General features: G+C 42.9%; 1 protein-coding gene across 2 annotated transcripts; it reads left to right on the top strand.

Moving 5' to 3' along the window:
* Window positions 1-16,118: 16,118 nt before the first annotated feature.
* GPR153 (G protein-coupled receptor 153) lies at window positions 16,119-109,787 on the top strand. 2 transcript variants are annotated; one of them, XM_069742902.1, is made up of 6 exons: window positions 16,119-16,468; window positions 54,103-54,608; window positions 65,101-65,530; window positions 91,965-92,154; window positions 92,981-93,165; window positions 108,457-109,787. In XM_069742902.1, exons 2-6 carry the CDS (start codon window positions 54,232-54,234, stop codon window positions 109,228-109,230), a joined length of 1,956 nt encoding a protein of 651 aa, XP_069599003.1. In that variant the 5' UTR covers window positions 16,119-16,468; window positions 54,103-54,231; the 3' UTR covers window positions 109,231-109,787. The 2 variants fall into 2 exon arrangements, with proteins under 2 accessions (XP_069599003.1, XP_069599004.1); XM_069742903.1 differs by lacking the exon at window positions 16,119-16,468 and adding an exon at window positions 17,460-17,729 and having other exon boundaries at window positions 108,457-109,651.
* Window positions 109,788-144,179: the final 34,392 nt, after the last annotated feature.

Raw genomic sequence — 144,179 nt, forward strand, 5'->3', positions numbered from 1 at the left:
ATCTGGGCAGCGGAGGAGAAAAGCGCTGCAGCAGATATGTGCTACAGTCACTAGTATACAGGGTACGTGTAGGATGGGTTTCACCATTGCAGGGTATAGATGGAAGAAAGGGAAAACACCAAGTCGGGTCTCCAATCAATCAATGCAAGGAATCACTAAGCGTGAGAGTGGCTTCTCCCCACCTCCTCCATGTAGATGATCGGCCACTGACCTTGTGATTACAGTTATCTGTTGGACCAATGGACCAAGCACATAATCTAGTATAATGGGAAGAGGAGCTATAGACTAACATTGTATATGTTGCCCTGCTGCCATTCATGCAGCTAATGAATTTAAAGGGCACCTGTCACCCCGAAAATCGCGGGTGAGGTAAGCCCACCGGCATCAGGGGCTTATCTACAGCATTCTGTAATGCTGTAGATAAGCCCCCGATGTTACCTGAAAAAGGAGAAAAAGACGTTATATTATACTCACCCAGGGGCGGTCCCGCTGCTGGTCAGGTCGGATGGGCGTCTCTGGTCCGCTGCGGCGCCTCCTATCTTCTTTCCATGACGTCCTCTTCTGATCTTCAGCCACGGCTCTGGCGCAGGCGTACTTTGCTCTGCCCTCTTGAGGGCAGAGGATAGTACTGCAGTGCGCAGGCGCCGGAAAGGTCAGAGGCCCGGCGCCTGCGCACTGCAGTACTATCCTCTGCCCTCAACAGGGCAGAGCAAAGTACGCCTGCGCCGGAGCCGTGGCTGAAGATCAGAAGAGGACGTCATGGAAAGAAGATGGGAGGCGCCGCAGCGGACCGGAGACGCCCATCCGACCGGACCAGCAGCGGGACCGCCCCTGGGTAAGTATAATATAACGTCTTTTTCTCCTTTTTCAGGTAACATCGGGGGCTTATCTACAGCATTACAGAATGCTGTAGATAAGCCCCTGATGCCGGTGGGCTTACCTCACCCGCGATTTTCGGGGTGACAGGTGCCCTTTAAGGGAATGTGTCACAAGGTTTTTGCTGCCTAATCTGAGAGCAGCATGATGTAGGGGCAGAGACCCTGATTCCAGCGATGTGTTATTGCCTGCACATAAGGTAAATTACATAGCTTATCAGGAAAACTATACTATTTTCTGTTTGGAGGTATTTGCTAATATTATTATTATTTCACCTACTATATATTGGGATAGGATCTTGAAGATGGGAAGCCTCCTTTAAAAAAGGCCTTTCACAAGGTTAAAAGTAGCTAGTTTTTGGTGTGAACTGATATAAATAAAACAAATCTGAACACTTAGAGGAGAAGGAGGAGTAAAGGATTAAAATAAGAGAAAAACTGGCCACTTGTGACCTGATGATATGCCCTCTTCAAATTATATAATTTTGCCTTCCTGCAGTCACCACTAGGGGGAACTTAAGAGCTTATTGAAGACAACTGTATCATTGTGTTCAATGTTCAGCTGCAAAACTACATATTCGCATCAGCTCCCCCTAGTGGTCACTGCAGTCATCCAAAATATTAGAATTTAATAAATGGTTACGTGAAGGAAAAGGACTACAAAGTGAAGCATCAAGTCTTGTAAATCTGCATTAGGAAACAAAACCGAAAATGATAGTAAGACTTTAATCAATGTACAAGTAAGAGTTAATTCTAGAATAATGTCATTTTTTTTATTCTTCACTAATGAAACATGTTTCAATTCATTGCGGTCATTGGACAGAAACGTTCTTAAATCATGCTATCCCCAAAATGCAGGATCTGTTACCGCGTAAGAAGCTCGGCTCCTGCGTAAGTTTTATATGAAAAAGAATGTAGAATGAACTGGCAGGAAGCAGTGATACAACATTTGTCAGGCTGGATGGCTATTATAATAAATGTTACTATCCAGCGAGTAAAGGAGATTTCCACTGAACTGTAAATCCCCTTCTAGTTTGGTACCGTCAGAACCAAGTGAACTACACTGACAGCATGGAGGAGGAGAAGCATAATGACGCGGCACAGATACCCAACGCCGATGCTCACTGAGAAGATGGCACAACTTGTTCGATTGGATGGAATTAGTCACTGATTAGTGAGCGTGAAAACTACAATCCCTACGGAGAACAGTGTGATTCCTGACTCATATCTTCCTGGGCTCCAGAATCCGTTCCAAAAACAGTCTGTGCAACCAAGGAGAGGATATATTATGCAAAGCAAATGGAATACTACAGTTACAATTTTTGTATCTGTTGTTTCCAAATTTGTAATGGGCAGTATTATAGTAGTTATAGTCTTGTATAAAGGGGCAGTATTATAGTAGTTATATTCTTGTATAAAGGGGCAGTATTATAGTAGTTATATTCTTGTACATAGGAGCAGTATTATAGTAGTTATATTCTTGTACATAGGAGCAGTATTATAGTAGTTATATTCTTGTATTTAGGGGGCAGTATTATAGTAGTTATATTCTTGTATATAGGGGGCAGTATTATAGTAGTTATATTCCTGTACATAGGAGGCAGTATTATAGTAGTTATATTCTTGTATTTAGGGGGCAGTATTATAGTAGTTATATTCTTGTATATAGGGGGCAGTATTATAGTAGTTATATTCTTGTACATAGGAGGCAGTATTATAATAGTTATGTTCTTGTACATAGGGGCAGTATTATAGCAGTTATATTCTTATACATAGGAGGCAGTATTATAGTAGTTCTATTCTTGTACATATGGTCAGTATTATAGTAGTTATATTCTTGTACATAGGAGGCAGTATTATAGTAGTTATATTCTTATACTTAGGAGGCAGTATTATAATAGTTATGTTCTTGTACATAGGGGCAATTTTTATTATAAAAACCAAACATAAATACAATTATAATAAAAACAAAAATCACCCAGAATTACAAGAATTACAAAACACAATTCACTTTGGTCATATATACACAAGTACTACATAATCAGATCATATTGATACATAAATTAAAGTGTCCACACCTGGAGGTAGAAGAAAATTAAACTAAACAAAACAAAAACAAAAACAAAAAAAAAAAGTCATATCATATTTTCTAACTGAATTTAACATTCCTCCATAGCTTAATATTTCTCGTACTCCTTCCAACTTCTAGCGATTTTATCCACCGGAGTTCTGACATTACCTGACCAGCCGCAGCGGTGTGATCGAACAGCTCATTGTGCAGTGACACCCGGGTTCTCATGTGCCAATGATATTATTTAATGACGCTTATTATAATGTACATCGTCTCTCTGTCGATGTTACTAACAGTGGAGGGGACACCATAGATTATGTCAGAATACTTTAGAGTCCGCAGTCTGGGGATTCTTAGATTCTCAGACACTTCCTCCCAGATCTTCCTCCCTCCCCAGCAATCACATATAAAGTGCTCCATAGTCTCCTCCTGCTGACAACCAAGGGGACAATTCCGATCGGCGACACTCAAGTGTTTCAGGTTCCCCCTGACAAAGAGCCGACTATGCAGTGAAAGCCAAGTGACATCAAACAGTTTAGGAGGAAGTCTTTTCCCGTTTAGGAACCTAAGGCTTTCCTGCAGGGTGGTGGTGACACAATCTCTCAGGGCCAGTGGAGAGTAGAAGAAAGTCCTACATACATGAGCATACAGGTCTCTTCTCGTACTGCCCTCAATGTAAGACTTCTCCAGTCCCCACCTCCTAACACACTCCAGACCATAGTCCAGATACTGGGGGAGGTGGTCACCTGTCCATCTCCTCCTCTTGAGACTGCCGCCTCGCACCCAAGATTCTGCAAAAGGCAATATCCAGTACCTGATACTATTTACCCACAGGGAGCTACTGTTTGAGTCCATGTTCCCAAAATTTACCTTTAGAAACAAGAAAACCCTTGGATTCAACATATCCAGCCCACCCTCTCTCCGCCGTAGGTACGTTATTCCCCTCTTTATTAGATTCAACCTATTCCCCCACAAGAGCTGGAAGAACAGGCTGAAGAGCCTCGCTGAGAAAGATTCTGGCAAAGGGAAAATGACAGAGACATACAAGAAAACAGGGACCAGATAAGTCTTCAACATTGCGACCCTTTCTCTGTAGGTCAGCCTCCAGTTCTTCCATCGCTGAACCTTTGCATTTCCGGTTTCCAATTTCTTCTCCCAATTTAGCGTGGCATTATCATCCCTTCCAAATTTAACCCCTAGGATCTTAATATGGGTGGAGGCTTTGGCAAACTGCCGCAGATCATAGCTGGGATCAGTATCTAATGTCCACAGAGCTTGACTCTTCTCAAGCTTGACCAGAGACCCGGAGGCCTCTGAGTAACTTCTGATAGACGAAGATAACATCTGCACCTCTCGAGGATTAGAGATCACCAACGTCACATCATCCGCATAGGCAACAACATTCAGAGGCTGGCAATGGGGGACCGGCACCCCCTGAAAATCACACTCCTGCAGTGACCTCAGAAACGGGTCTAGGGCAAAAACATACAGGAGCGGACTCAGTGGGCAACCCTGTCTCACCCCTGCCCCAACTCCAAAACTGTCACCCTGCCAACCATTAATCAGAGGAAAGCTCACTGCCTCTCTGTACAATGTCTTCAGCCAATCCACAAATTGTCCCGGAATACCGTACTTTGACAAAGTGGCCCACAGATAGTCATGATCAACCCTGTCAAAGGCTTTAGCCTGGTCCAGACTAACAATATATTTCCCACACCGCAGAGCTTTACATCTCTCAAACATCTCCCGTATCGAGATGACTGCTCCAGAGATGTTCCGCCCTTTTACTGTGCCAAACTGAGAGCCTGCCAACAGTGCTGGGGACAAACAGACTAATCTAGAAAACAGGATCTTTGCTAGAATCTTCCTGTCCACATTCAAGAGGGCAATTGGCCTCCAGTTCTTGATGTCACTTGGCTCTTTACCTTTAGACAGCAGAATCAACGAAGACACTCTCATGGATGGAGGCATCAGGTGATTTTCTAGACAACTTTTATACACATCCACGAGGATTGGAGCCAGGAGGTCTCTGAATTTCCTATAAAATTCTGCTGTTATGCCATCTGGACCTGGTGCCTTCTTCAGATGTAATTTATCAATAGCCTCCTTAACTTCCTCCACCGATAACTCTGCTGTCAAAGGAGAAAAGTCCAGATCATTAGTATCAGGCGCAGGAGTTGCCTCCAAGAATTGAGCCATCTTATCTTTATCCAAAACTTTCCTCTGAAACAAGTCAGCATAGTAAGATCTCACCACCTCCAGGATACCCTCCCGTGAATCCTGCAATACACCCTGGAAGTCAGTGAGACCCGTGACCATCTTTTTTACTACCCTCTCCCTGCAATTCTCAAAGGGATCAGGGGCCCCTAAAGACCCATAATCCCGTTCAAGAACCAGGGAGGTATACCTACTATACTGATACTGCCTTATCTCAGATTTCAGTCGGTCGATCTTCACTTTGTCATCCCCGCCCGCCGAATATAGTGACTCCAATTCTTTACGCAGCTTTAGGTACTGGCTGTACTTATTCCTCCCTTTATTAACTGACAGTCTCTTTAAGAGGGATCTGATATCCTCCTTGACGTCCTCCCACCAGCCGGTCATGTTGTCATAGAAGTCAACCCTATCTAGATGAAGCTGGATAAGGGAGTAGACACGACTCTGAACATAAGCATCATCCAGGAGACTGGAATTGAGCTTCCACAACCCTCTACCGATCTCCGGACGGTTAGAGGTCCCCAGACAGAAGCACAAGGCGAGATGATCAGAGTAAGGGACGACCTTCTCACTCAGGGTGTCAACAGCCTCAGTAGGACTCACAAAAGCAAAATCTATCCTACTGCTCCTGTTGGAACATGTATATGTGAATTTTGGCTGTCGACCTCCCTGTGCGAAAATGTCAGTCAGTCCAGACTGCATTATAATGTTATGTAGGACCTTACCGTCCCTGGTCACTGTCCTGCCCGAGGAACTGTCACCTGATGTCAGTATGGCATTAAAGTCCCCTGCCATCACCACCGGAAGAGAAGTGAAGAGGTAAGGCTTAACGTTATTAAACAGCTGGATCCTGTCAGTCACTGTCTGTGGCCCATAGATGTTAATAAGCCGGAGTCGCCTCCCATGAATAGTGACTTCCAGAACCAAACATCTTCCCATGACCACCTCCGTCATCCTATGCACAGTCACATCATTGGTGTTAAACAGGACAGCGACTCCGGCGTAAGGCTCCACAGCCAGTGACCAGAAAGAAGGACCGCACCGCCATTCCCTCTCAGCCTCTCTCATAAGCCCCTGAGATGTCAGTCGTGTCTCCTGCAGGAAAATGACATCGGTGTCCAGATGTGTGAGATGTTCATACACCACATGTCTCGTCCTCCTTGCCTTAATACTGTTAACATTACTTGATGTTAGTGTTAATGAGAACCCCGCCATCACAACACAATAGAGAAGGAGCACAGTAACTGCCATCATCATGAGTCAGGGATGTTCTGTCCACCACCGGTGTCCATGTCAGACTCTACCCGAGGGTCTACAGATAAGGGCTTCCGCTTTGACGGAGGGTGGTCCTCTATGTCCCTGTCACACTCTGCATCAACTTTCCTCAACTCTGTCTCATAATCGTCATCATTAGACTCAGATAAAACCCCATACTTGTTGGACACAACCATCACTCCTGCAGAATTCTGAACCTTCTTAGTAGCACTCTGACGGGCGTCATATTCTGCCTCAGGTTTACGGGAGGACGTGCTCTTTTTCTTCCTTTTATTATGATTAACACTCCAGTCATCAGATTCAGACAGTGATGCTGAAGGGGGGGCTACCTGAGGCTGCTGGACCTCCATGTTCCCCTCTGCACCCTCTATACCCTGCTTCTCTGGTGTTACATGAATGGACTCCTGGTGGGCATCTGGGCTGGTCACCATCTCTCCTGAAATTAAATCCTCCCCCTCATGCGCCCCTGCCACCACATCCTCATCCTCCTGAGCCTCTGCCCCTGCTAGTACAGCCTCATCAGGGAAGACTCTGCAGATATTATGCCAGGCGTCTGGACAGTCCCTGTGAGGGTGGCCCATCTTACCGCAGAGGTTGCACCTAACATCCCGGCAATCCACAGCGACATGGCCGATATCCCCGCACAGGCTGCACTTCACCACAGTACAGGCGTTGGCCAGATGACCTTTCTCACCACATTTGAAGCACTTTCTGGGCTGCCCGGGGTAATAACATCTTCCCTTCTCCCTCCCAATGAAGAAGGAGTTGGGTAAATGGGCAGTAATATTATTAAATTGCCGCAGTTTAACCACAGCTTTCCACCCCATTGTCCAGATACCATCCTCATCTCTGACCTTGGAGAGTCCAGAGGCGAGGTCACAGTGTCTCCGGAGCCAAACCTCGATGTCCTGTGGGGGAACGGCCTCATTCCAGAAGGTGATGTTTACCGTGACAGTGTCCGGCCTGGAGATAGGAACCAATATAAACTTATTCCAGCCTTCAGCGTCTCTGAACCTGGGGTAATTGGACCAGAACCTGTCCAGGTCACACTGCAGCTTGAAGCTGACCTCATAGCCCTGTCTGTCCAGAAGATTGGACACCGCCAGTATCTCATTTGCCACAAACCCCATCTGGCCGCATAGCAGCTCTCTCACCACATACCTGCGCTGTGGCAGATCCTCCTTGGCACCTATGTACTTAAACCGCACCACATTAATGCGCTTAAAAGTCTGGCCGGTATATCTGGCGCTGGAAGTGAAGGATGGGGCGCCGCGGCTCCAGGCATTCCTGGGGGGCACCTGCCGGGCCACACTGGGCCGACTGACAGGCAGAGGGTCTGCAGCAGGGGGGGCTGCCACACCTTGTGGACTAGATGGTAATGGGGGATAGTCACACATATCATGCATATTATTATTAGCAGCATCATTATCAGACAGTGCCACGTCCATGACAGAATGTGAAACCTCCCCAACCCCCGACCCCATGGGCACAACATCACCAGCCCCAGTCTGTGCCTCAGCCTCAGCTTCGGCCTCATCAGCACAAACAGTCTCATATATAATGTCCTGCTCCTGCATGGGGCATTCTGGGACCTGTGGTGCCTCTGCTGGAGTCTGAAGTGTATGATCTTGTTCACACTCAGCTGCCTCAGCAGCACAAACAGTCTCACAAATACAGTCCGGCTCCTGCATGGGGCATTCTGGGACCTGTGGTGCCTCTGTTGGAGCCTGAAGTGCATGCTCCTGTTCACACTCAGCTGCTTGCTGCTGCACTTTTTTTCCTTCCTGGAAGCAGAAGCGGGCAGCCTGTAACACTGGCCGTGTCCGCTGCCGGGGGGTCCCGGTCTCTACAGCACAGTCCTGCTTTTGGGAGGCGAACCGCTCACGGTTCCTGTAGGTCTCCGCCAGGGGCCCCATGCCCTCCAGCACAGACTCAATGTCCTGCACCACACTTGCCAGCTGCACCCCCAGTGTGTTCAGTCTCAGGTCATACACATCATTACTGGCAGGATTAGTGGTCTTTAGACTATAGATAAAGTCTACTTCCATTTGCAGCGCTTTTTTTTGCTGCTGTAACTCACCCAGCTTTCTGACAAGTCCCGGTATCTCGTCCGCTAGCTGCAGCTCGGGTGCACGCGCCGGCTGCACAGGTTTTGCCTTCACCACGGGTACAGGGGCTTTGAATACAGACTTGTGCGGTTCCACCACAGATGGCTTTGTGGCTCCTCGGCTGGATGCCGGCTCCGCAGCAGGTTTATCGCTGCCACCTGACTGTGACCGGGTGCGTCCTGACAGCGCCACACTGCCATGTTGCTGCAAGTTCTCCTGGATGGTCTGTCTTTCCAAAGACGTCCGTCTCTGCCTGGAAGCAGGAGAGGTGATTGGTACAGCTGAGACCGATCTCACCTGTGCCTCAGGCAGGGGCTGCTGACTGACCGGGGAGTTACAGGACTTCATACAGTGCTGTGGAACATCACTCACCAACACTTTAACTTCTGGCTTCTTTGCTGGACTTGGAGTAGATTTTCCTCCCAAAACTTTACTTGCAGGTTTTTCTTCCTTCACAGAACTGCTGCAGCTTTGGCCGCTGCATTCACTGGTCTCACAGTGGCTTTGGGATTAACATTCCCATTCAGAGAAACCTGGGAGCCTTGTCCCAGTGTAGGCCGAGAAGCCTGGGCCTTGCCTGGGGAGCTTCCCCGCCCAGGGTGGCCCCTCCCTGGGCTTGCTCCAGACATCAGGAGAGCTACCAACACACAACCTCACAGCTAGGAGGCAGTATTATAGTAGTTATATTCTTATACATAGGAGGCAGTATTATAGTAGTTCTATTCTTGTACATATGGTCAGTATTATAGTAGTTATATTCTTGTACATAGGAGGCAGTATTATAGTATTATATTCTTGTACATAGGAGCAGTATTATAGTAGTTATATTCTTGTACATAGGAGCAGTATTATAGTAGTTATATTCTTATACATAGGAGCAGTATTATAGTAGTTATATTCTTGTACATAGGGGCAGTATTATAGTAGTTATATTCTTGTACATAGGGGCAGTATTATAGTAGTTATATTCTTGTACATAGGAGCAGTATTATAGTAGTTATATTCTTGTACATAGGGGCAGTATTATAGTAGTTATATTCTTGTACATAGGGGCAGTATTATAGTAGTTATATTCTTGTACATAGGGGCAGTATTATAGTAGTTATATTCTTGTACATAGGATCAGTATTATAGTAGTTATATTCTTGTACATAGGGGCAGTATTATAGTAGTTATATTCTTGTACATAGGGGCAGTATTATAGTAGTTATATTCTTGTACATAGGATCAGTATTATAGTAGTTATATTCTTGTACATAGGGGCAGTATTATAGTAGTTATATTCTTGTACATAGGGGCAGTATTATAGTAGTTATATTCTTGTACATAGGAGCAGTATTATAGTAGTTATATTCTTGTACATAGGATCAGTATTATAGTAGTTATATTCTTGTACATAGGGGCAGTATTATAGTAGTTATATTCTTGTACATAGGGGCAGTATTATAGTAGTTATATTCTTGTACATAGGAGCAGTATTATAGTAGTTATATTCTTGTACATAGGGGCAGTATTATAGTAGTTATATTCTTGTACATAGGGGCAGTATTATAGTAGTTATATTCTTGTACATAGGGGCAGTATTATAGTAGTTATATTCTTGTACATAGGGGCAGTATTATAGTAGTTATATTCTTGTACATAGGGGGCAGTATTATAGTAGTTATATTCTTGTACATAGGAGCAGTATTATAGTAGTTATATTCTTGTACATAGGGGCAGTATTATAGTAGTTATATTCTTGTACATAGGGGCAGTATTATAGTAGTTATATTCTTGTACATAGGGGCAGTATTATAGTAGTTATATTCTTGTACATAGGGGCAGTATTATAGTAGTTATATTCTTGTACATAGGGGCAGTATTATAGTAGTTATATTCTTGTACATAGGGGCAGTATTATAGTAGTTATATTCTTGTACATAGGGGCAGTATTATAGTAGTTATATTCTTGTACATAGGGGCAGTATTATAGTAGTTATATTCTTGTACATAGGGGCAGTATTATAGTAGTTATATTCTTGTACATAGGGGCAGTATTATAGTAGTTATATTCTTGTACATAGGGGCAGTATTATAGTAGTTATATTCTTGTACATAGGGGCAGTATTATAGTAGTTATATTCTTGTACATAGGGGCAGTATTATAGTAGTTATATTCTTGTACATAGGGGCAGTATTATAGTAGTTATATTCTTGTACATAGGGGCAGTATTATAGTAGTTATATTCTTGTACATAGGGGCAGTATTATAGTAGTTATATTCTTGTACATAGGGGCAGTATTATAGTAGTTATATTCTTGTACATAGGGGCAGTATTATAGTAGTTATATTCTTGTACATAGGGGCAGTATTATAGTAGTTATATTCTTGTACATAGGGGCAGTATTATAGTAGTTATATTCTTGTACATAGGAGCAGTATTATAGTAGTTATATTCTTGTACATAGGGGCAGTATTATAGTAGTTATATTCTTGTACATAGGGGCAGTATTATAGTAGTTATATTCTTGTACATAGGGGCAGTATTATAGTAGTTATATTCTTGTACATAGGGGCAGTATTATAGTAGTTATAGTCTTGTATATAGGGGCAATTAAGTCCTTGTGTAGAGAGGGCAATATGATAACATTTATATTAATTTACATAGCGGGCAGTATTATAGTACTCATTTTCATGTTTGGTATTGATTACTAAAATAAATATTATTAATACATAACATAACAATTATAAAAAATAAATGAAATAATAAACAAAAAATAGTAAATAAATGAAATAAACCAGTAAATAGATATCGATACGAGTAGACAAATAAGGAAATTCCAAGGATGTATACATAAAAGGGATTTTTTTCATTAGCAAAAGGAATGTTACTTTAAAAATTGTTGACTCATTTAGAAAACCCATTTTCAAATACCTTGTTATGTTACTCTAAATGAATTTAACTCAGGATCTTTTACTGTTTAACATAATTGGGCAGCAGGATGGCTCAGTAGTTAGCACTGTATGGTGGCTCAGTGGTTAGCACTGTAGAGTGGATAAGTGGTTAGCACTGAGTGGTTAGCAATGTAGGATGGCTCAGTGGTTAGCACTGTATGGTGGCTTAGTGGTTAGCACTGTATGGTGGCTCAGTGGTTAGCACTGTATGGTGGCTCAGTGATTAGCACTGTATGGTGGCTCAGTGGTTAGCACTGTATAGTGGCTCAGTGATTAGCACTGTATGGTGGCTCAGTGATTAGCACTGTATGGTGGCTCAGCGGTTAGCACTGTATGGTGGCTCAGTGATTAGCACTGTATGGTGGCTCAGTGGTTAGCACTGTATGGTGGCTCAGTGATTAGCACTGTATGGTGGCTCAGTGGTTAGCACTGTATGGTGGCTCAGTGGTTAGCACTGTATGGTGGCTCAGTGGTTAGCAATGTAGGATGGCTCAGTGGTTAGCACTGCATGGTGGCTCAGTGATTAGCACTGTATGGTGGCTCAGTGGTTAGCACTGTATGGTGGCTCAGTGGTTAGCACTGTATGGTGGCTCAGTGGTTAGCAATGTAGGATGGCTCAGTGGTTAGCACTGCATGGTGGCTCAGTGGTTAGCAATGTAGGATGGCTCAGTGGTTAGCACTGCATGGTGGCTCAGTGGTTAGCACTGTATGGTGGCTCAGTTGTTAGCACTGTATGGTGGCTCAGTGGTTAGCACTGTATGGTGGCTCAGTGGTTAGCACTGTATGGTGGCTCAGTGATTAGCACTGTATGGTGGCTCAGTGGTTAGCACTGTATGGTGGCTCAGTGGTTAGCACTGTATGGTGGTTCAGTGGTTAGCAATGTAGGATGGCTCAGTGGTTAGCACTGCATGGTGGCTCAGTGGTTAGCACTGTATGGTGGCTCAGTTGTTAGCACTGTATGGTGGCTTAGTGGTTAGCACTGTATGGTAGCTTAGTGGTTAGCACTGTATGGTGGCTCAGTGGTTAGCACTGTATGGTGGCTCAGTGGTTAGCACTGTATGGTGGCTCAGTGGTTAGCACTGTATGGTGGCTCAGTGGTTAGCACTGTATGGTGGCTCAGTGGGTATCATTGTTACGTTGCAGCGCTGGGGTCTTGGGTTCAAATCCCACCAAGGACAACATCTGCAAGGAGTTTGTATGTTCTCCCCATGTTTGCGTGGGTTTCCTCCGGGTTCTCCGGTTTCCCCACGCTCCAAAGACATACTGATAGGGAATGTAGACTGTGAGCCCCAGTGGGGACAGTGATGACAATGTCTATGGAATAGATCCTTTTTTCTGAGATTCTATAGAGTATATTCAGCCGAGTACGTTGCGTTCGTCTTGACAAATATCTCGAAGCCATGTAAAACACAAAACAGCATTTGTGCCAAATAAAGCATATTCTCGCTCACAACTCTCGAGGTTTTTTTTTCTCCCTGCCTTTCAAACCATATTACTCCGTCAGCCAATTTCAGCAGAGAAAGCTTAAAATAGCCTTAATGCCCTGTAATGCTTGAAGTGCTGAAGTTTTCCCATCGTTCTCTTATGGTAAGGCGTATTTGATCTCCGAGCCGGGAGGCTTCCACCTTATTGACACTCACTGATAGGTTGTAAGTATTTAGGGTCACAATTTCACCCTCCGTGCCGTTATCTACATTCACTATATGTAGGATTTCATGCAGAATGCCATCAATCGTAAGAACAACTTGTAAGTATCGCATTGAAAAACACGATAATCTGATAAAAGCGTTTGAAGATCTTTCATACTTAAGTGAATTTATGTAAATAATTATGAGTAAAGGCTTCCCTGGAGCTTTGTTCCTCTCCTTATCCTATGAAATCATCTGTGAAGTAGATGAAGATTACAGATAAGCAATCATCTTTCCTGACACGTCGGTTTTAATAAGTGCTTGTATTCCCCGCAAAGTAATTTAGGATAATCTTTTCCTATAATTCTGCATTGCTCTGTGTCCCTTTTATTACCCATGGAAATGTATGGATATATCGGCATCTGGGTGTTAACATTGGACTTCCTAGAGGGGTGTGTCTCTGAACAGTCTGATACTCTCACCACCGATTGGACAGTGCCATAGTTTGTGTCAGGACACACCCCCATTGGCTACACCCAGTTGTCATAGAATTCTTGAAGGAATAACACTCGATTGGTCAGGAATTCTGATTTTCTAATTTTGTAGTTAATGTAACTATTTGTAAAACAAAACGGTGACAAGTCTTATTTAAATTGCTTTTATGAAATTAGAAAACATAGTTGCTTTCCTCCAGAAACCGCAGCAATTTGATATTAGGTTAGAGATGTAGCATAAACCAATACACAAAATGGTATTACGATGCAGAAAGTTAACACTTAAAGGGAACTTTCTCCAGATCTTTGTAACCCTCTACAATTAACACAGTACAGCAGAGCTTAGTTTAGTCTCATTACAAACACATCTGCAGCTGTAGTTCTCCTCCGACTGCTTTAGCTTCCATCTCAAAGGCAGCCAATATGCAGGGAAAGGACAGTATAGCAGAGTTGAAAGCACTATGAGTGGGGGGGGTTACAACATGCAACAGCAAATATGTTTGTAGTGAGGCAAAGCTGAGATCTGCTGTACTGTGCTAACTCTGTTGTACTTTGTTGGTTATAGTCACACACAGCTCTGCAGTAAGAACAGAAGAGGAACGTTTCAGTCATTATATGTCTCACAATGGTAATGCCTTCTGTCAATAAATGCAAGCTCTGGAGGCAGATTCTAAGGAAGATCTATGCCCGGCGCATAGATCTTAACAGCTCATTTACATATTAAAGAAAACGTGGCTTTTTCTGAAACTTGGGCACAATATGGTATACTATAAGATAGGGCTATCAATGGGAGGTACTGTAGGGGGCACCACCCAACCAATGAATGTCCCTAGTGCCCCACCAACACCATACCTAGTGTAAACTAATAGTGACATCAATGAGGCAGGAAGTAGCTAACTTCTCCCCCTAGTTGTGTATCGAAAGATTTAATATAACTGGTATATGGGAACAGACAAGTTGAACAAATATGGAACTTGTGCATCCGGTAGACATTGGGAAAAATTGATTTAATCTCATAGACAACAATTATGGTATTGCTCCAAGGAGACCAACATTTCATTTATCGACATAGTAAGACCAATGTGAAATCAGGAAGTCACTACGTTGCTAGGAATCCGGGATGGTCTATAATTAGAAACAGGAAAACTGAGACTAAAATGATTTACGTTGCATTAATCCACCCAAGGGGAATGGGATCATTTCATCTGAAGGTTCAAATAGAGTCAACAGAAATGGTCAATGGAAAAGAGATGACAGCTGGAGCGTGCGGCAATGAGAGGGTTAAATCAGCAGTAGATCTGAAGGTGAAAATGGTGAATGATTGGCTTCAGGCAGAGGGAAATGTCTGAAATATACAGAGCATAGACAGATACATGCCTGGAGAACAGCAGAGCAGTCTGGGCTCAAGATTGCATCTGAGGACCTTGGAGAGAGCAGGATGACACTCAAACATTGACACCGCTCCAAAGAAGTGTCACACACTATCCATGCTTCGAACAGGAATGATAAGACTACATACAAGTCACAACTTCAAGGATAGGAGGGATGATTGACAGCTATGTCCTCCCAAGAGCTTCCGCAGCCTCCCATGCAAGTTCAAGAGACTCTAGCATTCATCCATGGCTCGAGGGTTAAGAGCAATAAGGATTGAAGAGAAAAGATCTGTGCTAAAACATCAGGGTAGAAAGGGTTAAGGTAGCAGAAGCCTTCAGGGAGAACATGGGTAGATAGAAAAGAACAGGAGGCAACTCAAAATTAAGGACTATGTCTATGAAGAACAGAACAAGTGCTGCTCAAACACCCCTCCAAGGATGGATGACACATTGACCCTGCTGATGTCTGTCTGGAATGGATGATGGAAGCTATGGAAAATCTAAGGCACAACTTGAAGAAGATATTTGATTGACAACCTTGTCTCCCCGGGACCTTCTGCAGCCATCAGAGCAAAGCCATCCCTGACAGTTTCATCACATGTGATCCTAAAATATCTTGAATGTTCCTTATTTGATTATTACATGATGTTCCTCCAGCCCAGATGCATAGGAATGAAAGCACCTACAATAAGGTGGAAGTGATAAAGCAGTAGACCCCACAGAAGAGTCCATGAAACACATGAAGGTAACAAGGCACCTCTGCTTGAGAACCCTGTCAAAGAACATCTAGACCTTCCTTGTCTGAGGCTGGGTCATTGTATCTACCGAACTGACCCTACACGTTGAGGTGGAAAGAATGGACATGAAGAAGACTGTAGGATCTAGAGCTCAACTGTAAATGATTGACAGCTGTGACCTTCTCCTGCCATCAGTCCATGTTTTAACCCTTCCATGTAAACCTCCATTTTACTCATAGCCAAACCTGAGGATTGCTGCAGACTAAAATAAAGAGTGTGTACAAGCTGCAATCTACAAAAGTTGTCAGATTGCAATTTTCCATCTCAGATAATGTAGAAGAAGTGGCTGCTGGAGGAAGCAGAGTGAAGCATGCGCTCTCTATTGCCACCATCCTCTCAGACACACATCCAACCCAAATGATGAAGTGAGGGCTGGGTTGGGAGCAATGACAGCAGAGAGGGAGAGGAGCCCATTGTTACTGGTGGGCTGAGGGGCAGCTCCTGCAAAGCACAGCTCCACAAAGGGATCTCTCCAGACCTGGCTTGTCTTTGGAACTATGCTTACCCACGGGGGATCAGGGAAGCTGAGTGGGGTGAGATTGCTTAGCACAAGCACCCTGGGATTTCACTTTGGAGAGTCTGGATCAGCTGTGGAGCTCCGAGGAGCTGCTGCTTCCTTCCATTTGCTGCAAGCTCGGTGTCTGCTATTGTGAGAGATGTTCCTCAAGATCCTGGGAATCACCATCCAGAAGGTAAGAAAGAGCTTCTGTATTTACTGGCTGCACGAAACTCTTACTGATCCCAGAGAACAAAGGTGCAATGACCCCAATCCTTAACATAGGGTCAGGTTCAACAAAAGTAAAGGGGTGCAAGGACCATGAAAAATTAGGATAAAGGGTCTATAAAAAGCTAATTTTGGAATGTTTCAAGAACAATGACGACTAAGGGCAATGAATAAAAAGATCCCCTAATTCATGAAAACTGAGGAAGACCTTGGGTTGGGAGTACCAGCATCTTCAGTCTTAGGGAAAGCCTTAAATTAAGCAAAGGTAAAGGGCTGCAGGAACCCCAGATCTTTAGAAACACCCTAAAGCTGAAACAGATGTTACATGAACCCCTAATAAGCAGCAGCATCTTCAGGAATGAGCACAACCCCAAATTCTTGAAAATGGTCTCAGATTGAATATTTCAGGTAAAGGGACGTATGAACCCCTAATACTGGAGAAAGATTAGGGTTAAATATCAAATAAGGGGTGCAAGGACCCCAATCCCAGGGGTACAACAGAGGTAGATGAGTGAGGACCATCAATCTTCAGAAATCACCAGTCTGAAGCCTTTAAGGTGTAGCGGTATCCCTAATTCTAAACATATTTAGGTTAGGTGAAGATTGTGAGCCCTCGCGGGCAGGGTCCTCTCTCCTCCTGTACCAGCTGTGACTTGTATTTTTCAAGATTATTGTACCTGTTTTTATTATGTATACCCCTCCTCACATGTAAAGCGCCATGGAATATATGGCGCTATAATAATAAATAATAATAATAATAATGAAGGGGACACACACCCCGATTTCTGTGCAGGGGTCTCCCAATTGTTAAAAATAAATTCTCCAAAGTGTTTTAACAAAGAAACTTCACCTTGATCCAGGCAGCACTGGGGATGTGCCTTTGTCATGTGTTATGTAAGAGGGGAGGTGGGTGGATGGCTCATTGCTGCCTATATTATTAGGAGGAGATACATTTCATTACAATTACATCATGTCAGATCCGATAAAGTCTAATGCCAGCTCTCCCACGCGTGGATGTTTTTTATTTGTAATGCTTCACAGCACACGTGTTTAATGGGAAGCTGCAAGGTTGTAAGCGGGCACCAGGGGGTTAATGGAGAAGACACAATAGGGGGTTTTCAGGAAATCCCACCATGCAGTATGTGCTGGTAGGGCACAGAAGGCAACAAGACCACTTTCCTATATAAACTGATGCATCCTGAGCTGAGGACCCCAACACTGTGACCAAGGTGATATAGGAATGCTTTGTATCTTCCTAATCTATGCACTGACCCTACCTGTGTGTGTGTGTGTGTGTGTGTGTGTATATATATATATATTTATATATATATATATATACAGCTACCTCACTGCCTGCACACCTGTACTTTATATGTATGTGTACCTGTATATATAGGTGCCTCACTGCCTACATACCTGTACTATATATGTATATGTACCTGTATATATAGGCGCCTCACTGCCTGCATACCTGTACTTTATATGTATGTATACCTGTATATATAGGTGCCTCACTGCCTGCATACCTGTACTTTATATGTATGTGTACCTGTATATATAGGTACATCATTGCCTGCATACCCGTACTTTATATGTATGTGTACCTGTATATATAGGTGCCTCACTGCCTGCATACCTGTACTTTATATGTATGTGTACCTGTATATATAGGCACCTCACTGCCTGCATACCTGTACTTTATATGTATGTGTACCTGTATATATAGGTGCCTCACTGCCTGCATACCTGTACTTTATATGTATGTATACCTGTATATATAGGCACCTCACTGCCTGCATACCTGTACTTTATATGTATGTGTACCTGTATATATAGGTGCCTCATTGCCTGCATACCTGTACTTTATATGTATGTATACCTGTATATATAGGCACCTCACTGCCTGCATACCTGTACTTTATATGTATGTGTACCTGTATATATAGGTGCTTCACTGCCTGCATACCTGTACTTTATATGTATGTGTACCTGTATATATAGGTGCTTCACTGCCTGCATACCTGTACTTTATATGTATGTATACCTGTATATATAGGCACCTCACTGCCTGCATACCTGTACTTTATATGTATGTGTACCTGTATATATATAGGTGCTTCACTGCCTGCATACCTGTACTTTATATGTATGTGCACCTGTATACATAGGTGCTTCACTGCCTGCATACCTGTACTTTATATATATGTGTACCAATATATAGGTGCCTCACTGCCTGCATACCTGTACTTTATATGTATGTGTACCTGTATATATAGGTGCTTCACTGCCTGCATACCTGTACTTTATATGTATGTGTACCTGTATATATAGGTGCTTCACTGCCTGCATACCTGTACTTTATATGTATGTATACCTGTATATATAGGTGCTTCACTGCCTGCATACCCGTACTTTATATGTGTGTGTACCTGTATATATAGGTGCCTCACTGCCTGCATACCTGTACTTTATATGTATGTGTACCTGTATATATAGGTGCCTCACTGCCTACATACCTGTACTTTAAATGTATGTGTACCTGTATATATAGGTGCCTCACTGCCTGCATACCTGTACTTTACATGTATGTGTACCTGTATATATAGGTGCCTCACTGCCTGCATACCTGTACTTTATATGTATGTGTACCTGTATATATAGGTGCCTCACTGCCTACATACCTGTACTTTAAATGTATGTGTACCTGTATATATAGGTGCCTCACTGCATACCTGTACTTTATATATATGTGTACCTATATATAGGCGCCTCACTGCCTGCATACCTGTACTTTATATGTATGTGTACCTGTATATATAGGTGCCTCACTGCCTGCATACCTGTACTTTATATGTATGTGTACCTGTATATATAGGTGCCTCACTGCCTGTATACCTGTACTTTATATGTATGTGCACCTGTATATATAGGTGCCTCACTGCCTACATACCTGTACTTTAAATGTATGTGTACCTGTATATATAGGTGCCTCACTGCATACCTGTACTTTATATATATGTGTACCTATATATAGGCGCCTCACTGCCTGCATACCTGTACTTTATACGTATGTGTACCTGTATATATAGGTGCCTCACTGCCTGCATACCTGTACTTTATATGTATGTGTACCTGTATATATAGGCGCCTCACTGCCTGCATACCTGTACTTTATATGTATGTGTACCTGTATATATAGGTGCCTCACTGCCTGCATACCTGTACTTTATATGTATGTGCACCTGTATATATAGGTGCCTCACTTCCTGCATACCTGTACTTTATATGTATGTGTACCTGTATATATAGGTACCTCACTGCCTGCATACCTGTACATTATATGTATGTGTACCTGTGTATATATAGGTACCTCACTGCCTGCATACCTGTACTTTATATGTATGTGTACCTGTATATATAGGTACCTCACTGCCTGCATACCTGTACATTATATGTATGTGTACCTGTGTATATATAGGTACCTCACTGCCTGCATACCTGTACTTTACATGTATGTGTACCTGTATATATAGGTGCCTCACTGCCTACATACCTGTACTTTATATGTATATGTACCTGTATATATAGGCACCTCACTGCCTGCATACCTGTACTTTATATGTATGTGTACCTTTATATATAGGTGCCTCACTGCCTGCATACCTGTACTTTATATGTATGTGTACCTGTATATATAGGTGCCTCACTGCCTGCATACCTGTACTTTATATGTATGTGTACCTGTGTATATATAGGTGTCTCACTGCCTGCATACCTGTACTTTATATGTATGTGTACCTGTATATATAGGTACCTCACTGCCTGCATACCTGTACATTATATGTATGTGTACCTGTGTATATATAGGTTCCTCACTGCCTGCATACCTGTACTTTATATGTATGTGTACCTGTATATATAGGTACATCACTTCCTGCATACCTGTACTTTATATGTATTTTCTTGCTGTATGCGGTTGACCTACTGCTGCTGTCACCGACTGAGAAAGGTCTCCAAGAAAACCTGAATATCCTGGAGAAATTGAGCTCCACATGGGCACTATCGATCAATGCAAAGAAAACCAACATCATGGTTTTCCAGAAGAGAAAGCCAACACCGAACCAGCACCTTCCATTCGTGCTAAACAACTGCGCTCTTACAGAAATGGACAAATACATCTACCTGGGCCTGGAAATTCACCAGTCAGCGAGCTTCAAACAAGCCATAGAGACCCTGAAGGACAAGGCCTGCAAAACCTTCTATGCCATCCGAAGGAAACTCTACCATCTGAAGCCGCCAGTGAGGGTCTGGCTAAAAATCTTCGATGCCATAATCACCCCAATCCTCCTGTACGGGAGCGAAGTCTGGGGCCCTCACACATACCCAGACTGGTCAAAGTGGGATTCCAGTCCAACAGAAATATTCCACCTGGAATTCTGTAAACACCTTCTCCAGATCCATCGGAGCACCACCAACAGTGCTTGCCGAGCTGAGCTGGGCAGATTCCCACTGCACTTAGCAGTAGTGAAGAGGGTGCTGTCCTTCCAGGCTCACCTACAGAGTAACAACCCAAGCTCCATCACCATAAAGCCATGCTACATATAGGTGGTCCCCACATACCAGGACCCCTAGAACAGCTCACCCAAACCCAACCTGACCGAACCGTCAACCAAATCAACCTGACAAAAGCCACAATAAGGAAGATGGTAGAGGAGAGGCAGGAGAGGTACGTCAGTGTCTGGAGGAATGAAATCAGCAGCTCACAGAAACTGACCATGTACCAGAGTCTACAGAGAGACTACAGACTGGCTCCATATCTGGAGAAACTCCTGGACCCCAGAGACCGCCAGATCCTGAGCCGGTATAGACTCAGTGCCCACAATCTGGCCACCGAGGTCGGTCAACACAGGCAGAGCTACAAGCCCAGAGAAGACAGACTGTGCCAACACTGTGACCTGGAGGATGAGACCCACTTCCTGCTACACTGCCCCAAATACTCAGCAGTGAGGGACACTCACTTCAGGAGACTCTCCGATCTCTTCCCGGATTTCAGCTCCATAAAGGAGGAAGAGAAAACATATATCCTGCTGGGGGAAGAAGAGAGCGCAGTGGAGATAGCAGCGCGGTATGTGAGCGCGTGCCATAGACTGCAAGAAAGACAGCCATGATATGCCATGGACTTCCTTGCCCCCACCCTGTACCCCATCCATCGTCCCCACAGTCCTCACCCATTATCCCCACAGTCCCTACTCCCTACTGTACTTGTGCTTTGGCAAAACTAATGCTTATTTGGTCATGCCAATAAAGCTTCTTTGAATTTGTATGTGTACCTGTATATATAGGTACCTCACTTCCTGCATACCTATACTTTATATGTATGTGTACCTGTATATATACGTAACACACTTCCTGCATACCTGTACTTTATATGTATGTGTACCTGTATATATAGGTACATCACTGCCTGCATACCCGTACTTTATATATATATATATATATATATATATGTATATATATATATATATATATATATATATATACAGTTAGGTCCATATATAGTTGGACAGAGACAACATTTTTCTAATTTTGGTTATAGACATTACCACAATGAATTTTAAACAAAACAATTCAGATGCAGTTGAAGTTCAGACTTTCAGCTTTCATTTGAGGGTATCCACATTAAAATTGGATGAAGGGTTTAGGAGTTTCAGCTCCTTAACATGTGCCACCCTGTTTTTAAAGGGACCAAAAGTAATTGGACAATTGACTCTAAGGCTATTTCATGGACAGGTGTGGGCAATCCCCTCGCTATGTCATTCTCAATTAAGCAGATAAAAGGCCTGGAGTTGATTTGAGGTGTGGTGCTTGCATTTGGAAGGTTTTGCTGTGAAGTAAACATGCGGTCAAAGGAGCTCTCCATGCAGGTGAAACAAGCCATCCTTAAGCTGTGAAAACAGAAAAAAAAACATCCGAGAAATTGCTGCAACATTAGGAGTGGCAAAATCTACAGTTTGGTACATCCTGAGAAAGAAAGAAAGCACTGGTGAACTCATCAATGCAAAAAGACCTGGGCGTCCACGGAAGACAACAGTGGTGGATGATCACAGAATAATCTCCATGGTGAAGAAAACCCCATTCACAACAGCCAACCAAGTGACCAACACTCTCCAGGAGGTCGGCGTATCAATATCCAAATCTACCATAAAGAGAAGACTGCATGAAAGTAAACACAGAGGGTTCACTGCACGGTGCAAGCCACTCATGAGCATCAAGAATACAAAGGCTAGACTGGACTTTGCTAAAAAACATCTAAAAAAGCCAGCACAGTTCTGGAATAACATTCTTTGGACAGATGAAACCAAGATCGACCTCTACCAGAATGATGGAAAGAGAAAAGTATGGCGAAGGCGTGGTACAGCTCATGATCCAAAGCATACCACATCATCGGTAGAACACGGTGGAGGCAGTGTGATGGCGCGGGCATGCATGGCTGCCAGTGGCACTGGGCCACTAGTGTTTATTGATGATGTGACACAGGACAGAAGCAGCCGAATGAATTCTGAGGTCTTCAGAGCCGCTATACTGAGTGCTCAGATCCAGCCAAATGCAGCCAAACTGATTGGTCGTCGTTTAATACTACAGATGGACAATGACCCAAAACATAAAGCCAAAGCAACCCAGGAGTTTATTAAAGCAAAGAAGTGGAATATTCTTGAATGGCCAAGTCAGTCACCTGATCTCAACCCAATTGAGCAGCATTTCACTTGTTAAAGACTAAACTTCAGACAGAAAGGCCACAAACAAACAGCAACTGAAAACCACCGCAGTGAAGGCCGGCAGAGCATCAAAAAGGAGGAAACACAGCATCTGGTGATGTCCATGAGTTCAAGACTTCAGGCAGTCATTGCCAACAAAGGGTTTTCAACCCAAGTACTAAAAATGAACATTTTATTTAAAATTATTGAATTTGTCCAATTACTTTTGGTCCCTTTAAAAACAGGGTGGCACATGTTAAGGAGCTGAAACTCCTAAAGCATTCATCCAATTTTAATGTGGATACCCTCAAATGAAAGCTGAAAGTCTGAACTTCAACTGCATCTGAATTGTTTTGTTTAAAATTCATTGTGGTAATGTCTATAACCAAAATTAGAAAAATGTTGTCTCTGTCCAAATATATATGGACCTAACTGTATATATATATATGTATACCTGTGTATATATAGGTACCTCACTGCCTGCATACCTGTACTTTATATGTATGTGTACCTGTATATATACGTAACACACTTCCTGCATACCTGTACTTTATATGTTTGTGTTCCTGTATATATAGGTACATCACTGCCTGCATACCCGTACTTTATATATATATGTATACCTGTGTATATATAGGTACCTCACTGCCTGCATACCTGTAATTTATATGTATGTATACCTGTGTACATAGGCACATCCCTGCCTGCATACTTGTACTTTATATGTATGTGTACCTGTATATATAAATGCCTCACTGCCTGCACACCTGTACTTTATATGTATGTGTACCTGTATATATAGGTGCCTCATTGCCTGCATACCTGTACTTTATATGTATGTGTACCTGTATATATAAATGCCTCACTGCCTGCACACCTGTACTTTATATGTATGTGTACCTGTATATATAGGTGCCTCACTGCCTGCATACCTGTACTTTATATGTATGTGTACCTGTATATATAGGTGCCTCACTGCCTGCATACCTGTACTTTATATGTATGTGTACCTGTATATATATTTACCTCACTGCCTGCATACCTGTACTTTATATGTATGTGTACCTGTATATAGGTACCTCACTTCCTGCATACCTGTACTTTATATGTATGTGTACTTGTATATATAGGTATCTCACTGCCTGCATACCCATACTTTATATGTATGTATACCTGTGTATATAGGTACATCACTGCCTGCATACCTGTATATTAGATGTATGTGTACCTGTGGATATATAGGTACCTCACTGCCTGCATACCTGTACTTTATATGTATGTATACCTGTATATATAGGTACCTCATTGTATGCTTAGCTGTATATATAGGTACCTCACTGTATGCTTAGCTGTGTATATAGGTACCTCACTGTATGCTTAGCTGGATATATAGGTACCTCACTGTATGCTTAGCTGGATATATAGGTACCTCACTGTATGCTTAGCTGGATATATAGGTACCTCAATGTATGCTTAGCTGTGTATATAGGTACCTCACTGTATACTTAGCTGTATATATAGGTACCTCACTGTATGCTTAGCTGTATATATTTATGTATACCTATATATAGGTACCTCATTGTATGCTTAGCTGTATATATAGGTACCTCACTGTATGCTTAGCTGTGTATACAGGTACCTCACTGTATGCTTAGCTGGATATATAGATACCTCAATGTATGCTTAGCTGTGTATATAGGTACCTCACTGTATACTTAGCTGTATATATAGGTACCTCACTGTATGCTTAGCTGGATATATAGATACCTCAATGTATGCTTAGCTGTGTATATAGGTACCTCACTGTATACTTAGCTGTATATATAGGTACCTCACTGTATGCTTAGCTGTATATATTTATGCATACCTATATATAGGTACCTCACTGTATGCTTAGCTGGATATATAGGTACCTCACTGTATGCTTAGCAGTATATATATATAGGTACCTCACGGTATGCTTAGCTATATATATATATATATATATATATATATATATATATGTACCTCACTGTATGCTTAGCTGGATATATAGGTACCTCACTGTATGCTTAGCTGGATATATAGGTACCTCACTGGATCCTTAGCAGTATATATATAAGTACCTCACTGTATGCTTAGCTGGATATATAGGTACCTCACTGTATGCTTAGCTATATATATGTATAAGTACCTCACTGTATGCTTAGCTGGATATATAGGTACCTCAGTGTATGCTTAGCTGTATATATAGGTACCTCACTGTATGCTTAGCTGTATATATATAGGTACCTCACTGTATGCTTAGCTATATATATAAGTACCTCACTGTATGCTTAGCTGGATATATAGGTACCTCACGGTATGCTTAGCTATATATATAAGGAACCCTGAAGAAGGAGACAGGCGTCTCCGAAACGCGTCGGTAGTTTGGTCCTAACTGCACCCTGTATTCACTTACTCACCGGGGGATTCGGTCACGTGACATACTACGTCACCCAGGTCCTGCGCACCGTTTGTTCTTACCGCCGCTACCACGCGCGGCGTCGGCTCTGCAGGATCCCGTCTCCACCCGGAGTTCAGTTGGAGGGGGCTCGCCGCCGGCCGGGGCAGCCACCCGCTTACAGCATCTTTACCACACGGACATCTGTTTCGCAGGAGGAACGTTTATATTCTACCATCAGCGACGGAGGTAGGGAGTACTTCTAAGCGCTGCTACTCATTCATTTTTTCCTCTGTGAATCACACATAGTGCTAATATATCAGCGTGGATTTGGTTGTCAGACTATTACCAGCTCCTTACCCCCCTTTTTTAATCGGGGGATTTTGGTTCTAATAGATTATTTGTCCCTACTGTTACCGCTATTTCTTCAGCGCATACCGATATATGCACTTTGTGCATATATCTATTTAATTTTAATTGTGTTTATTTTTTGACAAATCTTTGGTGGAGATCTGTTGGTATTGCAGCAGGAGTTGTTGTATAGCGTGGGACACTTTGCGCCACCATTTTTATATATTTTATATATATATAAGTACCTCACTGTATGCTTAGCTGGATATATAGGTACCTCACTGTATGCTTAGCTGTATATATAGGTACCTCACTGTATGCTTAGCTGTATATATAGGTACCTCACTGTATGCTTAGCTATATATATATATAGGTACCTCATTGTATGCCTAGTTGGATATATACCGTAGGTACCTCACTGGATGCTTAGCTGTGTATATGTATGTATCAAGGAAATGATGAAGGAATCCAGGTAGTGAAAAAAACCTTCCTTTATTCACTTCAAATCATATTCAGTGGAGGATAAAAGATCAGCAACAACATGGATTAAAATGCGATATCAACGCGTTTCTGGTGAACAAGCACCCTTAATCATGATATCCACTGGATGCTTAGCTATATATACAGTGGGGCAAAAAAGTATTTAGTCAGTCAGCAATAGTGCAAGTTCCACCACTTAAAAAGATGAGAGGCGTCTGTAATTTACATCATAGGTAGACCTCAACTATGGGAGACAAACTGAGAAAAAAAATCCAGAAAATCACATTGTCTGTTTTTTTATAATTTTATTTGCATATTATGGTGGAAAATAAGTATTTGGTCAGAAACAAACAATCAAGATTTCTGGCTCTCACAGACCTGTAACTTCTTCTTTAAGAGTCTCCTCTTTCCTCCACTCATTACCTGTAGTAATGGCACCTGTTTAAACTTGTTATCCGTATAAAAAGACACCTGTGCACACCCTCAAACAGTCTGACTCCAAACTCCACTATAGTGAAGACCAAAGAGCTGTCAAAGGACACCAGAAACAAAATTGTAGCCCTGCACCAGGCTGGGAAGACTGAATCTGCAATAGCCAACCAGCTTGGAGTGAAGAAATCAACAGTGGGAGCAATAATTAGAAAATGGAAGACATACAAGACCACTGATAATCTCCCTCGATCTGGGGCTCCACGCAAAATCCCACCCCGTGGGGTCAGAATGATCACAAGAACGGTGAGCAAAAATCCCAGAACCACGCGGGGGGACCTAGTGAATGAACTGCAGAGACCAGGGACCAATGTAACAAGGCCTACCATAAGTAACACACTACGCCACCATGGACTCAGATCCTGCAGTGCCAGACGTGTCCCACTGCTTAAGCCAGTACATGTCCGGGCCTGTCTGAAGTTTGCTAGAGAGCATTTGGATGATCCAGAGGAGTTTTGGGAGAATGTCCTATGGTCTGATGAAACCAAACTGGAACTGTTTGGTAGAAACACAACTTGTCGTGTTTGGAGGAAAAAGAATACTGAGTTGCATCCATCAAACACCATACCTACTGTAAAGCATGGTGGTGGAAACATCATGCTTTGGGGCTGTTTCTCTGCAAAGGGGCCAGGACGACTGATCCGGGTACATGAAAGAATGAATGGGGCCATGTATCGTGAGATTTTGAGTGCAAACCTCCTTCCATCAGCAAGGGCATTGAAGATGAAACGTGGCTGGGTCTTTCAACATGACAATGATCCAAAGCACACCACCGGGGAACGAAGGAGTGGCTTCGTAAGAAGCATTTCAAGGTCCTGGAGTGGCCTAGCCAGTCTCCAGATCTCAACCCTATAGAAAAGCTTTGGAGGGAGTTCAAAGTCCGTGTTGCCAAGCGAAAGCCAAAAACATCACTGCTCTAGAGGAGATCTGCACGGAGGAATGGGCCAACATACCAACAACAGTGTGTGGCAACCCTGTGAAGACTTACAGAAAACGTTTGACCTCTGTCATTGCCAACAAAGGATATATTACAAAGTATTGAGATGAAATTTTATTAATGACCAAATACTTATTTTCCACCATAATATGCAAATAAAATGTTAAAAAAACAGACAATGTGATTTTCTGGATTTTTTTTTCTCATTTTGTCTCCCATAGTTGAGGTCTACCTATGATGTAAATTACAGACGCCTCTCATCTTTTTAAGTGGTGGAACTTGCACTATTGCTGACTGACTAAATACTTTTTTGCCCCACTGTATATATATATATATATATATATATATATGTATGATTAGCTGTATATATAGGTACCTGACTGGATGCTTAGATCTGTATATATGTATGTATGTATACCTCACTGGATGCTTAGCAGGATATATAGGTACCTCACTGCATGCTTAGCTGTGTACACATGTATGTATACCAGTATATAGGTACCTCACTCGATGCTTAGCTGTGTATATAGGTACCTCACTGTGTGCTTAGCTGTGTATATGTATGTATACCTATATATATCTACTTCATTGTATGCTTATCCGTATGCGTAGGTACCTCACTGTATGCTTAGCTGTGTAAATTCAAATTCAAAGAAGCTTTATTGGCAGGACCAAATAAACATCAGTTTTGCCAAAGCACAAGTACAATAGGGAGTAGGGAGTAGGGACTGTGGGGATAATGGGTAGGGACTGTGGGGACGATGGATGGGGTGCAGGGTGGGGGTAAGGAAGTCCATGGCATATCATGCTGTATCATGCTGTGTATATAGATACATCACTGTATGCTTAGCTGTATATATAGGTACCTCACTGTATGCTTAGCTGTGTATATACAGTTAGGGCCAGAAATATTTGGACAGTGACACAATTTTCGCGAGTTGGGCTCTGCATGCCACCACATTGGATTTGAAATGAAACTTCTACAACAGAATTCAAGTGCAGATTGTAACGTTTAATTTGAAGGGTTGAACAAAAATATCTGATAGAAAATGTAGGAATTGTACACATTTCTTTACAAACACTCCACATTTTAGGAGGTCAAAAGTAATTGGACAAATAAACATAACCCAAACAAAATATTTTTATTTTCAATATTTTGTTGCAAATCCTTTGGAGGCAATCACTGCCTTAAGTCTGGAACCCATGGACATCACCAAACGCTGGGTTTCCTCCTTCTTAATGCTTTGCCAGGCCTTTACAGCCGCAGCCTTCAGGTCTTGCTTGTTTGTGGGTCTTTCCGTCTTAAGTCTGGATTTGAGCAAGTGAAATGCATGCTCAATTGGGTTTAGATCTGGAGATTGACTTGGCCATTGCAGAATGTTCCACTTTTTGGCACTGATGAACTCCTGGGTAGCTTTGGCTGTATGCTTGGGGTCATTGTCCATCTGTACTATGAAGCGCCGTCCAATCAACTTTGCAGCATTTGGCTGAATCTGGGCTGAAAGTATATCCCGGTACACTTCAGAATTCATCCGGCTACTCTTGTCTGCTCTTATGTCATCAATAAACACAAGTGACCCAGTGCCATTGAAAGCCATGCATGCCCATGCCATCACGTTGCCTCCACCATGTTTTACAGAGGATGTGGTGTGCCTTGGATCATGTGCCGTTCCCTTTCTTCTCCAAACTTTTTTCTTCCCATCATTCTGGTACAGGTTGATCTTTGTCTCATCTGTCCATAGAATACTTTTCCAGAACTGAGCTGGCTTCTTGAGGTGTTTTTCTGCAAATTTAACTCTGGCCTGTCTATTTTTGGTATTGATGAATGGTTTGCATCTAGATGTGAACCCTTTGTATTTACTGTCATGGAGTCTTCTCTTTACTGTTGACTTAGAGACAGATACACCTACTTCACTGAGAGTGTTCTGGACTTCAGTTGATGTTGTGAACGGGTTCTTCTTCACCAAATTAAGTATGCGGCGATCATCCACCACTGTTGTCATCCGTGGACGCCCAGGCCTTTTTGAGTTCCCAAGCTCACCAGTCAATTCCTTTTTTCTCAGAATGTACCCAACTGTTGATTTTGCTACTCCAAGCATGTCTGCTATCTCTCTGATGGATTTTTTCTTTTTTTTCAGCCTCAGGATGTTCTGCTTCACCTCAATTGAGAGTTCCTTTGACCGCATGTTGTCTGCTCACAGCAACAGCTTCCAAATGCAAAACCACACACCTGGAATCCACCCCTGACCTTTTAACTACTTCATTGATTACAGGTTAACGAGGGAGACGCCTTCAGAGTTAATTGCAGCCCTTAGAGTCCATTGTCCAATTACTTTTGGTCCCTTGAAAAAGAGGACGCTATGCATTACAGAGCTATGATTCCTAAACCCTTTCTCCGATTTGGATGTGGAAACTATCATATTGCAGCTGGGAGTGTGCACTTTCAGCCCATATTATATATATAATTGTATTTCTGAACATGTTTTTGTAAACAGCTAAAATAACAAAACTTGTGTCACTGTCCAAATATTTCTGGCCCTAACTGTATGTATGTATACCTGTATATAGGTACCTCACTGTATGCTTAGCTGTATACAGTACAGACCAAAAGTTTGGACACACCTTCTCATTTAAAGATTTTTCTGTATTTTCATGACTATGAAAATTGTACATTCACACTGAAGGCATCAAAACTATGAATTAACACATGTGGAATTATATACTTAGCAAAAAAGTGTGAAACAACTGAAAATATGTCTTATATTCTAGGTTCTAAAAAGTAGCCACCCTTTGCTTTGATGACTGCTTTGCACACTTTTGGCATTCTCTTGATGAGCTTCAAGAGGTAGTCACCGGGAATGTGTGCTTAGATACATAGATTTTGCAGTTCCTTATAACTGGAGATTACAGTGAACTTCTGTGTCCTGACATGATGGGGAATGGAGTGGAGTCTGGTCCTGACAGAGAGCATCATACATGATGGGTTTAGATATTGGGGGGCAGCACTGGAGTTAGCATGGTTTCTCTGCAGCGCTGGGACCCTGGGTTCAAATCCCACCAAAGACAACATCTGTAATGAGTTTGTATGTTCTCCCCGTGTTTGCGTGGGTTTCCTTTAGGTCTTCCGGTTTCCTCCCAAACTCCAAATACTTACGGATAGGGAATCTAGATTGTGAGCCCCAGTGGGGACAATGCCAATAATGTGTATAAATTGCTGTGGAATTTATAAGGAAAATAAATAAGTATAGAAAGTCATCAGTCCATGATGGGGATTGTAGTGCTCTATGATTGTCTGTGCAGTATCACACAGAGCGGCTCAGCAGAATACATGCATGCTGATACATTATAACCTAGCATTATTATATATTATTATTATCTGAGGCTGTGGGTTCTGGCTCGTGTCGTACTCCTGGTACATGATATATTACCTTCTAGGTATCTTTTCAGCAGTTTCATTTCTGAGATTTTTCCATTCCATTGGTTTCTATACATAGAGGCATCTGTCACTGCAGGTCATATACAGAGAGTGAGCGCAGAGTAGCTTTCGCATCTGGTTTTAGCCATGATGTCAAGTACAGGAAAATACCTTTAACCCAGAAAGTTCCAGATAAGCAAATGTTCTACTTTAGGAGAAAAGATTAAATCCATTTTTAAGAAGTTTGCTACTGCGTAAATTCGTCATTAAGCCAATACACCGGAGTTCCCGTCCTCTTCTTCTCTGACTTACATATATCATTTCCCAGCGTATCATCTCCCTACACCAACTTGGTGCTCTCCACAAGGAGAAACTTTACCCCTTATATCCCATGTCAATGACCTCTCACCCAGACAACCAGTTCTCATGCTTTGTACTAATGAGGGGCAAGAACCACAAAACATGTGTCTGCAAATAGAGCTTCTGTTTTGGCTTCCTATCTGCCCTATAAAGGGTAAATATTCACCTTTAGAAGATTATTAATTCGAGTATAGATAGGGGAGCTAGTAAAATTGGGGCGCTGCTCTGTTTTGTCCAGGATATCTAGATTTAGTAGATTTACTTCTATGAGTGTTAAATGAACAAACAACTCTTTTACTCAGCTGTTTAGGTAGTAAGAGGGGAATGTGTTGGGGAACTTCATTCTTGATAAAGGTGCAGGTTTGACATGGGATTTACAGTGCCTTGGGAAAGTATTCGGCCCCCTGGAACTTTTCAACCTTTTCCCACATATCATGCTTCAAACATAAAGATACCAAATGTAAATTTTGTGGTGGGAAAAGGTTGAAAAGTTCCAGGGAGACGAATACTTTCGCAAGGCACTGTACATCTATTAGGCACTTTTGGGCATACCCTTTGGATATGAAAGCACCCTTTCAAGACTCCATCATAAGAAAAGAAAGTATATTGTGCTTGCATCCAACTGAAAAGGACCTGTGGGAGGAGCAATGTGACTGTTCTCAGCCAATCATCATTGCTGTGGATGTTTCCTCATGTCCTTTTCAGTTGGGTGTTGACACAGTATAAAGCTATTTATGACAGGGGCAATTTAGTGAAACATTTTTTTACAATCGGTTTGGGGGATAGTTTTCTGCAAAGCATTTGACTATTTTGATGTATCCTCAGGCATAGTAGCAGAGAAATTGCCAACAAGATAAAATAATGACTGGAATTGGTCCAATAACATAAGGTCCCCGGGAGTGAAGCTCATACTGGGCCATTGGTCTGGTATCACAGTGTGGGTACACTACAAATGACCACACGCTAATAAACTGTAATAACTGGGATTATAACTCTAAGATCAGCTGTTTCCACTTATGTTCTGCAGTTTGCTCTCTATACGCCATGCGTTAATTGGATGCATATTATCAGGATATTTATGTAGTAAATATAAAAAAGAACAGATGGTGCGATACACCAGGACTTTCTCATGTCTGCTTTCTGAAGCCTCGGAGACTTTGGATGACGTGTAGGTATCATGTATTCACTACATGCATTTACTGTAGACGCCCATGTGGCCGGCAAGGCATGCATTTGCATACTGATGAGCAGAGCATTGGTGAGATATAGATAGATAGATAGATAGATAGATAGATAGATAGATAGATAGATAATAGATAATGTAGATAGATAGATAGATAGATAGATGATAGATAGATAGATAATGTAGATAGATAGATAGATAGATAGATAGATAGATAGATAGATAGATAGATAGATAGATAGATAATAGATAATGTAGATAGATAGATAGATAGATAGATGATAGATAGATAGATAGATAGATAGATAGATAGATAGATAATAGATAATGTAGATAGATAGATAGATAGATAGATAGATAGATAGATAATAGATAATGTAGATAGATAGATAGATAGATGATAGATAGATAGATAGATAATAGATAATGTAGATAGATAGATAGATGATAGATAGATAGATAGATAGATAGATAGATAGATAGATAATGTAGATAGATAGATAGATAGATGATAGATGATAGATAGATAGATAGATAGATAGATAGATAGATAGATAGATAGATAGATAGACAGAATATGACATGGATGGTGCAAACTCTATCGCCCCCTGCTGAGTAATTTACATGAAAAAAATTAAAGTTAATTTTTGGATGCAATTATTGTTTTGTGGAAAAATGTGCAATATTTTTTATTTTTATAGCACTCCTAAAAAAAGGGGGATCAAATTTAGACTAGGGTCACACAACCGTATGTTCTCCATCTCAGAAAGTCAGGCCAATTATGCAAATCAGAGTGTGATCAGAGTGTCTGGAGAATTAAAAATCTAAAAGTTTATCCATCTTCTCCATTCAGTCTGTCATCCATCATCAGATGTCATCCAAGTGCGGTCCAATGTTTTTCACGGACCCATAGACATGAATGTAAATCGTGGATGCCTCGATTTTTTTTTCCCTCGGACCACTCAGTCCAAGGGAAAAATCGGACATGTGCACGGCCTGATTAAATAATATGGGGACTAGTGCTATCCATCAAAACCACAGGTAGCACTTGTCTAAGTTATACAGTCGTCTGCACAAGCCAGTAGATGAAGGGTCGTGGTCTCCCATAACCCCCCAAAAATCCTATAATGGAAGCCAGAAATTGGTATAAACTGTTGCACAGATCTTCACCAGCCCATACCATAGCAGGTGTCGATTTGCTTTTTTTGGTGCACAGACTGGCAAATGATGCAACAATCTATTAAGAAAACTGTTTTTTTTTTTCAGTAAATTTGGTGCATGAAAGTCTAATAAAACACAACTTTTATTGAGATTAAAAAAATATGCAATAAAACCAGTAATGAAACAACAGAGTAACCAGATGGAGGACCTTATACACAGATACATATGCTCCGAAATAAATATTACTACCAAGTGGAATGATGCACATTTACGCCCCTAGTGGAAGGATAAGGTGTCACGTCCCCTGTTGAAGCAAGGGTGAAACGCGCGTTGGGGTGCCAGGGACACAAGCTATCACTACCTGCCACATATAATCATCTTTGGCTCCAGTAAGGTTATTTAACCTAGTAAGATTTATTTCTGAGCATATGTATCTGTGTATGTGGTCCTCCATCGGGTTACTCTGTTGTTGTGCTAGTGGTTTTATTGTATATTTTTTCATCTCAGTAAAAGTTATGTGTTCTGAGTCTTTCATGCACCATACTGTTCTTTCGCTGGTACTCCATTGAGAGCGTGCGTCCACAGTCACGTGTATCGATGTCACATTTCTGTGCTCCTCATTGTTGGTTCTGGGTACATTTCTCACCTTTTTTCTCCGGTGCTCTTTTCATGACAAATAGCACAGGAAATGCTGCTCTTTAGTAAATGCCAACACCCTGTTGCAGTATTATATATTCTTCATCATTTTCATGATCTTTTTCTCGCTGTTAGTAAAAGGTAATATTCATTGTTTAAATGTAACAGTCCCTGACCTTGTCGTGCTGATACGAGACCCTGACATTGTCCTGCTGACACGACAGATGGATTCGTTACAGGGCATCTGTGTAGACAGGCATTGCACACCGCTGAGAGCAACATTCAGTCTGGATTCCAGCTTTTACCACATTTTACCAAACTGTCAGAGCAAAAGGGAAATTGTGCACTTGTGTTTATCTCTCCTTGTGAAAACTGGATATAATTGTAGTAGATCTCCAATTGTGAACAATATAAGGCTGCGTTCACACATCCAGGTGAAGTGTCCGGTTTTTTTTTATATGTTAGCACACAGACCCATTGAGTATGGGTCAGGAATAGATATGCTTTGAGTCTCACGGATGTCATTCTTGGATCCCTCTGTTTAATGGATGTCTGAATAGATCTATTTTACTCAATGGGTTCATGCGCTGTCTGATAAAAAAAAATCGTCAGCACACGGACATTTCATACGGATGAGTGAATGCAACCTAAGACCTCCGTTTTTCTCACGTACTAGAAAAGTGATTGATTATTTTGATCAGATTTTGGTCCAAGTGTCATCAGCTTTTCTCATACTCGAAGAAATAAAAAACGTTTCTGTACTTTCTCCGATGTGAAAGCCCATTAAAATTGGACCACACTCGACTTTCATCCTTATTTTTTCACGGACCCATAGACTCACATTGTCGATTTTGATTCGAAACACGGATCAAAATTAGACATGTCTCAGTGAAAAATCACGGACAAGTTAATGGCCCCTCAGGTACGAGTGCTGTCCATAAAAATTAAGGGTATCACGGACAAGTTAATAGCCCCTCAGGCATGAGTGCTGTCCATAAAAATTAAGGGTATCATGGACAAGTTAATAGCCCTTCAGGTACGAGTGCTGTCCATAAAAATTAAGGGTATCACGGACAAGTTAATAGCCCCTCAGGTACGAGTGCTGTCCATAAAAACTAAGGGTATCATGGACAAGTTAATAGCCCCTCAGGTACGAGTGCTGTCCATAAAAATTAAGGGCATCACGGACAAGTTAATAGCCCCTCAGGTACGAGTGCTGTCCATAAAAACTAAGGGTATCATGGACAAGTTAATAGCCCCTCAGGTACGAGTGCTGTCCATAAAAATTAAGGGTATCACGGACAAGTTAATAGCCCCTCAGGTATGAGTGCTGTCCATAAAGGTTAAGGGTATCACGGACAAGTTAATAGCCCCTCAGGTACGAGTGCTGTCCATAAAAACTAAGGGTATCATGGACAAGTTAATGGCCCCTCAGGTACGAGTGCTATCCATTAAAACTAAGGGTGACCGTTGCACATCTGAATGAGGCCTTAGACTCCATTCAACTGTCAGACAAACAGGATAAGTGATCGGTTGCATTGCATCAGTTGCGCAGAGGGGCCCCAATGATTATTACCCCAATGATTATTATGGGGTCCATCAGGTTTGATTTTTTTTTTCTTTGAATGAATACATTTTTCTTACAGGACTTTTTTTTTCTTTCTAAAAAAACGGAAATCAAACAGTACCCTTCTCCTTGTGTCCACATAAGTGATGTAACAGATCAGGAATTCCATTCCTAAAACGAAACTGACAGAATGTCGGAACGGATGTGTGAACAGAGTCTTGCGTCCATAGTTCGTCGCGTTGAGCCTAAACAAACATCTTCATGTTTACAATCAGCAAAGAATTTGAAGGATTTGATAATGAAGGATTAAATGTAAAATGTAATAAATTCCGCAGCAAAATGTAGAGTAATGGCAAAAAAAAGTGCATTATAATGTTCACACCACTGATAAATAATCATCTGTAATAGTCGTGTGTCTGAGATGACATTATAGTGTCTGCCGCAGCAGGAGGGTGGTGATGGCTCATTACCCTGTGCTGTAATACAGGGACGTATGTACATTGTATGTACGATTATATCCCAGTCCTGATAATAATGCCCGATGCTGATCCACACATCAGTGCACAGATCAGTGCTCCAGACAAGCCAACATGCTTCATATTCACTTGAAATCAACAAAAAGATTCCTTGAAAGTGTCTTTAATCAAGTTTAGAACATCCCAGAAGACCGATGACTTTTTACAAGCTGTTTCCATATGAGACAGATCTGTGTTAATGACTGGGGTTCCTTTTTTATAAATGTTTTCTGTGTCATAATCAGGAGCAAAGAAAACTATGTAGACATGGGAAATACTAAGGGATGGTATTTTATGAGGTCGCACAGCTTTAGAATAACATGGCTGCTATCTTCCAATAAGAGCGCCACACCTGTCTGCAGGTTGTATATGGTAATGCAGCTTCTCTCCATTGAAGAGACGTGTGCAGAGTTGTAGTACAATTAAATTCATCTCTTAAATAAACTGAACATTTTTTCTTGCAGCTGGGCTCATAGAAAGCTCATTTTAATATCAAAAGTGTATCTGAAGGGAGTGATTGCACTTGGGCAAATCATCAAGATCCGTTGCTGGCAGTTCCTTTTACATTTACAAACCAATGACGCCCCAGATGTGCTCGATGGACACAAGTTTGGAGACGCTGCAGGCCATGGTAGCATGTTTAGGCTACGCAAGCTGCTCACGGTAACACAATCCCTGTGAACAGACACTCCCTGCGCTTCTTTCAGGTGACAGTGGGGTTGGCATGGGGCAGGGACGGAGATTTTGTTGACCAGAACAAATACCGCAAATATAAACTTCTCCTGGGATGTAATTACTGGCCATATCTTGAGATTTTTCTTCCAGTGGGTATTGGGAAATACTAATGCATTCCTTGCCCTCGGTAATTTGCAAGATGTCCAGATTACAATTATCGCTCTCCAGAAAGACAAATGGTTTCCCAGTGTGCCAGCCTGAAGATTATAAATGACATACTAATGACCCACATGAATTGACATTATACCAGTGTTCTGTATTTGTTTTCCTCCATTATCAGCACGTAATCTTTCCACATTTGTCCTCATACGCACATCGTGACCTGCAGGATGAGCAATTACAGTGAAAAAGTGATTTAAAGGGGTATTCCCTTCTAAAAAGTGATGGTGTATCACTGGGCTTGACTTTTAGCAGGGGTCTTTCCTCTGGGGTGGTCTTAAATATGTTAAAAATTAAGTCCAATCTACAAGGATCCATACTGATCTAGATAACGGAAGAGCTGCATCACTACGGGGGAGCTTTAGATTTAGTGCTTTCAATATGCAAATGTTGATGGTTGCTCACAGGTTAATTCTGCAGTGCACCCTAAAGATACGCCCCAAAAGAATCCTTTGGTAAAGATCATACAAAACAGCATCCAAGAAAAAAAAAGGTCTATACCTCTGTAACCATATGGCGGATGTATAAGGTTACAAAGGTCTATATACGTATGCGGGGGGGTGTTTCACCTAGAAAGGTGTCCTTTATACTAAAATTCCGCTTCATAGGTTCTTTGCTATTTTACAATGTAAGATACTTTTCCATTGTGCTGTTGCTAGGCAACATAACCTCTGCGGCAGTTATAGAGACCCGCTCCTCACACCTCCATCGCCCCCTCTGTCATAGGATGTGGCAACACAACACTTACTATTAACCAGTACAGACCATTATTGGGCCTCGTTCCCTTGAGACGTGCGATAGACTTTGGGATCTCCTTATGCCCGCGAGTTGTTGGTCGGGGGGATGTTTACTCTTTCATGTAATGTTTTACAACTCCCCCATCCCAGGATGTACCGCGGTCACTCCACATAATATTCTGTCACCTAAAAGGAAGAGATGAGCCCATAGCAACCATTGAAGCCTAGGAGGATTTCTCGGGAAGTCATTGTCCTCAAACATCGCTTCGTCTATTTTTAGCTTCAGGTGTAAAATGATCTATAAATAGAATGAGTGGAAAATATCGTGTGAGTGGAAATAATCTAATAAAACATTTAGAAGGTTCTCTGTGCAGTCGACTTAGGAAAGTGGCTGTTAACAGAAAACAATAGAATGTTTTCAGCTGCACATTAACTGGAGATTTAGGTAGATGTTAGGGTGTACTAAACCTGGGGTATACTAAATCCTGGGGTATACTAAATCCAGGGTATACTAAATCCAGGGTATACTAACCTGTGGTGTACTAAACCTAAGGTGTACTTCCCGCGGTGTACTAAACCCGGGGTGTACTAAACCCAGGGCATACTAAACCCAGGGCGTACTAAACCCAGGGCGTACTAAACCCAGGGCGTACTAAACCCAGGGCGTACTAAACCCAGGGTGTACTAAACCTAGGGTGTACTAAACCCAGGGTGTACTAAACCTAGGGTGTACTAAACCCAGGGTGTACTAAACCCAGGGTGTACTAAACCTAGGGTATACTAAACCCAGGGTGTACTAAACCTAAGGTGTACTTCCCACGGTTTACTAAACCCGGGGTGTACTAAACCCAGGGCGTACTAAACCAAGGGCGTACTAAACCCAGGGTGTACTAAACCCAGGGCGTACTAAACCTAGGGCGTACTAAACCCAGGGTGTACTAAACCTAGGGTGTACTAAACCCAGGGTGTACTAAACCCAGGGTGTACTAAACCTAGGGTGTACTAAACCCAGGGTGTACTAAACCTAGGGTATACTAAACCCAGGGTGTACTAAACCTAAGGTGTACTAAACCTAGGGTGTACTAAACCTGGGGTGTACTAAACCTAAGGTGTACTAAACCTATGGTGTACTAAACCCGGAGTGTACTAAACCTGGGGTATACTAAACCCGGGGTGTACTAAACCTGGCATGTACTAACCCCTGGGTGTACTAAACCCAGAGCGTACTAAACCCAGGGCGTACTAAACCCAGGGCGTACTAAACCCAGAGTGTACTAAACCTAGGGTGTACTAAACCTAGGGTGTACTAAACCCAGGTTGTACTAAACCTAAGGTGTACTAAACCTAAGGTGTACTAAACCTAAGGTGTACTAAACCTAAGGTATACTAAACCTAGCGTGTACTAAACCCGGGGTGTACTAAACCCAGGGTGTACTAAACCCAGGGTGTACTAAACCTAGGGTATACTAAACCTAGGGTATGCTAAACCCAGGGTGTACTAAAGCTAAGGTGTACTAAACCTAAGGTGTACTAAACCTAGGGTGTACTAAACCTAGGGTGTACTAAACGTAAGGTGTACTAAACCTAAGGTGTACTAAACCTAGGGTGTACTAAACCTAAGGTGTACTAAACCTAGCCTGTACTAAACCTAAGGTGTACTAAACCTAAGGTGTAATAAACCTGTGGTGTTGTAAACCCGGGGTGTACTAAACCCGGGGTGTACTAAACCTAAGGTGTACTAAACCTGAGGTGTACTAAACCTAAGGTATACTAAACCTAGCGTGTACTAAACCCGGGGTGTACTAAACCCAGGGTGTACTAAACCCAGGGTGTACTAAACCTAGGGTATACTAAACCTAGGGTATACTAAACCCAGGGTGTACTAAACCCAGGGTGTACTAAACCTAGGGTATACTAAACCTAAGGTATACTAAACCCAGGGTGTACTAAACCTAAGGTGTACTAAACCTAGGGTGTACTAAACCTAGGGTGTACTAAACCTAGGGTGTACTAAACCTAAGGTGTACTAAACCTAGGGTGTACTAAACCTAAGGTGTACTAAACCTAGCCTGTACTAAACCTAAGGTGTACTAAACCTAAGGTGTAATAAACCTGTGGTGTTGTAAACCCGGGGTGTACTAAACCCGGGGTGTACTAAACCTAGGGTGTACTAAACCTAGGGTATACTAAACCTAGGGTATGCTAAACCCAGGGTGTACTAAACCTAAGGTGTACTAAACCCAGGGTGTACTAAACACAGACTATACTAAACCGAGGGTGTACTAAACCTGGGGTGTACTAAACCTAGGGTGTACTAAACCCAGGGTGTACTAAATCCAGGGTGTACTAAACCCAAGGTGTACTAAACCTAGGGTATATTAAACCCAGGGTATACCCAGGTAGAGCGGTGCAGCACTATGGAGAGGACTGGTGGTAGACATAAAAGAGGGATGAGATGAATGGCTGTGCACAACTATGGAGAGGATGGGTGGAGTGATAAACAGATGAGGGAGGAGATATAGGGTGGTGCAGAACTATGGAGAAAACGGGTAGGGTGATAAATAGAGATGAGGGTGGAGATGTAGACAGAGATGAGGAGTAGATATAGGGTGGTGCAACACAATATACGCATACAATATCCTGCATACAATATAAAGAAGTATCCACACAGTTTTCATCAATGCCCATATAGCATCTACAAAATATAAAATTATGAACAGTGCCCATATTATACTTATTATCGTCTCACAATGCTGCCTCCATTTCTGTCTTGAACTTATCCACAGCCACCATACTGCTCAACTAGTTTTTTCTTCTGGCTAAGAGGACTCAGCAGACTCAGTCCAAATTACATCTCTATTGGCAGGACAACTACTATGGCTACATCTCAGAATATATGTAAGATATACATCCAAAGGTGGTGCAGGGGCAGCAGTCACAATGAGTCCTAATGCTGAAATGGGCTGGAAGGCAGTTGAGAGGATTATAGTATTACTAGATTGTGGCCCGATTCTAACGCATCGGATATTCTAGAATATGTATGTAGTTTATGAAGTTTTCAGAATAATGCAACTTATACACAGGATTTGGCTGGCCGGGCGCGACCAATTAGCAAAGCGTGGTTCAAATTTGCGCCAATTCGCGGCTGGACTGCGCCTGTCGCTAATTGTTCGCGGTTGGAGCCAGGAACAGCTCCAGGTTTTTGAGGGCCCCGGGTGAAAGAGTCTCAGTGGGCCCCCCTATTTAACACATACCACGATTCATGATGCACAGATACAGCAGAGAAATATACCACAGCCAATTAGCATATAACACAGCCCACGTAGCATATAACACAGCCCACGTAGCATATAGCACAGCCACGTAGCATATAGCACAGGCCACGTAGTATATAACACAGCCCACGTAGCATATAGCACAACCCATGTAGCATGTAGCATAGCCACGTAGCATATAACACAGCCAAGTAACATATAGCACAGCCAAGTAGCATATAGCACAGCCAAGTAGTATATAGCACAGCCACATAGTATATAGAACAGCCCACGTAGTATATAACACAGCCCACGTAGTATATAACACAGCCCATGCAGTGTATAGCACAGCCCACGCAGTATATAGCACAGCCCACGCAGTATATAGCACAGCCCAGGCAGTATATAACACAGCCCACGTAGTCTATAACACAGGCCACGTAGTATATAACACAGGCCACATAGTATATAACACAGTGTATAACAGCCCACGTAGTATATAGCACAGCCCATGCAGTGTATAACACAGCCCACGCAGTATATAATACAGCCCACGTAGTAATAACACAGCCACGTAGTATATAACACAGCCACGTAGTATATTGCCCAGCCATGTATATTGCACAGCTACGTAGTATATAACACAGCCCACATAGTATATAACACAGCCACGTAGTACATAGCACAGCTCATGCAGTATAAAACACAGCCACATAGTATATTGCCCAGCCAGGTAATATATTGCACAGCCCATGTAGTATATAGCACAGAGATGCAGTATATAACACAGCGCTCGTACCATATAGCACAGCCCACGTAGTGTATAACATAGCCACGTAGTATATAGCACAGCTCACATAGTATATAGCACAGCTCACGTAGTATATAGCACAGCTCACGCAGTATATAACACAACCACGAAGTAAATTGCCAAGCCAGGTAATATACTGCACAGCCCATGTAGTATATAGCACAGAGACACAGTATGTAACAGCCCACGTAATATATAACACAGCCCATGTACTATATAGCACAGCGATGTAGTATATAGCACAGCCCACGTAGTATATAGCACAGAGATGTAGTATATAACACAGCCCACGTAATATATAACACAGCCCACATAGTATATAGCAATGTGGGCACCATATCCCTGTTAAAAAAAAAAATAATTAAAATAAAAAATAGTTATATACTCACCTTCCAGCGGCCCCCGGATCCAGGCGAGGCATTTAGCGATGCTCCTCGCAACGCTCCATTCCCAAGAATGCATTGCAGTCAAGCGAGTTGATGACATAGCGGTCTCGCGAGACCACTACGTCATCATCTCACGAGCCTGCAATGCATAGCCCGGAGCGTCGCGAGGAGCGGGAAAGGCGCCGGAAGGTGAGTATATAATGATTTTTTTTTTTTTTATTATTTTTAACATTAGATCTTTTTACTATTGATGCTGCATAGGCATCAGCGACGCGGGATTTCCTTGACAGACAGACAAACAGATGGAAGTGCCCCTTCGACGATTATATATATAGATAAATAACACATTTCATGCCTCTAAAGAAAAGTAATCACATTTAAGATGACATTTTCCTATTCCAGATAATAAAATGAAGACAAGGTGGCCATTACTGTTCCTCACTAGACCTTATAGATGACCCCTGGACCGCATAGGCTCTATATTAATGGTTGTCTTCCACCATTAGACCGCAGCTCTATTATGTATTATTTGTTCCTGGATGCATTAATTTCCATGTGGTGGTAGTAAATTCTCGTGAAGTTGTCACACCGCTGTCTTCTCCTGTAATTTACTGATATTATGTGTCATTATGGCTAAAAGAGAAAGAAAAAATGGTGTAGTGTGAGTGTATTTTGTGGCCAGCTTGATGTCGACTGGAGCCAGACATATTAATCCATAACAGGATGTTCAGCACTGACTCGGAGAACTTGTCCCAATCACTGTTTTTTTTCCTTTTTGTTAATTACTGCATTTATATAAGTGGCAATATTGTCAAGTGCTCAATGTGATTGTGGTTTATTCAGCATGATTAATGGACATTCTTAGCTTCCTAGTAAATACTTTGTGGATGTGTGTTTTCGACATTAGAAACCTCATCAATCTCAAATAAGCTAGTGTATGTCTAAAGGAGGCTGTGGTAGACACTGTGTGGTCATGCTGAAGATTAATATTTACAGGTATCTAATACTATCTTCTAGATTGTATATCTGCATGTAATATCTTTCCAACCAGAAGATGATATAAGGGAGCTGGTAGCAGAAAGTGAGTGAGTGTGTGGCTGCAGCCGCATGTTGTGTTAGGGGACCCTGCTTATATTGTGTGAAGTGAGTAGACTGGGATTTCAAGTGTCAAACAAGTCAGAGGGTCAAGGGACGAAAAAACGGGTGAGAGCCTGAGTCTATGCAATGAGAAGATGGTGTTTGTGCATTGAGGAACTTTTCATAGATCAGCGAGTGCTGCAGGTCTGGACTAGTTTAGTGAGTAGCATGACCATTGGATGGAAGCTGTAGTGAGTGATGATGTGCATGAGTGGAAATTGCACGGTCGATACACTAAAGTTAAGATAGAGGCCTATAGGTGTCAAATTGGTGCCACCAATGTCAGAGGGTACAAATGAAAAGGCAGTGGGTGAACTGACAAAGTGTCTTCTAAACTCTGTGAGCTATGTAAGCCCCATTGGAGGCCGTGTGTGGGGCAGTGAGCACTGTGGAACAGAGAAAAAGGGACAAGCAGATGGGGGACTAGCTGCCCTGTGGTGTGGGAAGTGGTCTGTTCTGTTCAGGTTATTATAAACCAGTGCACTAGTGGAAATAAGCGGGAGAGATTTAACCCAATGGACTGTTGGAAGATAAGCAAAGTCTCTCCTTAAATCGGATCTTTCACCAAATTTTTTATGATTTGCTGGAGCTGGACACACAATGTAATAGTGTTTGCAGAGAGGAATAAACCATTTTTTTATTATTATTTCACCTCTAAGTTTAGGCAAGTCCAAGTGGGTGTTATCAGAACGTTTCCACTGGAGGCATGTACAGTACTTCTCCCTGTAAGAGTTTTATCCTGGGGCGAGCACTTCTACTCCCTGTATGAGTTGTTGTCACTGGGGTGAGCACTTCTTCTCCCTATATGAGTTGTTATCACTGGGGGTGAGTACTTCTTCTCCCTATATGAGTTGTTATCACTGGGGGTGAGCACTTCTTCTCCCTATATGAGTTATCACTGGGGGTGAGCACTTCTCCCTATATGAGTTGTCATCACTGGGGGCGAGCACTTCTTCCCCCTATATGAGTTGTTATCACTGGGGGCGAGCACTTCTTCTCCCTATATGAGTTGTTTTCACTGGGGGTGAGCACTTCTTCCCCCTATATGAGTTGTTATCACTGGGGGCGAGCACTTCTTCTCCCTATACGAGTTGTTTTCACTGGGGGTGAGCACTTCTTCCCCCTATATGAGTTGTTATCACTGGGGGCGAGCACTTCTTCTCCCTATATGAGTTGTTATCACTGGGGGTGAGCACTTCTTCTCCCTATATGAGTTGTCATCACTGGGGGTGAGCACTTCTTCTCCCTATATGAGTTGTTATTACTGGGGGTGAGCACTTCTTCTCCCTATATGAGTTGTTATCACTGGGGGTGAGCACTTCTTCTCCCTATATGAGTTGTCATCACTGGGGGTGAGCACTTCTTCTCCCTATATGAGTTGTTATTACTGGGGGTGAGCACTTCTTCTCCCTATATGAGTTGTTATCACTGGGGGTGAGCACTTCTTCTCCCTATATGAGTTGTTATCACTGGGGGCGAGCACTTCTTCTCCCTATATGAGTTGTTATCACTGGGGGCGAGCACTTCTTCTCCCTATATGAGTTGTCATCACTGGGGGTGAGCACTTCTTCTCCCTATATGAGTTGTTATCACTGGGGGTGAGCACTTCTTCTCCCTGTATGAGTTGTTATCACTGGGGGCGAGCACTTCTTCTCCCTGTATGAGTTGTTATCACTGGGGGTGAGCACTTCTCCCTATATGAGTTGTTATCACTGGGGGCGAGCACTTTTTCTCCCTATATGAGTTATCACTGGTGGCAAACACTTCTGCCTATATGAGCTGTTATACTATAACACCCACTTGGACGTAAGCGTTAACTCATCAGTTGCCAAAACTTTGATTGCTAATATGTCTGCAACAGAGAGGCAAAATAAAAAATAGAGTTTTATCCCGCTCTGCAACCACTATTACATTATTGGGTCCAGTTCAACATGAAAAAATTGGTGAAAGTTCCTCTTTAAAGAATTTTTACAATCTAAGGCTGCCGTCACACTAGCAGTATTTGGTCAGTATTAAATACTGCTAGTGTGACGGCAGCCTAATAGTGGTTAAATTGTCATGAGTGTGTCACTCCAAACTGCGAAATCTGGGGGTAGAATATCACTGCATATTGTGAATTGCAGATCTTCCATTTAGCCTGTGAGTTTTGATCCCATATAAATTTAATTTGGTTTCCTTTGCTGCTGAAGAGGTTAACGACCCTTTCTATGCTGGTCAGAAACATGCAGCTCCATTTCAGCTGCTTCTGATCTGATTGTTAATTCTTCCTATAATACCTGGCCAGACCCTCTCTGCATTGCCAGTGAAAACTCTGCTTCTTTACTCTTAGGTGACGCTGTGCTGAATAGGAGTTTGTTGTTGCTATTGGATATTTATCTTCCTGTGCTGTGTGCTAAAGCTAAGTAGTTGAATTTTGGAGTTGAAGTAGTAGTGTAGGTTGCGGTTGTACGTGTGTGTTCATCACTTGTTCACTTTTTCCATTTAGTTTATTCCTCCCTGTCCCTATCCTCCTCCCAATTGTTATTTAGTGTTTCTGTATGATAGAGGTATTCTGTTATCCCTACTTTGTGTCTGGTTTACCTTTCATTTCTGTCCCATTCCTCATGGATTAGGGTGGGGACAGATTAGAGTTTTTACAGTAGAATAGTAAGGTTGGAGACTCAGGCCTCTCTACCTTTAAGAGTACCCCCGGGACAGGGATAGTTAGGATCCTAGTTCCAGGGACCGTTTGAGGCCCCTCTTCCTTACTGAAGACCATAACAGCATGACATAAATATTACCTGCATTCTGTTAATCAACAAAACACACTATATAAACCCCCAAATTACCTCAACACAAATACCAACTATTACTGCCATACCATGACCTTGTTCATTGTAACTCCATAGTGACTATTGTACCATGCTGTTAATAAATCTACTACATAGAGACCAGTATCGTACCTACGTAGTGACCATATGGCGGTAGATACTAGCTCCGCAAAGGCTCTTTGTAGACCGTTTGAGTGAATACAGTACAGTTGAATCTCAGGATCCGCAGAAAAAACAATAACCGTTCTTCACAAATATAGGCCATATTGTCTATGATAACAAATCACTGGGTGACGCTCATATTTCCAGAGCAGAAATAATAACGGAGCTTTGATTGACAGAAATAAGGCCAGTTTTTCCATTGCTTATAGTCTCTTGATAAATAAGACTCTTTTGAGTAGAATAATTTAAAAAATATAGGTTGCTCATATTATCCAGGAACCTGGCAGTATGTATTCAGTTTCTCTGCAATGCCTTCACGGGGGAAAAAAAAAAGTATTGCGGAAGCCTATCCAAATTATTTTGTAGTCTGTGTAATGTATAGCCATTTAGGGTGATCACTTTTATTCTCTCCTTAGCTCCCTCCTTTGGGTTTATCACTGAAATCTGCTCAGAGTACTTGTTACAGATGGCCTGGGAGGAGGAGGAGAAGGTGGAGTAGGAGATCTGTTTTTGGATTGTCCAGGGCCTAACCTGATGTTTATTTCCTCCTAAACCCACAATTTATGAAGTTTGGACCAATTCTAAATATTTCTTCACCAAGATTCCCATCTTAGCAGCATAGGCTGCCCGTATGGCATGGTGCTTCTATGTAGAGCGGAGAGGAGTGACTGACCGGCATTACTAGTGCTGCTTGTCTCAGACAGAGTAATAGGATCAGACTGGCTGAAATCCAGTCTGATCCCTTTTTTCCCTAATGTGAAATATCTGAAGATCATTATACTGAGATTTTGGGTAGAGCCCATGCAAATCTGCAGAATTAGTGAATACGCACACATAGTTTTTCATTAGGAGCCTTTTGGTGCGAACTTGCATGAAAAAACGCTTGAAAAACTCTAGAAAGATTCTGCTCTCCATTTCTATAGTAAAACAAGTTGCTATTCATACGTTCAGGTTTTTTTAGCATTTTTTTTCTTGCTTCTTGTTTCTAAAAGAAAAAAAAAATCTGGTGGGGCGAAAGAAAGTGCATGTCACTTCTTTGATGGAAAACGCTCCAAACTAGTCAACGGCCAATCAAAATGCTTTGAAAAATGATTTAGAAAAAAATGCAAAAACTCTTTAAAAAAAACTCCTCCAAAAACTCCCCAAAGGTGGAGCAGTTGCCACTAGAAAACTCGTCCTATGTGGTGGCGTTCTCTGCAGAATACACCTGCTCTTCATATGGATAAAAAGTTCCGATGTGAACTTTTCCAGGCTTTATTTTTTCTTGAGAAAAACACATCTTCCTACCCGCTGACAAAAAAAAACATAATAAATCCATTATTTCTCAAGGTGATGTATTGAGCGTGGTAAAATACATTATTCAGAATCCCATTCTCATATCGGGAGATAGACGTTCAATCTTTTTCTCATTTGGAGCTGGATGTGGGCCGTATAAATTCTTAATCAGAATCAGATTATATTAAGCGGCCCGGATCGCGTTAGTTCCACTTTAAGCGCCGCTATTATTAGAAAAGAAAGTATCGAATCATTTATTCTTCACTTCTGATAAGACAGGCACCTCGAGAAAAGCTTTTCAGAAAAATAAAATCTTTTCGATCAGACGCCGGTTTTCTTGTGGTTCGCCCAAAGAGCTGACGATAATTTGCACATGGATTTCCCCATTTTAATAATTAGAATTAATTTAGTAAATGCTTTAATGATGGGAAATTATTTGGATTATTTGCTGATCTTGTCATTTTTTTTTTTCAGCCTGTATGTGTCATTGTGCTGTGCATCACGAGTTTTCGTCTTGAAAATAAACCTAAAAATATTTCATTTACTATGTTGAATTCAAGCTGATTCCTGTCTTCAGCCATTAGTGGGACTGGAAGTCTACATTTATATTCATATTTTAACATGTCACCATGGTTGTAAGGGGTAACAGTTTTCCTTGTGGGAGGGACAAGCCAGGCCTGTAACTGTCAGAGTGAGGAGACTTTTAGGCCATGCATGCTCCTTTGGGAAATTAAATATGCAAATTGCCTTTGCAAAAAGAAAGAGGTCTAGCACTCTAGTGCCACCTATTGAAAGTAGCAATCCTAACAGTCAATATTGACTCTTTAACGAGCCTTGCAGTGTGACTTAGGATAAAAGCCAAACCAGAATCTCAATTTACAACACCTTGACATACAGCGTCTGCAAATTGAGATTCTGGTTTGGCTTTTATGCCAAGTCATATTGCAAGGCTCGTTAAAGAGTCGATATTGTCTTTGAGGATCACTGCTACTACTTATGAATTCTGAAATGCACCTGACAATATCCAAAACATCATTTCACTGCCGCTTACTAAGGTTCACATCGGAGCTGCGCGGCTCCAGCTGGCCTCAACTGCCAGCACACTGCTTGTGAATTTCTTTCAACATCAAATCAATATTATTTTCTCATCCCTTGCGCATGACCCCCAAAAGACACGGGGCCAATAGTCTGGTGCCTACTATACCTAATTGGTAATCTGGCACTGCTTATGTCGGACAGATCATAGACACTAGACTAGTTGAACTTTAACTGGCCTGATAGCTTTTTGTAGGAGATATCTAGGGTTAGTTTGACTAAGATTTTGAGTAGAGTTCCTAAAAATCTATTGGATACATTTGTATGGCTAGAATAAAATGGTGAAATTAAATTCTAATAATCCCCAAAGTGAACAAAAATCTATGTAATCATCTATGATCTGATTTTGAGAATTGACCGCTCCTGCCAGTGGTTCAGCAGCTTCACGTCAGCAGAGCAGCTCTTCCTCTTCCAGGCTGCTCGGGCAATTAATTTTTTATGCACAACACACAAAATGCATGCTGCACACGTGAACACTGATGACACACAGATCACATCCATATGTCATCAGTGTGACAGGTACCGGCGCCTGGGAAAAAGTGGTACAGTTTGCGCTGTTCCCAGGCACTTACAGCTGAAGACAATGGTACACTGACCACAGATCTCACCAGTACTGGTTTTTCCTGTACAGGGACATGTGAAGGAGGCCTATGACGAGAGACCTGACTGACTGCTCAGGCTCCTGCCTGTGGAAAGCTATACAAACAAATGAACAGCCCCAAAAAGGGAAGCAACACCCCTTGTTTGTCCAAAGTACAAAAACTAGCCCCAAAAAATTGAGCCAGAGCATATGTTGGTATTGAGAGTTAAAAATAAGTCCTGTAGGAGAAAGAAACAGATGTCTCTGATAAGATATACTACAAAGTTATTTATTTCCATGTGTACTATTGATTTATGACATAAATGTATACGCTGTATGCAGCGAGCTCGTGAGCGCCCTCTAGTGGTGACTACAGGTAGCCAACATCTGATTCATTTCTATTCATGTAGGGAATTTGAAGCTTGTATAAGAAATAGCGAAGCTCCTATCACTATAAAGCTATTTTAAGAAATCAAACAGCTGAAACTTTTGAGAATATTAAGCTTAAAATAAAAATTGTTTGTAGAGAAGAAATTCATTTTTTTAGAATCCGGATCCCTTTAAAGTGGGTATGACCACGCCATTATATAAAAAAAAAATTGGCATTTTGTAGCGATGTGGCTGACCTGCTCTTGTCCTTCTTTCAGAACAGATCTGTTTGCTCAGAAAATCAATCATGAATGCCTCGCTGCACACTACTCTATCTCTCTGCGCATCCATCTCATATCCCAAGTCGCTAACTAAAAAAAGAAAAAGTTTTCTTTGTTCCCTATAGAGAACATTGTGCAACAAGCTGCAACATAAACACGATCTGGGGCCGGTGCTCATCACACATCACTTCTCGCCAGGGTTTTTCCATAAAAAAAAAAAGGCAACATGTAATTTTCGGGTGCATACTTTTGCTTTCTACTGAAATAAGTTTCCTGTATTTGGCTCAACTGAAAACCACTGAATCACATTTTCCATGGCCGGTCTAATTGGAAACGTTTTGTTTCACATGCCTGACATAAGGAAATGTTGTCTACAGATGGATTTTATATACTTGCATTTTTATCATAATTGCCCGTTTTTGGCCGTTTCGTACGGTGGATGTGGATACTGTACTTTTTCCATATATGGATTGCTTTCATGTAGCCTGCTGCTTTGTTCATGCCACCAAGCTTCCAATGTTACGTTCCCCCTCTGTAATATTTGCTATGTCTACGTGGAAGGATAAAGCCCACCTAGATTGTGCCCCTTTGTCTGCAGTCTCCTTTAAGAGCCACAAGGGCTATACTTCTGGTATGTAAACTTTCCACTATTTGCAAATTATTAAGCAAGGATAACACTTGCAAATCAATTTTCCATTCCAGGTCCAATAAACCACAAAAATAAGACAGTTTGTGATAAACTGATGTATTTGAGTTGGTGCCATGTAATATTGTGATGGAACTTCTGAAGTGGTATCGAAGCCCAGAGGAGGGGTGGTTGACAGTGATCTGTATGAGATGGGGCACCCCATTATCCAGTATGTACTGCAGCCCGTGGGTTTATAATAATCCATAGATATGGAAATCCTCACCTGACCTAAGCATACCTTATTTCCCTACACAATAAAAATTGATCCGCTGAAGAACTCTCCGAAAACCAATTCATAGGGATCTCGGTAAAAAATTAGAAACGTGCATGAAAGTAACCGTAACAAAAACTACTCGTTTTATGTCTTAATCTTGACCATTCATTGTTTTTCCTCGTTAGTAAATATTGGTACAGAAGTACAAGTTACACCCAGACCCTGGTAAAGGGGAAATTCGAAGACCCCTCTGCCACATAAGGAGACGCCATATAATGGAACATGGTAGGAAGGGGATCATTTATTCAACCGGAGTTCAAATTGGGCAAAGAATAGCATAATGGGTTTACTTACCATTTTTGGGACATTCCTAGTCTTCCCAAAACTTCCCAAAATGGCACTGTAAGTATTGGCCCGATAAGCCTCAAATTAGAATTGTTGCATTCTTGGAGCACCACATCATTTTGTGTATGTGTCCAAAAACTAAGAACGGAAAGGTTTGGGATTTACGTCAACAGGTCACTCGTGCTTTGCCAAAGTTTTGGGAATATAAGAAATGTTTTTACTTTTCTGTTGAACTAAAAGAGTTTGAAACTCACAGTTTTAAAATCTTGTCCAAGATGATTAGAGGAGCGAAAAAACATAAAAATGTTCATCGTAGAACAATGCCAACCAGAGATATGAGTGTTCGTTCGATATGGTTTTCAATGAAGTACGGTAATATATTTATTCCCCAAAATATCTAGAAGATAGAAGCTGCTCAGAGACCAAATCTATATCTTCCATTTAAACAAGTTGTTTAAAAGATTATGCCTGGCATGGAGATTAGTGTGATTATTGAGATGTGAAGGTCACTTGCCAGAAGTATCAGCGTTCAGGTTATTTTTATCTGTTGCATTATGAAACCCACACTCTGGTGATTCATCGTTTTATTACATTCTGTACTTTGAGAAAAAGGTGTTCAGATTGATGTTCAAGGCTTTAGGCTTCAAGACAAAATATCTCCGCAGAAAGACATTACAGACACCGTTACAGCTCAGATTGAAAAACTGAAGGAAAATGTAGAGCACTTATGATAGGAAATTGCACTTTCCTACAAGTGAAACTCAGTGTCCTGAGAGAGAACGTCATCCCTGAGGACAGCAGCTGTTACCTACAGATAGGACGGACCTGGATGACTGGCTTTTGATAGACCCGTTTTACATCACCATGTCTCTTCCTGGGATTTGACACTTTGGTAAAGAACATTCTTCTATCTGTTCAGATCCACATTTTTCACCCTAAGGGGCAGTAGGATAGGAAACATTTTGTCCAAATAGTATACATATATTTTCTAATGGGAAGAAGCATTGTTATATTGGTATATTAATATTATAGTAGTTATATTCTTGTACATAAGAGGCAGTATTATAGTAGTTATATTCTTGTACATAGGAGCAGTATTATAGTAGTTATATTCTTGTACATAGGAGCAGTATTATAGTAGTTATATTCTTGTACATAAGAGGCAGTATTATGGTAGATATATTCTTGTACATAGGAGCAGTATTATAGTAGTTATATTCTTGTACATAGGAGCAGTATTATAGTAGTTATATTCTTGTACATAAGAGGCAGTATTATAGTAGTTATATTCTTGTATATAGGAGCAGTATTATAGTAGTTATATTCTTGTACATAGGAGCAGTATTATAGTAGTTATATTCTTGTACATAGGAGCAGTATTATAGTAGTTATATTCTTGTACATAGGAGCAGTATTATAGTAGTTATATTCTTGTACATAAGAGGCAGTATTATAGTAGTTATATTCTTGTACATAGGAGCAGTATTATAGTAGTTATATTCTTGTATATAGGGGCAGTATTATAGTAGTTATATTCTTGTACATAAAGGCAGTATTATAGTAGTTATATTCTCGTACATTGGACGTAGTAGTATAGTAGTTATATTCTTGTATATAGGGGCAGTATTATAGTAGTTATATTCTTGTACATAGGGGCAGTATTATAGTAGTTATATTCTTGTATATAGGGGCAGTATTATAGTAGTTATATTCTCGTACATTGGACGTAGTAGTATAGTAGTTATATTCTTGTACATAGGAGCAGTATTATAGTAGTTATATTCTTGTACATAGGAGCAGTATTATAGTAGTTATATTCTTGTACATAGGGGCAGTATTATAGTAGTTATATTCTTGTACTTAGGGGCAGTTTTATAGTAGTTATATTCTTGTACATAGGGGCAGTATTATAGTAGTTATATTCTTGTACATTGGACGTAGTAGTATAGTAGTCATACGTTTGTAAAAAGGGGACAGTATTACTTTAGTTATGTTCTCGTACATTATATTTCTTGTTCATGGGACAAATATTATAGAATGCTTGCAAAGTAAAACTAATGGTTAAATGGACTGGTATTGTGACAACCACTTCTATAAAACTGGTTTCTGCTCAGAGCAGTTGTCACCTATCTTTCCCATTGCAACTCTGTAGACAACCATGGAATACAGCGGTACGGTATGGGCACATAGCTATTGGTTTCTTCCCACTGCTCAGAATTAAACTGTGATGCAGCAATGATACCTGCACTGCGATATTATGTTAATATAATCTTCACATATTTATATCTTACAGGTTTCCCAACCACAATGGGTATATTGTTATTTTCCAGAACACAGTTCCACTAGTCAAACAACTTGTACCAGAAGATGCATTTAACATTATTCCTGGTCTCCAAATTTCATCCACTACTATCTTCTCCTAATGGTGCCTTCACCCTCCACCATGAATGATGAGCAGAGACTGCACAACAACGCGGTAGCCTGGCTGATATGTTCAGGGATCTCGCTTTTAGCTAACGCCTGGGGGATTCTTAGTATAAGTGCCAAACAGAAGAAATGGAAGCCTTTGGAATTTTTAATCTGCACATTGGCCGGAACTCATATCCTTAATATGGCCATACCCATCACCATGTACTCGGTGGTTCAGCTAAGAAAACAGTACTCGGACTATGAATGGAACGAAGGGGTCTGCAAAGTGTTTGTCTCTACGTTCTACACCTTAAGCCTTGTCACCTGCTTCTCTGTCACCTCTTTATCCTATCATCGTATGTGGATGGTGCGCTGGCCAGTAAACTACAGGTAGGTCTCCAGAATCCAAAAAAGACCTCAATTTCTAGTTCTTATGAAGAAACATTTCAATATCTCCATGACCCTATCCTATCAAGTATTATAGGTGAAAATTAGTCATTAAATTTATTCCAATGAACATAGGGACCCTCAGTATATAGCCACATCATCCCAAAAGTGCGAAAAACGTCCATATGTAGCCTACATGTTGGAAAATTTAAGAGGAACATCATGACATCATGATTCTAGTCATTTTACATGGAAAATATGGAAGCTGTTGTGAATTCTGTGGCTGAGTTCACTTCTGTGGTCACAAGTGGTATTGCAGTCTCTGGGCTTCCTCCCTCAGGTGTTTTGGTGAGCTCGTTGGCTGCCTTGCTATTTAGCTCCACCTGAGTCTGTCTTCCTTGCTCCTTGTCAATGTTCCAGTGTTGGATCTGAGTTACTGCATCTTTCCTTGGGCCTGCTGCTCTGCTAGATAAGTGCTTCTAGTTTGTTTTCTGTTTTTTCTGTCCAGCTTGCTATTAACTTTTGCTGGAAGCTCTGAGAAGCAAAGGGGTGCACCGCCGTGCTGTTAGTTCGGCACGGTGGGTCTTTTTGCCCCTTTGCGTGGTTTTCGTTTTAGGGTTTTTTGTAGACTGCATAGTTCTCTTTGCTATCCTCGCTCTGTCTAGAATATCGGGCCTCACTTTGCTGAATCTATTTCATTCCTACGTTTGTCTTTTCATCTTGCTAACAGTCATTATATGTGGGGGGCTGCCTATTCCTTTGGGGTATTTCTCTGAGGTAAGTCAGGCTTGTATTTCTATCTTCAGGCTAGTCAGCTCCTCAGGCAGTGCCGAGTTGCATAGGTAGTGATAGGCGCAATCCACTGCTGCTTATAGTTGTGTGAGGATAGATCAGGTACTGCAGTCTACAGAGATTCCATGTCTCAGAGCTCGTCCTATTGTTTTTGGTTATTGCCAGATCTCTGTATGTGCGCTGATTACTGCACGCTGTGTTGCCTGATTGCCAGCCATAACAGTACAAGGAGCCACACCAATGATTCCCAATAGAGGGAAAAAAGAAATCATCATTTTTTTTTCTTAGCTCTGTCTTCAGTCTTTTTTTTCCCCTAGACATTAGAGTGCTTCAGGACACAGCTGTGGACATGGATATTCAGGCTCTGTGCTCCTCAATGGATAATCTCGTTGTAAATGTACAAAAGATTCAAGATACTATTGATCAGAAATCGATGCTAGAACCAAGAATTCCGATTCCTGATTTGTTTTTTGGTGACAGAACTAAGTTCCTGAGCTTCAGAAATAATTGTAAGCTATTTTTGGCCTTGAAACCTCATTCTTCTGGTAATCCTATTCAACAGGTTTTGATTATTATTTCTTTTTTGCGCGGCGACCCACAGGACTGGGCGTTTTCTCTTGCACCAGGAGATTCTGCATTGAGTAATGTTGATGCATTTTTCCAGGCGCTGGGATTGCTTTACGATGAGCCTAATTCAGTGGATCAGGCTGAGAAAAATCTGCTGGCTTTATGCCAGGGTCAGGATGATGTAGAAGTATATTGTCAGAAATTTAGGAAGTGGTCAGTACTCACTCTGTGGAATGAATCTGCACTAGCGGCTTTGTTCAGAAAGGGTCTCTCTGAAGCTCTTAAGGATGTAATGGTGGGATTTCCTATGCCTGCTGGTTTGAATGAGTCTATGTCCTTGGCCATTCAGATCGGTCGTCGCTTGCGCGAGCGTAAATCTGTGCACCATCTGGCGGTATTGTCTGAGAGTAAACCTGAGCCTATGCAGTGCGACAGGACTATGACTAAAGTAGAACGGCAAGAACACAGACGTCTGAACAGACTGTGTTTCTATTGTGGTGATTCTACTCATGCTATTTCTAATTGTCCTAAACGCACTAGGCGGTTCAATAGCTCTGCCGTTATTGGTACTGTACAGTCCAAATTCCTTTTGTCCATTACCTTAATGTGCTCTTTGTCATCGTATTCTGTCATGGCGTTTGTGGATTCAGGCGCTGCCCTGAATCTGATGGATTTGGATTATGCTAAACGTTGTGGATTTTTCTTGGAGCCTTTGCGGTGTCCTATTCCGTTGAGAGGAATTGATGCTACACCTTTGGCCAAGAATAAGCCTCAGTACTGGGCCCAGCTGACCATGTGCATGGCTCCTGCACATCAGGAAGTTATTCGCTTTCTGGTACTGCATAATTTGCATGATGAGGTCGTGTTGGGGTTGCCATGGCTACAAACCCATAATCCAGTATTGGATTGGAACTCTATGTCGGTAACCAGCTGGGGTTGTCAGGGAGTACATGGTGATGTTCCATTTTTGTCTATTTCGTCATCCATTCCTTCTGACATCCCAGAGTTCTTGTCGGACTTTCAGGATGTATTTGAAGAGTCCAAGTCTGATGCTCTACCTCCGCATAGGAATTGTGATTGTGCTATCGATTTGATTCCTGGTAGTAAATTCCCTAAGGGTCGTTTATTTAATTTGTCCGTACCTGAACACACCGCTATGCGCAGTTATGTGAAGGAGTCCCTGGAGAAGGGACATATTCGCCCATCGTCGTCACCATTGGGAGCAGGGTTCTTTTTTGTAGCCAAGAAGGATGGTTCGCTAAGACCGTGTATTGATTACCGCCTTCTTAATAAGATCACTGTTAAGTTTCAGTATCCCTTGCCATTGATTTCTGACTTGTTTGCTCGGATTAAGGGGGCTAGTTGGTTTACTAAGATTGATCTTCGTGGTGCGTATAATCTGGTGAGAATCAGACAGGGAGATGAATGGAAAACGGCATTTAATACGCCCGAGGGTCATTTTGAGTATCTGGTGATGCCGTTCGGACTTGCCAATGCTCCATCTGTTTTTCAGTCTTTTATGCATGACATTTTCCGTGAGTATCTGGATAAATTCTTGATTGTTTACTTGGATGACATTTTGATCTTCTCAGATGATTGGGAGTCTCATGTGAAGCAAGTCAGAATGGTTTTCCAGGTACTGCGTGCTAATTCCTTGTTCGTGAAGGGATCAAAGTGTCTCTTCGGTGTGCAGAAAGTTTCATTTTTGGGGTTCATCTTTTCCCCTTCTACTATCGAGATGGATCCGGTTAAGGTTCAGGCCATCCAGGATTGGACTCAGCCGACATCTCTAAAAAGTCTGCAGAAATTCCTGGGCTTTGCTAATTTTTATCGTCGCTTCATCTGTAATTTTTCTAGCATTGCCAGACCATTGACCGATTTGACCAAGAAGGGTGCTGATTTGGTTAATTGGTCTTCTGCTGCCGTGGAAGCTTTTCAGGAGTTGAAGCGTCGTTTTTGCTGTGCCCCTGTGTTGTGTCAACCTGATGTTTCTCTTCCGTTCCAGGTCGAGGTTGATGCTTCTGAGATTGGTGCAGGGGCGGTTTTGTCACAGAGAGGTTCTGGTTGCTCAGTGTTCAAACCATGTGCTTTCTTTTCCAGGAAATTTTCTGCTGCTGAGCGTAATTATGATGTGGGCAACCGAGAGTTGCTGGCCATGAAGTGGGCATTCGAGGAGTGGCGTCATTGGCTTGAGGGTGCTAAGCATCGCGTGGTGGTTTTGACTGATCATAAGAACCTTACTTATCTTGAGTCTGCCAAGCGCTTGAATCCTAGACAGGCCCGTTGGTCGTTATTTTTTGCTCGTTTTGATTTTGTGATTTCATACCTTCCGGGCTCTAAAAATGTGAAGGCGGATGCTCTGTCTAGGAGTTTTGTGCCCGACTCTCCGGGGTTATCTGAGCCGGCGAGTATCCTCAAGGAAGGAGTCATTGTGTCTGCCATCTCCCCTGATTTGCGGAGAGTGTTGCAGAAATTTCAGGCTAATAAACCTGATCGTTGTCCGGCCGAGAAACTGTTCGTCCCTGATAGGTGGACTAGTAAAGTTATCTCTGAACTTCATTGTTCGGTGCTGGCCGGTCATCCAGGAATCTTTGGTACCAGGGAGTTGGTTGCTAGATCCTTCTGGTGGCCATCTCTGTCACGGGATGTGCGTGCTTTTGTGCAGTCCTGTGGAATTTGTGCTAGGGCTAAGCCCTGCTGTTCACGTGCCAGTGGGTTGCTTTTGCCCTTGCCGGTCCCGAAGAGGCCTTGGACACATATTTCTATGGATTTCATTTCTGACCTTCCCGTTTCTCAAAAAATGTCGGTCATTTGGGTGGTCTGTGATCGCTTTTCTAAAATGGTCCATCTGGTGCCGTTGGTTAAATTGCCTTCCTCCTCTGATTTGGTGCCTTTGTTCTTCCAGCATGTGGTTCGTTTACATGGCATTCCTGAGAATATTGTTTCTGACAGAGGTTCCCAGTTTGTCTCGAGGTTCTGGCGAGCCTTTTGTGGTAGGATGGACATTGACCTATCTTTCTCCTCGGCCTTCCATCCTCAGACTAATGGCCAGACCGAACGAACCAATCAGACCTTGGAAACATATCTGAGATGTTTTGTTTCCGCTGACCAGGATGATTGGGTGTCATTTTTGCCGTTGGCTGAGTTCGCCCTTAATAATCGGGCCAGCTCGGCTACCTTGGTCTCTCCATTTTTCTGCAATTCTGGGTTCCATCCTCGTTTCTCTTCAGGACAGGTTGAGTCTTCGGACTGTCCTGGTGTGGATTCTGTGGTGGACAGGTTGCAGCAGATCTGGACTCAGGTAGTGGACAATTTGACCTTGTCCCAGGAGAAGGCTCAGCTTTTCGCTAATCGCAGACGCCGTGTGGGACCCCGACTTCGTGTTGGGGATCTGGTTTGGTTATCCTCTCGTCATATTCCTATGAAGGTTTCCTCTCCTAAATTTAAACCTCGTTTTATTGGTCCGTATAGGATTTCTGAGATTCTCAATCCGGTGTCTTTTCGTCTGATCCTCCCAGACTCCTTTTCCATACATAATGTATTCCATAGGTCGTTGTTGAGGAGATACGTGGCACCTATGGTTCCATCTGTGGAGCCTCCTGCCCCTGTTTTGGTGGAGGGGGAATTGGAGTATATTGTGGAGAAGATTTTGGATTCTCGTGTCTCTAGACGGAAACTCCAGTATCTGGTCAAATGGAAGGGTTATGCTCAGGAAGATAATTCCTGGGTTTTTGCCTCTGATGTCCATGCCCCAGATCTTGTTCGTGCCTTTCATGTGGCTCATCCTGGTCGGCCTGGGGGTTCTGGTGAGGGTTCAGTGACCCCTCCTCAAGGGGGGGGTACTGTTGTGAATTCTGTGGCTGAGTTCACTTCTGTGGTCACAAGTGGTATTGCAGTCTCTGGGCTTCCTCCCTCAGGTGTTTTGGTGAGCTCGTTGGCTGCCTTGCTATTTAGCTCCACCTGAGTCTGTCTTCCTTGCTCCTTGTCAATGTTCCAGTGTTGGATCTGAGCTACTGCATCTTTCCTTGGGCCTGCTGCTCTGCTAGATAAGTGCTTCTAGTTTGTTTTCTGTTTTTTCTGTCCAGCTTGCTATTAACTTTTGCTGGAAGCTCTGAGAAGCAAAGGGGTGCACCGCCGTGCTGTTAGTTCGGCACGGTGGGTCTTTTTGCCCCTTTGCGTCGTTTTCGTTTTAGGGTTTTTTGTAGACTGCATAGTTCTCTTTGCTATCCTCGCTCTGTCTAGAATATCGGGCCTCACTTTGCTGAATCTATTTCATTCCTACGTTTGTCTTTTCATCTTGCTAACAGTCATTATATGTGGGGGGCTGCCTATTCCTTTGGGGTATTTCTCTGAGGTAAGTCAGGCTTGTATTTCTATCTTCAGGCTAGTCAGCTCCTCAGGCAGTGCCGAGTTGCATAGGTAGTGATAGGCGCAATCCACTGCTGCTTATAGTTGTGTGAGGATAGATCAGGTACTGCAGTCTACAGAGATTCCATGTCTCAGAGCTCGTCCTATTGTTTTTGGCTATTGCCAGATCTCTGTATGTGCGCTGATTACTGCACGCTGTGTTGCCTGATTGCCAGCCATAACAGGAAGCGTCCTTACACTTATCCATAGTCGTCCTCTCAACTCAGTACCAGAATAATTCACCCCTGGTTCAAGATCTTGATGAAGGCAAAAACGTCCTCCTGCCTCGTGAGCCTACGAGTAGACGAGGACTATAAATGATGCTTAATAGTTAGGTTTCTCGCTACCAGTTTTGTAGTTTGACCCAATAGCTTTGTGTTTGGCATTTGTCGGAGAGGGACAAACAAGTCTTCTTCTTCCTCTCCACAATATATTGGGAAGGAGAGTGTCAGGCCAGGCCCTTATGTCTTGCCAAAATGGAGGTAGATGGGGTTGGTTGGGTGCCCCAACAAGAACAAAATGTCTGGGTTTTTTTTTGGATCTGCTCAATGTAAGCTTGCACAGAGAATGACTAGATAAGCCAACTCAGTGTTTCTAAACTATATACATTACATGAATAAATAAACACGTTAAAGTTAAGAATAGATGAACCATTTTTGATTAATCTCCCATTTTGTAAATATTTTTGGTCAATAATGAAAGCAAAAAATAAATTAGCCTATAAATCGATATGGGGCGGCCAGTGATTAATATTTATTGATCTGGAGGTGTGGTCGGTGTCAGAGTCTATATTTGTTATTGGATAGCTAATATTTTATTCCTGCCGTATCTTCGGATAATGTGGAAATTCTAGAGGAGGAAGTCAAAGACAAAATTTGAGACGTGGCAAACATATAAAATTTCTCTATTGATTGTTCCAGGGGAATTGTTAATGTTTTGTGTGTTACTACAAGTAACATATTAATGGATGTTACGGTCATTATATTAATAGTCACTATCACAAATTCCCATTTGTAGTGGATTTCCATGGTTATTTATGAGATCCTGTGACCTAGTAAGATTACATTCTTTCTTTGACCTTCAGATCCACAATGAATTCATGGCTGGATGCCGGAATTTATTTTCTCCTTGAACATACAGGATAAATATATCAGACATGTACAGAAGTGAACGATTCCACCAAAGAAGGGGAAATATAAAAAGCCCTACAAAGGTGAAGCAAGTTGTCCCCTGCAGATAGGCAGAGAATTATGTAGAGCCTGGCCTTGTCATTGCGCTATTCCTGGCTTTATAGTTCTTCCACATAGTGTTCTACCTTCATATCAGATGTGAAACTTTACATACATAATATTTACTTTTTTTTTTTTTTTTTTTACTCCAGAGCTGCATTCATAATTCTGCTACAGTATATTTTCTGGAATCTGTCAACATGCTTGATGATAGACACCCTTCTAACAACTAAGTTAAGTTTAGTACAGCTAGTTTTACCTTAAAAATTCTGCACAGCGCTCGGAAATATTTCAAAGAATTCTAATCACCAGAGAAAGCATTGTACACAACAAGCAAGGGGTTACAACTTTGCAGATTGTCGCCTGTAGCATTGTTTTGTCAGCTCTGGAGTTTAATTCAGGCTGTACCTCAGGATCAGTACAGTATAAGTGATGTATGTGCACATTGAGTCCACCAGCAGAATAGTGAGTGCAGCTCTGGGGTATAATACAGGATGTAACTCGGGATCAGTACAGGTTCAGTAATGTAATGTATGTACACAGTGACTGCACCAGGAGAATAGTGAGTGCAGCTCTGGAGTATAATACAGGATGTAACTCGGGATCAGTACAGGATCAGTAATGTAATGTATGTACTCAGTGACTGCACCAGCAGAATAGTGAGTGCAGCTCTGGGGTATAATACAGGATGTAACTCAAGATCAGTACAGGATCAGTAATGTAATGTATGTACACAGTGACTGCACCAGCAGAATAGTGAGTGCAGCTCTGGAGTATAATACAGGATGTAACTCAGGATCAGTAATGTAAAGCATGTACACAGTGACTGCACCAGCAGAATAGTGAGTGCAGCTCTGGAGTATAATACAGGATGTAACTCAGGATCAGTAATGTAATGTATGTACTTAGTGACTGCACCAGCAGAATAGTGAGTGCAGCTCTAGTGTATAATACAGGATGTAACTCAGGATCAGTACAGGATCAGTAATGTAATGTATGTACACAGTGACTGCACCAGCAGAATAGTGAGTGCAGCTCTGGAGTATAATACAGGATGTAACTCAGGATCAGTACAGGATAAATAATGTAATGTATGTACACAGTGACTGCACCAGCAGAATAGTGAGTGCAGCTCTGGGGTATAATACAGGATGTAACTCAGGATCAGTACAGGATCAGTAATGTAATGTATGTACACAGTGACTGCACCAGCAGAATAGTGAGTGCAGCTCTGGAGTATAATACAGCATGTAACTCAGGATCAGTACAGGATCAGTAATGTAATGTATGTACACAGTGACTGCACCAGCAGAATAGTGAGTGCAGCTCTGGAGTGTAATACAGGATGTAACTCAGGATCAGTACAGGATCAGTAATATAATGTATGTACACAGTGACTGCACCAGCAGAATAGTGAGTGCAGCTCTGGGTTATAATACAGGATGTAACTCAGGATCAGTAATGTAATGTACTGTATGTACACAGTGACTGCACCAGCAGAATAGTGAGTGAAGCTTTGGAGTATAATACAGGATGTAACTCAGGATCAGTACAGGATCAGTAATGTAATGTATGTACACAGTGACTGCACCAGCAGAATAGTGAGTGCAGCTCTGGAGTATAATACAGCATGTAACTCAGGATCAGTACAGGATCAGTAATGTAATGTATGTACACAGTGACTGCACCAGCAGAATAGTGAGTGCAGCTCTGGGGTATAATACAGGATGTAACTCAGGATCAGTACAGGATGAGTAAAGTAATGTATGTACAAAGTGACTCCACCAGCAGAATAGTGAGTGCAGCTCTGGAGTATAATACAGGATGTAACTCAGGACCAGTACAGGATCAGTAATGTAATGTATGTACACAGTGACTGCACCAGCAGAATAGTGAGTGCAGCTCTGGGGTATAATAAAGGATGTAACTCAGGATCAGTACAGGATGAGTAAAGTAATGTACCGTATATACTCGAGTATAAGCCGACCCGAGTATAAGCCGACCCCCCTAATTTTGCCACAAAAAACTGGGAAAACTTATTGACTCGAGTATAAGCCTAGGGTGGAAATGCAGCATTTACCGGTGAATTTCAAAAATAAAAATAGATCATTATTTCCCCATAGCTGTGCCATATAGTGCTCTGCACCGTTCATTATTTCCCCATAGCTGTGCCCCATATAGTGCTCTGCACCGTTCATTGTGCCCCATTGCTGTGCCATATACGGTGCTCTGCACCGTTCATTGTGCCCCATTGCTGTGCCATATACGGTGCTCTGCACCGTTCATTGTGCCCCATTGCTGTGCCATATACAGTGCTCTGCACCGTTCATTGTGCCCCATATCTGTGCCATATACGGTGCTCTGCACCGTTCATTGTGCCCCATTGCTGTGCCATATACGGTGCTCTGCACCGTTCATTGTGCCCCATTGCTGTGCCATATACGGTGCTTTGCACCGTTCATTGTGCCCCATTGCTGTGCCATATACGGTGCTCTGCACCGTTCATTGTGCCCCATAGAAATCTCTGCCGCCGCTGCTGCAATAAAAAAACAAACCACATACTCACCTCCCTTGATTGCAGCTCCCGGCGTCTCGTTCCGGCGCCTCCATCTTCCCGGCGTCTCTGCTCTGACTGATCAGGCAGAGGGCACCGCGCACACTGTATGCGTCATCGCGCCCTCTGCCTGAACAGTCAGAGCGCAGACGCCGGGAAGATGGAGGCGCCGGCCGGGAAGATGGAGCGGCGCCCGGCGGCTGGAACGAGGACAGGTGAATATGCTATACTTACCTAGTCCTGGCGATCCTCGCGCTGTCCCTCTGTCTGGTCTTCGGTGCCGCAGCTCTTCCTGTCAGCGGTCACCGGCACCGCTGATTAGAGGAATGAATAGGCGGCTCCGCCCCTATGGGAGGTGGAGCCGCTTATTCATATCTCTAATGAGCGGTCCCACGTGACCGCTGAAGAGGGGAAGAAGCTGCAGCACAGAAGCCCGTGGGACGGCAGGGACAGCGCGAGGATCGCTGGGACTAGGTAAGTATACCTCAGCGCCCTCACCCGCCGACCCTGCCACCCACATTGACTCGAGTATAAGCCGAGAGGGGCACTTTCAGCCCAAAAATTTGGGCTGAAAATCTCGGCTTATACTCGAGTATATACGGTATGTACAAAGTGACTCCACCAGCAGAATAGTGAGTGCAGCTCTGGAGTATAATACAGGATGTAACTCAGGACCAGTACAGGATCAGTAATGTAATGTAATGTATGTACACAGACAGTGACTCCACCAGCAGAATAGTGAGTGCTGCTCTGGAGAATAATACAGGATGTAACTCAGGATCAGTACAGGATCAGTAATGTAATGTATGTACACAGTGACTGCAACAGCAGAATAGTGAGTGCAGCTCTAGAGGAAATATAGGATAGCCATACTGTTTAATTCTGTCTACTGTAAATAAGTGTTGTATATGCTATTTAATGGTAACTTTGCATTTATTACCCTTAGGTTAAGCAATACAAAGAAGCAAGCCGTGCACACAGTGATGGGAATATGGATGGTATCGTTCATCCTCTCCACCTTACCTGCTGTTGGATGGCACAATCCCACTCAGAGATTCTATGCCGGGGACTGCCGCTTTATTGTTACAGAAATTGGACTGGGCTTCGGACTGTGTTTTCTCTTACTGATCAGTGGCAGTGTGGTGGTAGGGGTCGTCTGCATTGGAATCTCCCTTTTTCAGACATTCTCTATACAAACCGGGCAGAATATTGACAAAAATAAATTCAATGTGCCCACTATTGTGGTGGAGGACGCTCATGGAAAACGAAGGTCATCAATTGATGGATCAGAACCCATTAAAACGTCCCTGCAGATAACCTATTTGATATCTGGGATTGTATTTATATATGACTTCCTGATGGGATTCCCAATATTGGTAAGTGCGGGCTCATGCTTCCAGGGTCGGGTGTATATGTTCTGGCCGTTGGCAATGTGAACTTAAAGCGTTTGATGCTTAGATTGATTTTTTTATATATAGGTTGGCATAGAAAGCGGAATCATTTAGGTCAATCTATGAATGAATATTAGGACTGGCCATAGTTATTTTATTGCTATCAGACACAAATCTCGAGGCGTGACGGAAATTGAAGAAGCAGAGACTGTATGCATCATTATAGTACAGAAAAATATGTCGTACACGATGCCGGCTCTGGAGCTGATGGTGCGTAGTACCGGGCTGGTGCTGGCTGTGTTATACAGCCGGCATCTGTCTCTAATAGCATTTATTGAAGCTGAGCAAGTAAAATGGAAACACAGCTCACCTTTTCCAAGTGTGGATGAATGTGAAGAATGAAGTCACCAAAAAAAACCTCAGAGCGTTCTTACTTTTGGCATATGTGAGATAAAAAAAAAAATCCATGTTTATATGCCCGCAGTATGTATCAGATTAACCTCCTTTTGTTAACACTTGTAGGAAACGCACGCACACGGGAGGCAATTTATTGAGATAGGCAACAAGTCATGAATGGCAAGTTGAAAACATGTACAGGGCTCGTGCACACAATCAGTAGGAAACGCACGCACATGGGAGGCAATTTATTGAGAAAGGCAACAAGTCATGAATGGCAAGTTGAAAAGATGTATAGGGCTCGTGCACGCAATCAGTAGGAAACGCACGCACATGGGAGGCAATTTATTGAGAAAGGCAACAAGTCATGAATGGCAAGTTGAAAAGATGTATAGGGCTCGTGCACGCAATCAATGTTCTCGTACGAGGGCTCTCTGTGGTTTTCATGAGTAGCCTATGATATTCTATACTAAAACTCGTTGTGTTTTAAGGAACACCATATCCTTATGTTTTAACTACTGAAGTTTATACTTCTGAGGACTTGTGCAGGTGACCATATTTTTGGTCCGATGAATAACATCCAGCATGTCCGAGTTTAATCCGATATTTGGATCGCACTCAGCCATGCACGTCAATGAGTTTTTGTAAATCATTTCCACACACTCACACAATGGAGAAGATGGAGAATTTTTTTTTCATCTCCTCCTCATCCAAGAGAACCTGATCACACTCTGATCACACTCTGATCACACTCTGATCAGAGTGTGATCCACTTCTCTCCAATAAGGAGAAGATGAGAAAATAATTCCCCCATCTTCTCCATTGTGTCAGTCTCTCGAATGAGACCGTCTAGAGTTGCCCTGAAGCAGGATCGTTTTACAACATTTTCACTATTGAAGCTGAGCGCCTCCTGCTGCTATTAACCTCTCAAATGCCTCTATGAACTCTCTGGCAGCATCATTTAGAGCACGTAGCCTAGGGGGCCCTATTCCATTTGCCCATTGGTTCTCTGCAACTTTATCACGGCAGCAGGGGGCTTGTTATGATGATACTCTTGTAACACCTGTGGCTGGCATTCATAAGAGACCATGATTTGTCCTATATACTGTAATACCAGAGTATATACAGTATACAGAGGGGAAAAGAAGTATTTGATACACTGACGATTTTGAAAGTTTTCCCACCTACAAAGAATGGAGAGGTCTGTAATTTTTATCGTAGGGTAAACTTCAACTGTGAGACAGAATCTAGAAAAAATCCAGAAAATCACATTGTATGATTTTTAAATACTTCAATTGCATTTTTTTTTGCATGAAATAAGTATTTAATCGCTTACCAACCAGCAAGATGATTCTGAAAAAGGTCAGGAATCAGCCCAAAACTACACGGAAGAACCTGGTCAATGACCTGAAGAGAGCTGGGACCACAGTCTCAAATATTACTGTTAGTAATAAACTACGCCGTCATGGATTAAAATTCTGCAGGGCACGCAAGGTCCCCCTTCTCACGCCAGCACATGCCCAGGCCTGTTTGAAGTTCACAATGACCATCTGGATGATCCAGAGGAGACATGGGAGAAGGTAATGAGGTCAGATATGAACAAAATATAACTTTTTGGTATCAACTCCACATGCTGTGTTTGGAGGAAGAAGGATGAGTACAACTGCAAGAAAACAATCCCAACCGTGAAGCATGGTGGGGGAAACATCATACTTTGGGGTGCTTTTCTTCAAAGGGCACATGACGACTGCACCTTATTGAAGGGAGGATGGATGGGGTCATGTATTGCAAGATTTTAGCCAACAACCTCCTTCTCTCAGTTAGAGCATTGAAGATGAGTCATGGCTGGGTCTTCCAGCATGACATTGACCTGAAACACACAGCCAGGCAACTAAGGGGTGGCTCCATAAGAAGCATTTCAAGGACCTGGAATGGTCTAGCCAATCTCCAGACCTGAACCCTACAGAAAATCTTTTGAGGGAGCTCAAACTCAATGTTGCCCAGCGACTGCCCTGAAACCAGGAGAAGATCTGTATGGAGGAATGGGCCAAAAGTTTCTGTACCAAATATTAAGCTCTGTTTTTCTATTTTATCAAATACTTATTTCATGCAATAAAATGCAAACTAATTATGTAAAAATCATACAATGTGATTTTCAGTTTTTTTATTTCTAGATTCTGTTTCTCAGAGTTGAAGTGTACCTACGATAACAATTACAGACCTCTCCATTCTTTATAGGTGGGAAAACTTGCTAAACCATCAGTGTATCAAACCCTAATTTTCCCCAGTGTGTGTATATATATATATATATATATATATATATATATATATATATATATATATATATATATATATTAGACTGCAGAATTTAGTATAAGTGATCGGACAATTGCAGGTTCAAGGCCCCAAGGGGGCTAAAATAAAAGTTTGTTTTTCTTTAAAGAAAAATTCAACTTCTGGTTCTTTTTTCCCCATTAAAAATAAAGGTATAAACAAATTTAAAACATAAACCTATGTGCTGCTGCTTTGTCCTTCAAAGTCTGATTTATCGAAATGTAGAATTAATTAACCCCATTGGGAAATGTCGTTAAAATATTAAAAATGGAAACTCCAGAATTGTGGCTTTCCAGTTGCCACAGCTCCACCAAAAAAATGCAAGAAGAAATGTTTTGATAGAAATCATTTTAGTGTAGATACAACATCAAGGTGTATCTACCCCAAGATGGTATCTATAAAAACGATAGCTCGCCACGCAAAAAGAAACAGCCCTCGCTCAGCTACATCAGCATGAAAATAAAAAAGTTATGGGTCTTGGAAAATGGCAAAATAAACATTTTCACAAATTTCTGATTTTTTTCTAACACTAGTTAGAATCATTTGCCTATATCTTTCTGTTGCTGCAGTCTTTGATATGTACATACTGCAGGCACAGCAGCTGGCACCTGTTCACATTTGCTTCATTTGTTCGGAGATGCTGGTCAGATTTGTTTTTTGCCCCAGGTTTATTGCTCCCACCAACGAATATGTCTCAGCCTTTCTCCCGGCCGCTCGGTTTTCGCTGGCTTCAACAAATGATGATCACTGTAATAATTCACCACTCGCTAAAATGAGCAACCACCTTAAAATCAACACTACATTCATTTAGACTTGGACATAAAAGCTTTTCTGGCAATGATTGTACAAACTTCCACACACAGGAAAAGAACAATGAATATATTGCTGAATCCCTTCCAATTTTCTATGAAACACGCAATGTATTTCATTGATTTTTTTTTTCCATTAATTTTGTTTTTCAAGAAGCAGGATAGGAAGCGATATTTCATCAAATGTCCAAAATTAGTGGAGATAGATAGATAGATAGACAGACAGATAGATGGCGCGTCGGACTGGAGCACCTTGGGCAAACCAGAGAAAATCATTCTTGGGGCCCACTATGTAGCTACATAGAAATAAATACAAGACCACCGATTGTGCGGTAAAACACGCTAATATCAGGGTATAATATAAGGTAGTACACGTCTTAAATTATGTAGCAGGGTATCCCTTTCATAGAATATAATGCAACCCTCATAGAATATAATGTAGCCCCCCTCACAGAATAGAATGTAGCCCCCATCATTACCCTCTCTACCACCTCCATCATTGTCCTCATCACCACCTCCATCATTGCCTTCTCACCCACCACCTCATCATTGCCCTTTCCACCACCTCCATCATTGTCTTCTGCTCTACTACCCCATCTTTGTTCTTTCTACCAACTCCATCATAGCTTTCTGCCCCACTACCCCATCTTTGTCCTTTCCACCACATCCATCATTGCCTTCTCCCCATCACCCCCATTATTGCCCTTTCTACCACCTCCATCATTGTCCTTTCCACCACCTCTATCATTGCTTTTTCACTCATTGCCCATTCCATCACCTCCATCATTGCCTTCTCCCCACCAACTCCATCATTGCCTTCTCACCCACAACCCCATCATTGCCTTTTCTACCACCTCTATCATTGCTTTCTCCCCATCATCGCCCATTCCACCACCTCCATCATTGCCTCCTGCCCCATCACCCCCATTGTCCTTTCTACCACCCCCATCATTGCCTTCTCCCCCACCACTCCCATCATTGCTCTCTCCATCTCCTCTATCATTGCCTTCTCCCCACCACCCCATAATTGCCTTTTCCACCACCTTTATCGTTTTCTACCCCACCACCTCCATCATTGCCTCCTGCCCCATCACCCCCATTGTCCTCTCTACCACCCCATCATTGCATTCTCCCCCACCACTCCCATCATTGCCCTCTCCATCTCCTCTATCATTGCCTTCTCCCCACCACCCCATAATTGCTTTTTCCACCACCTTTATCGTTTTCTACCCCACCACTTCCATCATTGCCTCCTCCCCCACCACCCCATCATCCTTTCCATCACCCTCTCCACCACCTACACACACACATATACATACACCTCTCTACACGTTTCCCCGCAGAGAGACACACCCACACACACACAGCCCCACTCACCTTTCTGCACGTTCCCCAGCATCTTTGTCACCGGTAGCTTCCTCTCCGGCACAGCCGCGCGCTGAATGTTGATGTCATCCAGCTGCGCTGCTGTAACAGACAGAAAGCGTGGGCATGAAGCAGGATGGATCCCTTCACCTCCGCTCCACTGCCATTTTGTCCTGTAGGCAGCGGAGCTGAAAGCATCACTCGATGCCCGCCGCACATGAGGGCAATCTGGCCAGGTGACCCCCAGAGCCCTCAGTGTTAGCCGCCTGCAGGGGCTCCCCTCTACGTCCGGTGCAGCCACACCGGTTTTACATGTGTTATGTTAGCTGCAGCCTCCAGCTGAAAGTGAAATTAATATTCACCCCTCTCCATGCCGATGGGGGCATGGGGAATAGTGAATATTCATTTCTCTTTAGCAGCGTAGAGACATGCTTCTGCCTCCTGTCTCCCACTGCTGCTCTGCTGGCACCAGGCGGGCACCCCTGACTCAGGGGCCCCATGGCAGCTGCATGGTGTGCCACTATTAGCGACATGCCACTGGCTGGTTGCCCCTGGAGCAGCGGGGGTCCTAGGCAGCTGCTGGCCCCCTGTATGCCAGCAGGTGTCAGTGCCTGGGCCCACCAGAGTATCCTCCAGTTCTCCGGTGGGTCAGTCCGACTCTGGATGGATAGATAGATATAGATGATAGATATGTAGATAGATAGATGATAGATGGCACAGAGAGAGATCCACCACGAGTTGTCATTTCCTTCCCACCCCGCCGAATCTAATGCATTGTAGTAGCAAAAATCTGATGTCTACGGCCAGCTGTGATCATACAGACCCAGATTTATTGTATTGGACACAATATTTGGAGACGCTCGTTTTTATTTTACTTTTTCAGCTCAATAATACGGATTCTTCGCCAAGTACAGCACTTGTTACAGTTGCCAACTAGGAATGTAATTAACCTATTTTAATTCATTATGTTAATGCTTGCTCCCACTGTCATCATGTAATTCTCTTAAGGAATGGTTTGGCATCCAGTGACTGAGAAATTATCATTCAAGAAGATATTTTGCATAAATATGATCTTTAGTGTCGACAAAGTAACAATATCATCACGGGTTTATTTCGGGTTTGTGGATTGTCATGTGCAGGATCTTTGCTGTAAAGCAGAACACATGGCTGTCTGTGACCTATCCATTAAAATGTAGATCCACTTTGAATGATATTTACAAGTTACAGCAATACAATTTTCTGTAGTTATTTCTTAATAAACTTTCATAAATAAAGTGGTTGCATTTTACAGTGGCTTGCATTTTGCAAGTGATTTTGAGACTACTGTGGTTTTCGGATGGGCATCTTTTTCTTTTGGAAAATACTCTTTGTGAAGAATGGGGGGGATTTAATGGCATCTTACAATCCTTCTGAAAGCATATCTAGCTGTAACAGGATACCTGGCTCAGCAGGTGGTCCAACCACACAAGCTAGTATCCAAACTCCTACAGGAGGACCTCCTGCGGAGTCCATGTGTTACTGCTTTGATCAAACCGCTAGTATTTCATAATGAGAATATGGACTTATCGTAAGTCCTAGCCACACATCGCTTACATTTTCAAGATCCCTGGAACGGGCTAAACGCCTTCCAGGGTCTCGACCCGTTCTAGCACCCCAGGGTGGGGAAATACATGGAATGGCTAGTAGAAGCCAAGTAGCAAAGCCATGTTTGGTGTCAACGCATAGCAGAGGCCCAGCTGGATCCAATGGTGCTAAAACCGCCTCCCTAGGACTGTCAATTAAGGAGTTATGACCCATGTTAGGCTTTGCCGTTTTTAGCTGCTAGATGCAACGGGAGTGGCTTTAGGTCCAGCCCATGGGGCAGGAGGCGTGTGATCCCAAGAGGTTAAATGCTTTTGTTTGTAAAGCTTGTCTTATTGCTTTTTTTCCGGGGAGATCACAACATATTTTGTGGGGAGAAGTCAAGGAACAGAGGGGACCACCAGCCTCTCATGTGGAAGCTCCTCTCCCACAAACCAGGCCTTTCATCTGACTGGTAACTGACTCTTATTTTCTGCATACTTTGTACTATCACTATTTGTATTTGCATATCGGATCATTTTATATTGTCCAGTGTTTTGTCCAGTGTGCCCTTAAGGCAACTAACATATAATTTAACCTTGGGCTGCTCTTTAATCTCGATCCATCTCAATTGTTCTCGGCTGAACTTTACATGCTACCGGGGCTAGTTTCTGACCTGATAAAATCCCCGTTAACGGACCATGCTTAATGAGCATCTGGGCTGGCCAGGGGCTGTTTCACTGGTGCTAGTGAAAGGGGCCTTTCAGGTTGTCAGGGTTGTGAGGGAGTGTGGTGCCATGTCAGCGACTGCGTGGGCCACATCCTCTCCCTCCCTGTGCCTCCCTTGGCCTCTGTGGACCGGGGATGTCTGTGTAAAACTGTGCCTAGCTGACCTTACATGTCCCCAGAGGGTGAGGAATGTCATGTTGGTGCATGTTAGTAGACCATACCACGTGATCCCTCGGACATAATAGTAACGTCAGGAGGGGTGATGAGGTGCGGGTTCATCACATGTGGTGGCAGCAGTGGAATCCTGTGTGATCTCTCTGGTGCCATCCTTCACACTCTTGTATGACTAAAATAATCGGCAAGGCCTCTTAAAAGGCTGGAGATTGACTTATAGGATGGCTTCCACCATTAAGTAGCACAGTATAGTCAGCTTTCATTGTTCGGGGGGAGAGTTAATTAGCTTACTCGCTCACCCAAGAAGTATTGCCTGGCTGATAGGGGGCATAAGGAGGAACATTTGACATGTGAGCGTAAGGAAACTTATAGGCCATGCAATGCTCCTGTGTGAAATTAAATATGAAAATTGCCTCTTCAGAGCACCACCTACTGGAAGCAGCAATCTTAAAAGTCAATATCGACACTTTAGCCAGCCTTGCCACACGACTTGGGATAAAAGCCAAACCAGAATCCCAATATTTCAGGGTATTGCCCCTGCTCAGTTAAAATCATGAGTTCTGATTTGGCTGTATGACAGGCCTCTGACTGGGGTCTAACGGCTGGGTAATGTTTCTCCTTGTGGAAAGTGACATGCCTGACTTGACAGTGTAAAGAGACTTATAGGCCGTGCAATGCTTGCACTAAGGAGAGGCAAAACCCCGATATACATGTCTGCAAAAGGAGATTATGTTTTGACTTTTATCCTAAGTCATGTGGGGAGGCTATTTTTTTTTGCCATATTCCTTTAACTTTTAAGGTTGACTTTTTTTTTGTACATTCTTGTGTTTTAATCGTTTTCTGAGCACTTTTTCAGACATTTTACGGAACGGCCAGTTCAAAGAAAGTGTGAAAGCCATGAAGTGTGTACATACCCTAAGACTCCGTTATTCCAGTTGGTAGTCTCCATAAGGAGACACAGTACCGCTCCAGACCCGAATCAAAAGCCTCTCCTCCAGCAAACCTTTAACTAATCATGGTGCAGTTGGTTGGTCGCAGGAGTCTTCTTGGGGTGGATCCTGTACTTCTAGTCTTTTTTAGATCTGTATGTTTTCATATTAACCGGCAGATGTCAGGATACAGCGTATGTAGGCCACATTGCATGCCAGGTCACCACTGCATGAAGCATTGAATAAAATTATTTTTTCCAGAATTTAAACATTCCCCATCCAGGGAGAATTTTTTTTTCCATGTTTTGAGAAAATTGTATATGGAACTAAGCATCTGCTGTGCATGCTGTTTTTATTCATTCTTATACATTTGTGCAGATGTTTTTTGTTATTGTTGTTATTCCTAGATTTCACTTATTCAGGACTTCCAATATTTCCAGCTATCATCTGGATTGTCCAGGAATTCCTGGGCAGTAAAAAAAAAAAACAGGGCACATTTTTGCCTTCCTTGTCTGTAAAAAAAGATTTGAGGCAACCATGATTTTTTTAAGCTGAGGAAATTTACCCAGATTATTTAGACTGTAATTATCATTTTACAGTACATACAGCTGTTGTCATCTTATCAGAATGATGGGCTGTACTTGTAGGATTATAATGATTTATTATGGTTTTACAATGTGTCTATGATAGTCTGTCTGTGATTTTTTGATAAGCTGTCCAGAAAAAAATAAAAAGTTGGGAACACTCGATATCACATACAGCAAAAGTAAGGGACACGCTATTGTTTGTTCAATTTCCATTCAGAAAGCGCATTAAAGGGAACCTATCACATGTCATAAATATGTAATTTTTTCACCTGGTGTAAATGCTGCTGCTCTCCTGAATCCGGTGTTGTTTTTCTTTTGTTCCTGCGCCTCTCCATTCCTGAGATTTGGCCCCTTTTTCCCTGCATTTAAATGTGCCCTTTTTAGCTAGGTGGGTGTGGTCCTCAAGAAGATTCCAGGAGAGATGAGTTGATGACCATGCACTCTTAGTAAGCCTAGATTCACAAACAGGGAAGATGAGACCATATCTCATGAATGGAGAGGCGCAGGGACAAAAGAAAAACCACGCCGGATTCAGGAGAACAGCGGCATTTACACCAGGTTAAAAAAATACAAGTTTATGGCAAGTGACTGATCCCTTTTAAGTAGGCTACAGTAACTCTTTTATATATCCCTATAAGGATTTATAGAAATTCTGAGTGGAGGACCAACACTATTTATTGCACATAAATTCCAATACTGTTATGACCTGGTGGTTAGGAGCACCCGAAAAGACCTGATGGTTAAACCAACAAAGGACAAGCTTTGGGAAGTGGGAGCTCTGCTGACCGCAACCCCTAATCCTATCACACACACTAGAAATAGCCGTGGAGCGTTCCTGACACTCCCTAGACGCCTCTTCACAGCCTAAGAGCTAACTAGCCCTAGAGATAGAAAATAAAGCCTACCTTGCCTCAGAGAAATTCCCCAAAGAAAAGGCAGCCCCCCACATATATTGACTGTGAGTTAAGATGAAAGTCACAAACACAGAAATGAAACAGGTTTCAGCAAAGGGAGGCCAGACTTACTAAACAGACAGAGGATAGAAAAGGTAACTTTGCGGTCAGCACAAAAAACTACAAAAGACCACGCAGAGTGTGCAAAAAGACCTCCGCACCGACTCACAGTGCGGAGGTGCCACTCTGCATCCCAGAGCTTCCAGCTAGCAAAGCAAAATCATGATAGCAAAGCTGGACAAGAAAACAAAGAACAAATAATAAACTAGCAGGGACTTAGCTTCTGCTGGAGTAAACAGGAAACCCGACAGATCCAAGAGCGAACTGAACCAGTACAAGAACATTGACAGCTGGCATGGAGTAACGATCTGAGTGGAGTTAAATAGAACAGCCAGCCAAGGAATAAACTACGTCACCTGTGGAAGGAACCTCAGAAGCAGCAGCTCCACTCACAGCCACCAGAGGGAGTCCATGGACAGAACTCGCCGAAGTACAATTCATGACCACAGGAGGGAGTTCGATAACAGAATTCACAACACAATACGTACTGAGTAATTTCCCTCTCCAGCTCACTACACTTTGCTAAGGTGATGTTAAAAAAAAATGCACTCCCTTTTAATGACCCAGACAACAACATAACTGAATGACAATATAAGTCTCCATCAGGTCTGAGACGTGGCAATGTGACAGTCCTGTGTTATTTATAGCGGCTTTTATTGGATTCCCCTACCTGAGACTTAATGGATCTAAATCCAGATCAGTGATAATAGTGAACCAATGGACTGTAATTAGATCACATTACCTATGAAATGTATATAAGGGAAATAATACCATGCAGGGAGGACACAATTCAAGACTTTCCTGCAGCCGCATAAAAAAACAATATTCATATATTTAAAAATGTGTTAAAAAGTTAAGATCATATATTGATGTCCAATCCTGAAGGTGGTCGGACACAGATTAGATTAGATTAGAAGTAGATTGATGGTGGAACATCCATTGATTGATGAACAATTATTACGATGACACCCTAATTAAAGTCTAATGTGTATGGGCACCATGTGCATAAAGTGTAATGTGTATGGGCACCATGTGCATAAAGTCTAATGTGTATGGGCACCATGTGCATAAAGTGTAATGTGTATGGGCACCATGTGGCTAAAGTGTAATGTGTATGGGCACCATGTGCATAAAGTCTAATGTGTATGGGCACCATGTGCATAAAGTGTAATGTGTATGGGCACCATGTGCATAAGGTGTAATGTGTATGGGCACCATGTGCATAAAGTCTAATGTGTATGGGCACCATGTGCATAAAGTGTAATGTGTATGGGCACCATGTGGATAAAGTGTAATGTGTATGGGCACCATGTGCATAAAGTGTAATGTGTATGGGCACCATGTGCATAAAGTCTAATGTGTATGGGCACCATGTGGATAAAGTGTAATGTGTATGGGCACCATGTGCATAAAGTGTAATGTGTATGGGCACCATGTGCATAAAGTGTAATGTGTATGGGCACCATGTGCATAAAGTGTAATGTGTATGGGCACCATGTGCATAAAGTCTAATGTGTATGGGCACCATGTGCATAAAGTCTAATGTGTATGGGCACCATGTGCATAAAGTCTAATGTGTATGGGCACCATGTGCATAAAGTGTAATATGTATGGGCACCATGTGCATAAAGTCTAATGTGTATGGGCACCATGTGCATAAAGTCTAATGTGTATGGGCACCATGTGGATAAAGTCTAATGTGTATGGGCACCATGTGCATAAAGTCTAATGTGTATGGGCACCTTGCGGATAAAGCGTAACTTGTGGGGATCACCAGTGATCAGTAGAACAGTGGGTTCTCTGTGCTCTTGTGCAGACTTTGGTGAAATATCATTAGACTATTTCAATTAACAAATCAATGAGTCCATGGTGCTCCGGGGTCTCCATTTTGCGAAATATCACGTAAAGCATTAAGGGGGTCATAGCCTTTGCAGGAGCTACACTGTCCTTGCAGGGCTCTTAGGTTGCGTTCATAGGTTGCAACCATGGTACTTTTTATTTTGAGGAATTTTTCTTCCACTCACATTTTTTTTAAAATATACAGTGGCAAAAACGTTGATCCAAGGGTTTGATCAAAATCAGCAATGGGTCCGTGAAAAAAAATCTAACATCACTCTGATGACATCCGAGTGCGGTCCGATTTTCATGGACTGTCAGAAAGGAGAAGGTGGAGAAACTTTTTTCTTAATTTCTCCACCTACAAGAAAATCGGATGACATACCACACTCTGATCAAACTCTGATCAGAATAATGGAGGCCTGAGGCCTCATTCAGACAAGAGTAATTTTACAGGTATGGAAAAAAAAACCTTATACATTTTCCATCAATTTTTTGGATCATATTTTCATCAGAGTTCGCTCAGTGTTGGTAAAAACTAACAGTGATTTTCTCGTATGGAAAAAAGATTGCAAAGCTTCTCCTATATATTAAAATGCTAAATTCAGACAGCGTGTGGACGGCGATGTGTGCCATTAGTGAAAGTTTCACGGACCCATAGGGTAATTTTGATCTGTGACTTGGATCGAAAGGGGCATCTCTGTGATTTGTTTTTGGCGGACTCACGGTCAGCATAAAATACGGACATGTGAACAGCTCCATAAATCGTAATGTGGCCTATCCATGGAAAAACGCAAAACAGAACACAAACCTAAAAAATGGGGCTTCTTTACACACGATGCGCGGCGTTAATGGAGCGCCCCCAAGGGCTAGGGGTACTCGGTATCGGGTCCTTCGGTTCACAGTGGGATGTCACGGTGGCTGACCCGGTCCGTGGCCCTGGGATGTCCATGTTAAAGGGAAAGATCTTTAAAGGGATATGTTCGTGACGCCACCTGTGGTATTCGGTCAGGGTGACCGACGCTGCTTTAAGGGGTCCGCTGGGGTGATGTTATGGCAGCTAGATGGTATACCTTCCCACAGGTGAAGTGTATATCCCTCATATCCTCCCTGTCTCACAACTCTAAACAGCTTTAAAACACTTTCAATTCTCTACTCCGTCCCCCCGCACCTCCTCCCTCCCCCCTCATTTCTGCTGATGACTTCGCCTCTTTCTTTAAACAGAAGATCAATACGATCAGAGAAAGCTTTAGCCCACAGCGCCCACTGCCCCTCTTAGCTGCTCAACCCTGCTCCTCCAAAACCAGCTTCTCCACCATGACAGAAGATCAGCTCTCCACCCTCCTGTCAAGATCACACCTCACCACTTGCACGCTTGACCCGCTCCCATCCCACCTCATCCCTAACCTTTCCACGGTCTTCATCCCAACCCTAACGCACCTCTTCAACCCCTCACTCACAACAGGTGTCTTTCCCTCATCCTTCAAGCATGCCAAGATCACACCCATCCTCAAAAAGCCCTCCCTCGACCCATCCTCTGTGTCTAGCTATCGCCCAATATCTCTTCTCCCTTATGCCTCCAAATTGCTGGAGCAACACGTCCATCTTGAACTGTCCTCCCACTTCTCCTCCTGCTCCCTCTTTGATCGGTTACAATCAGGCTTCCGTTCCCATCACTCAACTGAAACTGCCCTAACTAAAGTCACCAATGACCTACTAACTGCCAGGAGCAAGCGACACTACTCTGTCCTCCTTCTCCTGGACTTGTCTTCTGCCTTTGACACTGTTGACCACTCCCTTTTGCTACAAATCCTCTCATCCCTTGGCATCACAGACTTGGCCCTTTCCTGGATCTCGTCATATCTGACAGACCGAACATTCAGTGTCTCCCTCCCCCACACCACCTCCTCACTTCGCCCCTTGTCAGTCGGTGTTCCTCAAGGCTCTGTTCTAGGACCCCTACTCTTCTCCATCTACACTTTCGGCCTGGGACAGCTCATAGAATCCCACGGTATGCAGTACCATCTCTACGCCGACGACACGCAGATCTACCTCTCCGGACCTGACCTCTCCTCCTTGCTTACCAAAATCCCGCACTGTCTGTCTGCCATTTCAGCCTTCTTTTCTGCTCGCTTTCTACAACTGAACATGGACAAAACAGAATTCATCATCTTTCCCCCATCTCACTCTACCCCTCCACCACATCTATCCATCAATGTCAATGGCTGCTCACTATCCCCAGTCCCACACGCCCGGTGCCTCGGGGTGATCCTCGACTCTGCCCTCTCTTTCAAGCCACATATCCAAGCCCTTGCCTCCTCCTGTCGTCTCAAACTCAAAAATATTTCCCGGATCCGTGCTTTCCTTGACCGCAACACTGCAAAAACGCTAGTGCATGCCCTTATCATCTCCCGCCTCGACTACTGCAACCTCCTACTCTCTGGACTCCCCTCTAGCACTCTGGCACCACTCCAATCCATCCTACACTCTGCTGCCCGACTAATCCACCTGTCCCCCCGCTATTCCCCAGCCTCTCCCCTGTGTCAAGCCCTTCACTGGCTTCCTATCGCCCAGAGACTCCAGTTCAAAACCCTCACACTGACATACAAAGCCATCCACAACCTGTCTCCTCCATACATCTGTGACATGGTCTCCCGGTACCTACCTACACGCGACCTCCGATCCTCCCAAGACCTCCTTCTCTACTCCTCTCTCATCTCTTCTTCCCATAACCGCATCCAAGACTTCTCCCGTGCTTCCCCCATACTCTGGAACTCTCTACCCCAACACATCAGACTTGCGCCTACCATAGAAACCTTCAAAAAGAACCTGAAGACTCATCTCTTCCGACAAGCCTACAGCCTGCAGTGATCCTCAACCTACTGAACAGCCGCACAGCCAGCTCTTCCCTCTCCTAGTGTATCCTCACCCACCCCCTGCAGACTGTGAGCCCTCGCAGGCAGGGTCCTCCCTCCTTATGTACTCGTGTGCCTTGTTATCTGCTCATGGTTAATGTAATTGTCTATATTTGCCCCGTATTCACATGTAAAGCGCCATGGAATAAATGGCGCTATAAAAATGTATAATAATAATAATAATAATAAAAAGGGATATGTTCGTGACGCCACCTGTGGTATTCGGTCAGGGTGACCGACGCTGCTTTAAGGGGTCCGCTGGGGTGATGTTATGGCAGCTAGATGGTATACCTTCCCACAGGTGAAGTGTGTCCCCAGGGCTTCCAAGTGTGTAGATGGTGGATGGTGAGAGGCGCAGTGAAGAACGCGGACACAAGGTTGCAGTCTCTTTACCTTTTACTGAAGACTTCAGCATCCACAGTCCAGAGCACCAGATCACAGGGCAGGCAGAGTCCGGCCGGTTTGGAGGCAAGTCCAGAGTCCCCTTATCCAGGTGGAAATTAGTAGCCTTCCTGTAGCGCCGTGGTGTTGTAGTCCCTTACTGCTAAGCTTCTCACAACTGTTGTAGATGTTATGTCTCTCTCTCTGTCCCCCAGATCGATAGGACAAACCTGTATGACTGGTGGCTTGAGGCGTTATACAGGGACTCTATCATGCCCCAGCCTCTAAGGGGTGCCACCTTGTCTCCTGGGTGTAGGGTAACGTGAAATTAGCTGTCCTGCTGGTCTCTGGAGCAAGGCATAAAGGGTAGTTGCTCCCTCGGTGTTCTGGCTACCGGGATCCTGCGCCTCAGAAGAAGGCAGCCTGTGCAGGGCAGAACTCCTCTGGTATCCACTCCTTTGCTATGACTTCTTCACCCTCTCTACAATACAGTCCTCCTTCAGTGTCTCTTTCTAGAAGCTGCCGCACTTAGGGCAGGCACAGCTCCGTGTCCTTCTGTCTCAGCCTCTGACAGGATCCCACCCCTGTCAACGACCAACTAACTGAGCGGAGCTCAGCCAGCAACTCCCTACCTTCCTCCCCAGGCAACCAGTTTTACCTAAGTGTGAGGAGTGCCCTAATTAATAGGAGCAGAGCTCCCTCTGGTGGCCTGGAGTGCAAAATGTGTTGCATGTTTGTGATACCTGGAGTCAGTTGTCCTTCCTGGCCTCCAAACGTAATATCACTCTCCTCTAGAGGAAAATGACATTACTGCAACGACCAGGACCCTGGTGAGCTGCATTAAATGGGACCCAACCGTCAACATGTTAGCTGGTCGGCTGTCGTCTAATAGTTTCTTACACAGTCCAACCCCATCTTTAGCTGTGCACTGAATGATAATAAATTGTCCACTGCGCATAAATCGCGAAGTTCTGGGCAGCACGAGTTGTTTACACAGGAGGATGTGCTGCCGAGGACGATGATCTTTTGAGCAGCACAAAGGATCATTTCACCAGATTTTGCTCATTGGTCAGGTTATCGGCAGCCTGTCTAGACGGGCGTTTCTAGTTCCCAGTCAGTAGTTATCGTTCTCTTCCGTGTAAACTATGTAGGCTCCAGCATCACTCAACAAGCGATTACGGCACAATAGGTATTATCGGATTTTAGGGAATCCCAGTTGAAATCCAGATTAACCTGTCAATATTATACGACGTTTCTTACAGTTTGTGACTGCAGCTCGGGGTCGCTAATCTCCCTTTAAACTCTCTGATTCAATCAGCTGCGTTACATGGCTCTAATTCCGCCAGATGCTATATATAAATAATGAGTCGATCAGATCCCCCGTCCGTCATCGGCGTCTTGTGGATCGGACACAAGTGATAACATTTACCAGAATCATTTCCTGTCATGTGTCCCCTTCAGGCACATAATGGACACGTGTGACTGAAAGGACAATGCTGTTGAGTTCATTGAATTTTCACTTGCATTGACGGCGTTTAATGGCAAAACTGTCCCACTGACAGAGCAGCAATTACCTGTCAGCACCATGTTTTGGGGTAGTGGGAGCTGAGCAGACTGATACTATTATGGGTCAGACGCAGTATATCTTTTCATTCATTGATCTAGCTCACTGGTCACTTTGGATTTATGAGTCCAGTGGGCTGCTCTACCTACATAGGGAAGACTTAGAGTCACTTAGAAGGACCGCCCACTGGACTCATTAGCTACAACGGAGGAGAAGAGCAAAATTGTTAGGGAATTTGATGATCACTACCTAAAGGTAGACGTCCATCAAAATGATCCTAACTTGATCAATAGAAGCTCTCAGACATTTTCACTTTATGTCACTGTTATGGAGTTCCGTGTCTGTCACTGATATGGGGGTCTATGGCTGTCACTGTTATGCAGGTGCTTTGCCTGTCACTATTATGTGAGTTTTCAGCTGTCACTGTTGTGGAGATCCTGTGGTTGTCACTTTTATGTGTGACTGCAGTTGTCACTGTTGTGGAGGTCCTGTGGCTCTGTTACTGGGATACTGCGGCTGTCACTGTTAAGTGCTGTGGTTGCCACTTTTAGAATGATTTGGGGCCTCAAACTTGCAGGACATAGATACAGTGGTAGTGGTCATTGTTATGGGGGCACTGTGGTTGCCCAGAAAATGCTGGGGGAAAAAGCGAACATAAAAAAATGTTGTTGTAAAAGTAAAAAATAACGTTTAAAAAATACTTTCACGGTTATGGAAGTCTGTTCCTTTCACTGTTATGGAGGTTTGTGCCTGTAATTATTGTGGAGGTTTGTGCGTGTCACGGTTGTGGAGCTTTGTGCGGCTCATTGTTAGGAGTGTCTATGGCCATCACTGATATGGCAGTGCTGCAGCTCTCTGTTATGACGTTTTGTAGCTGTCACTGTTATGCATCTTTGTGCCCGTCATTGTGATGGAGCTTTGTGCCTGTCACTGTTATGGAGCTTTGTGCCTGTCACTGCTATGCATCTTTGTGCCCGTCATTGTGATGGAGCTTTGTGCCTGTAACTGTTATGGAGCTTTGTGACTGTCGCTGCTATGCATCTTTGTGCCTGTCATTGTGATGGAGCTTTGTGCCTGTCACTGTTATGGAGCTTTGTGCCTGTCACTGCTATGCATCTTTGTGCCTGTCATTGTGATGGAGCTTTGTGCCTGTAACTGTTATGGAGCTTTGTGCCTGTTGCTGCTATGCATCTTTGTGCCTGTCATTGTGATGGAGCTTTGTGCCTGTCACTGTTATGGAGCTTTGTGCCTGTCACTGCTATGCATCTTTGTGCCCGTCATTGTGATGGAGCTTTGTGCCTGTAACTGTTATGGAGCTTTGTGCCTGTCGCTGCTATGCATCTTTGTGCCTGTCATTGTGATGGAGCTTTGTGCCTGTCACTGTTATGGAGCTTTGTGTCTGTCATTGCTATGTATCTTTGTGCCTGTCACTGCTATGCATCTTTGTGCCTGTCATTCTGATGGAGCTTTGTGCCTGTAAGGCCACGTTCACACTAGCGTTGTGCGTCGCTGTGTCGGCGACGCAACGCACAATGCACGCAAAAACGCGGCAAAACGCACGCAAAAACGCTGTGTTTTGCGACGCATGCGTCGTTTTTTGCCGAAAATCGGACGCAAGAAAAATGCAACTTGTTGCGTTTTCTTGGTCCGACGCTTGCGGCAAAAAAGACGCATGCGTCGCACAACGCAACTAACAAAAACGCATGCGTCCCCCATGTTAAGTATAGGGGCGCATGACGTGTGCGTCGCCGCTGCGTCGCCCGACGCTAACCCGACACACACTAGCATAACGCTAGTGTGAACGTTACCTAACTGTTATGGAGCTTTGTGCCTGTCACTGCTATGCATCTTTGTGCCTGTCATTCTGATGGAGCTTTGTGCCTGTCATTGTGATGGAGCTTTGTTCCTGTCATTCTGATGGAGCTTTGTGCCTGTAACTGTTATGGAGCTTCGTGCCTGTCGCTGCTATGCATCTTTGTGCCTGTCATTCTGATGGAGCTTTGTGCCTGTTACTGTTATGGAGCTTTGTGCCTGTCACTGCTATGCATCTTTGTGCCTGTCATTGTGATGGAGCTTTGTGCCTGTCATTGTGATGGAGCTTTGTGCCTGTCATTCTGATGGAGCTTTGTGCCTGTAACTGTTATGGAGCTTTGTGCCTGTAACTGTTATGGAGCTTTGTGCCTGTCACTGCTATGCATCTTTGGGCCTGTCATTGTGATGGAGCTTTGTGCCTGTCATTGTGATGGAGCTTTGTGCCTGTCACTGCTATGCATCTTTGTGCCTGTCATTCTGATGGAGCTTTGTGCCTGTTACTGTTATGGAGCTTTGTGCCTGTCACTGCTATGCATCTTTGTGCCTGTCATTGTGATGGAGCTTTGTGCCTGTCATTGTGATGGAGCTTTGTGCCTGTCATTCTGATGGAGCTTTGTGCCTGTAACTGTTATGGAGCTTTGTGCCTGTAACTGTTATGGAGCTTTGTGCCTGTCACTGCTATGCATCTTTGGGCCTGTCATTGTGATGGAGCTTTGTGCCTGTCATTGTGATGGAGCTTTGTGCCTGTCACTGCTATGCATCTTTGTGCCTGTCATTCTGATGGAGCTTTGTGCCTGTAACTGTTATGGAGCTTTGTGCCTGTCACTGCTATGCATCTTTGTGCCTGTCATTGTGATGGAGCTTTGTGCCTGTCACTGCTATGCATCTTTGTGCCTGTCATTGTGATGGAGCTTTGTGCCTGTAACTGTTATGGAGCTTTGTGCCTATCGCTGCTATGCATCTTTGTGCCTGTTATTGTGATGGAGCTTTGTGCCTGTCATTGTGATGGAGCTTTGTGCCTGTCATTGTGATGGAGCTTTGTGCCTGTAACTGTTATGGAGCTTTGTGTCTGTCATTGCTATGTATCTTTGTGCCTGTCACTGCTATGCATCTTTGTGCCTGTCATTCTGATGGAGCTTTGTGCCTGTAAGGCTACGTTCACACTAGCGTTGTGCGCCGCTGTGTCGGCGACGCAACGCACAACGCACGCAAAAACGCTGTGTTTTGCGACGCATGCGTCGTTTTTTGCCGAAAATCGGACGCAAGAAAAATGCAACTTGTTGCGTTTTCTTGGTCCGACGCTTGCGGCAAAAAAGACGCATGCGTCGCACAACGCAACTAACAAAAACGCATGCGTCCCCCATGTTAAGTATAGGGGCGCATGACGCGTGCGTCGCCGCTGCGTCGCCCGACGCTAACCCGACACACATTAGCATAACGCTAGTGTGAACGTTACCTAACTGTTATGGAGCTTTGTGCCTGTCACTGCTATGCATCTTTGTGCCTGTCATTCTGATGGAGCTTTGTGCCTGTCATTGTGATGGAGCTTTGTTCCTGTCATTCTGATGGAGCTTTGTGCCTGTAACTGTTATGGAGCTTTGTGCCTGTCGCTGCTATGCATCTTTGTGCCTGTCATTCTGATGGAGCTTTGTGCCTGTTACTGTTATGGAGCTTTGTGCCTGTCACTGCTATGCATCTTTGTGCCTGTCATTGTGATGGAGCTTTGTGCCTGTCATTGTGATGGAGCTTTGTGCCTGTCATGCTGATGGAGCTTTGTGCCTGTAACTGTTATGGAGCTTTGTGCCTGTAACTGTTATGGAGCTTTGTGCCTGTCACTGCTATGCATCTTTGGGCCTGTCATTGTGATGGAGCTTTGTGCCTGTCATTGTGATGGAGCTTTGTGCCTGTCACTGCTATGCATCTTTGTGCCTGTCATTCTGATGGAGCTTTGTGCCTGTTACTGTTATGGAGCTTTGTGCCTGTCACTGCTATGCATCTTTGTGCCTGTCATTGTGATGGAGCTTTGTGCCTGTCATTGTGATGGAGCTTTGTGCCTGTCATTCTGATGGAGCTTTGTGCCTGTAACTGTTATGGAGCTTTGTGCCTGTAACTGTTATGGAGCTTTGTGCCTGTCACTGCTATGCATCTTTGGGCCTGTCATTGTGATGGAGCTTTGTGCCTGTCATTGTGATGGAGCTTTGTGCCTGTCACTGCTATGCATCTTTGTGCCTGTCATTCTGATGGAGCTTTGTGCCTGTAACTGTTATGGAGCTTTGTGCCTGTCACTGCTATGCATCTTTGTGCCTGTTATTGTGATGGAGCTTTGTGCCTGTAACTGTTATGGAGCTTTGTGCCTATCGCTGCTATGCATCTTTGTGCCTGTCATTGTGATGGAGCTTTGTGCCTGTAACTGTTATGGAGCTTTGTGCCTGTAACTGTTATGGAGCTGTGTGTCTGTCATTGCTATGTATCTTTGTGCCTGTCACTGCTATGCATCTTTGTGCCTGTCATTCTGATGGAGCTTTGTGCCTGTAAGGCTACGTTCACACTAGCGTTGTGCGCCGCTGTGTCGGCGACGCAACGCACAACGCACGCAAAAACGCGGCAAAACGCACGCAAAAACGCTGTGTTTTGCGACGCATGCGTCGTTTTTTGCCGAAAATCGGACGCAAGAAAAATGCAACTTGTTGCGTTTTCTTGGTCCGACGCTTGCGGCAAAAAAGACGCATGCGTCGCACAACGCAACTAACAAAAACGCATGCGTCCCCCATGTTAAGTATAGGGGCGCATGACGCGTGCGTCGCCGCTGCGTCGCCCGACGCTAACCCGACACACACTAGCATAACGCTAGTGTGAACGTTACCTAACTGTTATGGAGCTTTGTGCCTGTCACTGCTATGCATCTTTGTGCCTGTCATTCTGATGGAGCTTTGTGCCTGTCATTGTGATGGAGCTTTGTTCCTGTCATTCTGATGGAGCTTTGTGCCTGTAACTGTTATGGAGCTTTGTGCCTGTCACTGCTATGCATCTTTGTGCCTGTCATTCTGATGGAGCTTTGTGCCTGTTACTGTTATGGAGCTTTGTGCCTGTCACTGCTATGCATCTTTGTGCCTGTCATTGTGATGGAGCTTTGTGCCTGTCATTGTGATGGAGCTTTGTGCCTGTCATTCTGATGGAGCTTTGTGCCTGTAACTGTTATGGAGCTTTGTGCCTGTAACTGTTATGGAGCTTTGTGCCTGTCACTGCTATGCATCTTTTGGGCCTGTCATTGTGATGGAGCTTTGTGCCTGTCATTGTGATGGAGCTTTGTGCCTGTCACTGCTATGCATCTTTGTGCCTGTCATTCTGATGGAGCTTTGTGCCTGTCATTGTGATGGAGCTTTGTGCCTGTCATTCTGATGGAGCTTTGTGCCTGTAACTGTTATGGAGCTTTGTGCCTGTAACTGTTATGGAGCTTTGTGCCTGTCACTGCTATGCATCTTTGGGCCTGTCATTGTGATGGAGCTTTGTGCCTGTCATTGTGATGGAGCTTTGTGCCTGTCACTGCTATGCATCTTTGTGCCTGTCATTCTGATGGAGCTTTGTGCCTGTAACTGTTATGGAGCTTTGTGCCTGTAACTGTTATGGAGCTTTGTGCCTGTCACTGCTATGCATCTTTGGGCCTGTCATTGTGATGGAGCTTTGTGCCTGTCATTGTGATGGAGCTTTGTGCCTGTCACTGCTATGCATCTTTGTGCCTGTCATTCTGATGGAGCTTTGTGCCTGTAACTGTTATGGAGCTTTGTGCCTGTCACTGCTATGCATCTTTGTGCCTGTTATTGTGATGGAGCTTTGTGCCTGTCATTGTGATGGAGCTTTGTGCCTGTCATTGTGATGGAGCTTTGTGCCTGTCACTGTTATGGAGCTTTATGCCTGTCATTGCCATGGAGCTTTGTGTCGGTCACTGGTATGGCGGTGCTGCAGCACTCACAGTTGTGACTATGTAGATGTTACTGTTATGGGGGCACTGTTACTGTCACTGTTGAAGCCTCTGATGTTTTCATTGTCATTAGGTTTCTATCTGTCGATATCTCTTAAAAATGTTTTATGGTTATATTGCTGGTTATATTAAATTAATATTATAATTGGTAAAAGTCCAAAACGGTGCTCAGAAACCAGTCGCTATGCCACTAGTGGTAAAGCAAGTCCGCAAGAAAAAAAGAAGGTATGTCGTCCTCACATAGAAATATTCCAAGGGCCAGTATACAGGAAAATACCGCTCCTGGAACCTCGCTGGGGAAAAGTATATGGAGAGGTGTCAATAAGACACTCTACTGATATCCCCAGTGACTTTAAGGGGTTATCCATTTTCCAAATTCAAAGTAACAGTACTCACCTACTTTCTTGCCCAATGATCCAGCACTGACCTTGCTGCAGAGTTTCCAGTTTTTGTTTATATGACACCTGCATGTGACCGCTGCAGGCAATCAGTGGCTGCAGCAGTCACGTGCCAGTAGTACAGCACATTGCCGATGTAGCCACTTATTGGCACAGGTCAGGTACTTCACGATTGCAGATGCTGTTTGTAGATGTTCTTCATTCTGGCTAAGAGATAAGGATCCTCTTGAGTGGTCACGGATGAGCATGGAGAACAAAACAAAAAAACAGGACCTTGTATTCTCAATCATAAAATCTGGAGCTTTAATAGGGCGCCCATTTTCATCTTTGCTTGGGACCCTCCTTCTTTAATTTAACCCAACAAACTTACGTATACACCATTTTTTAAGCCCTATGGGGTATTTTGTCCCCTTTACAGACTGCTAATGCTTCTAAGACATGGTTGGGCAATTATTTTTCCAGAGGAGTCACACGAGAGACCATGAGTGCTATGGAGGGCAGAAACAACAAGCTGAAATTAATTCTGCTCAATATTAACATTAACTGATCCACCACAGCCCCCAACACAGAATGACGGTCTCACAGCTCCCTACACACAGTATGATGTCCCCACAGACCCCAACACAGTATGATGTCCTCACAGACCCCCTACACAGTATGTCCCCACAGACCCCAACACAGTATGATGTCCTCACAGACCCCCTACACAGTATGTCCCCACAGACCCCAACACAGTATGATGTCCTCACAGACCCCTACACAGTATGTCCCCACAGACCCCAACACAGTATGATGTCCTCACAGACCCCCACACAGTATGATGTCCTCACAGACCCCAACACAGTATGATGTCCTCACAGACCCCTACACAGTATGATGTCCCCACAGACCCCAACACAGTATGATGTCCTCACAGACCCCCTACACAGTATGATGTCCTCACAGACCCCCTACACAGTATGATGTCCCTACAGACCCCAAAACAGTAAGATGTCCTCACAGACCCCCTACACAGTATGATGTCCCCACAGACCCCAACACAGTAAGATGTCCTCACAGACCCCCTACACAGTATGATGTCCTCACAGACCCCCTACACAGTATGATGTCCCTACAGACCCCAACACAGTAAGATGTCCTCACAGACCCCCTACACAGTATGATGTCCCCACAGACCCCAACACAGTAAGATGTCCTCACAGACCCCCTGCACAGTATGATGTCCCCACAGACCCCAACACAGTAAGATGTCCTCACAGACCCCCTACACAGTATGATGTCCCTACAGACCCCAACACAGTAAGATGTCCTCACAGACCCCCTACACAGTATGATGTCCTCACAGACCCCAACACAGTAAGATGTCCTCACAGACCCCCTACACAGTATGATGTCCCCACAGACCCCAACACAGTATGATGTCCCTACAGACCCCAACACAGTAAGATGTCCTCACAGACCCCCTACACAGTATGATGTCCCCACAGACCCCAACACAGTAAATTGCCTCTACATCCCCACACAAAGCATGGCTTTACCCGCAACTCCCCAAAATGCATGGTGTCACCACAGCCCCCCACACAGATATCGAGGCCCGCCAGTCCCACATACAGTATGATGGCCCCCACAGTCCCACATACAGTATGATGGCCCCCACAGTCCCAACACACAATATGATGGCCCCCACATCAGCTCAAACAGTATATTGTTCCGACACAGCCCTCCACCCACAGTATAACGGCCATCACAGCCCCCTCATACAGTATGATGTACCCCCACACGGCTCCCGCCTGATACAGTGAGGAAAATAAGTATTTGATACACTGCCGATTTCGCAAGTTTTCCCACCTACAAAGAATGGAGAGGTCTGTAATATTTATCGTAGGTACACTTCACCTGTGAGAGACAGAATCTAAAAATAAAAAAACAGAAAATCACATTGTATGATTTTTACATAATTAATTTGCATTTTATTGCATGAAATAAGTTCAATTTTCCTTCCCAGAACTGTAGTGAGGATTGTAAGGGCCATTGCTGATAAATATGTAGTAATAATGGCAGACACATTGCAGATGCTCAGCCGGTGAGACTCCCTCTCTGTAGGTAAAGGGAGCAGTAAGATCCCGAAATGAACGTATAACATTGATCTATGATCGCATTTCCTTTGGTTACTCGTCATCTGAAGCTCTCACGGCTTATAATTTAATATAAAATGAAAGATTAATATAAAGTTTATACTAAGAAGTAGCAGCCCGCATATATAAGACGTCGCTGGTAACCTTTAAAAAACAAATATAGGAATAACCTGAAAAGTCGTATTATAGGCAGCGTCATAAATCCAGAAGATTAGTTTTCATTTCACCCCATTTATCACGGCCGACACTCTGAAGACCTGTCCGGACCCCACCGATCTGCAGGTAATGTGCCTGCAACGTATGGAAGATCAGGGAGAAAGTTTATTGACCCCGTAAGGTACCTTCACATTGCATGTTGGGGGTAACAGGAGAACTCCCATCCATGAGAACCACCAATAGTGGAGTTCTCATTTAGTCTTCATTAGTAAGCCCTCTACGATTACAGTAATAATTCCTGTTAATCTGACCAATCAGTTCAGAGCACTGAGGGGGGGATCTATATGTACAAAAGTTGGGGAAACTATTTTTGAAATTTTGAACATTGTATGTAAATCTTATAATTGCCAGTAGGTGGCGTACCTACAATAGGGGGCATAATTGGTATTGGGTCCAAGTAGGCAGGAGAGCGGTCACTAAATTGCTATTGTGGTTGCCTGCAGACACCACTAGGGGGAGCTCACAGTATACACATTGCTCCAGCTCCCGTTGCCTTCAGTATGGCCTGTATAAACTTATGTTATGTGCAGTTTTACTGCCCCAATAAAATGCTAAATGCAGCCAGAGTTATAGAAGTCAGAAAACAAAGTTCTGCTACGTAGATATATTAATATTACACCCATAGTCCATGGCCGGTCCGCAGCCAATGTCGGATTCATGCAGCCTGATGGAATCAACTGGTATTCAAGTGGTTAATCAGTGCATAAATTTTGGATTATGCTGGTACAAGATTGACGCAATTTTGCATTGTTGTATGTTGTATTTGTCTTCTGTATCTTGTTATCTGATATTTTGTATATCACCTGAAGAATGGAAAGACTGGTGCAACGTAACTGCCAATACTGCCCTCTGGTGGTTGCGTCTAGTTTTACACCAAAACTTTGATTTTGATTTTTTATCTAAGGATCAAACACCTGGCCAAAATCCTAAAAATACAAATTCTAAGTATAATGAGAGGACGCACAGCTGAGCTTGTCACATCTAGCAGAGTTAAAGGGAATCTCTGAGCAGAATTTCACATCCCCCCCCAAACTCCCATCAAAATATTTATTTGCACATGTAGCTCTTTCAAAGACAAGTCCACCAATGTCTCTACATGGACAGTCCCTTTCTCCATTACTGAGAAATCAGCGGTGAAAATTATATGCAAATGAGGATAAAGAGCTATGGTAGATCTGAAGCCTCTGTCACTCCAGCTCTACTGCCCACCCAGCGTCGCCTCCTACCGCTTGGGAGTATTGAATTATTTTTTATAAGTCTAATTGATATGTCTTCTTATATACACAGGTTGTAAGTTTTGCCAGCCTGAAGTATGACAAATCAGATGAATGGATGGTCCTGGGTGTCCTCTGGTGTTCTGTAGTTCAAGCTCTTCTACTGCCGATGTTCCTCTGGGCCTGTGACCGATACCGAGCAGATGTGAAAGCCGTCTGGGACAAATGTATAGCCATTATGTCCAATGATGATGAAAATGAAGGTGAGGAACAAAGCAATGGAGGACATCAATAAAATGATCATCCCAAGGTTCTGGTAGGATGGTTACAACGATGCATTTATGTTGATGTAATTAATTTGGGGGTATTTACTTCTTGGATGGTGCTGGAAAATCAAAGTTGATACTCTTGGGTGATGTTCTTAGACAGTACTAATAGATGATACTTATGGGTAGTGTTTTTGGGTGGTAGTCATGGATGTACTCATGGATAGCTGGCCATGGATGTACTCATCGAGGGTGCTCTTTGGTGGTGGTCATGGATGTACTCATGAGGGGTGGTCATGGATGTACTCATGAGGGGTGCTCTTTGGTGGTGGTCATGGATGTACTCATTAGGGGTGTTTTTAGGGAGTGGTTATGGATGTACTCATGGGTGGTCCATGGTGGTCATTTATGTACTAGTAGGTGGTGCTCTTAGATGGTGATCAAGAATGTACTCATGGGTGGTGGTCTTAGGTGGTAGACATGGATGTACTTATGAGGTTGCTGTTAAGTGGTGGTCATAGAAGTACTCGTGCCTGCTGTTCTTGGGTGATGTCATGGATGTACTCATAGGTGGTGCTCTTAGGTGGTGGTCAAGTATGTACTCATGAGGGTTGCTCTTAGGAGGTCATGGATGTACTCACAAAGGGTCCTTTTTGGTAGTGATCTTGGGGGGTGCTCTTAGGTGGTGGTCATGTATGTACCAATAGGTGATGCTCTTACGTGGTGATCATGTACATACTCATAGGTGGTGCTCCTGGTTGGTGCTCATTGGTGGTACGTGGACATCACATTACACCTTATCTGTCTCTTGTATTTTGTACAGACCACAGTCCTGATGGTGGAGTGCACTCTGATCTCATATATGAAAGACCTTATGACTACAATTATGGGGGTGATATCATGGCTATGGAACGCATTACCAAGTATGACTTTTCGGCTTTAGAGAGGGGAATCCCACAGATGTATCCTGTGAAGGAGACTCAAGAAGATAAAATGCACTATCTCCAGGTATGGTGACGTTCTTAGCAGCAAAGTTATTAAAGAGTAACCGTCATTTTAATTTTTATTTATTTATTTTTTAAATCAATAGTAGATGTGAAAATAAGAACTTTATAATAAATCTTATAACAGAAATCTACTTCTTTCTCCCCCTGGACTAAGTTTTCATTCTCAAAATGTTCCATTTACCAGTATTCAGTGAACACACTGTTTCATTACTGAGATAGGAAATGGTAGTTATTTCCCATAAAGTTCTATGGAGAACTGTAACTGTCATTCCAGGAGAACTTGCAGGAGAATGTCTATGCCTGCCTCTAGCTCCTCCCTAGAGTGTCTATGCCTGTCTCTAGCTCCTCCCTAGAATGCCTGTGTCTACCTCTAGCTCCTCCCTAGAATATCTGTGTCTTCCTCTAGCTCCTCCCTAGAATGTCTGTGTCTGCCTCTAGCTTCTCCCTAGAATTTCTGTATCTGGCTCTAGCTCCTCCTTAGAATGTCTGTGTCTGCCCCTAGCTCCTCCCTAGAATGTCTGTCTGCCTCTAGCTCCTCCCTAGAATGTCTGTCTGCCTCTAGCTCCTCCCTAGAATGTCTGTGTTTGCCTCTAGCTCCTCCCTAGAATGTCTGTATCTGGCTCTAGCTCCTCCCTAGAATGTCTGTGTCTGCCCCTAGCTCCTCCCTAGAATGTCTGTCTGCCTCTAGCTTGAACCTAGAATGTCTGTGTCTGCCTCTAGCTCAAACCTAGAATGTCTGTGTCTGCCCCTGGCTCCTCCCTAGAATGTCTGTGCCTGCCTGTAGCTCCTCCCTAGAATGTCTGTGTCTGCCTCTAGCTCCTCCCTAGAGTGTTTTTGTCTGCCTCTAGCTCCTCCCTTGAAGGTCCGTCTGCCTCTAGCTCCTCCCTAGAATGTCTGTGTCTGCCCCTAGCTCCTCCCTAGTCCGTCTCCCTCTAGCTCCTCCCTAGAATGTCTGTGTCTGCCCCAAGCTCCTCCCTAGAATGTCTTTGTCTGCCGCTAGCTCCTCCTTAGAATGTCTCCCTCTAGCTCCTCCCTAGAATGTATGCCGCTAGCTCCTTCCTAGAATGTCTGTCTCCCCCTGGCTCCTCTCTAGAATGTCTGTGTCTGCCTTTCAGCTCCTCTCTAGAATATCTGTGTCTGCATTTTAGCTCCTCTCTAGAATGTCTGTGCCTGCCTATTGCTCCTCCCTAGAATGTTTGTGTCTGCCTTTTAGCTCCTCCCTAGAATGTCTGTGCCTGCCTGTGGCTCCTCCCTAGAATGCCTGTGTCTGCCTCTGGCTCCTCCCTGGAATGCCTGTGTCAGCCTCTAGCTCCTCCCTAGAATGTCTGTGTCTGCCTCTAGCCCCTCCCTAGAATGCCTGTGTCTGCTTCTAGCTCCTCCCTAGAATGTATGTGTCTGCCTCTAGCCCCTCCCTAGAATGCCTGTGTCTGCTTCTAGCTCCTCCCTAGAATGTATGTGTCTGCCTCTGGCTCCTCCCTAGAATGCCTGTGTCAGCCTCTAGCTCCTCCCTAGAATGTCTGTGTCTGCCTCTAGCCCCTCCCTAGAATGCCTGTGTCAGCCTCTAGCTCCTCCCTAGAATGCCTGTGTCTGCCTCTAGCCCCTCCCTAGAATGTCTGTGTCTGCTTCTAGCTCCTCCCTAAAATGTTTGTGTCTGCCTCTAGCTCCTCCCTAGAATGTCTGTGTCTGCCTCTAGCCCCTCCCTAGAATGTCTGTGTCTGCTTCTAGCTCCTCCCTAGAATGTATGTGTCTGCTTCTAGCTCTTCCCTAGAATGTCTGTGTCAGCCTCTAGCCCCTCCCTAGAATGTCTGTGTCTGCCTCTAGCCCCTCCCTAGAATGCCTGTGCCTGCCTCTAGCTCCTCCCTAGAATGCCTGTGTCTGCCTCTAGCTCCTCCCTAGAATGCCTGTGTCTGCCTCTAGCTCCTCCCTCTCCATAGAATTTTAAAAACATCAACTGTCATTTCCTATCTCACCAATGAGAGCATCTAACTTAATTGAAAACAGATTTTATATATATTTTTTATATATTGCAAAGTTGCTTATTTTCATGTGTAGTATTGGTTTATGAAATAAAAATTAAAATGGTGTTTATTCTTTAAGGCTTATTAACAGTGAATTGTGGAAACACAAGTAAGACACAGCACATATCCGGGGCCTTCAGTTTTGAAGATTCCAATCCAATGCAAATCTTAAGAAAATGATTAGGATTATTAATGTATCCCTTCTTTATCACCGAAGAATAAGCAGCCATACTTACCAACACCTGGTCACAGTACTAAGGCACTGCAGTACCTTAGTATTGGTAAGTATGGCTGCTACTTGTATTTTGGGGGGGATTTATGTCCTTTTCAATAAATACCCTTTCTTCATGCTGCCTTTAAAGGAGCTTAATGTACAGTGCCGTGCGAAAGTATTCGGCCCCCTGGAACTTTTCAACCTTTTCCCACATATCATGCTTCAAACATAAAGATACCAAATGTAAATTTTTGATGAAGAATCAACAACAAGTGGAACATAATTGTGAAGTTGAACGAAATTTATTGGTTATTTTAAATTTTTGTGGAAATTCAAAAACTGAAAAGTGGTGCATGCAATATTATTCGTCCCTTTTAACTTAATACTTTGTTGCGTCACCGTTTGCTGCGATTACACCTGCAAGTCGCTTGGGGTATGTCTCTATTAGTTTTGTACATCGAGAGACTGAAATTCTTGCCCATCCTTCCTGGCAAACAGCTCGAGCTCAGTGAGGTTTGATGGAGATCGTTTGTGAACAGCAGTTTTCAGATCTTTCCACAGATTCTCAATTGGATTGAGGTCTGGACTTTGACTTGGCCATTCTAACACCTGGATACGTTTATTTGTGAACCATTCCATTGTAGATTTTGCTTTATGTTTGGGATCATTGTCTTGTTGGAAGACAAATCTCCGTCCCAGTCTCAGGTCTTTTGCAGACTCCAAAAGGTTTTCTTCAAGAATGGTCCTGTATTTGGCTCCATCCATCTTCCCATCAATTTTAACCATCTTCCCTGTCCCTGCTGCAGAAAAGCAGGCCCAAACCATGATGCTGCCACCACCATGTTTGACAGTGGGGATGGTGTGTTCAGGGTGATGAGCTGTGTTGCCTTTACGCCAAACATATCGTTTACATTGTTGCCAAAAAGTTTGATTTTGGTTTAATCTGACCAGAGCACCTTCTTCCACATGTTTGGTGTGTCTCCCAGGTGGCTTGTTGCAAACTTTAAATTACACTTTTTATGGATATCTTTGAGAAATGGCTTTCTTCTTGCCACTCTTCCATAAAGGCCAGATTTGTGCAGTGTTCGACTGGTTGTTGTCCTGTGGACAGACGGTCCCACCTCAGCTGTAGATCTCTGCAGTTCATCCAGAGTGATCATGGGCCTCTTGGCTGCATCTATGATCAGTCTTCTCCTTCTTTGAGATGAAAGTTTAGAGGGACGGCCGGGTCTTGGTAGATTTGCAGTGGTATGATACTCCTTCCATTTCAATATGATCGCTTGCACAGTGCTCCTTGGGATGTTTAACGTTTTGGAAATCATTTTGTATCCAAATCCGGCTTTAAACTTCTCCACAACAGTATCACGGACCTGCCTGTTGTGTTCCTTGGTCTTCATGATGCTCTGTGCTTCAAACAGAACCCTGAGACTATCGCAGAGCAGGTGCATTTATACGGAGACTTGATTACACACAGATGGATTATATTTATCATCATTAGGCATTTAGGACAAGATTGGATCATTCAGAGATCCACAATGAACTTCTGGAGTGAGTTTGCTGCACTGAAAGTAAAGGGGCCGAATAATATTGCACGCCCCACTTTTCAGTTTTTGAATTTCCACAATTGTGTTCTACTTGTTGTTTCTTCACCAAAAATTTACATTTGGTATCTTCATGTTTGAAGCATGATATGTTGGAAAAGGTTGAAACGTTCCAGGGGGCCGAATACTTTCGCAAGGCTCTGTATATAACACATAATCGTTGTATAATGAAAAGTTCTACAACTTCGTAACATGCTTTGTTTTAATTCTTTGCCATCTTATACATCTCTGCTTTCAGGGATTAAAAAGATTGTTTTTATCCAAATGGTAAAAAACAGCTGAAATATTATTCAGGCCAAATTATGCCAAACTAGGAAAAAACACCTGCCCCCGCTAGATCAAGTCATCAGTTAAGAATTTGCAGCAGAACTTTCTGCACCATTTCTGCATCTCTTGGCAGGAAACACAGTGCATAAAATAAGCGCGATTTTGCCTAGTCTTTTACATGCATTTCTGTTGCAGATTTTTTCCTCGCTCATTATGGGTATGTTCATGTTTTTTATGTTAAAAAATTAAAGGCTGCTTATTATTAGAGCCCGTAAGGGGCAATGCTGGAGAAGTCAAACCCTCATACCCTACACTAGGTATAACACAGTGGATGAGTTTTTCCTGGAGTGTTCCTTTAAAGGGACACATCCAACAAAAAAGGTCCTCGTATTAAAGGGAACCTGTCATCACAATTTAGTATGTTTAAAATAAAGGTATGGCCATAATGGCACTTTTATAATGATTTAATAGATAGCTGTAGGGAAGAAATCCGCATCCTGGTTCTTGTTTAGTTCATAGATGTTTTGGTGATCATATAGAATTTAGTTTTAAGAAAAATTGGTGGTTCGTAGCAACGAGAGAATCAATTTGCAGGACCCTAGTCCAGTGGCCACATGAATATTCCCTGTGAACTGCCTACTATTGGCTGCCATGTCCAGCACCTCTTTTAATTATCGTCAGGCTAATCGAAAGAGGAGTGGAGGAAACCGGCAGGTAGGAGGCGGTTCGCAGAGTCCCCATGTGGCAGTGATGATAAAACTGTTATAGAAACTTAGAAAGCAGGGTTGCAGTTCAGTAATGATACATTGTGAACCTGCTGCCATTGTTGGATGACACTTACTTAAAGGGAATCTGTCAGCAGAATTTTGCTACCTCATCTGAGAGCAGCCTGATGTAGGCAAAGAGAAGCTGAATCCAGCTATGTATCACTTAATTTACTGAGTGCAACCGTTCTGACTCAATCAGAGTTTTTAGATTTAGCAGTGCAGCAGAGCTGAGGAAGCTAACCCCGCCCACACCAGGCTCTTTATATACAATGTCCATAGACAATGAGCTGCCTATCACAGGAGGGGGCGTGTCTGACTAGCAGGCACGCCCTGCAGAGTCACAGCAATGATAATCTGGCGTCAAAACAATCATTGGAAGCAAACAAAACTAGGGAGCTTGATAAGAGAGGCATCACTGAGATCTGTATTTTAACCTCTGCAGCATGCAGTCATCAGATTACATATCAAAAACCTGCTGACGGATTCCCTTTAAGACTGCAGTTGACTTTTTTTCCCATATTTCCCTGTCTGTATTTGTCATGTTTATTACGTTATCAAGAGAATAAAGCTGAGATGTTGTCAGCCATTCTACTCCGTCACCATCTATTATGTTGGTAATAGTAAACTGCAGTCCTTTTCAGGCTTACCTTACTGTGTTCACTGCTTGAAAAGAACAATATTTTGTATCTCATATTTCTTTTCTAAATGCATTATACTTATGAAATTGAAAATAAAAAATGGCAACATCCCCCCTAAAACGATCTAGGGCTTATCCAGGTTTGGGGCACCAGTCTCTAGTATCTATGCGAATTGAAGTCTTCTGAATCCTCACAGCGTGCGGTGTACACGCAGTCAGGATTCTCCGTTGCTGGGAGACCGCAAGAATGCAATTTGCATACATGCAGTCACGTGCCAACTAGACATGCACTGCCTTGCTCAGTGCAACTGCTTTAGAAAGGCCGAACACGTCTAGTTGGAATGTGTCCAGAAGTATGCAAATCGCATACTTGCAGTTCCATGACTGTTGCGGCACCAGAGAATCCTGACAGTGCGCACTGTGAGGATTTACAAGTCTGCAGTCACGTACAGTGAATCCAGACTGGAACCCCAATCCTGGACAACACCTCTAAATATAAATATACAGTTAGGGCCATATATATTTGGACAGAGACAACATTTTTCTACTTTTGGTTATAGACATTACCACAATGAATTTTAAACAAAACAATTCAGATGCAGTTGAAGTTCAGACTTTCAGCTTTCACTTGAGGGTATCCAGATTAAAATTGGGTGAAGGGTTTCGGAGTTTCAGCTCTTTAACATGTGCCACCCTGTTTTTAAAGGGACCAAAAGTAATTGGACAGATTCAATAATTTTAAATAAAATGTTCATTTTTAGCACTTGGTTGAAAACCCCTTGTTGGCAATGGCTGCCTGAAGTTTTGAACTCATGGACATCACCAGACGCTGTGTTTCCTCCATTTTGATGCTCTGCCAGGCCTTCACTGCTGTGGTTTTCAGTTGCTGTTTGTTTGTGGGCCTTTCTGTCTGAAGTTTAGACTTTAACAAGTGAAATGCTGCTCAATTGGGTTGAGATCAGGTGACTGACTTGGCCATTCAAGGATATTCCACTTCTTTGCTTTAATAAACTCCTGGGTTGCTTTGGCGTTATGTTTTGGGTCATTGTCCATCTGTAGTATGAAACGACGACCAATCAGTTTAGCTGCATTTGGCTGGATCTGAGCACACAGTATGGCGGCTCTGAAGACCTCAGAATTCATTCGGCTGCTTCTGTCCTGTGTCACATCATCAATAATCACTAGTGACCCAGTGCCACTGGCAGCCATGCATGCCCAAGCCATCACACTGCCTCCGCCGGGTGTTACAGATGAAGTGGTATGCTTTGGATCATGAGCTGTACCATGCCTCCGCCATACTTTTCTCTTTCCATCATTCTGGTAGAGGTCGATCTTGGTTTCATCTGTCCAAAGAATGTTCTTCCAGAACTGTGCTGGCTTTTTTAGATGTTTTTTAGCCTTTTTATTCTTGATTCTTATGAGTGGCTGCACCGTGCAGTGAACCCTCTGTATTTACTTTCATGCAGTCTTCTCTTTATGGTAGATTTGGATATTGATACGCCGACCTCCTGGAGAGTGTTGTTCACTTGGTCGGCTGTTGTGAAGGGGTTTCTCTTCATCATGGAGATTATTCTGCGATCATCCACCACTGTTGTCTTCCGTGGGCGCCCAGGTCTTTTTGCATTGATGAGTTCACCAGTGCTTTCTTTCTTTCTCCGGATGTACCAAATTGTAGATTTTGCCACTCCTAATATTGTAGCAATTTCTCGGATGGGTTTTATCTGTTTTCGCAGTTTAATGATGGCTTGTTTCACCTGCATGGAGAGCTCCTTTGACCGCATGTTTACTTCACAGCAAAACCTTCCAAATGCAAGCACCACACCTCAAATCAACTCCAGGTCTTTTATCTGCTTAATTGAGAATGACATAACGAAGGGATTGCCCACACCTGTCCATGAAATAGCCTTGCAGTCAATTATCCAATTACTTTCGGTCCCTTTAAAAACAGGGTGGCACATGTTAAGGAGCTGAAACTCCTAAACCCTTCATCCAATTGTAATGTGGATACCCTCAAATGAAAGCTGAAAGTCTGAACTTCAACTGCATCTGAATTGTTTAATTTAAAATTCATAGTGGTAATGTCTATAACCAAAATTATAAAAATTATGTCTCTGTCCAAATATATATGGACCTAACTGTACCTATATTTGACGGACGTGTCCTTTTTAAGGATTTGAATGCATAATGAAAACATATATCCAAACACCTAACCAGGATTCTATCATTTAATCCCAATTTACGACTTCACTTTAACATTTTACTTGATTTTTTCAAAACCTGCTGGAATTTTCATGTTGCATTCGGTCTGGGATTCTTACTCTTGAATGTCTGACTATTGTGTTCTTGTTGTTATTTTTAGTATACATGATTATTATGCTGGGCAAAATGAAGAATGGCAGCACAGAGGGATTTAACAATTTGCACGTAATATTATTTATTTTTTTTCCAGAATTTTAGTTATTTCTAAAATTATGTTGCTGATTTGGTTTAAAAAAAAAATTAAAAATTTTTTTTTTGTAATTTTCTTTTTCTTTTTTGCTTTGTTTTATAAAGGAAATTTTTACTTCTATGGACTGTTTGCTTGCACTTCGGCTGCCCTGTTGTCTTGTGCTATTTTGTTTCTTGATTTTTGGGACGTTTCTGTCAATCTTTCTTCTGCTTTCTAAATTCTGATTGGTCTGTTTCTTACCCCTGATTCTTTTTATTTTTTTTTAATTATTATTACAAAGGAGTGGCTTCAAGTGCAACCAAACCCATACCCATCCATCTCTCTTGTGTACCTCATACCAGTCTACTGCAACAATGTTCTCCAGAGGCTTGTAAACTCTCGCTGGTGGTGGAAATAACCTGATTATTTTTTATCTTTAGGGCTATTAAGCTTCGATTTATTAATTCAACATGTGCAACTTTTTTTTTTTTTTTTATTTCAATCTGCATGCGTTGATGTGCCATTGTCTTATCATTTTACATCTGGCTTGGGTTATCTATCTAAAACTCTGATTTAGTCATTCATTCGGTATACTGAACGAAAAGGAAAAACTACAATATTATGGCCAAAAAATTCTACAGGTGCAAATTTTATTTCTATACTGATTTTCACATGCTGTAGATGCGCAATACTTGATTAACCTGTGTACGACAGAAACTAGACTTTCAGATTGGTCACTCTACACCCATCAGAACTCGCCACAATTCGGCTGTTCCCAAAGCTGCTATATACTTGCAATACAAATAAGGTGGTATACAGACATCTTCTTTTTGAAGCAGTGCTTCTTTTCTCATTTATCACAGAAGTTACATGGGGCAAGTGGGGTTTAAGGGGTCACGTTTCGCCATGTGGAGAAGGACAAGCCAAGCCTGGCATGTCAGAGTGAGGAGACTTTTAGGTCATGCAGTGCCCCTCTGGGAAATTAAATATGAAAATTGCCTCTTCAGAGAGGAAGACGCCTAGAACTCTGGTGCCACCTGTAGCAATTGTAAAAGTCAATATCAACTGTTTAACAAGCCTTGCAATATAACTGTGACGCCAGTCACTTCTCACGGCTAAGCCATGAGTCAAAATGGTCAAGGAGTCCAAGGTCAGGAGGTTACGTCATAAACAGAAGGAAGAGACAAAAACGTGGTCAGGTAACGTTCCGAGGTCAGAGTACCGGGAGGATAACCGATCAGAGCAGAAGGAGTTAAACAGACGGATGTTCAGAACGAAATCCAAGGTCGGGCAACAAAAAGCATGCAGAACTCAAGGCACAAGGAGTACAAACCACACAAGCTGAATGTACATCGTGCAGAGGTCTGGGAGAAGCAGCTCAGTTAAGTAGCATGGCAATCACCCGGGATAATGAACACTTGGAGATAGCTGACGCCTCCAAGTCTCAGATTGGATAGTTGAGCTGTCAATCAACACACTGGCAGCTCAGTACGCCCCTGTACCAGATTGGATGTCCAAGTTGTCAGTAGCTGCATCCTAGACACACTGAGGGGTGGAACCGTGTCAATAACTTATGTTAAAAGCTAAACCAGAATCTCAATTTGCAGACACTGTGTTACGGGTTATTGCTGCTCATCAGTGCAAAGTATGAGATTTGATTTGGCATGTAGTAAGAATAAATGCAATCACACATCCACCATATTCACCATAGTGATCCAGACACATAATTGCAATGTAGATGATTCTCTTCTCTCAGCCGAGCCAACAGTATGAAGAGCGGAGATATTGCTCAAAATCTGAACCTATTGTGACATTTCAGGAATCCTTCCCTTTTTCAAGCTTGTCATTCTAATCCTTTTCCTTCCTTTTAACAAGCCTTGCAATATGACTTGGGATAAAAGCGTGACAACCGCCACCAAATTCTTCAAATTAATATAAAACCAGGTGTCATCATTACAATCACAATTGGCGTAGTTATAATTAAGACCAAAGCAAATCTGCATGTTAATCGGTATATCATTCTAGGTACATTACCATGCTAATTTAATACAGATTTATTTTACTACAAATATACATAAGTCCCATTTTTTTCCATCTTGGGGGTTTCTTTATGATGTATTTATTACTTTGCTGATGCTGGTTGTTCTTTTTCTTCAATGCGCTTTATTGATGAGTTTTTCTGCGTCTATTTCATTATGTGTATTTGCAGTAAAATAAATCTGTAATAAATTAGCATGGTAATGTACCTAGAACGATATACTGATTAACATGCAGATTTGCTTTGGTCTTAATTATAACTATGGCGATTGTGATTGTAATGATCATACCTGGTATTATATTCATTTGAAGTTTGGCGGAGGTTGTCACTTGGGGGATCCTTTAAAAGGAAGGAAAAAGATTTGAATGAGGAGCTTGAAAAAGGGGAAGGATTCCCAAAACATCACGACAGGCGCAGTTTCCTTCAGTGTCGAGCAGCGTCTCTACTCTTCATATTGTCGGCTTGGCTGAGTGAAGAGGATTCATCCACACCGAACCTACAGTATGTATCAGGATCACTGTGGTGAATATGGTGGATGTACAATTGCATTTATTCTTACCCCATGTAAAAAATACTGAAACACCGTGTCTGCAAATTGAGATTCTGCTTTGGCTTTTATCCTAAGCCTTGCGACAAGGCTCATTAAAGGGTCGATATTGACTTTTAGGATTGCTACTTCCAACAGGTGGCACTAGAGTTCTAGTCTTCTTCCTCTCTAGAGGAGCATTAAATGGCCTATAAGCCTCCTCACTCTGACATGCCAGGCTTGGCTTGTCACTCTTCATAAAAAGAAACATTAACCCTCAAATCGTACTTGCCGTATGTAAATTCTGTGATAAATTATTAAAGAAGCATTGCTTTAAAGAGAAGAAGTCTGTATACCGAGTTGTTTGACAGTTGAAACTGTACTTACTGCAAAGTCAAAAGTTTACATACATTTCATTAGTATCTGGCACCATTGCCCTTAAACTGAATGACTTGGGTTATACGTTTGGGATCTCCTTCCACAAGCTTCTCACAATAGTTGGTCGGAATTTGGACCCATTCCTCCTGACAAAACTGGTGTAACTGACCCAGGTTTGTAGGTCGCCTTGCTCGCACCGACCTTTTCAGCTTTACGCATAAATTTTCAATAGGATTGAGATCAGGGCTTTGTGATGGCCACTCCAAAACATTGATTTTGTTATCCTTAAGCCACTTTGTTACTATTTTAGCAGTATGCTTCGGGACATTGTCCATTTGTAAGGCCCATTTCTGCCAAAGCTTTAACTTCCAAGCTGATGTCTTGAGCTGTTGCTTCAGTAATGCCACATACGGTAATCTTCTTTTCTCATGATGCCATCTATTTTGTGAAATGAACCAGTCCCTCCTGCAGAAAAACAACCCAACAACATGATGCTGCCACCCCCATGTTTCACAGTGGGGATGGTGTTCTTAGGCTTCCAAGCTTCTCCCTTTTTCCTCCAAACGTAACAATGGTCATTATGCCCAAAAAGTTCAATTTTAGTTTAATCAGACCACAGGACACATCTCCAAAAATTAAGGTCTTTGTTCCTGTGTGCATTTGCAAACATTAATCTGGCTGCATTTCTTTTGGAGTAATGCCTTCTTCCTGGCAGAGTGGCCTTTCAGCCCATGTTGATACAGTACTCATTTCACTGTGGCTATTGACTCAATCTTACCAGCTTCCACCATCATCTTCACAAGGTCTTTTGCTTTTGTCCTTGGGTTGATATGCACAGGTTGGACCAAAGCACGTTCATCTCTGGGGCACAGAACCTGTCTCCACCCTGAGATGTATAATGGCTGGACATTCCCATCTTGTTTGAACTTATATATAATTGTACCGATGAACGAGGCATCTTCAGGCATCTTGGAATTGTACCCAAGGATGAACCAGACTTGTGCAAGTCCACAATTCTCTTCCAGGTGTCTTGGCTGATTACTTTAGACTTTCCCATGATGCTACACAAAGAAACAGTGTGTTTCAGGTGTGCATTAAAATACATCCACAGGTGTGTCTCTAATTAACTCAGATGTTGCAAAAAAGAAGCTTCCAAACACATGACATCTTCACATGGGCAGTCCAGAATTGTTTGAAGACATAGTAATCTTAGTGTATGGAAACTTCTGACTTTGCAGTAAGTAATAAAAATACCGTAAAACATTCTCTCTCTCATTACTCTGGCATTAGGCAAATATTAATAGTTATGCAAATCCTAATTGACCTAAAACTGGAAAAGTTTATCCTGACTTCATGTCAGATAGTGAGAAAAACATGCAGATGTGTCTTTTCATATAGTGTATGGAAACTTCTGGTTTCAACTGTGTATATATGTATATATGTGTATATATGTGTGTATATATATATATACATACAATACAGACCAAAAGTTTGGACACACCTTCTCATTTACAGATTTTTCTGTATTTTCATGACTATGAAAATTGTACATTCACACTGAAGACATCAAAACTATGAATTAACACATGTGGAATTATATACTTAAGAAAAAAGTGTGAAACAACTGAAATTATGTCTTATATTCTAGGTTCTTCAAAGTAGCCACCTTTTGCTTTGATGACTGCTTTGCACACTCTTGGCATTCTCTTGATAGTAATGAAAATACAGAAAAATCTTTAAATGAGAAGGTGTGTCCAAACTTTTGGTCTGTACTGTATATTAATTTTTCTAGGGGGAGTGTGGACAAGCATTATCGTATTCAGTAGTCTGAAATATACATTTAGAAATTGATCTATAAGAGGATTATTTTCTCATAGGGTCATACATCAATTTTCCATGTAATATTTGCATCAAAGTTTTAAAGGAGTGCTTTCTTTTGAGTTTTTAAAGGGACCTGTCATGTCCCCAAATGGTTTTAATTTGCAGATATAGAGTTAAAGGGAATCTGACAGCAGACAAATCCTGCCCGATCCATTTTTTAGCGGCATTTCAGAGAAAAACATACTATAAAAGTCAATATGAATAATCAGGATCACTTTGCACTCAATACAAGTAGGTGCTTAGGAGGAAAAAAATAAAGTCAATAGAATAGAACAACCTCCAGCACACATAAAAAAGGTGAGAAAAGTCTTGTCTTCAATTCACAATGATGCAATTTTATTCATTAATTCTGGGGGTTCACAGCCATGAAACAAAGTATAACAAGAGATTTTCCCAACATTTCGACCGTAAAACGGTCTTTATCAAGGGTACAATCTTTAGTGGTGAACAAGATAAGAAACGGCCTCCCCGAGCTGCTCAGGGAGGCCGTTTCTTATCTTGTTCACCACTAAAGATTGTACCCTTGATAAAGACCGTTTTACGGTCGAAACGTTGGGAAAATCTCTTGTTATACTTTGTTTCATGGCTGTGAACCCCCAGAATTAATGAATAAAATTGCATCATTGTGAATTCAATACTATAAAAGTCACCAGAGACCGAACCATATGGGAGTCTAGTCAGACAGACGGGTCTGCTGCGGCTTCTCCCCACCCGCTGTCCTAGCGTGAAAGGTCCTTCCATATATACACACACAGGGAGAGACTTTTGTCACTGGCAGCGAGTGGGGAGAAGCCGCTGTAGACAAGTCTTTCTGATTAGTCCTCCATGTGGCTCGGGCCCCATCAGCTTTTAAATATGTTTTTCTCTGAAATACCGCAGCCAGTGTCTGATACATACTGCCCATGGATCGGACAGCATGTATTCGCTGTCAGGTTCCCTTTAATCTGCAGGTTAATAGCATTACAATGGTGTCCAGCCGCCTTACTGAAAGCACAGCTACTGGGAAAAAAAATAAGTTTATTCCTACAGGGAGGCGCCAGCTTTCAGTCATAAAGGCGTGCCCGAAGTCACCCCTCTCAGTGCCCACAGTACTGTGAGCAGCAGCTGTAAGCACACCCCGGCTCTTTGATAGTTTGTTCTGCACAGATACGCTATAGAATTATCTGTCAATCAAATTGCCAACAGTCAATGCTCACTGTCTACTAAGCGGTGACTGTAGCTGCTCCGTAACTGAAAGCCGGCGGCTCACGGGAAAATAATATTTAAACGTTAGTGCTTTCAGTGCTGCAGCCGGCTAACATTGTAACACTATTAACATACAGATTAACCCTATATTCTGCAGGTTAATAGAATTTGGGGAAAGGTCAGGTTTCCTTTAAAGTCATAAGTTTTGCTAACACTTGTGCTAGTCTTAAACTTTGATTGGCTGGATATTGTGGAATTACGGGGGAGTCGATTTTAGAATTTATTGGTAGGTTTAATTCAAATTTCTTCTTAAATTTATCATTTATACTATTTTTCAGAAGGAAGGGAATAAATATAATACTTTACTTGTTAAGTCTTCGTGTCATCGTAAGGTATTTTTGTGGTATTTTTGCAGAGTTTGGTTTGTGTAGAAACACTGTTAGTAGAGTACGAATAGGGGGGGCATAAAATTTGGAAATGTGTATTTGTCCTATTGACCACTCTGCCACATAAGAGTAGAACAGTACCGATAAATGGTGTGTAACTGGAAAAGGGACCTGGATAAGGCTATGTTTACACATTGCGTTTTTGCTGCTTTTTTTGCTGGGTATTTTTATGCAAATTAAAAGCTGTGTTTTACAGCACCAATAAAAACTGCACGATTTTGGAAAATCTAATGTACACGCTTGGTTTTTTTCCTGACTGAATTGGACAACTGCTCTGTTTTTGAAAACTGCAGCATGTCAATTCTTTAAGCATTTTCGTAGCATTTTTTCACCATAGTAAGCAATGAGAGTGCAAAAAACACAACCATGGGTTTTTGCTGCTTTTTTGGTGAAAAAAAATAACTTTATTAAACATGTACTGCGCCAAAAAAAAAAAAACACACCAAAAAAATCTGCAAAAACCTTCTTTAAAGTATGACTTAAGGCCTTAAAGGGAATTTTCAGAGATTCTTGCAGTTTTATTTATGGTATCAAAAATTAATAATATATATGAGTTACTCCCCCTGGTTGCCCCATTTCCCCCTTCATCCAATTGGCCAAGTCTCCCTCATTCTTATGTTTTCTAGACCACTGCAGCCAAACGCACCATAAAGTCTTAAGACATAGAGGCCTTTGGGCATCTTGCTCTCTTGACCACAGGCTCATAGTATCATATAGTACCAGACTATGTTCATATTAGTCATCTATAATTTAATCATCTTTTCTACCAATATTCATTATGATTGACACCAAGCCATGATGTTTTATGAAGACTGCTTGTTTTTTTTTACGTAGATTAAAAGTTTACTTGTCCCAATAAGGTGACCCGGCGGCCTGTTTTAATGTCTTCTGGAATATTTACCCTAGGTCCCTCCAACGAGGCGTTATTCCCATGATGAAACGGATATTTTTACTACGGGACAGATACCGGCATTCATTCACGGCTGGGGATCCGCAGAAGATATTGCTGCTATTTCATTCTTCACACTGCCGAGACGTGAAAGACGCAGTAGTCTAATAATGTACCATGAAGACGCCAGCTTGCCCTATCGAAAGTGCCGAAAAGCCTCCGAGAGCCTCATTTCACTAAAACACTTCACCCTGGAAGAACTTTACAGAGACGACTTTAAGTGCTTTAGCCGAGAAGAAGTGGTCAGTTTTATCGATGACACTCCTCTGCCAAGTCCAAGGAAAGGTCCCATTAGGTCTTCTTCTATTGCTCTCATTCCTGATGCCCTACAGCATCCCACACTTACTCATTTTACCCTGACGGACTTCGAGCGAGAGCCACAGGTATTACGGAGATTTTCTCCTCATGGAAAAAGTTGTACTCTAAATGTTCCTAGTCATCATAGACCTCATGATGACCACAAAAGATTCTACACCGAAGGTCACAAAAGAGCCCGTAATAGTCAAAGACATGTTCAGAAGGCTGAATCTCAGAAATTGGATGAGGTATCGTCCAAAAATAACTCTGGTGACTCAAACAATTGTCAGAAGGGGCTAAGCATTACATGGACTGGACAGGACCAACCCAACAAGATAGAAGATAAGGGAAGTACAAACAGCTTTTTAAGTTCACCTTCTGCGTCATCCGGTTACATAACATTTCATTCAGATTCCATTGGATCTACATCTTAGGGATTCATTTTTGGGGGATAATTTTTGGACATATCCTTTTTGGTCAAGAACAGGTACTTTGTTTCAGGGTTTATAAATTTCTCTTTTTCTTGTATTTTAATACCCGGAACTGGAAACAGCACCAAAGAAGATAACTTTGTATTTTGCTTATCTCAACAGAAAAAAACTTTTTAACTTTTTTTCATAGGGAAAAAATGTAAAAAAAAAATTAAAATCAGGAATACAGATTTACAGGTTACTATTAGCTTGGATTCTCCTGATAGAAAATGTAAAAAAAAGAAGAAGAAAAATGCTAAATACGTTTATTTTCTAAAAAAAAAATTGTAATAATGCATCCAATTTGTTGTACATGGAAAAATGTGTCTTAAAAAATCATTATCTCTTTACACGTCATCAATAAATATATTATGCATGCCTATGTAATTCCTCCGTCCACTCTATAAGTGACTTTTTGATATACATTTTAAGATTTTCTATTACTGAATGAAATTTTGTTTTGTGTGGGTTTTGCTAATGAGGTAAAAAATTGTTTTACTGAAAAAAAAAATGCTATGATTTAAAAAAAAAAAAAAAAAAGAAAAATCTCAAAATATTGTACTTATTCTGTATGGTATTCTCTGTAATGTATCTTTTTTTTTAACAAGAAGCGGAAGTAATTTGCTGTATGTTGATTTTGTAAATTTTGTATGACAAGGTCATCAATGCTGAAGTTTGCCCCTTTTTAATTCTTAGTCTCCAAAAATGATATACGGTATTTAAAAAAATATATATATATATATATATATATATATATATATATATATATATATATATATATATATACAGTACAGACCAAAAGTTTGGGCACACCTTCTCATTTAAATATTTTTCTGTATTTTCATGACTATGAAAATTGTACATTCACACTGAAGGCATCAAAACTATGAATTAACACATGTGGAATTATATACTTAACAAAAAAGTGTGAAACAACTGAAATTATGTCTTATATTCTAGGTTCTTCAAAGTAGCCACCTTTTGCTTTGATGACTGCTTTGCACACTCTTGGCATTCTCTTGATGAACTTCAAGAGGTAGTCACCGGGAATGGTTTTCAATTCACAGGTGTGCCCTCTCAGCTTTAATAAGTGGGATTTCTTGCCTTATAAATGGCGTTGGGACCATCAGTTGTGTTGTGCAGGAGTCTGGTGGATACACAGCTGATAGTACTACTGAATAGATTGTTAGAATTTGTATTATGGCAAGAAACAAGCAGCTAAGTAAAGAAAAACAAGTGGCCATCATTACTTTAAGAAATGAAGTTCAGTCAGTCGGAAAAATTGGGAAAACTTTGAAAGTGTCCCCAAGTGCAGTGGCAAAAAACATAAAGTGCTACAAAGAAACTGGCTCACATGAGGACTGCCCCAGGAAAGGAAGACCAAGAGTCACCTCTGCTTCTGAGGATAAGTTTATCCGAGTCACCAGGCTCAGAAATCGCCGGTTAACAGCAGCTCAGATTAGAGACCAGGTCAATGCCACACAGAGTTCTAGCAGCAGACACATCTCTACAACAACAGTTAAGAGGAGACTTTGTGCAGCAGGCCTTCATGGTAAAATAGCTGCTAGGAAACCACTGCTAAGGACAGGCAACAAGCAGAAGAGTGCCTTTGTGCGACGCAGAAAAGGTGAACGGATGGACTCTACGTGCCTGGTTCCCACCGTGAAGCATGGAGGAGGAGGTGTGATGGTGTGGGGGTGCTTTGCTGGTGACACTGTTGGGGATTTTTTCAAAATTGAAGGCATACTGAACCAGCATGGCTACCACAGCATCTTGCAGCGGCATGCTATTCCATCCGGTTTGCGTTTAGTTGGACCATCATTTATTTTTCAACAGGACAATGACCCCAAACACACCTCCAGGCTGTGTAAGGGCTATTTGGCCAAGAAGGAGGGTGATGGGGTGCTACGCCAGATGACCTGGCCTCCACAGTCACCAGACCTGAACCCAATCGAAATGGTTTGGGGTGAGCTGGACCGCAGAGTGAAGGCAAAAGGGCCAACAAGTGCTAAGCATCTCTGGGAACTCCTTCAAGATTGATGGAAGACCATTCCCGGTGACTACCTCTTGAAGCTCATCAAGAGAATGCCAAGAGTGTGCAAAGCAGTCATCAAAGCAAAAGTTGGCTACTTTGAAGAACCTCGAATATAAGACATAATTTCAGTTGTTTCACACTTTTTTGTTAAGTATATAATTCCACATGTGTTAATTCATAGTTTTGATGCCTTCAGTGTGAATGTACAATTTTCATAGTCATGAAAATACAGAAAAATCTTTAAATCAGAAGGTGTGTCCAAACTTTTGCTTTGTACTGTGTATATATATATATATATATATATATATATATATGTATATATATATATATATATATATGTATATATATATATATATATATATATATATGTATATATATATATATATATATATATATATATATATGTATATATATATATAGATACATGACTGCCTTATGAGAGTGAATTATGATTTGTACTTATTGTATTATGGCAGAAATGACAATAGAAAGACAATTTACAAGCAAAAGAAAAATAATAATTATACTGAATTACCAAGTGTTCTCATCTGGCATGGGAGATATCTCCCTGGAGATCCTCTAACTACAGTCCAAGAAAAATGCTTTGTCTTTTGCCTAATTGTATCAAAAAGAATGATAAAAGGGGATTTAAAACTTTATATAAACAAAAAAAAATGTGACTTGGTTAGACAACAGTTTTGATTAACCTTTTCTATCATTTTGTATGCACAGCTCCTATATGTTCTCTGTATTTTCTCACTTTCTTAAAGGGTAAACTATCTACCTGTTCTATCTGAAGCTATTTTTCGGCCGGGATGCTCTGTTGACGGGGCGTCGCTGCCGACGTCATGCCGACGCCAATTGACAATGGGCTCCCTGCAGTCAGGTAATGGGGAGCCGGCTGTCAATCAGCATGATGTCAGCAGTCATGCCCCATCAAGGCAGAACGGAAGAGAAGCTGCTGCTGTGCCAATGTGACATCAGTGGAAGCCGTTGAATCGCTGGCAGGAGCGGTCTGTGACCGTTAGAAACTACCTGACTTTTTGGTTCTTAGGCCCGCAGGAAAAAAAATTAAATAGCCATGGTTAATCCATTTAATACATCTACACTACCTGGAAGCATTAAAAGATAAAGATTCAAACAGCTGCTTGGGTGTTTGCAAACATTACCTGGCTATACCCTCAGTGTATATCTCCATTATTTATTGCACAAGTATTCACATTGACAAAGACAAACAGCTGTGTATGTATAGCTCAAGTAGGGAGATGAGGGCCCAATTCATTATCACAGTTGCATCTGATTTTTGTCATTTTGTTGGCATTTTTGCACTTCTTTTTCTTCTTTGCTCCATAGTCATCTTTTTCTTTGTACCTTTCAATACAAACAAATAGATGCCGCGCTAACATACAAAAATCAATCCTATATAGTACATAATAAATAGCTAAAACAAAAAACAAACAGACCCTCCCCGTGAATGCACAACGTCAGAGGCTCCTTACCCCAGAAACAAATGCTCCCCTCACCGCTGCAGTACCGCACTAGCCGCACAGTCTGTCTCTCAATATATTAAGTGCCAATCACTTCAGCTTACCTACTTATAAGACTGTCACCGCCACGTGCAAGTCCGCGCTGAGTGTGGGTAGGTGTCCCTCTGCCTGGTATGAATCGCCGAGGGTCCCGGCGTGGTGCGTGCCAAAAAATACTATGCAGCGTACCTCAGGGAAGCTCCGGCAGGTAGCGTTCCCTGGATACCGCCAACAGAAACAGCAATGGCCGCTAAGCTCCTCCTACCTAGTGACGTCACCTGCAGTAAGGAGCGCTGGATCACTCAAAAAAGGGAGAGAGGATTAAAACAACATGTTTCAAAGAATGCCGGGATAGGGGATGTCCCAAGTGACCTTTCTGAATATTCTTCATATGTTCTTTTAGTCGGGTCATAAGGCTCCGTTTGGTACGCCCCACATATAATTTATCACATGGGCATCGAATCACATAGATGACCCCTTTGGAGAAACAAGAAATCTTATCCCTAATCATAAATTCCTTTTTCCCGCTGGAATCCTTGAATGAAGTCTGTAGTACTTTCTTAAAATTAGTATTAATACAACTAAAACAGCTTCCACAAGGCACAAAACACGCATTCAATGGTAGGGAAGTCTTAGGTTTCTTGTTTCCATCAGTAATTGCCAGTTTAGCGGTTGGGGCTATGATATATTTTAATATATGTATTTAGGTAGTTTGCATACCGAGGGATCCATCTGCAACCTATTTCTATACAGGCAAGGCGATGCATTCACACTGTGCTACACTCTGCGCTATATTTGGTGATTGCATAGTAGTGGCGTGGGTGTTTCTATGATAGCTGGGACATCGGGGGTTAAGGAGGAGGCGGTGCGTAACAATGGCCAGATAGTATATAAGATAGGGTGATCTAGGGGAGCGGTAACCCTGAGGAAGAAGAGCGGTGCTCTTTGAAACATGTTGGTTTAATCCTCTCCCCCTTTTTTGAGTGATCCAGCGCTCCTTACTGCAGGTGACGTCACTAGGTAGGAGGAGCTTAGCGGCCATTGTTGCTGTTTCTGTTGGCGGTATCCAGGGACGCTACCGGCCGGAGCTTCCCTGAGGTACGCTGCATAGTATTTTTTGGCACGCACCACGCCGGGACCCTCGGCGATTCATACCAGGCAGAGGGACACCTACCCACACTCAGCGCGGACTTGCACGTGGCGGTGACAGTCTTATAAGTAGGTAAGCTGAAGTGATTGGCACTTAATATATTGAGAGACAGACTGTGCGGCTAGTGCGGTACTGCAGCGGTGAGGGGAGCATTTGTTTCTGGGGTAAGGAGCCTCTGACGTTGTGCATTCACGGGGAGGGTCTGTTTGTTCTTTGTTTTAGCTATTTATTATGTACTATATAGGATTGATTTTTGTATGTTAACGCGGCATCTATTTGTTTGTATTGAATTTTATTGCTATTTAGGGGGGCACTACCCTGATTGATGCCAGCAGCTGAGAATCGCTAGGTTTTTTGGGTGAGCGCCAGTGTCTGTATTTATAACCATTTTCTTTGTACCTTGTTTGTGCCTTCATCTGTTTGTTTTTTTGTTTGTTTGTTTTTTTAGTTCACCACCACTTTGGGCTAAGTTTTGAGTTTCCAGATGTTGTTACCCGATTCATCATCATCATCACCATCACCATCACCATCATCATCATCATCATCATCATTTGCAATTTTTCAAAAGCTACAACATTTGTCACAAATGTATTCCAGCCCTTCCCCCACTACCCCTGGAGTGAAATTATACGCACCGGATATTTTGAAGAAAATTTAGCAACTGAACATGCCAATTTTTTTTGCTCTAAAAAATAAGGCAGCCTAAAGACAAAAATAATTAGCTTTTTTTGTGCAAAAAGTAATGAACTGTGCACTATTTTGATGAAATTGACGCAAAAAAAAAAAAGAATATCAAAAAAAGAAAAAAAAGTGACTTCCAAAAATCAGAAATGATGAATCGGAACAGAGGTGGCTTTCTTTGGCAGTTGTCTTTCACTGGATGGGTTTTTGTTTCTTCTGGTGAAGGCCAATGTTCCTGTCTGTATCGGCTCCGGGGCCGTGCCGGGTGCCCCTGCTATTTCTTGACTCCCGACAGCCACAACTTTTTCTTAGTTATTACCAAGAGAAGGTAGAAGTGTACCCTGACTTCATGTGAGACTACGAAGGTCTTGTTTGTAGTCTGTCGCCATGGAGACACATATCTGCATAAGAGCTGTATACACAAAACTGTAGAACAGAGGCGTGACATGCAGCCAGAGGGACTCGGACCTATTATTCGAGCACGCCGAAGTCACTCTGTTAGCACCCGAGCATGATCGGATAACACCCCATCCCACCACGTTCACTCATCATTACTCCCACCAGTCTTATTTTTCACCCAACTTTCGGCGCACAGGGAGGAACAAATCTTGACTAATTTTGCATTTATTATGCGTGTTTTGCTGCAAAAATTTCCCATGATTTGGGAGTTTTGAGTTTTACTAGAATTAAAATGTTGGGTCTGCCACTTACTGTGCCCTTAAAGCCAACGACGGCCATTCCAGCTCCTATTAAGTTGTCACCCAGCTCTCTATGTACAGCAAGTGACATTATTCTGATGCTGGATTACTAGATTTTATGGATTATTACATTTTTATAGTTCAAGGTTCACATTTATTTTACTGCTTTTATCTTTTTTATCCCTTTATTGGACTCTGAGGCGCTCTTACATTTAATCTACACTAATGGCCTTGATTTCATGTGATTTATGTCTTGTGCTGGGGCAGGGGGGTAATTTACTAAGATTTCTCAAAGTGAAAATCTGCAGTAAAGATTAAATTCTCCGTGCAAATGTTTTTTTTTTTTTTGAAAATCTGATTACTACTGCAGCCATTGTGATTACTAGTGCAGCCATGGGTGTAAATGTCGGCTAATGTTGGCGCTATGGGGACACTCCAGCGACATTAGTTTGTTACTCAGGTGCACTAGGGCCGGATACATATACATTTAGCTGCAGGTACCCCTAATATAATCACTAGTTGCTCAGGGTGAGCAGCAGTTTATCCCGCAGCGATCGGATGATCACCATTGCAGCTCTCTAACTCAACGAGAGAAGCCAACGACAGTGAGAAAGGTATTATTATTACACATGTCCTATTATTACACATGTCCTATTATTACACATGTCCTATTATTACACATGTCCTATAAGAGTGGCACATGAGCGATATAAGGACTGGCAAACTGGGGAAAAATGCTGACAACAAGCTTACTGACTGTTTCCAACAGACCAGCAGAATCGTTTGTGCAGCTCTATGGAATAATACAGAATCAGTCCCAGATAAGTAATGTATTTACATAAGAACCCTGACAGCAGAATAGTGAGTGCGGCTCTGGGGTATAATGCAGGATGTACAGTGATATGTAAAAGTTAAGCAAGATGAAATGATCTCGAACGTTATAGATGACACATTTCCTGTGTATTTTAGGAAAAAATATATACTTTTTTTTTTTTTTTTTTTCATTTTTTACATTTTAAAAATTACATAAGGGAAAATGGGACAATGTAAAAGTTTGGGCACCCTGCGTGGTTAGTACCTAGTAGCGCCCCCATTTTGCAAATATCACAGCTTGTAAACACATTTTGTAGCCAGACGAGAGTCTTTTCAATTCTTGTTTGAGGGATTTCATCCATTCTTCCTTGGATTTATGGATTTCGACGCGTGTTTAGGATCATTATCCGTTTGTAGAAGACATCCTCTTGTCAACTTCAACTTTTATTACGGATGGTGCTATGTTTACATCAAGAATTTGTTGAAATTTCATTGAATCCATTCTTCCCTCTACCCCTAAAATGTTCCTTGTGCCATTGACTGCAACACAACCCCAAAACATGATTGATCCATCCCCATGCTTAGTGGTTGGCGAGATGTTCTTTTCCTGAAATTTTGTGCCCTTTTTTCCCCACACGTATATTTGATCTGGGGCCAAAGAGTTTTAGATTTTAATCTCATTAGTTCACAGCACATGTTTCCAAAATGTATCAGACTTTTTATATATGCACACTTTTGCATACTTCTGACGCTGAATTTTATGGTGAGGATGCAGGAGAGGTTTTCTTCTGATGACTATTCCATGAACGCCATATTTGTGCAGGTGTCTCTGAACAATAGACCAATGTAACACAACTTCAGATTCTGCTAAATTTTTCTGAAGGTCTTTTGCAGTCAGCGGGGGTTCTGATTTCCCTCTCTAGCAATCCTATGAGCAACTTTCACTGAAATTTTGCTTGGTCTTCCAGACCTTATCTTGGCCTCCCCTGTTCCTGTTAACTACCATTTCTTAATTATATTTCAAACTGAAGGAAGGGCAACTTGAAAACGCTTTGCTATCATCTTATAGCCTTCCCCTGCTTTCTGGGCCTCCACCATTTTCATTTTCAGAGTGCTAGGCAGCTACTTAGAAGAACCCATGGCTGCTGTTTTTGGCACAAGGTTAGAGGAGGCTGGGTTTTTATAACGCTGTGAATTTTGCATCACCTGGCCTTTCCTAACAATGATAGTGAACAAATCATAACCCTAACAGGCTAATTAAGGTCTGAAACCTTGGTCAAAGTTATCTGAGCACACAAATCTCCAAGGGTGCCCAAACTTTTGCATCAACCCATTTTCCTTTTTATTTTAAAAATTTAAAAGATGGAAAAAAATATATATCTATATTAGATATGAAGCTTTGAATAATGTTAGTAATAACCCTCCAGGTCCTGCGACCTACATTATAGCGCCTCCTATAGTGTGACGCTGCCTGGTTGCCGTTGACCAAGTGCAATTTCGGTACAGATTTAACATTTTTGCTGAATATTTTGCAATCCCTGTTTATGTGAACTGAGACATTATGTCTTTATACAGATGTAGCAGAACTGAATTTATTATTTAACTTTTTTTTTTCTGTACTTCATCATTAACAAAATAAATCAACCTATAGTCCTACGAACATGTACAGATAACACGCGGCGGGTGACACGAGAAGCCCAGCTCTGCTGCATCTGTAATGTGACTGAATGTAATCCTAGAAATCCTACCCGGATCTCCATGTGCGGATTACCTCGATGCGGGGGATACGTGTCGTCTCTGATATTGCATGCGTGATTAAGAACCGATGACTTTGTATGATGCATGCGTGTGGATGTTATGTAATATGAAGATTAAACGTTAATATTATACACTTTTTAAGATGAGTTTCCGTGTGACTTTAGCTCTTACGTCGTGTTTTCATGATATATTAACTCTGCTGTTGTCTTCGGTCTGGGGAGACCTATTTTGAACTTTGGTATTTTTTGGGTTGTTCAAGATGCGGTTCTGAAACTTGTGGTTGATTGACTTAAATGAGGATGGGTCGGTCGGCCACGGGTTTCAGAGCCGCATCTTGAATATTTTAAAGAATATTGAAGTTCAAGGTCGGTCGTTTTTGACCGAAGACAACAGCAGGGTTAAAAAGGGTATTTCTATCGAAAACTGTCCATGTATCTTGGCAATACAGGACTAATTTGGACAATGCTGTATTTTTGAGAAACAAGATAACTGCTTTAACTGACTTAGCTCCGCGTTCTGGAGCTTCAATGTTTGGAACCGATAAAAATATGGAGTAGACTCCTAGGAATTACAGAAAATGTAAGTGTATAGTGTAGATGGTCCTAATAACCAAGTTGTGTCAGTAGAGGGCGCTACTATATTGTGTTCTGTATAGTGAACTTACAAAACGATATGCTATGTCAATGTGTAACCCTACAGGACATCCAACCCCGAGGGTAAACATAGGGGCCAACACAGTCCCCTGCCGAAACCTCACCAACTTTAGAGGTTAAATAACTATAAAAAAAACTTTCCTGACGTATTGATGACAATATCATATGGTTGGGGTCTGACATCTGACAGATGAGCTGTTATGTGGTCCGGAGGTGGCCATATGTAAATATTTTTAATGGACTGGCAAAACGCACCTCCGTCCAATATGTGCACAATTATTAGACTATTGTTAGTATTTTGACCATATCATCATTTTTTTTGGGGTAGATTTTCCACCTCAACTCTGTTCAACGGTGAATGTTCATTGGAAGCAGATCAGATAGGTATTTGTGTAATGAGGTGGGTGCAGCCTCAGGATACAACGCCCCTCATCAAGGTCTGCAGAATTATTAGGCATCTTGTTTTCTTCAGGGGTCAAAAAAAGAGATTTAACTGACTATGAAAAGTCAAAAATTTGTTACAAGTCTTACAGAGGTGGCACTAGAGTTCTAGTCCTCTTCCTCTCTGAAGAGACAATTTGCATATTTAATTTCCCAGAGGAGCATTGCAAGGCTTAAAAGTCTCCTCACCTTGGCATGGCGGGCATATGTGGGCACATGTGGCATATCCTGATGAACGGGTCATTGTACCCTGTTACGCATTGAATACACCACAATTCAGTGCGTGAATACTGTGGCCTTGATCACAATGTCGCTGAAAAAAATAAAAAAAAATAAATATAATGTACAGTATATAGAGTATATCGCTTAGGTATAAGACATGTCATACATATTTACAGAGAAACTGAAAACATGTCATGTAGAATCCAAAACAAATGAGTCGGGTTATTCGCTGATCACAGTTGGACCACGTATCATTGGCGTGAGAACATGACATGCGCTCTTAGTGCTGTTTGTACTGGTAAGTATTATGGTTATATATGGACTGGTACTTATCTGACCTGAAGATGGGCTTACATCCGGCGGTATCCGGAAAATCGTGGCTGTACAAGCCGACTTTGGTGGTTAAGTGGGAGGGCTGGCAGGTCTGCGCCCAAGAGAGGAGAGGCTGCAATGGCCGGTGCACCCCGGTGTATAAAGCGCTGGCCGGTCAGGTGACTGGAAGTGACGGACACCGCCGGCGCATGCGCAGAAGGAAAAGAGCTTCCTAATGCTGCGTGTCCTGACAGCGCAATGTTTACATGTTGCCATGGGAGCGTAACGAGCGATCGTATAATGCAGTGCGTTGATATAATTGAAGTAGTGAGGGAATGGAATCATTACAGCGTTATGGTATGTGAGATGTTAGAGGGAGAAGAGAATAAGGTGCCGCATATTCAGCAGATGCATTGTTAGAACCTGTATCCATGTACACATAAATGAAAGAAACATAATAACAAGGATGTATAGTGAATACCAAGTAAATCGATTGATACCGAAGTGGACCAATACAACAATATGAAAAATTATGAAAAATGAAAAACATACATACAAATGAGTGAGGATGAATAAGTAAATAAATAAACAAGTATGGATAGATAAATAAATAAATAGATGTAAATCATATAGATCATAAGTAGAGGTAAGTAAACAAACATAGGTAAATAAATCCAATGGAAATCATGAATATGAATAAATAAATCAAATTAAAAAAAAACGCAGGAGTCCAAACTGGAGAGAAAATTAGAAAAAAAAAATAGAAAAATAGAGAGGCGGAGATGGAAACTTATACAAAGACCTAGGGTGGGGGGGGGTTGAAGGATGAATCTTACCATCTCAGATACTACATGTGCATAAAGTCAATTGATCTAGGAGAAAGAGACCAAAGGTTTATTATGTTAACCAGTCCATTTCACGATTGAGACCTTTAGGGTGAAGTGTGTCAAGGGTGTAAATCCAGTATGTTTCCCGCTGTTTCAACAGCTGGATATGGTTACCACTAGGGTTGAGCGAAACGGGTCGAACATTTTCAAAAGTCGCCGACTTTTGGCTAAGTCGGGGTTTCATGAAACCCGATCCGACCCCTGTGCGGGGTCGGCCATGCGGTACGCGACTTTCGCGCCAAAGTCGCGTTTCAATGACGCGAAAAGCGCCATTTCTCAGCCAATGAAGGTAAACGCAGAGTGTGGGCAGCGTGATGACATAGGTCCTGGTCCCCACCATCTTTGAGAAGGGCATTGCAGTGATTGGCTTGCTGTCTGCGACGTCACAGGGGCTATAAAGAGGCGTTCCCGCCGACCGCCATCTTACTGCTGCTGATCTGAGCTTAGGGAGAGGTTGCTGCCGCTTTGTCAGAAGCAGGGATAGCGTTAGGCAGGGTCCATTAACCACAAAACCGCTTGTGCTGCAGCGATTTGCACTGTCCAACACCACCCTCGGTGTGCAGGGACAGTGGAAGTTTTTTTTTTTTTTTTCCCCCTCAGCGCTGTAGCTCATTGGGCTGCCCTAGAAGGCTCCCTGATAGCTGCATTGCTGTGTGTACGCCGCTGTGCAAACCAACTGCTTTTTTCAAAGCACAAATCCTCTTGTTCCTTCCTTTCTGCACAGCTATCTTTTTTGTTTGTCCACACTTTTTATTTGATTTGTGCATCAGTCCACTCCTTATTGCTGCCTGCCATACCTGGCTGAGATTACTGCAGGCAGGGAGATAGTAATTGTAGGACATTCCCTGTTTTTTTTTTTTTTTGGTGGGAGATTAAGATTGGCAATTTGGCATTTCTGCTAGAGTGCCATCCCTGTGTGTGCCATCTCTCTCACATAGTGGGCCATAGAAAGCCTTTTCATTTTTCTGTATTTTTTTTTGTGGGGTGTATAAATTCTCCCTGATAAAAATACAGTGGGAGATTAATATTAGCCTTTGGGCTTGTGTGCCAGTCCTGAGTGTGCCATCTCTCTCACAAATAGTGGGCCATAGAAAGCCTATTTAATTTTTTTTTGGGTTTTATAAATTTTCCCTGAAAAAAGGGAGATTAATATTGGCCTCTGGGCTTGTGTGCCAGTTGTGAGCGTGCCATCTGTGCCAGCCCTGAGCGTGCCATCTCTCTCACAAATAGTGGGCCATAGAAAGCCTATTTAATTTTTTTTTGGGTTTTATAAATTTTCCCTGAAAAAAGGGAGATTAATATTGGCCTCTGGGCTTGTGTGCCAGTTGTGAGCGTGCCATCTGTGCCAGCCCTGAGCGTGCCATCTCTCTCACAAATAGTGGGCCATAGAAAGCCTATTTAATTTTTTTTTTTGGTTTTATAAATTCTCCCTGAAAAAAAGGGAGATTAATATTGGCCTCTGGGGTTGTGTGCCAGTTGTGAGCGTGCCATCTGTGCCAGTCCTGAGCGTGCCATCTCTCTCACAAATAGTGGGCCATAGAAAGCCTATTTAATTTTTTTTTTGGTTTTATAAATTTTCCCTGAAAAAAGGGAGATTAATATTGGCCTCTGGGCTTGTGTGCCAGTTGTGAGCGTGCCATCTGTGCCAGTTGTGAGCGTGCCATCTCTCTCACAAATAGTGGGCCATAGAAAGCCTATTTAATTTTTTTTTTGGTTTTATAAATTTTCCCTGAAAAAAGGGAGATTAATATTGGCCTCTGGGCTTGTGTGCCAGTTGTGAGCGTGCCATCTGTGCCAGTCCTGAGCGTGCCATCTCTCTCACAAATAGTGGGCCATAGAAAGCCTATTTAATTTTTTTTTTGGTTTTATAAATTCTCCCTGAAAAAAAGGGAGATTAATATTGGCCTCTGGGCTTGTGTGCCAGTTGTGAGCGTGCCATCTGTGCCAGTCCTGAGCGTGCCATCTCTCTCACAAATAGTGGGCCATAGAAAGCCTATTTAAATATTTTTTTGGTTTTATAAATTCTCCCAGAAAAAAAGGGAGATTAATATTGGCCTCTGGGCTTCTGTGCCAGTCCTGAGCGTGCCATCTGTGCCAGTCCTGAGCGTGCCATCTCTCTCACAAATAGTGGGCCATAGAAAGCCTATTTAAATATTTTTTTGGTTTTATAAATTCTCCCAGAAAAAAAGGGAGATTAATATTGGCCTCTGGGCTTGTGTGCCAGTTGTGAGCGTGCCATCTGTGCCAGTCCTGAGCGTGCCATCTCTCTCACAAATAGTGGGCCATAGAAAGCCTATTTAATTTTTTTTTTGGTTTTATAAATTCTCCCTGAAAAAAAGGGAGATTAATATTGGCCTCTGGGCTTGTGTGCCAGTTGTGAGCGTGCCATCTGTGCCAGTCCTGAGCGTGCCATCTCTCTCACAAATAGTGGGCCATAGAAAGCCTATTTAAATATTTTTTTGGTTTTATAAATTCTCCCAGAAAAAAAGGGAGATTAATATTGGCCTCTGGGCTTCTGTGCCAGTCCTGAGCGTGCCATCTGTGCCAGTCCTGAGCGTCCCATCTCTCTCACAAATAGTGGGCCATAGAAAGCCTATTTTTTTTTTTGGGGGGGTTTTAGAAATTCTCCCTGAAAAAAAAAGGGAGATTAATATTGCCCTTTGGGCTTGTGTGCCAGTACTAAGCGTGCCATCTCTCTCTCTCTCTCTCTCAGTCAGTGGGCCATAGAACGCCTATTTTTGGTTTTATTTGTTTTCTAAATTCTCCCTGAAAAAATCATTATATTTTATTTGGTTTCTAAATTCTTCCTGATAAAATCATATTTTTTTTATTATTTTTTTTCTAAAGTCTCCCTGAAAAAAACAAAACAAAAAAAAAAACAAACAAAAAAAACAGTGGGGGATTAATATTGGCCTTTCTGCTTGTGTGCCAGTCTTGACTCCTGTGTGCGTCATCTCTCACTCAGTGGGCCATAGAACGCCTATTTTTTGTTTTATTAGTTTTATAAATTCTCCCTGAAAAAATCATTTTATTTTATTTGGTTTCTAAATTCTTCCTGATAAAATCATATTCTTTTTATTATTTTTTTTTCTAAAGTCTCCCTGAAAAAAAAAAAAAAAAACAGTGGGAGATTAATATTGGCCTTTCTGCTTGTGTGCCAGTCTTGACTCCTGTGTGCGTCATCTCTCAGTCAGTGGGCCATAGAACGCCTATTTTTGGTTTTATTTGTTTTATAAATTCTTCCTGAAAAAATCATTTTATTTTATTTGGTTTCTAAATTCTTCCTGATAAAATCATATTTTTTTTATTATTTTTTTTTCTAAAGTCTCCCTGAAAAAAAAAAAAAAAAAAAAACAGTGGGAGATTAATATTGGCCTTTCTGCTTGTGTGCTAGTCTTGACTCCTGGGTGTGCCATCTCTCTCTCTCTCTCTCTCTCTCTCTCCAATTGTGGTCCATAGAAAGCCTATATTTTTTTTCCTTGATTTGGGTTCCAAAATCTACCAGAGAAAATAACTCCATCAATCATTGGTAGAAAAATATTGGCCTCTGGGCTTGTGTGCCACTCCTGATTCCTGTGTGCGTCATCTCTCACTCAGTGGCCCACAGAAAGCATATAGTTTGTTACATTTGTTTTCTAAATTCTCCCTGCAAAAATCTATTTTTTTTTTTTTTTTTTGGTGTTTCTAAAGTGTTCCTGAAAAAAATAAAAATAAAAAAAAAATAATAGTGTGACATTAATATTAACATTTGTGCTTCAGTGACAGTCCTGCGTGTGGGGCATCTCTCTAATTTGCAGCCACCAAAAACAGAGTGTGTAACATTGGGCCTGATTTTCGCTGTGGTCTCACCAACCTGTAAAGGGGTAGCTAAATCATACTGAAGTTATAGCTCACCGTGTAAGTTGTGTGACTGCAACAAATAACGTTAGTTTGGTTACGTTTTTAAAACAATGAGGAAGTCTAGTGGAAGAGGTCGTGGCCGGGGGCGTTCATTGTCAGCTGGTAATGAGGGTAGTGGTAGTGGTGGAGCATCAGGTGGTCGTGGGGAAAAAAATATTGCACCTAAGTCTGGAGCTGTGGAGCCAGGTTCGTCGTCCGGCTACACAAGGCCTCGAACGCTCCCTTTTCTGGGATTAGGAAAACCGCTTTTAAAGCCGGAGCAGCAAGAGCAAGTTTTGGCTTATCTTGCTGACTCAGCCTCTAGCTCTTTTGCCTCCTCTCGTGAAACTGGTAAAAGTAAAAGCAGCGCGTCGTTAGTGGATGTTCACGGTCAGGGACAAGTCACTTCCTTGTCCTCTTCAGCAAAAACAACAACAGAGAAGAATGCAGCAGGCGACACAACGGGTTACTCCATGGAGCTCTTTACACATACCGTCCCTGGCTTAGAAAGTGAAGCAGTTAACAGTCCATGCCCATTACAAGTTGAATCTGACATGGAGTGCACTGACGCACAGCCACAGCCAGACTACTATGCTGGTCCTTTGACTCAGACCACAACATTGCCCTCGCAGGGTGCTGATCAAGAATCAGACCCTGATGAGACTATGTTGCCCCATCACGAACGCTATACCACCAAACGACACGGTGACACAGACGAAGTTGCGCAGGAGGTACAAGAAGAGTTATTAGATGACCCAGTTCTTGACCCCGATTGGCAGCCATTGGGGGAACAGGGTGCAGGCGGCAGCAGTTCTGAAGCAGAGGAGGAGGAGGGGCCGCAGCAGGCATCAACATCGCCACAGGTTCCATCTGCCGGGCCCGTATCTTGCCCAAAACGCGTGGCAAAGCCAAAACCTGGTGGAGGACAGCGTGGCCATCCGGTTAAAGCTCAGTCTGCAATGCCTGAAAAGGTATCCGATGCTAGAAAGAGTGCAGTCTGGCATTTTTTTAAACAACATCCAATTGATCAGCGCAAAGTCATCTGTCAAAAATGTTCTACTTCCTTAAGCAGAGGTCAGAATCTGAAAAGTCTCAATACTAGTTGCATGCATAGACATTTAACCACCATGCATTTGAAAGCTTGGACTAACTACCAAACGTCCCTTAAGGTTGTTGCACCCTCGGCCAATGAAGCTAGTCATCAACGCAACATCCCTTCCGGCAGTGTAGGACCACCATTTAGCGCACCACCTGCTGTATCTGTGCAGGTATCTTTGCCAGGCCAAAGCAGTCAGGGTCAGGGAATCACCAGTTTCGTAGTAGGAAACACTGCATCTAGGGCACCGGCGGCAACAATACCATCTCCCACCGTCTCTCAGTCTGCCATGTCCACCGGCACCCCCGCTAGTTCCACGATCTCCAGCTCTCCAGTCCAGCTCACCTTACATGAGACTATGGTTAGAAAAAGGAAATACTTAGCCTCGCATCCGCGTACACAGGGTTTGAACGCCCACATAGCTAGACTAATCTCGTTAGAGATGATGCCCTACCGGTTAGTTGAAAGCGAAGCTTTCAAAGACCTGATGGACTACGCTGTACCACGCTACGAGCTACCCAGTCGACACTTTTTTTCCAGAAAAGCCATCCCAGCCCTCCACCAGCATGTTAAAGAGCGCATCGTCCATGCACTCAGGCAATCTGTGAGCACAAAGGTGCACCTGACAACAGATGCATGGACCAGTAGGCATGGCCAGGGACGTTACGTGTCCATCACGGCACACTGGGTAAATGTGGTGGATTCAGGGTCCACAGGGGACAGCAAGTTTGGGACAGTTCTGCCTAGCCCACGGTCTAGTAAACAGTTGTCTGTAGCCGTTCGCACCCCCTCCTCCTCCTCCTCCTCCTCGTCCTCCTGCAGAAGCAAGAGCTCGTCCACAGACCGCAGTCGCACAAACACTCCATCCGCACCTGCCACTGTTGCACACCAGGTCTCCCATTATGGGGCAGCTACTGGCAAACGTCAGCAGGCTGTATTGGCTATGAAGTGTTTGGGCGACAATAGACACACCGCGGAAGTTCTGTCCGAGTTCTTGCAGCAAGAAACGCAGTCGTGGCTGGGCACTGTAGATCTTGAGGCAGGCAAGGTAGTGAGTGATAACGGAAGGAATTTCATGGCTGCCATCTCCCTTTCCCAACTGAAACACATTCCTTGCCTGGCTCACACCTTAAACCTGGTGGTGCAGTGCTTCCTGAAAAGTTATCCGGGGTTATCCGACCTGCTCCTCAAAGTGCGTGGACTTTGCGCACATATCCGCCGTTCGCCTGTACACTCCAGCCGTATGCAGACCTATCAGCGTTCTTTGAACCTTCCCCAGCATCGCCTAATCATAGACGTTGCAACAAGGTGGAACTCAACACTGCACATGCTTCAGAGACTGTGCGAACAGAGGCGGGCTGTTATGTTTTTGTGGGAGGATACACATACACGGGCAGGCAGTAGGATGGCAGACATGGAGTTGTCAGGTGTGCAGTGGTCGAAGATTCAAGACATGTGTCAAGTCCTTCAGTGTTTTGAGGAATGCACACGGCTGGTTAGTGCAGACAACGCCATAATAAGCATGAGCATCCCCCTAATGCGTCTGCTGATGCAAAGTTTGACGCACATAAAGGATCAGGCGTCTGCACCAGAGGAAGAGGAAAGCCTTGATGACAGTCAGCGATTGTCTGGTCAGGGCAGTGTACATGACGAGGTACCGGGCGAAGAGGAGGTGGAGGATGAGGAGGATGATGGGGATGAGTATATTTTTAATGAGGAAGCTTTCCCGGGGGCACGGGAAATTGGTGGCGTGGCAAGGCCGGGTTCTGGTTTTTTGAGGGACACAAGTGACGTAGATTTGCCTGCAACTGCCCCTCAACCAAGCACAACCGCAGATTTGACAACGGGAACTTTGGCCCACATGGCGGATTATGCCTTGCGTATCCTCAAAAGGGACACACGCATTACAAAAATGATGAACGATGACGATTACTGGTTGGCCTGCCTCCTTGATCCTCGCTATAAAGGCAAATTGCAAAATATTATGCCACATGAGAACTTGGAACTAATATTAGCAACAAAACAATCAACTCTTGTTGACCGTTTGCTTCTGGCATTCCCTGCACACAGCGCCCGTGATCGTTCTCACACGAGCTCCAGGGGCCAGCAGACCAGAGGTGTTAGAGGGGCAGAAATCAGAAGTGGCGTTGGCCAGAGGGGTTTTCTGACCAGGTTGTGGAGTGATTTTTCTATGACCGCAGACAGGACAGGTACTGCAGCATCAATTCAAAGTGACAGGAGACAACATTTGTCCAGTATGGTTACAAACTATTTTTCATCCCTTATCGACGTTCTCCCTCAACCGTCATTCCCATTTGATTACTGGGCATCCAAATTAGACACCTGGCCAGAATTGGCAGAATATGCATTGCAGGAGCTTGCTTGCCCGGCAGCTAGTGTCCTATCAGAAAGAGTATTCAGTGCTGCAGGTTCAATACTAACAGAAAAAAGGACTCGTCTGGCTACCCAAAATGTAGATGATCTAACCTTCATTAAAATGAACCACAACTGGATTTCAAAATCTTTTGCCCCACCCTGCCCGGCTGACACCTAGCTTTCCTATGAAAAGGTCTTGCCTGTGGACTATTCTGAATGACTTTTCCAATCTCGTAATTTTCTTCACCTGATTGTCCAGCATACGACATGTTTCCACCTCACGAAATGGCCAAACTCCCCACACGGGGCCGTGCTATCGCCACTTTGCGCTTGGACCCTTGAGAGTGCTGTTTGTCTGAAGAGGTGGGTGTGGCCGCTTTTGGTCGACGGCACTGCCACTGGGTCCCTCATAGTACAATAAAGTGTCTCTGGCGGTGGTGGTGCGCACCCAACGTCAGACACACCGTTGTAATATGAGGGGCCCTGTGCCTGTACCGCCGGCCACAAGACAGTTCCCCCCCCCAGCTCAAACAGTGCTCTACCACTAGCAAAATTATCTCTCACAGCTTCACCAATGTGTAGTCTAGGCGCTGACATCCTTCAATGCCTGGCACTGACAATACCATTGTTTTGACATTTTTGTTATGTTAGGCCTTCGAAGCCTGTCTGCGGTCCCTTCTTTCTACAACTACTACACTGACCAGGCCACTGCTGGCCGTGTTACCCTGGAACCAATTTAAAAGTGCCTACAGCCAGCCCAAGTTTGTTATGTTAGGCCTTCGAAGCCTGTCTGCGGTCACTCCTTCCACTAGACTTCCACTGACCAGACCACTGCTGCCCGTGTACCCCTGGAACCAATTTAAAAGTGCCTACAGCCAGCCCAAGTTTGTTATGTTAGGCCTTGGAAGCCTGTCTGCGGTCACTCCTTCCACTAGACTTCCACTGACCATACACTGCTGCCCATGTACCCCTGGAACCAATTTAAAAGTGCCTACAGCCAGCCCAAGTTTGTTATGTTAGGCCTTCGAAGCCTGTCTGCGGTCACTCCTTCCACTAGACTTCCACTGACCAGACCACTGCTGCCCGTGTACCCCTGCAACCAATTTAAAAGTGCCTACAGCCAGCCCAAGTTTGTTATGTTAGGCCTTCGAAGCCTGTCTGCGGTCACTCCTTCCACTAGACTTCCACTGACCAGACCACTGCTGCCCGTGTACCCCTGGAACCAATTTAAAAGTGCCTACAGCCAGCCCAAGTTTGTTATGTTAGGCCTTCGAAGCCTGTCTGCGGTCACTCCTTCCACTAGACTTCCACAGACCAGACCACTGCTGCCCGTGTACCCCTGGAACCAATTTAAAAGTGCCTACAGCCAGCCCAAGTTTGTTATGTTAGGCCTTGGAAGCCTGTCTGCGGTCACTCCTTCCACTAGACTTCCACTGACCAGACCACTGCTGCCCGTGTACCCCTGGAACCAATTTAAAAGTGCCTACAGCCAGCCCAAGTTTGTTATGTTAGGCCTTCGAAGCCTGTCTGCGGTCACTCCTTCCACTAGACTTCCACAGACCAGACCACTGCTGCCCGTGTACCCCTGGAACCAATTTAAAAGTGCCTACAGCCAGCCCAAGTTTGTTATGTTAGGCCTTGGAAGCCTGTCTGCGGTCACTCCTTCCACTAGACTTCCACTGACCATACACTGCTGCCCATGTACCCCTGGAACCAATTTAAAAGTGCCTACAGCCAGCCCAAGTTTGTTATGTTAGGCCTTGGAAGCCTGTCTGCGGTCACTCCTTCCACTAGACTTCCACTGACCAGACCACTGCTGCCCGTGTACCCCTGGAACCAATTTAAAAGTGCCTACAGCCAGCCCAAGTTTGTTATGTTAGGCCTTGGAAGCCTGTCTGCGGTCACTCCTTCCACTAGACTTCCACTGACCAGACCACTGCTGCCCGTGTACCCCTGGAACCAATTTAAAAGTGCCTACAGCCAGCCCAAGTTTGTTATGTTAGGCCTTCGAAGCCTGTCTGCGGTCACTCCTTCCACTAGACTTCCACAGACCAGACCACTGCTGCCCGTGTACCCCTGGAACCAATTTAAAAGTGCCTACAGCCAGCCCAAGTTTGTTATGTTAGGCCTTGGAAGCCTGTCTGCGGTCACTCCTTCCACTAGACTTCCACTGACCATACACTGCTGCCCATGTACCCCTGGAACCAATTTAAAAGTGCCTACAGCCAGCCCAAGTTTGTTATGTTAGGCCTTCGAAGCCTGTCTGCGGTCACTCCTTCCACTAGACTTCCACTGACCAGACCACTGCTGCCCGTGTACCCCTGGAACCAATTTAAAAGTGCCTACAGCCAGCCCAAGTTTGTTATGTTAGGCCTTCGAAGCCTGTCTGCGGTCACTCCTTCCACTAGACTTCCACAGAGCAGACCACTGCTGCCCGTGTACCCCTGGAACCAATTTAAAAGTGCCTACAGCCAGCCCAAGTTTGTTATGTTAGGCCTTGGAAGCCTGTCTGCGGTCACTCCTTCCACTAGACTTCCACTGACCAGACCACTGCTGCCCGTGTACCCCTGGAACCAATTTAAAAGTGCCTACAGCCAGCCCAAGTTTGTTATGTTAGGCCTTCGAAGCCTGTCTGCGGTCACTCCTTCCACTAGACTTCCACAGACAAGACCACTGCTGCCCGTGTACCCCTGGAACCAATTTAAAAGTGCCTACAGCCAGCCCAAGTTTGTTATGTTAGGCCTTCGAAGCCTGTCTGCGGTCACTCCTTCCACTAGACTTCCACAGACCAGACCACTGCTGCCCGTGTACCCCTGGAACCAATTTAAAAGTGCCTACAGCCAGCCCAAGTTTGTTATGTTAGGCCTTGGAAGCCTGTCTGCGGTCACTCCTTCCACTAGACTTCCACTGACCAGACCACTGCTGCCCGTGTACCCCTGGAACCAATTTAAAAGTGCCTACAGCCAGCCCAAGTTTGTTATGTTAGGCCTTCGAAGCCTGTCTGCGGTCACTCCTTCCACTAGACTTCCACAGACAAGACCACTGCTGCCCGTGTACCCCTGGAACCAATTTAAAAGTGCCTACAGCCAGCCCAAGTTTGTTATGTTAGGCCTTGGAAGCCTGTCTGCGGTCACTCCTTCCACTAGACTTCCACTGACCATACACTGCTGCCCATGTACCCCTGGAACAAATTTAAAAGTGCCTACAGCCAGCCCAAGTTTGTTATGTTAGGCCTTCGAAGCCTGTCTGCGTCCCGTTCTTTCAACTACAACTACACTGACCAGGCCACTGATGGCCGTGTTCCCCTGGAACCAATTTTAACTTGCCTACAGCCAGCCCTATGTTATTATGTTAGGCCTTCGAAGCCTGTCTGCGTCCCGTTCTTTCAACTACAACTACACTGACCAGGCCACTGATGGCCGTGTTCCCCTGGAACCAATTTTAACTTGCCTACAGCCAGCCCAATGTTAGGCCTTTGATGCCTGTCTGCCGTCACTCCTTCCACTAGGCCTCCACTGACCTGTCTATTGCTGCCCGTGTACCCCTTGAACCAACATCATTAAATATAAAAAAAATTAATTTGATTATAAAAAATAAGATCGTGTTGAGATCTCAAATGCAGACATTTTAACAATCAAAACAAACACACAACAAATATCTGGAACTGTACTACAAAGGTCCAACAGCTACAATTTCTTTCTCCTGCAAGAAGTTAACTGAAAGTTTTTTGGAGTTGTTAACACAGATATGGCATCCACCGAGTGTTGCCCTGTCGCGTCTCCTTTAAATTATTTCCAATAAGATGTTAAACTATTAATTTAATAAAATCAATAATTAAAAAAATAATTGAGTAAGTCAAAAGCACATTGCAAATAAACATTAATTACAAATCAAGAAGCATGGCGCGTCCGAGGGTGAGTAGATACCGAATAAGAATATAATCACCCTCGGACGCGCAATGCTTATTTACAACAGCCTTCCTTCCTAAGAATCAGCCCTTCCGTGGTGTAGAGAGAGGTTGTGTTACACTCCAAGGTGTTCCCCAGGTTGCCTTTCCTGAGCTTCGATCTTCCGGCTCTCGTTTAGTAGCTGTTGGAAACTACGCTGCATTAGGCCTACTAATTGTGTATGGGTGAAACAGTGGCGCATCTGCGGTCCCTCCTTCCACTAGGCCTCCACTGACCTGTCTACTGCGGCCCGTGTACCCCTTGAACCAACCTAATAAAATATTTAAAAAATTAATTTGATTATAAAAAATAAGATCGTATTGAGATCTCAAATGCAGACATTTTAACAATCAAAACAAACACACAACAAATATCTGGAACTGTACTACAAAGGTCCAACAGCTACAATTTCTTTCTCCTGCAAGAAGTTAACTGAAAGTTTTTTGGAGTTGTTAACACAGATATGGCATCCACCGAGTGTTGTCCTGTCGCGTCTCCTTTAAATTATTTCCAATAAGATGTTAAACTATTAATTTAATAAAATCAATAATTAAAAAAATAATTGAGTAAGTCAAAAGCACATTGCAAATAAACATTAATTACAAATCAAGAAGCATGGCACGTCCGAGGGTGAGTAGATACCGAATAAGAATATAATCACCCTCGGACGCGCAATGCTTATTTACAACAGCCTTCCTTCCTAAGAATCAGCCCTTTCGTGGTGTAGAGAGAGGTTGTGTTACACTCCAAGGTGTTCCCCGGGTTGCCTTTCATGAGCTTCGATCTTCCGGCTCTCGTTTAGTAGTTGGTGGAAACTACGCTGCATTAGGCCTACAAATTTGGTATGGGGTGTAGAGACAGGTTGTGTTACACTCCAAGGTTTTCACCAGGTTGCCTTTCCTGAGCTTCTATCTTCAGGCTCTCATTAAATTGTGGTTAAATGGAACAACTGCATTTGGCGTACTAGTTGGTTTGGGGCCTACTATCGGTGTCTGCCGCTCCTTGCTGTTCTCCTGGTTTCCTGTCCTGAAATTCCATTTTCAGCCTCTCGTTAAGTAGTTGTTAATGTTAAACTGCATTTGGCCTACTAGTTGGGTTGGGGCCTACTATCGGTGTCTGCCACTCCTTGCTGTTCTCCTCCACTGAACAAAGCTGTGCCGCCTGTTTACTACGGTTGCCAATTTTGAACTGCATTTCGACTACTTACTGATTTGGCCCTACTCTCTGTGTCAGCCTCTCATTCCAGTTGTCCTCCACTGCAATGCCCCCTGGTTATTCCTGTGTTACCAATTTTGAACTGCATTTAGCCCACTTTCTTCTTTGGGCCTATATCTGTGTTTCCACTTCATCGTGCCCATTGCCCAGCCAGTGATAGATGAGTCTGCTGGTACATTGACCCATAACGCAACATTCCCCGTGCACGCTACACAACAACATTGTGACCCTGCTGAAAGTCAGGTTGCTCTTCCCGCATACCATACCACCTTACACGGGGACAAAGAGGAAGGTGCAGATGAAAGTGCAGGTTCCTTCATCAGGTGGGGGGAGGAATACTAGTTGGCGACGTCACTGGCACAGGGCCTCTCATAGTACGCAAAAGTGTTGCTGCCGGTGGGAGGCGCCCCCGCCGTGCAAACACACCGCTGTACTTTGAGGGGCCCTGTGCCAGTGCCAATGCCAACGAGTGGGCCCCCCCTGCTTGCTCAGGTTCACAGCACTTGCAAAGTTGAAATACTTACCTCTCCCTGCTCCACTGCCGTGACGTGGTCCAGATTTCCTGGGCCCACTAATTACTTGAACCAGCCCTACCCCCCACAACTTTAGCCAAATGACCCCCAATTTCAAATGCCTTCCAATTATTATAAGGTAAATTACGCTTGACAAGCTTCATTAAGAAGAATGGATGGTTTTGACATTAAAATGGGCACTCTAGGTGTTTTCCTGGCCCCCACTCACTGCCGACTATGCTGCCCCATTGACTTGCATTGGGTTTCGTGTTTCGGTCGATCCCGACTTTACGTCATAATCGGCCGATTTCACTCGACCCGACTTTGGACATAGTCGGGTTTCGCAAAACCCGGCTCGACTCTAAAAAGGTCAAGGTCGCTCAACTCTAGTTACCACCACTCCTTGGGACCTTTTCTATTACCTGAAACCTGAGTTGGGCCACATTGTGTTTGGCATCCTTGAAATGGGCCGGTAGGCGTAACCATATTTTCTCACATCTGATTGTTGATTTGTGACTTGAAATGCGGTCCCTAATGGCTTGGGTTGTTTCGCCCACATATAGTAAGCCACAGGGACATTTAATGATGTAGATGACAAAATTGTACTCACAAGTGTAGTAGTCCTTAATGGGATAGGATTTACCCGTTCATGGATGAACCACCTCGTTACCTTTGATTACATTAGAGCAACTCATGCAATTTAAACATGGGAATGTACCCGTCCTTTTGTGCCCACTGAGAGTCCTACTTGATGTAGACTTGCAAGATCCTAGATCAGCCTTATAACCACCTTGTCTCTTATGTTCTTTGGGCGTCTTGTACATATGTGGTGGATTTTTAAATAACTGGATATTGGGATAAGCTTTGCTTAAAAGGGGCCAGTGTCTCCGGATCAGGTTATGAACCCTAAGCATAGATGGGTGATGGTTGTGGACAAACGGCAGTCTCGGGGTCTTATAGGTTGTAATTGTGCTAGCGTTAGCCTCGTTGGATGCCCTGCTGGATTCTGCTTCAAGCAGTTGTGATGGGAAATCCTGAACTTTAAATTTTTCGGCTATCTGGTGTAGTCTGGTTTCTCTAATTGTAGGGTCGGATACGATCCTGGTCACCCTTTTGAACTGAGATCTCGGGAGGCTGTTTTTTGGCGCTTTAGGGTGACAGCTGCTGTACAGGAGAAGTCTATTGCAATCTGTGGGTTTGGTATAGATGTCAGTGCTTAGTGTTCCCCTAGTGTCCCTGAGGACCTTAGTGTCAAGGAATGTGACTGCATCAGTCTGGTACGATAATGTGAATGTTAGTTCAGGTCTAATAGTGTTGATATAGTTGTAGAACTCTAAGAGGCTAGTTTGGTCACCCTGCCAAATGCAAAAGATATCCTCAATATATCTATACCACGTCAGGGCCTGGTGTTGGAAAATGGGATTAGAATATATGTACTCTTGTTCAAAATGGTTCATATATAGATTTGCATATGCCGGGGCTACGTTAGACCCCATGGCGGTCCCACATGTCTGTATATAGAAATCGTCTTCAAAAAGAAAGAAGTTTTCCCTCAGGATGAGATTAAGTAGGTCTAGGAATAGATCTTGAGACCCCCTGTCAATGTTGGCTTCTTGTAAAGTGAGGCGTACTGCTTCTATTCCTTTGTCATGAACAATAGAGGTATATAAACTGTTTACGTCTAGGGTACATAGAATGCTCTCAGGTGGAACCTGATTGATATCATGTAATTTGTTCAAGAAGTCACCTGTATCCAGAATGAATGATTACATGTTAGCACGGTGTGTAATGAGACATGTAGCTAAAACCCCCCGTCTTCTTTAACCCCTTTCCGACATCAGGCATAATAGTATGCCGATGGCAGACTCCCTCTCTTTGATGTGGGCTCTGGTGGTGTGCTCACATCTTTCTTAGAACATGTCAGCTGGCTTGAACAGCTGACATGTGCCCGCAACAGCCGAGGGTGGAATCGCGATCCACCCTCTGCTATTAACCAGTTAATTGCCGCTGTCAAACTCTGACAGCGGCATTTAACAAGCGCTTCCGGCAATATGCACACCGGTGACCCCCATCACGTGATCGCGGATAAGCGGTGTGTTGGCATGACACCCTGAGTTCTCCTGGAGATCTCTATGGTTGTCAGTTCCAGCTGGCTGTGAGCGCCACCCAGTGGCCGGCGCTCATGGTAAGTAATTCTGGTATATAGAAGCGATCTGATCATCGCCTCTATGTAGCAGAGCCGAGCGGGTTGTGGCACCTTCTAGTCTCCCATGAAGACTATTGACAGATAAAGGGGTTGATGTGGATTCGGTCTGTGCTGCAGATATATAGTAAATCCAAAAGATATTTCATATAAAGAATGGTGGTTTATTCAACACATTTCAAAGTCTTAGTGACTTCTTCATCAGGGAATACTACACAAATACCATTTGCGGACCGTATCCACATTAACCCCTTCATCTATATTTAGTATGGTCAATAGCTGACCCATGGATCTGCTGCAGCTGATATTTGTACACGCTACAACAATAGCTTCATCTGGTGAGTATAATCCATTTGTTACCTCACTGTAAAAACAAAATCCAGCTCACCATACCGACATTCCCAGGAGCTCGGAGCACGGAACCGCTGTGTCAGGGCGTGGACGAACAGGAAAGAGAAGGAGATCCAGCTCAACGAAATAGTGAAAAATCCATAATTTATTTCACTTAAAATATAGTGAAAGGACAAAACATCAGCATACAGAAAAAATTATAAAAACAAGGTCAACGCGTTTCCGGTGACTAAGCACCCTTAATCATGATTAAGGGTGCTTAGTCTAAGTGAAATAAATTATGGATTTTTCACTATTTCGTTGAGCTGGATCTCCTTCTCTTTCCTGTTACCTCACTGTACATTAGATATGACCCTATTTGCGCTGATCTCTCCAGTTTATTCGATAAAGACTATTGAAGCATGCCAAAAGTTTAAAAAAATGTTTTTAAAAATATTAAAAAAATATATAAAAGTTCAAATCACCCCCTTTCTCCCCATTCAAAATAAAAAAAATTAAAAAAAATCAAACATACACATATTTGGTATCGGCCGTGTTCAGAATCGCCCGATCTATCAATAAAAAAAAGGATTAACCTGATCACTAAACGGCGTAGCGAAAAAAAAGTCAAAATGCCAGAATTACGTTTTTTTGGTCGCCGGCGCCGCAACATAGTAACATAGTAACATAGTTAGTAAGGCCGAAAAAAGACATTTGTCCATCCAGTTCAGCCTATATTTTCCATCATAATAAATTCCCAGATCTACGTCCTTCTACAGAACCTAATTGTATGATACAATATTGTTCTGCTCCAGGAAGACATCCAGGCCTCTCTTGAACCCCTCGACTGAGTTCGCCATCACCACCTCCTCAGGCAAGCAATTCCAGATTCTCACTGCCCTAACAGTAAAGAATCCTCTTCTATGTTGGTGGAAAAACCTTCTCTCCTCCAGACGCAAAGAATGCCCCCTTGTGCCCGTCACCTTCCTTGGTATAAACAGATCCTCAGCGAGATATTTGTATTGTCCCCTTATATACTTATACATGGTTATTAGATCGCCCCTCAGTCGTCTTTTTTCTAGACTAAATAATCCTAATTTCGCTAATCTATCTGGGTATTGTAGTTCTCCCATCCCCTTTATTAACCCCTTTACCCCCAAGGGTGGTTTGCACGTTAATGACCAGGCCAATTTTTACAATTCTGACCACTGTCCCTTTATGAGGTTATAACTCCGAAACGCTTCAACGGATCCTGGTGATTCTGACATTGTTTTCTCGTGACATATTGTACTTCATGATAGTGGTAAAATTTCTTTGATAGTACCTGCGTTTATTTGTGAAAAAAACGGAAATTTGGCGAAAATTTTGAAAATTTCGCAATTTTCAAACTTTGAATTTTTATGCAATTAAATCACAGAGATATGTCACACAAAATACTTAATAAGTAACATTTCCCACATGTCTCCTTTACATCAGCATAATTTTGGAACCAATTTTTTTTTTTGTTAGGGAGTTATAAGGGTTAAAAGTTGACCAGCAATTTCTCATTTTTACAACACCATTTTTTTTTAGGGACCACGTCTCATTTGAAGTCATTTTGAGGGGTCTATATGATAGAAAATGCCCAAGTGTGACACCATTCTAAAAACTGCACCCCTCAAGGTGCTCAAAACCACATTCAAGAAGTTTATTAACCCTTCAGGTGTTTAATAGGAATTTTTGGAATGTTTAAATAAAAATGAACATTTAACTTTTTTACACAAAAAATTTACTTCAGCTCCAATTTGTTTTATTTTACCAAGGGTAACAGGAGAAATTGGACCCAAAAAGTTGTTGTCCAATTTGTCCTGAGTACGCTGATACCCCATATGTGGCAGTAAACCACTGTTTGGGCGCATGGGAGAGCTCGGAAGGGAAGGAGCGCTATTTGACTTTTCAATGCAAAATTGACAGGAATTGAGATGGGACGCCATGTTGCGTTTGGAGAGCCACTGATGTGCCTAAACATTGAAACCCCCCACAAGTGACACCATTTTGGAAAGTAGACCCCCTAAGGAACTTATCTGGATGTGTGGTGAGCACTTTGACCCACCAAGTGCTTCACAGAAGTTTATAATGCAGAACCGTAAAAATAAAAAATCATATTTTTTCACAAAAATTATATTTTTGCCCCCATTTTTTTATTTTTCCAAGGGTAAGAGAAGAAATTGGACCTCAAAAGTTGTTGTCCAATTTGTCCTGAGTACGCTGATACCCCATATGTGGCAGTAAACCACTGTTTGGGCGCATGGGAGAGCTCGGAAGGGAAGGAGCGCCGTTTGACTTTTCAATGCAAAATTGACAGAAATTGAGATGGGACGCCATGTTGCGTTTGGAGAGCCACTGATGTGCCTAAACATTGAAACCCCCCACAAGTGACACCATTTTGGAAAGTAGACCCCCTAAGGAACTTATCTAGAGGTGTGGTGAGCACTTTGACCCACCAAGTGCTTCACAGAAGTTTATAATGCAGAACCGTAAAAATAAAAAATCATATTTTTTCACAAAAATTATATTTTTGCCCCCAATTTTTTATTTTTCCAAGGGTAAGAGAAGAAATTGGACCTCAAAAGTTGTTGTCCAATTTGTCCCGAGTACGCTGATACCCCATATGTGGCAGTAAACCACTGTTTGGGCGCATGGGAGAGCTCGGAAGGGAAGGAGCGCCGTTTGACTTTTCAATGCAAAATTGACAGAAATTGAGATGGGACGCCATGTTGCGTTTGGAGAGCCACTGATGTGCCTAAACATTGAAACCCCCCACAAGTGACACCATTTTGGAAAGTAGACCCCCTAAGGAACTTATCTAGAGGTGTGGTGAGCACTTTGACCCACCAAGGGCTTCACAGAAGTTTATAATGCAGAGCCATAAAAATAAAACAAAATTTTTTTCCCACAAAAATTATTTTTTAGCCCCCAGTTTTGTATTTTCCCTAGGGTAACAGGAGAAATTGGACCCCAAAAGTTGTTGTCCAATTTGTCCTGAGTACGCTGATACCCCATATGTGGGGGGGGGAACCACCGTTTGGGCGCATGGGAGGGTTCGGAAGGGAAGGAGCGCCATTTGGAATGCAGACTTAGATGGAATGGTTTGCAGGCGTCACATTGCGTTTGCAGAGCCCCTAATGTACCTAAACAGTAGAAACCCCCCACAAGTGACACCATTTTGGAAAGTAGACCCCCTAAGGAACTCATCTTGATGTGTTGTGAGAGCTTTGAACCCCCAAGTATTTCACTACAGTTTATAACGCAGAGCCGTGCAAATAAAAAATATTTTTTTTTCCACAAAAATTATATTTTAGCCCCCAGTTTTGTATTTTTCCAAGGTTAGCAGGAGAAATTGGACCCTAAATGTTGTTGTCCAATTTGTCCTGAGTACGCTGATACCCGATATGTGGGGGGGAACCACCGTTTGGGCGCATGGGAGGGCTCGGAAGGGAAGGAGCATCATTTGGAATGCAGACTTAGATGGATTGGTCTGCAGGCGTCACATTGCGTTTGCAGAGCCCCTAATGTACCTAAACAGTAGAAACCCCCCACAAGTGACCCCATATTGGAAACTAGACCCCTCAATGAACTTATCTAGATGTGTTGTGAGAACTTTGAACCCCCAAGTGTTTCACTACAGTTTATAACGCAGAGCCGTGAAAATAAAAAATCTTTTTGTTTTCCCACAAAAATTATTTTTTAGCCCCCAGTTTTGTATTTTCCCAAGGGTAACAGGAGAAATTGGTCCACAAAAGTTGTTGTCCAATTTGTCCTGAGTACGCTGATACCCCATATGTTGGGGTAAACCCCTGTTTGGGCACACAGGAGAGCTCGGAAGGGAAGGAGCACTGTTTTACTTTTTCAACGCAGAATTGGCTGGAATTGAGATCGGACGCCATGTCGTGTTTGGAGAGCCCCTGATGTGCCGAAACAGTGGAAACCCCCCAATTATAACTGAAACCCTAATCTAAACACACCCCTAACCCTAATTCCAACGGTAACCCTAACCACACCTCTAACCCTGACACACCCCTAACCCTAATCCCAACCCTATTCCCAACTGTAAATGTAATCTAAACCCTAACCCTAATTTTAGCCCCAACCCTAACTGTAGCCCCAACCCTAACCCTAACCCTAGCCCTAACCCTAACCCTAGCCCTAACCCTAGACCTAACCCTAACCCTAGCCCTAACCCTAGCCCTAACCCTAGCCCTAACCCTAGCCCTAGCCCTAGCCCTAACCCTAACCCTAGCCCTAGCCCTAACCCTAGCCCTAGCCCTAGCCCTAACCCTAGCCCTAACCCTAATCCTAGCCCTAACCCTAGCCCTAATGGGAAAATGGAAATAAATACATTTTTTTTTATTTTTCCCTAACTAAGGGGGTGATGAAGGGGGGTTTGATTTACTTTTATAGCGGGTTTTTTAGCGGATTTTTATGATTGGCAGCCGTCACACACTGAAAGACCCTTTTTATTGCAAAAAATATTTTTTGCAATACCACATTTTGAGAGCTATAATTTTTCCATATTTTGGTCCACAGAGTCATGTGAGGTCTTGTTTTTTGCGGGACGAGTTGACGTTTTTATTGAAAACATTTTTGGGCACGTTACATTTTTTTATCACTTTTTATTCCGATTTTTGTGAGGAAGAATGACCAAAAGCCAGCTATTCATGAATTTCTATTGGGGGAGGCGTTTATACCGTTCCGCGTTTGGTAAAATTGATAAATCAGTTTTATTCTTCGGGTCAGTACGATTACAGCGATACCTCATTTATATCATTTTTTTATGGTTTGGTGCTTTTATACGATAAAAACTATTTTACAGAAAAAATAATTATTTTTGCATCGCTTTATTCTCAGGACTATAACTTTTTTATTTTTTTGCTGATGATGCTGTATGGCGGCTCTTTTTTTGCGGGACAATATGACGCTTTCAGCGGTACCATGGTTATTTATATCTGTCCTTTTGATCGCGTGTTATTCCACTTTTTGTTCGGCGGTATGATAATAAAGCGTTGTTTTTTGCCTCGTTTTTTTTTTTTTTTCTTACGGTGTTTACTGAAGGGGTTAACTAGTGGGACAGTTTTATAGGTCGGGTCGTTACGGACGCGGCGATACTAAATATGTGTACTTTTATTGGTTTTTTTTTTTATTTAGATGAAGAAATGTATTTATGGGAATAATATTTTTTTTTTTTTTTCATTATTTTGGAATATTTTTTTTTATTTTTTTTACACATTTGGAAATTTTTTTTTTTACTTTTTTACTTTGTCCCAGGGGGGGACATCACAGATCAGTGATCTGACAGTTTGCACAGCACTCTGTCAGATCACTGATCTGACATGCAGCGCTGCAGCCTTCACAGTGCCTGCTCTGAGCAGGCTCTGTGAAGCCACCTCCCTCCCTGCAGGACCCGGATCCGCGGCCATCTTGGATCCGGGGCTCGAGCAGGGAGGGAGGTGAGGAGACCCTCGCAGCAACGCGATCACATCGCGTTGCTGCGGGGGGCTCAGGGAAGCCCGCAGGGAGCCCCCTCCCTGCGCGGTGCTTCCCTGCACCGCCGGCACATCGCGATCATCTTTGATCGCGGTGTGCCAGGGGTTAATGTGCCGGGGGCGGTCCGTGACCGCTCCTGGCACATAGTGCCGGATGTCAGCTGCGATAAGCAGCTGACACCCGGCCGCGATCGGCCGCGCTCCCCCCGTGAGCGCGGCCGATCGGCTATGACGTACTATCCCGTCCAGGGTCAGATAAGCCCAGGGCACCTCGACGGGATAGTACGTCTAAGGTCACAGAGGGGTTAATTTTGTTGCCCTCCTTTGTACTCTCTCTAGTTCCATTATATCCTTCCTGAGCACCGGTGCCCAAAACTGGACACAGTACTCCATGTGCGGTCTAACTAGGGATTTGTACAGAGGCAGTATAATGCTCTCATCATGTGTATCCAGACCTCTTTTAATGCACCCCATGATCCTGTTTGCCTTGGCAGCTGCTGCCTGGCACTGGCTGCTCCAGGTAAGTTTATCATTAACTAGGATCCCCAAGTCCTTCTCCCTGTCAGATTTACCCAGTGGTTTCCCATTCAGTGTGTAATGGTGACATTGATTCCTTCTTCCCATGTGTATAACCTTACATTTATCATTGTTAAACCTCATCTGCCACCTTTCAGCCCAAGTTTCCAACTTAATCAGATCCAACTGTAGCAGAATACTATCTTCTCTTGTATTAACTGCTTTACATAGTTTTGTATCATCTGCAAATATCGATATTTTATTGTGTAAACCTTCAACATATTCATTAATGATCTGGTAGAAGAGAACAGGTCCCAATACTGACCCCTGCGGTACCCCACTGGTCACAGCGACCCAGTTAGAGACTATACCATTTATAACCACCCTCTGCTTTCTATCACTAAGCCAGTTACTAACCCATTTACACACATTTTCCCCCAGACCAAGCATTCTCATTTTGTGTACCAATCTCTTGTGCGGCACGGTATCAAACGCTTTGGAAAAATTGAGATATACCACGTCCAATGACTCACCGTGGTCCAGTCTATAGCTTACCTCTTCATAAAAACTGATTAGATTGGTTTGACAGGAGCGATTTCTCATAAACCCATGCTGATATGGAGTTAAACAGTTATTCTCATTGAGATAATCCAGAATAACATCCCTCAGAAACCCTTCAAATATTTTACCAACAATAGAGGTTAGACTTACTGGCCTATAATTTCCAGGTTCACTTTTAGAGCCCTTTTTAAAATGCAATAACGGGTGATCAAAAGATCATATCTGCACCAAAATGGTATAATTTAAAACGTCAGCTCGGCACACAAAAAATAAGCCCTCGCCCAACCCAATATCATTGGATTTTTTTTTCCACTTAGAAAAAAAAAGAACCGAGACATGTTTGTTGTCTATGAACTGGTAATGACCTGGAGAATCATAACTCCATAAGATGCAACAACAGGAGCATTTCAGAATATATAACTGTACAATGCATAAGATACTGATAGTCTGCAGTACACAGTAACATGCGGTAATATAAGCTGATGATTACCTATTTCATACATCAAACGTACTGATAAACACAGGGCTGTAACACATAGATAGTGACTTACCAACTATGCTTAGACAGGCTGTTTACAAGGAGCATGCAGAAAAACCAGTAATGTGGTTTCTCCTCAGACGCATACAGGTACAATGGCTGCTGTTCCTTCCACAGTGTCATAATAACACCACAATGCACAGGAACTTCCCATAATACATTGCAAACTAAACTAGAATGTATACATTAAACCACCAGCAGATGGTGCTGTTACCTTACAATACAAAAGTATAGGAAGGATTAATATAAACAGAAAATACAATGTCTGTGATAACTGAGACACAAAAGTGACTAAACGTTTTAGACAGAACACTAACTATACAGACTCTGGGGCTCCAAACCTGAACTTACAGCATCATATGTGTCCATCAGGCTATTACTTTGGGTCAGGAGACCAGTGGTCAGCACCAGGCATTGAGGTCTGTCTACAAGCCTTGCAATACGCTCTGTAAAAGCTGTAATGGCAGCTATTTGGGGTGTTATCCAGCTTTACTTCAAGCAATCTCCTCACACAGCATAATACCCCACAGCACATCCCCACATACAGTATGATATCCCACAGTACATTCCCCCCACACACAGTATAAAACCCCTACATTAGATTCCCCATAAATAGTATGAAGTCCTCACTGTACATTTACCCCTACAGTATTATACCCCCACAGTACATTCCCCAACACACAGTACAATGCCCAACAGTACGTTCCCTCTACACATAGTATAATACCTCCACAGTACATACCCCCCAACAGTATTATACACCCACAGTACGTTTCCTCCACACATAGTATAATACCTCCACAATACATTCCCCCACACACAGTACAATCCCCCACAGTACATTCCCCCACACACAGTACGATGCCCCACAGTATGTTTCCTCCACACATAGTGTAATACCCCCACAGTACATACCCCCAACAGTATTATACCCCCACAGTACATTCCGCCACACACAGTACGTTATCCCACAGTACGTTCCCCCCACACATAGTATAATGCCGCCACAGTACATTCCCACACACACAGTATGATGTCCTGA

The sequence above is a fragment of the Ranitomeya imitator genome, chromosome 10 (genome assembly GCF_032444005.1).
Source record: "Ranitomeya imitator isolate aRanImi1 chromosome 10, aRanImi1.pri, whole genome shotgun sequence".
Classification (NCBI taxonomy): Eukaryota; Metazoa; Chordata; class Amphibia; order Anura; family Dendrobatidae; genus Ranitomeya; species Ranitomeya imitator.

What these genes read in the sequence shown, in the direction of transcription:
- GPR153 (XM_069742902.1), top strand. Translation starts at nt 54,232, where the DNA reads ATGGTGCCTTCACCCTCCACCATGAATGATGAGCAGAGACTGCACAAC. An exon ending in TGATGGGATTCCCAATATTG is followed by an intron (nt 65,531 to 91,964) that starts GTAAGTGCGGGC and finishes TTATATACACAG; the next exon opens with GTTGTAAGTTTTGCCAGCCT. An exon ending in CAATGATGATGAAAATGAAG is followed by an intron (nt 92,155 to 92,980) that starts GTGAGGAACAAA and finishes TATTTTGTACAG; the next exon opens with ACCACAGTCCTGATGGTGGA.